We start from the raw sequence: 138,924 nt of genomic DNA, 5'->3' as shown, positions 1-138,924 counted from the left end.
TGAGTGAGAGCATTGAATCACTTGTTTAACATGTGTTGAGTGGCTACTCATGCAGGCATCTGGTCTAGGTGCAGATGGCTTAGAAAGCTCACAATAACTGCAGCAAAGAGGATTGATTTGTAGGCTCTCACTGTAGTCCAAGCAAGAAAATAGCTAGTGGCAGACTGGAAATGAGTGACAACCATGGGAAATATGAAGAATCAGTAAGACTTGAGATTGGACTGTGAAGGAGAAGGATAGGTGAAGGATGATTTTAACATCACTTTGAGATTGATAACATTGAGGAATGCATAGAGAAGAAGTAGGTTTGAGGTTGGTCTCAGGGGGATTGAAGGTGGAGAGTTCAGTTTGGGGCATATCTACTTGAATTTGAGGTGCTTATAGGCCACTAGGTAGAAATACTAAACAGTTGCAAAGTTAATGAGGGGCACGGTTGAAAGCAGATTTGGTGAGCATCAGTATGTGAATGTAGTTGAAGCTGTCGGTAAATAATAGGGTCTGCTGAGAGAGGCTAGAATAAAAGACCTAAGGAGTGGCCCCTAAGGAGCATGGAAATTTAAGAGGCTGGTAAAAGAAAAACAGGCTATTAAGGACATTGAGAAGGACTAGAAAGAGAACCAGGGACTTAGGTGGAAGAAAGGTGCTAGAAGCAAAATGAAAAAAGAACGTGAAGAAGAAGCCAAGTGTTCAACTGATACATAGTGAAGAATGATGCTGCTCAGATCTGACTGTTTAAAAAATGTGGCAACAGGAAATTTGCAGTAGTCCATGCAAAAGATGATGTGAATCTGTGCAAGGCTGGCAGTGAGGGCAAACTGAATAGATATTGATGGAAGTCAATTTGACAGATTTGGTGATTGATTAGATATGGGAGGTGAAGGACAAGGATGAATCATGGATGGGGGGCTGGTGGAGGACATAGAGGTGGAACATGTTTGAGGTGGAACAAGTGTATGTAAGACTAGCGGAAATGGCTAATTTAGATATGAGGATAATAAATGTCAGGAAAACTGAATTTCTACCCAAGTTCTAGAACTTGGTAGTTGGTAATTTATTTAACCTCTCTGTTTCTTGGTCTGCTAAAAGAGAATGATATGCCTAGGGTTGTTATAAGGAGTAAAATTTTAAAAATACCTGTCAAATAGCAAATTTCTTACTATAGGTAGACAACTCATAATTTAATCTCCCTCTCTTCTTTCCTTTTTTTTTTAAAAAATATTTTTATAGATTTCAAAGAGGAAGGGAGAGGGAGAGAGAGATAGAAACATCAATGATGAGAATCACTGATCAGCTGCCTCCTATACGCTCCCTACTGGGAATTGAGCCCACATCCCGGGAATGTGCCCTGACCAGGAATCGAACCGTGACCTCCTGGTTCATGGGTTGATGCACGACCACTGAGCCATGTGGCAGGGCCTTTCCTTACTTTTTATTCACCTTTGTAACCATAGAAGCCTTCTTAGTGACAACTTAGTCTAGAAGTTGCTCAGTTTCATATTCATCCTGCACTGAGGTAAGGAAGGCTTTTATTTTTTATTCATTCATTCATTCATTCATTCATTCATTCATTCATTCACTGAATGTAGATTCATTAGAATTCAATCTTACTTTTTTTGGTAAAAGTCAGACTTAAAATTCTGTGATTTCCTGTTTTGTTCTCTTAAAATTGGGTCAAGAATAGAACCTTGCACAGCAAAGATTTTTACTGTATTTTTCCATCTTTTACAGTTGCTCATTCATCCCTAGATGCACAGGAATTTTTAGCTTCTTGCCTTTTATAAAATTTTCCCAAAACCTTCAACCTAAATTTTCATAGAAACAGCAGTCCTTTTTTTATACTCATATTTCATTGTAATGTTTAATTATGTATTTATAATATCAGGGACCACTAAAATAAGCAGTTTTGGGAACCATTTCAATTAAACAAGTGATTTGGTGAGGACAGAAATACGTGAGCATAGGAGGGAGCAATCTCTGCCCTTGGTTATCCTCCCCACCCAGGCAGGTACTGTGCATGTTATCACAGAGCAATGGAAGCCCCAGCCTGGAGTCCCCTCCCCCTTCTGCAGAACTTGCCCTGCTGATGCGTTAGAGGACAGGCCCATCTGCCTGTCTGAGACAAATCCCCCTTCCCCTGCTTTGCATCCTATCTTCCTACCTTTTTAGCAAATTAACAGTCAGTTATTCCTTCTATATATCCAATCATTCTGTCAACTGGATAATTCTCTTCCACATTAAAAAAAATCTCATTAAATATATTCTATCTTGAAAGAAAGACTTCCTTCTACTCTGCCACCTCAGCTGCCCTCAACTCTTCACACCAGACTTCTCTAAGTAATTATTTCTGTGACCCCTGACACAAACTTGGAAGGACATTTTCCTGTCCTCACCTTTGCCTCTCCCCTGACAGCATTTGTCATGGTTGCTCAACCCTTCCTTGAAACATTCTTTTCCTTTGGATTTAATGATACTAACTTCTGGCTTTACTGGTTTTAATCCTGTCTGTCTGGCCACACCTCATTTACAGGCTTATCCTGCAATTAAATGCCAGAATTTCCAGGGAGGCAACCCTATTTGTGACTTAACCAGCCTCTCTCTTCATCAGTGGGGCCCAATTCCTATCTCTTCAGACAATAGTCTCCTCAGTTTCTCCTCTTGGTTGAGTTTGACACACCGGTCAAACTCAACATCTGCAAAGACAAATTTGAAAGTCATTCTGAACCTGATTTTCTTCCAGTGTCCCTGTATGGTTGCTAAAGTCCCATATTCAACACATCATCTTGTTAATTTTACTTCCAAAAAGCTTTTGAATCCACTTTCTCCATTTTTGAATTACCACCTGCAGGCAATGTGGTATAGTGGTCATGAGGGTGGCCTCTGGAATTAAGACTTCTGGGTGCTTCGATTTTCATCTGTAAAATAGGTGTGAAATAGTACCTATCTCACAGGGTTTGTGTAAGGATTAAATGGATGAACACACACGCACAGCACTTAGAATAGTGCCCAGCATATTGAGCATTCCCTACCATTCCATTCACCTGGATGACTGCAGCAGTGACTATCTCAGATCTGGTAGAGCTCCTTCCAGTCTTTTCTCCTCATTGTTGCCAGAATGATCTTTTTGAAACTCAAATATGACCCTGTCATCTCCTTACTTATAACATATGAATGGGTTCCCATTGCTACTACAAAAAGATAACAAATCCTTAACAGGCCCAGTGACATGCCACAGGATTTTGTTTCCCAGCCTCTCCAGCTCATTCATAACACAACACCCCCACACCAGCAAAGTGAGCACCCCCAGTTACACAAACCTGTGGTGCTCACCCTACACTCCCCATCACTGGTTCTTCCTCCTGACTTGAACACTCGCCATCCTCCTCCCCTTATCAGATTTCAGCTCACAAGTCACAAGACAGGGAAGCTTTTCTGAACCCACCCCACCCCTTTCCCAAGCAGTTCCTTTGTTACATTGCTCACAGTCTTCTTTCCGTCAGTGGTGTGATCCCCAGACAAGAATCAAACATTTGTTGGTGGATTTATTTTATTAAGTACCATCATCCCCACTATACTGAATTAATATTTCAAGGTAAGATAGAATTTATGTCAAATAACATTCTAATCCACAAACTACGAGTACATATATTTGACCTTTTAGTCAGAATCTGAGTCTCAAATCAGAGTCCTTTTTAGCATCTCCAGAAAATGGTTACCATTTTATTTGATAAATGAACACAAAAGTATATGTTAATGAGATACTTAACTTTGCAAGCCCCTCAGTCTTTCTGTGAATTCTGTGTCCCTTACTCCATTCTGTCTGAAAAGATGAAAAGATCCTGTGAGTTCCTGTGAGAACAGCAGCTCATAACCACTAGATGGCGACAGATTTCAAGAGTTAGCAGGTGAGCAGCTAGGGTGAGCATATCAATCATTGATCAAACTGGACTATTTTGAGAGTTAAGGGTGTGGGTAGATTATTCATCATTGGGCCAGGACAACAGGGCTGTTCTGGCCACACAGGGAAGTTGTTCCTCTTCATCTGAAGCTTAGGTGAGCCAGATGATACTATTTGTAGTCCTTCTAATTCCTGCTGATGTGGATTTAAAGTCAGAAAAAGGAGTGCTCACAAAAAAAGACACTGGATAGCCACAGCAAACTTGAGAAAGAAGAACAAAGTTAGAGGGATCACAATACCAGATTTCAAGCTGTATTACAAAATCACTGTTCTCAAAACAGCCTGGTATTGGCACAAGAACAGGCATATAGACCAATGGAACAGAACAGAGAACTCAAAAATTGACCCAAGCCATTACGCTCAATTAATATTTGACAAAGGAGGCAAGAACATACAATGGCATGAAGACAGTCTCTCTGTAGTTTTAACGTTTTATCCCAGGTGATTACTATCCTTTTTTTTTACCCCTTGTCCCTCCAAAATTCAAAATTCATGTTCACCTGGAATCTGTAAATGAGACCTTATTTGGAAATAGAGTCATTGCAGATGTAATCATATTAGAATGAGGTCCCACTAGATGAAGCTGGGCCCTAATTCAGTAATTGGTGCCCTTGTAAGAAGACACACAGAGACACAGAGGCAGCACCATGTGAAGGTGGAGGCAGAAACTGGAGCGATGCATCTACCAGATGTAGGATGCCAAGGATTGCCGGCAGCCAGCAGTAGCTGGGAGAAGGGCCTGGAACAAATTCTCCCTCAGAGCCTCCAAAAAGGAATTGAACTGCCGACATCTTGATCTTATACTTGTAGCCCCCAGAGCTGTGAGAGAATACATTTCAGTTGTTTGAAGCCATTCAGTTTGTGAAACTTTATACTGAAGCCCTAGGAAGCTAGTGACCCCCCACCCCTTTCCTGCTTCTATTGTCTTAGGTTATCTTTATTTCCCCCTCCCTTCTACAGGAAGTATAACTTCCTATTTGAATTCTTTTAGTGTTCTAGTGCACATACATACACTTTTGTAGTGGTCCAGTGGATGATCTCGTTGGGGTGTTCCCTACGACCTCTTGCATCTTTGGGAAGCTGAGCCTGCTTCTCTCTGTAAAAGGGAAAAAACTCGCTGCTTCTAGGAGGGTGCCCAGGGAGCCCTGCTCTGGCTCCGCAGCACTAGCTGCAGGGTCTGATTCCGGGGCAGCTCTGGCAAGGGTTCTGGGGTGGCCTGTCTGAGGCCATGGCCCATGAGGGCAGTGCAAGCTGGGCGGGCAGCGGTGTCCTCACCAAGCTAGCCCTTTCCTGCTTAAATCAGCACGTTAGCTTCTGTCGCCAGCTACTAAAAAGCCTCCTTGTCATGGGTGGGCTGCTTTTTCTTCTTTTTAAAACAAAGATGCTTGTTCAACAAAATCTAAAGATAGGCAATAATGTTCCATCCTCAATGCCAGGACCTCATGAGATAGTAAGTATTCCATGCTGTCCATCTTTTATTTTATTGGAGTTGAGGATTTTTCCCCCCACCTTAATTTTAACAAAGTCATTAATTATTCTGCATTATCATTATTATAGTATTTGAAGTTTATGCTTCTTTAGTTATACCAACATATTTACTGATTTTTTTTTTGCTCTCTTTGTTTCTTGAGATTCAGTTCTTCCTTCTGGCTTCAATTTCTTTTTCACCAAGTTAGTAGTTCTTTTTTTTTAAACCTGAGGATATTTTTTTCATTGATTTTTTTTTTTTTTTTACAGAAAGTGGAAGGGAGGGTGGGTGAGGAAGAAAGGGAAAGAGAGAGAAGGAGAGAGAGATCCACATGTGCCAGGGGTTGAACCTACAACCCAGGTATGTGCTCTTGACCAGGAATCAAACCCGAAACCCTTCATTGTGCAGGCTGACGCTCTAACCATTGGGCAACACCAGCAAGGCTAGTAGGTTTCTTGGTGCAGATTTTCACTGGGTGTGCTTTCAGTCTTGGTCTGAACATATCTTTTCATTGCCTTCTCTCATGGCATGACCTGGTTATAGAATTTTAGAATGTAGTTATTTTTCCTTAGCATTTAAAAAAATTAAATTGTCATCGTTGAAAGTATTACATATGTCCCCTTTTTTCTCCCATTGACCCCTATAGCCCGCCCCTGCCCCGCACCCCAGGCCTTCACCACCCTGTTGTCTGTCATCCATGTTCTTTGGTTGATCTCGTCCCACCTACCCATCCACCCCCATCTTCCCTCTGAGATTCAACAGTCTGTTCCATGCTTCTATGTCTCTGGATCTATTTTGTTCATGAGTTTATCGTGTTCATTAGATTCCACATATGAGTGCGATCATGTGATACTTGTCTTTCTCTGACTGGCTTATTTCACTTAGCATGATACTCTCCGGTCCCTCCATGCTGCTCAAAGGGTAAGAGATTCTTCTTTTTTACTGCCGCTTAGTTTTCCATGATGTAGATGTACCACAGCTTTTTTACCCACTCATCTATTGATGGCCTCTTGGGCTGTTTCCGGATCTTAGCTATTGTAAATTGTGCTGCTATGAACATATGGGTGCATACATTCTTTCTGATTGATGTTTTGAGTTTCTTAGGATATATTCCTAGAAGTGGGATTACTGGGTCAAATGGCAGTTTCATATTTAATTTGTTGAGGAAACTCCATATTGTTTTCCACAATGGCTGCACTAGTCTGCATTCCCACCACAGTGTACTGGGTTCCCTTTTCTTCACATCCTCGCCAGCACTTGTCATTTGTTGATTTGTTGATGGTAGCCATTCTGACAGGTGTGAGGTGATATCTCATTGTCGTTTTAATTTGCATCTCTCTGATGATCAGTGACTTTGAGCATTTTTTCATGTCTTTTGGCCATCTGTATGTCCACTTCGGAGAAGTGTCTATTTAGGTCCTTTGCCCATTTTTTAATTGGATTGTTTGTCTTCCTTTTGTTAAGTTGTATGAGTTCCTTATATATTTTGGATATTAACCCTTTATCAGATGTATCACTGCCAAATATATTCTCCTATACAGTGGGCTCCCTTTTTATTTTGTTGATGGTTTCTTTTGCTGTGCAGAAGCTTTTTATTTTGAGGTAGTTCCATTTATTTATTTTCCCCTTAGTTTCCTTTGCCCTAGGACAGTGGTCGGCAAACTCATTAGTCAACAGAGCCAAATATCAACAGTACAACGATTGAAATTTCTTTTGGGAGCCAAATTTTTTAAACTTAAACTTCTTCAAAATAGACTCGCCAGGCCATGGTATTTTGTGGAAGAGCCACACTCAAGGGGCCAAAGAGCCGCATGTGGCTCGCGAGCCGCAGTTTGCCGACCACTGCCCTAGGAGATGTATCCACAAACATATTGCTACTTGAGATGTCTGAGATTTTGCTGCTTATGGTTTCTTCTAGGATTTTATGGTTTTACAACTTACATTTAAGTCTTTTATCCATTTTGAGTTTGTTCTTGTTTATGGTGTAAGTTTGTGGTCTAGTTTCATTATTTTGCATGTATCTGTCCAATATTCCCAACACCATTTATTGAAGAGACTATCTTGATTCTATTGTATGTTCTTGCCTCCCTTGTCAAATATTAATTGAGCATAATGACTTGTGTCAGCCACTTGAATTTTATATCTTCTGTGAGTTATCGCCATGTCATTTGTCCATTTCCTATTTTATGTTCTCTTCTTGTCAATGAAAGGAATCCTATATAATAAAAGCCTAATATGCTAAGTGTCAGGTCATCCAGTCATCCATTCAACCAATCAAAGCATAATATGCTAATGATATGCTAAGGCCACTCAACCGCTTGCTATGATGTGCACTGACCACCATGGAGCAGATGCTCCAACCGGTAGGTTAGCTTGCTGCTGGGTCTGGCCGATTGGGTCTGAGCGAGATGGGCTGGACACGCCCTGGAGCCCTCCCACAGTCCTTCCCTTGCTGGCCAACCTCCCGTGTCCCTCCCTGGCCCCAGTCATGCACTGGTGGGGTCCCTCAGCCTGGCCTGTGTCCTCTCACAATCTGGGACCCCTCAGGGGATGTCGGAGAGCCAGTTTTGGCCCGATCCTGCAGGCCAGGCCGAGGGACCCCACTGGTGCATGAATTCATGCACTGTGTCCCTAGTATTTATACACTACAGATACAAACATTTGCTCTATTCTCTGCATTGACACTATTTTTCTGAATAATTTTTGTTTATGGTATTTTTTGACATAAAGCTTTTAAAAAGACTCTTTATATAGGCAAATATATCAATCTTTCTTACATAGCTTCTAGGTTTTCAGTCTTGGTTAAGAAGGTTCCCCCTCCCTCCTTATTCTAAATGCATCATTTCCTAGATTTTCTTGCAGAATTTTGATGTTATTTTAATATTTAATTCTTTAATCCATTTGACTTTATTTTTTATGTGATATAAGGTAGTGATCTGGATTTATATTCTTTCATTCTCCCATATGGCAGATGCCTAAGCTTTTGATTTCACAAGGATAATTTTTTCTCCCCTACCTAAGATGCATAGATAACCAAATCTCTTGTCTCTTTCTTGGGCCAATGCATAGAACTTTCTAAACATGGTTCATTGATTCATGCCTGGGCTTGGTTCCGGTTCCTCTGTCCCCTGCGGTGTAGAGGCCATGTCTCCTGCCCACGAGGGGCCTTCATTCTTGGTCCCAGCGCATTTGAAAGAGTCCAGCCTCAGCATTGCACCCTAGTGGTGCCTCAGCTCCCTCTTTCTGCTCTAGTTTTTATTTCTCTCTTTCTTCCTGGCCCCTGGTCATCTCCCATTCTTTTTTTTTTTTTTCAGCTGGATTATAAAATACTGCAATTAGAAAAACTGCTTCACATCCAACTCTTCTATGTGTTTGCAGTTGAAAGGAAGGCCTGTCTGCATTACCTTAGCCTGTTGTGTTGCTGGAAGAGGTCCCTAATAATGGATATTGTGCTTGAACATTGGAAATCAAATACTGCACTTCTGGGCCCACCATGGAATGGGCCCACCTCACCATCATTCCTGAGATTCTCTAAAGTTGCCACCTTCAGGTGCTGTTTCAGCACTACCAATTCCCATTAAATCTCACATTCTGTTCCAAATATATTAGCCAGACACCTGCCCAGGGGACTCACAATCTCGTTTTTAAACGGTAACAAAAGTAGTTGGTTCAAATTCTTAAGTACTCTTGTTAAAACTATGAGGCATGCTTTTGAGTGACCTTAATGTGCATGAAAGAAATTAGATTGCATAACTTTGGGAAAGAGTCCCATAAAAGTGTATGGTGCAGTCAAAACTCTCACATCATATTGTGTTTGGTGGCATGATAAAGATGCCTCAAGCGTTTTCTTTAAGTAAAAAAATAGAAGTGCCATATGCTTTTAAAATTTCTTTTGTAGTTTTGTTTTGTTATTTTTTTTAAATGTTTTTGCTTGTGTGTGTGAGGAGAATGAGTTCCCTGGGAAAAAATTGCTTAGGCAACAGGTAAGAATCAAGGAATATAACTTAGTGTTTTCCTAGGAGAGAATAATATTTTCTGTGCCACAAAGAAAACCCTAGGACCTTTAGATAATATACAGGGTGTCTCCAAAACATGCCTACACACTCTAACAGCTGATAGCTCAATTGATGTTTCTTTCTTTTCAGCCAGACTAAGCTTTGAACAAAGGAAATTCATCCTAAAATGCTACTGGAAGTTTGAAAACGCAGTTGAAGTACAGACACTGCCTTTATAATTATTCAAACTCTGTATACATTTTTGGGGGGATACAATATCCCCCCAAAAGTGTACACACTTTAACAGCTGAAAACTCACTTAATTTTCACTCCTTTTCAGGTTTAACTCATTTGAAATAATGGGTGAAACCAGACTAAGCTTTGAACACAGAAAATTTATCCTAAAGTGCCACTAGATTTTTTTATGGGAATACATAAAAGACAAAGTTCACAGTACAAAACTGGCAACAGTTGAAGAATGAGGGCATATAAATACTGAACGAAATGATCCTTGATGTTTTCGATTCCATTGCTTTGGATTATCAGCAGTGCCTGGACCATAATGGTCAACAGTTTGAAAATTGGCATTGATGCCTGGCCTGTTTGGCTAAGTGTTTGAGTGTTGACCTATGAACCAAGAGGTCCCTGATTCGATTTTCCAGTCAGGGATCCCCAGTGGGGAGGTATGAAGGAGGCAGCAGATCAATGTATCTCTCTCATCTCTCTCTCTCTCTCTCTCTCTCTCTCTCTCTCTCTCTCTCTCTCTCTCTCTATCTTTCATTGATGTTTCTCTCTCTATCCCTCTCCCTTTCTCTCTAAAAATCAATAACAAAACAAAACAAAAAAGAATATGGCATTGATAAAAAAATTACTCATTTCTGGAGATTCTTTTAAATTTTGAAAATGAACTGTATGTTAATAAACACTGACTTCATAATTATTCAAAGTGTGTACACAATTTTTGGGGACTCTCCATATATACTGGGTAAAATGTCAAGATGTGACTATAAAATTATGCCACTTTGCGGGGGCATATGGAAATAAACTTTATTATTTTTATTACTTTTTAGTCATAAGAAGTTTATGTTGTTACCTATTTGTAGAGAAGTACCTGTTTCTGAATGATAGTTCAAACATCTGGAAATCTTCACACATTGAAAAATGTGACTTCAAAAAGTCTGCTTCTTTTCTTTATTCTCTTTATTGATTTTTAAATTTATCTTTAATCCATTGTCATCAAATAGGAATGCTGCTTTTGGTAACAGAAGGCCAGGTGATTTAGACCAACCCTCTTGCTAAAAATAAATCTAAAGCAAAGCTGGATAAAACATAAAATTCAGTTTTTAAAATCATCAAATAATTAACAAGGTAATGAGAAATTACTGGTCAAGGTCTGGGAGAAGACAGAAATAAGAGAGTGAGCCTAGAATTTGGGGCTGCCCTTGCCTGGGGAACATTTGCAGTTCTTGAAAGGGGAACTGGATTATTGAGCTGTACTTTTAAAAATCTCTGAGGCTAGAGAGAGAAAGCTATGGTCCAGACCTGCTAAGGTTGGGGGTCTGGGATGCACTCAAACTTGGGATTGGAACCCTACACACAAGAGTGGTCTAGAACTAAATGTCCTCCTCTGAACTACAGCCTCTCTTCAAGAAATTTGAAAGGCCTAGGAAATATAAAATATACTTAATATTAGAGTAGGATTAGTCTGGGTTGTTAATAGCGTTCCCATGATTATGACATAAGCAGCAAACTTCTTCTCTGGAGAACAATTTGTCATCTAGGCCTCTATTTCTACAAATTGTTTTTCAAATACAAATGTATAGCGTACAATGAAAAAATTAACATGGAAATGCTTTTTTAACCTAATAAAATGTGTGTGTGTGTTTGTGTGTGTGTGTGTGTGTGTGTGAGTGAGTGTATCAGTCCAAAGCCTGCATCTTATCTGATTGTCAAATCTCAAACACTTTAGGGAGTCATTCCCCTGAAGTCAGGAGTAAGACAAGGATGCCCTATACCTCTGCAGTTACTTCACATCACATTGGAATGTTTGCTAATGGAATTAAACAAGAGAAAACAATTAGACTTGTAAGCATTGGAAAGGAAGAGGCAAACTTTGTTGATAATATCATTGTATATATGAAAAAAACCAAAAGAATCAATGGAAAAGTATGACAAACCATAAGATAATAAAATAGCAGGACATAAAATTAGCATTCTAAAATTGTTAGCCTTCATATATATAAACTACAAGCAGTTTGAAGATATAATGGAAGAGAAGAGCCTGCATACAATAATACATTTAAATACCTAGACATAAAACTAATAAGAAATATGCAAAATAAAAAAAAAACCTAGAGAACACTCTGAAAGATATAAAAATAGCTTTAAATAGATTGAAAAATACTATATTCTTGAATAGGAAAACTCAATATCATAAAAATGTTACTTTTCTCCAAATTAGTATAAGTTTATTACAATCTTATTAAAAATTTTCTCAAAAATTTCCCCAGAACTAAGCAAGTTAATTGTAAACTTTACATGAAAGAACAAAAAACAGAGAATAGCCAGGAAATACACTGAGTGGCCAGATTATTATGATCTCTGAACACATAATAATCTGGTCACTCAGTGTATATATAGATATATATTAGAGGCCCGGTGCATGAATTCGTACATGGGTTGGATCTGGCCAGCCTGACCAGGGGGAGGGGACATGGGCGGTTGGCCGGCCTGCCTGCTGGTCGAACTCCTGGTCGAGGGGACAATTTGCATATTAGCCTTTTATTATATAGGATATACACTGAGTGGCTAGATTATTATGTGTTCAGAGATCATAATAATCTTGCCATTCAGTGTATTTGGAAAGAATAATGTATGGTTAATCCTATCAGAATATAGTAAAACATTTTAAAATCCTTCAAATTAAAGCACTATGCTCAGGAAAAGGCTTATAAACCAATGGAGCAGAATAGATGCCCAGAAATATAACTAAGGAAAATTTAGCATATGACAACACAGGCATTGAATGAGAGGGAAGCATCAATGTGAGAGAGAAACATCAGTCAGTGTCCTCCCATATGCACCCTGACCGGGGATGGAATCTGCAACTTAGGTATATGTCCTAACCGGGAATCAAACCCACAACCTTTTGATGTATGGGACGATGTTCTAACCAACTGAGCCACTGGGCCAGGGCATATGGGTGAATCTTATTTTTATAACCCAAGAGTGGATATTTCTAACTGACTAAAAAAATAAAAATAAAAAATCTGGACTTAATAAAAAGAAATTTGACAAGGTAACCAAGAACAAAATAAGAAAAATCTCAAGAAAATCACAAATTGGGAAAAATATTGCAACTTATATCACAAAGTATTAATATACTTAACATAACAAAGATTTCCTAAAAATTCAGAAGGAAAAAAATCCACAACCTAATTTTAAAAGTAAGCAAAGTTACGAATAAAGAGTTCAGAGAAAATGTATGCTAATAGCTTTCAGTCAGAATAAAAGAAATACATGTTAGAGCTACTGAGATACTCTCTCATCAGATTGGAAAAAAAAATCTCTAAAGTTTGACAGTGTAAATTTTGGCAAAGCTATGTGAAAACAGGCACTTTTATAAATTGCAGGTGGTGACACAAAATGGTACAATTTCTATGAAGTGAAATTGACTATAACTAGCAAAATTACATGGGCATTCATTCTTTGATCTGGCAATCATACTTCTACTCTAGAACTCTAACTCAAATATTCAATAGTAAACATATAAACGCATATGCAGAAGGTTATTTATTGTGGCCTTGTTTTTTGTAGCAAAGGCTGGAAACAACCCACGTGTTTCTTAGTTGAGAACTGGTTAAACTATAGTATACCTACAAAGTGAAGTACTATGTAGTTGTAAAAAGAAACAAAGAGAGAACTCCCATTTCCAGATATAATAAAGTAGTGAGTAGAAAACTGCTGGTTCCACTAAAAACAACTGAAAAAAATGGATACAATTAAAATTGATGTGTTTGAAATTTTCAGAGAGCTACTGAGACAGCCTGGAGTTGAAGGGTCAAGATACCACAGAGAAGGGAATCTCATTGAAGTGAGCCCAACATTCTGAAAGCTGCTTTTCTCCTTTTGGAACCTGAGATATATGTTGAGAAACTTGGGAGAGGGTGGACACTAAGAGGCAGAGAAGCAGCACAGCTCTCAGCAGTCTCATAGGCCTGAGAATATAAAACTTGGAGTGTGGGCTTTCCAGATTAGCCAGGATTCAAGAAGCCAAGGTTCCAGGGAAAAAAAGGAAGTGCAGAGGAGTAAGCCTGACATTTGATGGTTTTGTCTTTGAAGTCTTTGGTAATTCTTAGTCATCTAAAGTGAAAGACTAAGGAGCTAAGAAAAACAGTTGGAAAGCACAGTGGAATTTTTGGCAGTCTTATGTTATTGAGGAGATAAAAATTGGAAATCAGGAACTGAGTAGGAAGCAGCACTTAAATGTCCTAGAGTTTCAGTTGGGACCCTTAAGAGGAGGTTGATTAGAGTAGATAAAGCTTTACTACAACTCAATTTTGAGTCATCTTAGTCCCTGATAGGGTTGTGATAAATTGTCTTTAATGTAGCTGTCTGCCAGGCCATAAAGTAACTCCTTTCTGGAGGAAATTAACTTCATCCAGAGCCTTTATACTCTTTCAGGCACAGTGACCAAAATTATTAGGATCCAAGAAAAAAGGCCAAGTGAAAAAACACAATAGAAATATACTCATGCTGTTCCAGATTATTGCAGTTATCAGACAGAGATTTTAAAATAATAGTAATTAATGTGATCAAGAAAATAAATGAAAATATAATTTTACTAGAGAACTGAATCTATATATTTTTTAAAAAAGCAAATAGAAATTCTAGATCTGAAAAATATAGTAATCAAAATTAGAACTCAAAAATGGGGTTTAACAGCATTTGGACACAGCTGAAAAGAGGACTGGTGAGCTGGTGATAGGGCAGTAGAAAACATTTTGACTATAATACAGAAAGAAAAAGGATGAAAAGTAAAGAAAATAGTGTAAGAGGTATATGAGACATGGTCTATCATGGGAAACATTCTAACATGTAATTGGAGTTTAAGAAGGGAGGAAAGTGAGAATGTGGCAGAAGCAGTATTTGAAGAGATAATAACCAAGAATTTTCCAAAAAGGATAAAAACATTTGAGTTACAGAATGAAAAATCACTAAGAATCCTAAGTAGGATAAAGGCAGCAAAACTATACATAGGCATATCATAATGAAACTACTAAAAATCAAACACAAAGAAAAAATTACAAAAGCAAATAGAGAAAAAAAGATATCTTACTTTCAAATAAGCAACAATAAGACTGAAAGCTAAGTTCTCAGTAGGAATTATAGAAACCACATGAAGGAATAACACCTTTAAAAGGCTGCAAGGAAATAACAACCAGCCCAGAATTCTATACCTAGTGAAAATATCCTTCTAAAATGAAGGCTAAATAAAGATATTTCCAGAAAAATAAAAACAGAGTATATATCACATATGTCATCAAGAGATATATTAGAAGAAATAGTAAATATAGTGGGTTGTGTGTGTGTGTGTGTGTGTGTGTGTGTGTGTGTGTTTGTTAATCCTCATCAGAGGATATATATTTTTAAAATTATTTTTATTGATTTCAGAAAGGAAGGGAGAGGGAGACAGAGAGATAGAAACATCAATGATGAGAGAGAATCATTGATTGGCTGCTTCCTGCATGCCGCATACCAGGGATCGAGCCTGCAACCCGGGTATGTGCCCTGACTGGGAATCAAACTGTGACATCCTGGTTCATAGGTCGACACTCAACCACTGAGCCATGTCAGCTGGGCTGAGGATATTTTTTCCGTTGATTTTTGGATAGAGTGGAAGGGATGGGGAGAGACAGAGAGAGAGAATGTGGATGTGAGAGAGATACATTGATTGGTTGCCTCCTCCAACTAGGGCAGGTGATCAAGCCTGCAACTGGGGTATGTGCCCTTGACCAGAATCGAACCCAAGACTCTTCTAACCACTGAGCAAAACCAGCTAGGGCTAAATGGAGTTTTTAAGGTTTGCATCATGATGGTGGTGGTGGTTACATGATTTTACACATGCATTAAGATTCATGGAACCAAAAGTCAATATTATTTTTTTTAAAAGGGAATGTGTTAGGCACAAGGAAACCAGTCCCGGATGGAAATATAGAAATGCAGGAAGGAATGAGAAACAATAGAAAAGATAAATATATGGGTAAATGTAAGTGAATATTGACTGATTACCATTGGAGATTGCTAGGGCATCAACTATTACTCTGAAAATAATCAAACATTTGTCTTGATTCTCCTTTCAAATTTCATTGCAGGGTAACAAAATAGTTTATGAAGAAAAAGTATTCATTATGTAAGAATTATAACTAATAAAGACAGAAGGAAAGTTTAAATAAGAAAATAACCATAATTGTAACCCTCATGAAATAATTTCAATAATGAACTGAAAAAATAACTATAGTTTAGATTAACAAGAAAACCACCTTGAAATTATAGAGCTGAAAAAAAACCTAAAATTAAGAGTTTAATATAGCAGTTTAGATACAGCTGAAGAGAGAATTAGCAAACTGAACAACAGGTCAGAAGAATGAAGCATGATGAGACAAGATGAGAAGTATCTACCAAAGTGTAAGCGACAAATATGATCAAGTGGAATGATCTGACATCCATTTAATTGATGTCCAAGAATGAGAGGAGAGAGAAAATGGGTCATAGCAGTATTTTATTTATTTATTTACTTATTTAATTATTTTTTTGTTAATCCTCACCTGAGGATATTTTTCCATTGATTTTTAGAGAGACTAGAAGGGAGGGGTCAAAGAGGAAGAAATATCCATGTGAGAGAGACATGTAGATTAGTTGCCTCTTGCATGAGCCCTGACCAGCACCAGGGATCGAGCCTGCAGCCAAGGTATGTGTCCTTGACTGGAATCGAACCCATGAATCTTCAGTCCGTGGACCAATGCTCTATACACTGAGCCAAACTGGGTGAGGGCCATAGCAATATTTTAAAAGATAATGGCTGGAAGGTCACATAGCCTTAGGGGCTGAGGCTGCCATTAGAGAAGCATGGTGGACCATATGTGAAAAAAAAAATGAGTTAGTATATATTCTGAGAAAACAGAATGAATCAAATTTGGGATCATGCTGCTTCCCGGGAGACAGAGGTAGAGACTTAACGACAATAGCTAGGTACCTTGTATTCTGGAATTTTTGGGGGGGTCCAAGTCCAGTCTCTTGTGAGGTCCAACTATGTTTTCTATGCTTTGGTTTCCTTAATTTTTACAATAAATTCAACTTTAATTAAGTTTATTTTGTTTAAAGTGATTTAAAAAATATCTTTATTACTGTATTACACTGGTTAGACAAGTCATTCTTTTCTTGTTTTAGACCTTTGTAGAAATGGCATTATTGTTTCATTAATCTGTATGCTGTTTGCTTTTGGTTTTAGATTATAGAAGCATCTTTCTAAGAGTTTTTGTATGTTAGAAATGGATGTGGAATTATATCGAATATTTTTTTATATTTTTAGAGATGGTCATATGGATTTGTTTATCTCAGTTTATTTTTGTGATGACTTACACTGACAGATTCACTACTATTACATGAGCCTTACCTACCTGGACTGAACTGACTCATTATTCTTTTAATGCACTGAGGTGTATTATTCTTTTAATTTACATGTCCACATATTTAATTTACATTTTATCTAAATTATATATTTAATTTAATATCTTTTATGTTTAGAATCTTTGCATCTGTTTTGGACTACTGTGTGTTGTTTTTTTTTTTATTTGTCTTTCTTGTTTTGGTATCAAGATTATGTGATCCTTTTCTGTATTCTGTAATAGATTAGCTCATGAAAGGATTATTTATACCTTTCTCAAGACTTTGATAGAACTTTCTTTAACCTCCATAGGAATCTATTTTCTTATTTTGGAGGTAGTTTTTTGAACTTTTTCAATATTTTCCCACTAGGAATTATTTTGCATTCAGGTTTATGTCTCTTTCTGATTTTTCCCTGATGATTTAAAATTTCTAAGAACTGTCCTATTTACCCAGATTTTCAAACACATTAACATAATTATATATAGTAGTCTTTCCTCTATACTATGACTATATCTCCTTTCATTTCTAATTTTACAGATTCATGCTTTTTTGCCCTCTGCACACAGTTGCCAGGGATTTGTCTCTTTTTATTGGGGTTTTAAAAACAAAAATCTTGATTTTACTTATTAATTCTACTTTTGTTTGTTTTCTAATTCATTACTTCTTGCTTTTATTGCTACTGATCCTTTTTATCTATTTGTTTCAGTTCATTTTAATTTTTTTCCTTGTTTTTGAGTGAAAATTAGTTTATTTAATTAGTTCTTTAGTTTTCAATTGCTTTTTGTGGATGTTATTTTTATTTAAATATGAATGAGAATAGATGCTTTCTCATGAGAACTAAAAACATCTCCAAATTTCAACTGTGGCATTATATTAATTATGTTATCTTATTCAAGGAGATAATCTGAGAGAGTTAAAATGAAAATATGAAGTTAGACCTGCAATAAAAGAAGGTTGTAGTTAGTTTTTGTAAATTTAAAAGATATTTTTTTCTAGGAAAACATTAAGAAATGTGAACTACCATGTATTTATTCTGTTATTCCTACTTGAGCCTAGGATTATCCAAATTCCCATTTCCTAAAACATCTTTCCTTTAAAAACCTCAACCCACTTAACCAAAATTTTTATTATTGATATTATTTGACAGCTCTCATTCCTTTTGGACCAACTATTCTACAAGTTCAACCAACTTAGTTTAGAAACATTTAAAATTTTTATAATGGGGAAAAGTGATTTATTTTAATTAAAGAGAACTTGTTCAGAATTTTCAAAATGAAATTTGAACTTCCACAAAGAAAGCCTCAGACAGAAAGGCTAATTTTTCATGAACTACTGAAAACAGGACGCAGAATGGATGTCTGTCTGTGACCTTAGTGTGTTTGGTTCCTGCCACAGAACTGAACTTCCATTCTTTATTGTTCTGTGACTCAGTCCTCATGCATGAATGAATACTTACATAAAAGAGAGGCACACAGGGGGGCAGTTCTTCACTACTTTAAATTGTTTATAGTTTCTTTTGTACCTATAATTCACAATTTAAACATTCCTCTAAGTGCATTTGTTTGTGTGTTACTCAAGCTTAACACTGGGACTTTTGAGAAGTTCCTATGTACTATTACACTGTGAAATATCTTCTTAGCATAGAAAAGAAAGTGACGAGAGGATGGAGAATATGACTTTATGCCCCAGAACATGTTCAAGGAACCCAGAATGTACTGTGGGAGTCTGGGGAAAGAAGTAATTCTTTCCAAAACTGAATGAAGAGTTTGAACTCCAGTATTGAGGATGATGCACACGAGGAAAGAGCCTATTCTTAGGAATGGGCAGAGGTGTGAGGTGATTCCCGAATGATGAAGAATTAGTTCAGTGAAGAAACATGGTAATTGTATGCCAAGCAGGAGAAATACGGTGAGCAAGGTTAGGTGTGAAATGGCCCATGTGTAAAGAGGAGCTTCATGCATTGCTAAAGCAGGTGTGGGTAGAATGGGAGGCAGGGGTGAAGCTCTGGCCAAGGAGGGCCTTGTATGCTATACCATTGAAAGCATTAGAGTACCCCTGAAGGGTAGCACATTGGAGCTAGAGGAAGGTCAGCCAAATTCAGGATGAAGAATGGGTGGGCAAGGGCAGGGTGCACAGAGGACGATCAATTAGGAGGCCCTTGCAGTATTCTAGCTGACAATGCTGGCAACTAGCATTAAGGAAATAGCCATGGGAAAAATAAAGAGGTCAGATTCTGTCATATTAGAAGCAGATTTTTATTACTCTTGGTCACTGGTAGAATATATAGCCTGTAGAAATATCTAACTTCACCAACTGGGTAGATGTTCGTATTCACTGAGATAGATCACATCTACAGAAATTGTCTGCTAACTTTGAGCAAAGTGGTAATGCACGAGGGAAGATGTGAGGAAAATGGAGAAGGCCTGAGGCAGCCACATGGAAAATGAGTGAGAGAGGTGACCAGAGGCCTGGTAAGCAGTGTTTGGTTCAGCAGCAGGTGGGGACCATGAATGGCACAGTCTCCTTGCTTATATGATGTTTGTCCCGAGCAGGTGAGAGAGGCACATGCTGACTGATGCCTGGGTTTGGTCAGGTGTCCCTTAGACCTGCAATGGAATATTATTCAGCCTTAAAAAGGAAGAACATCTTGTCACAGGATATAACATGGATGAACCATGAGAACATTATACAAAGTGAAATAAGCTGGTCAAAAAAAAGACAAATACTGCATGATTCCACTCATATGAGATATCTGAAGTGGTCAAATGCCCCAGTCGGTTTGGCTCAGTGGTTGAGTATTGACCTATGAACCAGGAGGTCATGGTTCGATTCCTGGTGGGGGCACATGTCTGGGTTGTGGGCTTGGGGGTCTGTGCAGGAGGCAGCCAATCAATGATTCTCTTTCATCATTGATGTTTCTATCTCTTTCTTCCTCTCCCTTCCTCTCTGGAAAAGAAAAAATGGTCAAATGACTAAAAACAGAAAGTGGAATGGCAGTTGCCAGGGGCTGGGAGGAGGGAAAAGAGGAAGTTGTTTAACTTCAGTATGGGAAGATAAAGGAGTTCTGGGGTCTATTACACAACAATGTGAAGAGATGTAACAGTGCTGATCAGATCACTAAAAACAGGATGGTAAATTTTATGTTATGTTTTTTTTAAAACCACAATTTAAAAAAAGACATATTATAAGCAATGGAGATGCTTAGCTTGATTTATAATTTAGAAAAAAATGCCCCATCTGATCCTGCTGAGCAGGTCCTCCCACACTTTCTTCTCACCTTGTTCACCTTGGCTGGTCCTGGGGTTGGCTCAGCCCAGTGTCTGCTCGCCTGACACCTGAGAACTGACCTTGGCCATGACGTGAGGATTTACACCGGCCTCCTGCAGTGGATTTGCCTTTTCCTATGGCCTCCCCAGCACTGACTCAGAAAGGGGGGGGGGGCATCAGGTTTTTCTTTTACCAGCTAGTGGTAGGTGAATGACACAGGGCACTGATTCCTCTTGTTACCAATAGAACTCTATCATGCAATATTTAGCAAAGGTCACCTATGTGATTTATTTATGCCACCACATTTTATTAAGCATTGAGAATAGCTTAGCAGAACATTTAGCCCTTTGTAACTACTTTTTAAGATGAGCAAGTCAGTGCAAGGGGAAAATAAGGAGAAAACCATAAGAACATATGTTTCCCTAAAATGCATGTCACAGGATCTGTTGCAAGTAGAAATGAGCCTTGCCTTTGACTCTGAAAGTACTGGGATCATAGCTGTGAGAAAACTCGTGATTCCAAAGTCTATAAATTCTTGGCATATGTTGTATTCCAGGCACTATTTGGCTCTGAGAATACAACACTGGGCAAGACAGGGAGGATTTCTACTCCTGTGGGATCATATTTTAGGTGGAAGTAGACAGAGAGATAAAGGCAAGAAGTATAAGAGCTAGCAATAAGGGTTCTGAGACGATTAAGGGAAGTGAATGTGCTAAAAGGTGAGAGGTGACACTGGGTTGAGAGGTTAAAACTGCTGAGCTCTGGGTGACAAACAAAGCCTGAGCTTGACCATCTGAGAGGGGAGGCTCAGGGGACGGTGCAAAGGAATGACTGGTTTATGTGAGAACAGGAAAGAGGCTCCTGTGGTTGGAAAGTGGGAGGGGAGGGTGAGCATGGTCTGAGCTGAGGTCAGGGGTCAGGATTGATTATGAAGGACTTTAAAAGTCAAGGTTCCAGTCAAAGGGCAAAGTGGACTGGAGGACACTGAGTGGGCGGGTACCAGAATGTGATTTATGTCTTTAAAAGGTTATCCTGGCTGCTATGTGGTAATTACATTGTATATGGGCCAGTGTGGAAGCAGGGAGGCCTATGTGGGAGTATTTGCTCTGCAGAGGAGAGCGACCACTTTAGCTCATTAGGTGGATAGTGCTGTGTAAGATCCCTTTGGAGAAGAGAAGGAGGCCTAGAACCAAGCCCTGGGGCCTCCAACAACCAAAATAGCTGTTTAGGAACGCTTAGCTTTTCTAGGTATGAGACTCAAGAGAAATTTCTCAGGGGGTCTTTATGAAGGGATACTTGTGTATCCCAGATTACTTCTCAAAAGCCTCAGTACATTCTCCCTTCTCCTCCACTGCCATCTCCTTCTGCCCTCCTGTACAGCTTGTGTTGGGTGCAGACCTGGCACTTCTTTTGTGACTCAACAACCGAGGCCTCTCCAGCGCTTGCCATGGCTGACACAAAACCCAGGGGACAATGAACAGATTCATTTGAAGGAGGCAGGAAAGGTTTTTCCATTGAAGATTAAAAGAAATCCAGGACTCCTGAATGAATAAAAACCTCATGGGAATGACAGAGTTTGTCACTGAGGCAGATCAAATTCCAATTGATGGGCAGATAATCAATGAAACAGATGCACCTATATGCACAGTTGGAAATGAAGGATGAGAACACAAATGTGCTGCTTCATGTCCAGCTCACAGACAAAAACCATCCTCAGTTAGAAAAGCACAAGTTGATTACACAACCCTCAATCTTACACAAAAAGTTTTCTCCACCCTGTCCTTTCCCCTCTCCTCTTCCTTGGCTGTACATAAAGTAACTGGCATATGCAACCAGGCCTATGGTACTACTATTATTTTTTTACTAAATGGTCATTGATATATTTGATTGACATCAAAAGGAAACGGGAAAAGACTGTTTCTATAAAAAGACTGTGTACTCATTTGACTTTTATTTTTATATAGCATTAAGTTATGTTTTTAAAATATGATTTTATTGATTTTAGAGAGAGACGAAGGCAGAGGGAGAGAGAGAGAAATATTGATGTGAGAGAAACACCGATCAGCTGTCTCCTGCACACCCCCTGACTGGAATCGAATCTGTGACCTCTTGGTCCATGGGACAATGCTCAACCAACTGAGCCACACTGGCCAGGGCTGTCATTGTTATTTTGTTCTCATTGCTTGACAAACAATAATGACAACATGCATGGGTTATTTGATTGGATAATTTCAACATATTTTATTTATTACTGTAAAATCAAGGACAATTTTATAATTTTATTTTTTTGTACATGGAGGGGATCTGTTTCTAAGTCAGAATAAATTTCTCTAAAGGAAATGAACCCTACGTAGCTTTCCTTTCTTGTCAAGTGTCTTGTTATCTAAATAAATTTCTTGTTTAAAATAACTATAAAAATCTATCACTGCAACAGCAGAACAGCTATTTCTTATAGCATGTCCCTCAGGGTAAGGTTGCAGTATCAAGTCAAAGAGTAACAGCAATTCTGTGAGATATGAGAGGCCAACCTAGTGCATTCTAGATGCACAACTCCCTGGTGGACTGGTTTGATCAGGACAAAGTTTAGCACAGATTGTTGAGCTGCACACCTCTGGGGTCACCCACAATGAATATTCATCACTACCTCCATGCTGCAGTCACCTTGACTTGCTAGGTTGAAGGCACTGACACCCACCTGGAATGCTAAAGGTGGTCATTTTTTTCTGGAACCCCCAGGACCAACCAGATGGCTTCCTCAGGAGCCCTGCAGCCCTGGGATGGTTGGAGACAGTGTTGGCTCAGGCCCCTCTGAGATGAAGGCTTTCCTGGCAAAAGTCTTCAGTGCCCCAACTCTGCTTTCTTCCAGGAGAAATTATAGAAGCCCCAAATAGGAAAATTATACTTTCCCTTCATTGAATCTTTGGTATAAGACTTTCTCCTATGAAGTTTGAAAGAAGTCATAACTGTGAGAAGTATGATTTTTTAATTACTCTGTGTCCTAGTACAAGGCTGGACCATCTAGGATATTATCATCCCTTTATGTCTTGGAAACTCAGTATAATATTCAAAGATATGTTCAGAAGAGTAATGAATACTTATTTTTTCTGTGTTTATTTCAATTCTGTATCTGATTTGTAATATATTTTACTGCTTTTACAAAAGCAATGTTACACAAGGGGCTTAAGCTTCTCCACATTGTTAACTCTACTTGATGAACCCTACTTGTTTGATTGTTCATCCAACAATTAATACACAGTTCATGCTAAATCTATGAAAACATTGACATATTAACTTAGTCGATGGCTCTCAAAGGGGAAATTTTAGATTTGTTTTGTGAGTTCATCTTGTTTTTAATTTCTGAACTATAGAAATTATTTATCAAACAGTTGTATTGAGTCGGTGGTTTTCCTGAGCAGGATGCAAGGGTGATTTCTTTCCTGGGTCCTTGTCCAGATGGATTTGAAGAATGAAGCCATGGACAAAAGATGGTAGATGAAAAGGGTGGAAATTTATTGGAAGCAAATACAGACTTCCATGTAGGGAGGGGGTCCCAAGGGGGGGTAGCCCACTAAGCTCCCTTTTTCTAAGGTTTATAAAGGCTGCAGTTCTTTGTGTCTTCATATTTCCTTCTGATTGGTCACTATATCACTTCCAAGTTCAAACCCCACATAGTGCCCCCTCTTTCTCTCCTTCTTCAGTGGTAGGATTCTCTATCTCCTATGAAAATCTGTTTTCCTCTTTCTCCCATTTGTCAGCATTTCTCTATCCTCTGTGAAAGTTTGTTTCCTTTCTCCCCATACCCTGTGGCTTTTCCCTATCTTCTGTGAATGGATGTCTTTCTCTCCCCTTATCCTGTGGCACCTCTTTTTCCTCCCTCTGTGAATGTATGCCTTTTGGCAGCTCTAAGCCCTCACCTAGGCCGTCCTCCCCCATGGACCCTCTTAATCCGAAAACTCCCTAGACCTGCCTATTTTATCTCTAAAACTCCTTTCATTATGATGCTGACTGTGGGCTACAACCTATTCTAAATGCTCAACAAGTTCTAATTTGTAATTTGAAGCCTTATAACAAGCCCATGGCACAGCTATTATTAATATACCCATTTTACTGACAAGGAAATAAAGAATTTCAGAGAGTGAAATAGCTGAAGACCACACAGCTAAGTGGCCAACCCCTTATAGGCAAGATTGAAGTATTCTTCTTTAAAAGACTTTTTATTTGGAAGTAATTCTAAACTTACAGAAAAGTTCTAAGAATGAGAATAGCATTTTGCTGAAATGCACTTGTTAGCAATGTACAAAATTCTTTTTCTGAAACACACATGCCTACACTGTGGCCTTTTCCCCTAGAGTACTTCAGTGCAGAACCAGAGTACTCATGAAATTCAGCATTGATTTGATATTTCGATTTGTTTTCTCTTGCTTCCTTTAATCTGGAAACATTCCATAGCCTTCTTTTGTCTTGTATAACATTGACACTTACAGAAGATGTCCCCCCCCCGACCCCGCCTGCCTTTAAAAATAGAAGAAGCAGCCCTAACTGGTTTGAGTCAGTGGATAGAGCCTCAGACTGCAGACTGAAGGGTCCCAGGTTTGATTCCCTTGGTTGTGGGCTTGATCCCCATTAGTGGCATGCAGGAGGCAGCTGATTGCTCTTTCTTGTTTATTGATGTTTCTAACTATCTATCCTTCTCTTTTCCTTTCTGTAAAAATATATATATACTAGAGGCCCGGTGCACAAAATTTGTGCATGGGGGAGGGGTGTCCCTCAGCCCAGCCTGCACCCTCTCCAATCTGGGACCCCTTGGAGGATCTGTCTCAGAATCCAGTACTGCTGGCTTGATTGATGCCTAACTGCTCCCCTGCTGGCCTGGTCACCCCCAACTGCCCTCCCCTGCTGGCCTGATCTCGCCCCCAACTGCCCTCCCCTGCCAGCCTGGTTGCCCCCAACTGTCCTCCCCTGCCAGCCTGGTTGCCCCCAACTGCCCTCCCCTGCTGGCCTGATGGCCCCCAACTGCCCTCCCCTGTCGGCCTGGTTGCCCCCAACTGCCCTCCCCTGCCAGCCCTCTCCTGCTGGCCATCTTGTGGCTGCCATCTTGTGACAACATGAGGGCGGCCATCTTGTGGTGGCCATCTTGTGATGATGTCATGCATGATGCCACCTAGGCTTTTATTATATAGGATACTTATGAAGCAGTCTTCACTTTTTATTTGTCTGATGTTTCATCATGGTCAGGTAAGGAAATTCAGCATTATATAGGTGACGCTGGATGCTGTCGCCATGTCAGGGCCTCACTTCTGGAGGCACGTGATGTCCCCTGCGCCTCACTGGTGATGTTGATTTTGCCACCATATAATTACTCTTTTTCCCTGACAACTAATTGGCAGTCTATGGGAAGACTGAAGGATGTTTGTCTGCCATTTGGAAGCACCAGTCACAGGGAGAAGTATATGTCTGTGAGGGTGCAAAGAAGTTTCCTCCTTCTATGCTCTCCCTCATGCCTGCAGCTGAAGAGTCTGCACATCTTTGAGTTATGGAGCTTACTGATGTGAAAGGCCGTTTGTTAGGGCTCAGACATTGTTCTCAGGTAGAGCATTTGGGGCTTGGATGTTTCTAGGCACTGATAAGTCAAGCTTGCATCTATGAAATAATAAAGTGGCTAAGGTGCCTCCTGAAAGAAAAAGGAATGAGATACTAACCCTTAATACTATCTGTGAGGGTCAAATATGTCAAAGCTTGTCTGAGCCCTGATTTCAGCAAAGGGTGTTAGTTCTCTGAAGGGAGACTGACAGTAGCAGAAATGGAAATCTGGACTCTTCCATACCCAAGCCTGGGAAAAGTTGCAAGAAAAGTTTGATTTAGGGTGTGAGAAGTAGCCAGTAGGAGATCTTGTCCCACCTCAGCACCCTGGCAGTGGGCCTGCACTACAGGAAAGAATAGCAATGAGCCCAATAAGATTGGCCCAGCCCATTCTATCGGGAATATCTTGACTGGGCAGAAGGAGAAGCAGAGCCCATGCTTCTTCCCATGAAAATCTGAGCTCCTACCTGCTCAAAATAGTTCACATGAACACACAAGTCTAAAAAGGGGAGAACAGAGAATAATGTAGGTAGAAAAGATTAGATAAAGAGAAAAGTGAGAAGCCAGATATTCAAGCCATTAGGTACTACTAGTAAATTGTTACTGACATTGGGTATTAAATTTGTCTCTGATTTTTTTTGGTAGTAAAAGGCAAAAGGGAAAACATGATCAGTTAGATACAAAAATCTCATGTCTAATGGCAAAAATCTTATCAATTATCCGGGAGAAACAAAGCATTTCTTGATGTTTAAATAGGTCTGCCTATAATTTGCTTATCCTATCTAATAAAAGAGTAATATGCAGATTGACCATCACTCCAACACACAAGATGGCTGCCCCATGTGGTCAAAGACGGCTGCCCCCATGTGGACACAAGATGGCCAGCAGGGGAGGGTAGTTGGGAGGGACCAGGCCTGCAAGGGAGGGCAGTTGGGGGTGATCAAGCTTGCAGGGGAGGGCAGTTAGGGGTGACCAGGCTGGCAGAGGTGGAAAGTTGGGGGGGACTGGGCCTGCAGGGAAGGGCAGTTGGGTGGTGGGGGGGGACCCAGGCCTGCAGGGGAGAGCAGTTGGGGGCAAACAGGCTGGCAGGGGAGCAGTTAGGCATCAATCAGGCTGGCAGGGGAGTGGTTAGGGGGTGATCAGGCTGGCAGGCAGAAGCGGTTAGGGGCAATCAGGAAGGCAGGCAGGTGAGCAGTTGGGACCAGCAGTTCTGGATTGTGAGAGGGATGTCAGACTGCCCGTTTAGGCCCGATCCTACCAGGATCAGGCCTAAACGGGCAGTCGGACATCCCTTGAGGGGTCCCAGATTGGAGAGGGTGCAGGCTGGGCTGAGGGACACACACCCCCGTGCACAAATTTCGTGTACTGGGCATCTAGTTGGTAATAAAGCCTTTCTTCCCTTAAGGCTTATGTCAATTTTCTTGATAATTTTTGTTTACTTGTAGGCACCATGGTTGAAAGGTTTGTAAATGTAATGTGCTAACAATTTGAGTGTCAAGATAGGGAAGTTACAAAAGGATTGAGTCATGTGCCGAGAGCACATGGGTTGATGTAACATCACAGTTAACCAAAACCATGAATTCTTTTAAAAAATTTTTTATTTTTTTATTATATATTTTCATTGATTTCAGAGAGGAAGGCAGAAAGAGAGAGATAAAAACATCAATGATGAGAGAAAAATCCCCTACTGGAAATCAAGCCTGAAACCTGGGCATGTGCACTTGACTGGAATCAAACCCGGGACCCTTTAATCCACTGATGCTCTATCCAGTGAGCCAAACTGGATAGGGCCAAAACCATGGATTCTTAATCCAGGGACAGAGGATTTGGTTTAGTTATACCAATGTTGCAAGGCAGTGTGCTGGAGCTGTGTCCACAGGGAGCTCTGAAACATGAAATCCAACCTCAGCAACTTGCAGGCATAGAAATCACAGTCATCCAACAACAACAAAAAGACACTATAGAGTAAATGATGGAAAATTACTTGTATAAAGTGAAAAATACAACAGTGGCTTATGGGGCAGTCTAAATCCTGCCCTTTGGAGGGATTTCAGTTCTCATTTGTTATCTTTAAGGATATCCTGAAAAGTCCTTTTGTTTTAAAGGGCTCTTACAATGTGGGATGGGTGGGGGCATTTGGGTGTAGTTTCATTTATTTGTTGACTGGTCAGTTAGCCAGTAAACAAACATAAATTGTGCTCCTTGTAAGCCAGGCTATGAGATGGAGAAGATGAACTCAATATGCTCCAGATCTGAAATACACAAAAGAATAGGGAGGGAGATATGCAGACAAAGAATTAATGGTACTGCTACATGTTTGTAGAGCACTTGAGAATTATTTAAAAAACTAGAGGCCCGATGCATGAAATTCATGCAAGGGGCTCGGCCCTTGCAACCCCAGCTTCGTCTGGAAGGTCGTTCGGCTATCTGGTCTAATTAGCATATTACCCTTTTATTATTATAAATATATTCATAACATTAAGCAAGATCTATATTTAAGTCTCCATTTCAGTCAGGTTGGTGGAGGAAGAATCCATTATAAAAACCAAATTGTCCTCCTGGGCCTTTTGTTTCCCTCCCAGACCACAAGGGGGTGCTTTGGGGGCTATCCTGCAGGCTCCCAAGTGAACTCTGCTTTCATGAGCAAAGTGCTTTTTTTTTTAATTAAATCTTTATTGTTGAAAGTATTACATATATGTCCCTATTCCTCCCTCCCCGCCCATTGACCTCTTATAGCCCACCCTGCCCTCACCTTCACCACCCTGTTGTCTGTGTCCATGGATTATGCATATGTGCATACAAGTTCTTTGGTTGATCTCTTCCCACCCACCCACCCTCCCCTGCCTTCCCTCTGAGATTCAACAATCTGTTCCATGCTTCTATGTCTCTGGATCTATTTTGTTCACTAGTTTATTGTGTTACTTAGATTCCACATATGAGTGAGATCATGTGATACGTGTCTTTCTCTGACTAACTTACTTCACTTAGCATAATATTCTCCAGGTCCCTCCATGCTGTCTTAAAGGGTAAGAGATCCTTCCTTTTTACTGCTGCACAGTATTCCATGGTGTAAATGTAAATGTACCACAGCTTTTTTATCCACTCATCTACTGATGGGCACTTGGGCTGTTTCCAAATCTTAGCTATTATAAATTGTGCTGCTATGAACACAGGGGTGCATGCATTCTTTCTGATTGGTGTTTCGGGTCTCTTAGGATATATTCCTAGACGTGAGATCACTGGGTCAAATGGCAGTTTCATATTTAATTTTTTGAGGAAATTCCATACTGGTTTCCACAGTGGCTGCAACAGTCTGCATTCCCACCAGCAGTGCATAAAGGTTTCCTTTTCTCCACATCCTCGCCAGCACTTGTCATTTGTTGATTTGTTGATGGTAGCCATTCTGACAGGTGTGAGGTAAGGAAAAGCTTTGAAACCACCCTGGGTGGTGTCCAGATAAAGACATTGTTAACTGGAGTGAACAGGGGTGCTGGCCATTTGCACTGGCAGGGAAACAAAGGGCGCTTGGAGGCCTCTTCCAAGGAGGACAGCCACCTGGGAAGTGTAAACACACACAAGTCCACCCTTCTTTGTGAGCCATGGGGCATGATTACTTTTTCTAGAAAGTTTCCCTTTGCAGGACAGGACCCTGCAAGCCCTCTTCCCAAAGTTCCTTGCAGACCTTTTGTTTTCTGCTGTGTTGATTTTCCTTTTGCAAACAGGATTGAGGGGCCACGATTCAACTAAAACCTCTTTTTGTCAAATCTTAGGCCCTTTCTAGTGTTGATTGGATGTCTAGACAGATAGGTGGAAATAACTGCCCAAGGGCAAGGACAACATTAATTAATTGTCCATTTGCAATTGTATATCCTCATGAAAATGCACCCACAACAGTCCTTTGTCTTGCTATTTCAACACTGCAAGTCTCTGGAGTGGTTGCTACTCTTACCAATGTTTAAATGTCCATTCACAACCATTGTTCATAGAGTCTTCAACTTTACTAGGAATTTAAGTCACAAAGGGCCCTGGCAATTCTGAAAAGCCCTATGCTCCCAGGGTCATAAAGGAGACTCATAAACCACTTTTGGATGGTAAGTGCTGGGGGAGGGAGAGATGGTGTCTGGTGTCTAATGGTATCCTAACTGCCAGGCAGACCAGAGAAAATTAGGGGTATGTTTTCATTTAACGTTATTCCTTGCTGACTCTAGTCTCCCTGGAAAATTGTCCATGAGGAGACAAAATAAGATGCCCTTTCTGTTAACTCAGTTCTTAATTATAGTTGTTGGGAGATGACTTAAATCATGTTGTGAGGTATGGGCTGTTCCACCCCCAGACCCCCTCAAGAACTACAGAAGAAATTGTTTTACAGACTGGCAAATAGTAAACGCTGAGATAAAAGTCAGCAGGCTACATTTTTTTTGTTTGTTTGTTACCCTTTTTGAGGTTTCTCCCCTGTATATTGGCCTCTATTCATTAAAATCCTTTCAAGGCTGTTTTTCTATTTTCTTTTTTACTTTCTTTTTTCAACCACAGAATAAGCATGTGCCCACACGTTCAGGACCTGGGAGGATGGGGGTGTGGGAGGGGGGGTGGGGGCTCACGTAGCCTTCTCCTCATACAGTTTGGGGTTTCTTGTTTCTTGGCCAGTGTTGCTTGCTCCTGCTTGTTCTTGGCCCAGCCTGAAGTTCAGTGCCAGGGAGAACTGAAATACGGACTTCACAGCTGGTTCCATGGAGATGCTGAGACATTTGGTGCTTCTGAGCTCAGAACAGAGCCACATGCATCCAGGTGCCCAAGCCTGACACCCTCAACCTAGCTTCTTCATCAGTCCTGTTGATTTCCCCTCCCACATTCCTAGGATCTAACGGGGGTCCTCAAACTTTTTAAAAAGGGGGCCAGTTCACTGTCCCTCAGACGGTTGGAGGGCCGGACTATAGTTAAAAAAAAACAAACTATGAACAAATTCCTATGCGCACTGCGGGCCTGGGACGAGTTGGCTGCTAAGCAGGACAGGCAGCGGATAAATGTCCTCAGCGGGCCACATGTGGCCTGCGGGCCGTAGTTTGAGGACCCCTGATCTAAACACTTCTCTCTCTTCTTCACCTTTTTAGTCCAGGCCCTTTCTCCTAGAACTGATCAAAAAGCTTCTGAACTGAGCTTTCAGGACTCACAGGGCCCCAATTAGCACCTTCCACAGGGCCGAGTGCTATTTTCAGAACAATGTATATCTTGCCTCTTTTATCATTATTGCCACTTTTTAAAGAAACCTTTCCACCTCCTCCCTGATAGGCTAGTCTGTCTCTACATTTTTCTTCCCATCTATATGTATTTTATTTTTCTTTCTTGGTTCCCATCTGAATCATACTTTTATTTAAAAGTTTATTTTATTTTTTCCATCACTGTTTATCCACTCTATGCTCTTTCACCTTCTCCTCCCCTTGCCCCCGCTGCCATCACCACACTGTTGTTCGTGTCCATGAGTTCTCTAGTTCTCTTTCTTTTTTTTGCTCAAACCCTCCAGCCCCTCCCCAACACCCAAAAGTACTTTTATTTTATAACTTCTCATACAGCCCAACTGGTGTGCTCAGTGGTTGAGCATCCATCTGTGAACCAGGAGGTCACGGTTGGATTCCCAGTTAGGGTCCTTGCCTGGGTTGCAGGCTTGATCCCTAGTAGGAGGCATGCAGGAAGCAGTGGATCAATGATACTTTCTCATTATTGATGTTTCCATCTTTCTCTCCCTCTTCCTTCCTCTCTGAAATAAATAAAACTATATTTTAAAAATTAGATGCTTAAAACAAACAAACAAACAAAAATCCTCATGTAAGATTGACCTTCCCAAAGCATCTAATACTAATAAAGAAAGAATACGCAAATTGACCATAACTCCACGACAAAGATGGTGGCGCCCACAGCCAATAAGGAGGGAAAATGCAAATTGACATGACAAGGCGAGAGGTGGAAGGCGGCTCCGCTCCTGCTGGAGTGAAGGCGGCGGCCAGAGCAAAAGCTCAGGTCCTGGGTGCTGGAGGAAAGCCAGTGCCAGCAGCCAGGGAAAGGAAGGCCTATTCTTGCACTAATATTCGTGCATCGGGCCTCTAGTTAAAGAAAAAAGAAGAAGAAGAAAGAAGAAATCTTAGTCCAAAGGAGTTGATTATTTAGGGAAATTCATCCAAATTAATCATGGGTTTACTTTCTTTATTTTTACTTTAGAACATTCGGATGATGAGACATGGATTGTGGAGGTGCCTTGTATAGATTCAGGAGGAGGATGGGAGCTAAAGGTCAAAACAGGTGCTGCCCCTTAGCCTGTTGGTCCTAAAGAGCTATTAAAGGTAGAGGTATTGACTTTGATAAATAGGGTGAGACCAACCACGATTCTGTGACATGAGCCTCTTTACCAGGCCTCATTCTTCTGTGGTGGGAGGAAGATGAAGACAAACTATCTGAACATCCTAGACCAGATCTTAGGGTAAAAAAAGTTTTGGGAAACAGTGGACAAGACAGAGTTCTTCATTGAAAGGCTCCTTAGAGCTTTTAATATGCTCATGAGTATTATGTTGCTCCAGATGAGCCATACACCATAGTAGTACTTTCCAAAATGACAACACAACATATCAACTAACAATTTGTTTCTCAATACTTCTCGAGAAACTAGATTACCGAAGAATAGAAAATATTGCTTTAAATGTGTCTTCCGGCTGCCTCTTCTCTCTCTGTTTTTCTCTTCTCTCCCAACCTCTGCCCTTCCCTCTTGCTGTCCCTTTTCTCCCTTCCTTCCTCCTTCTCTTCCTTTTATCCTTTTATTATCTTTACTGCTTCTTTTGTCTCATCTTGCCCCATTAGGCATGCTCTTTCTCAGACATCTCTCATAGCAATATGTTTATGGATACATCTCCTAGGGCAAAGAAAACTAAGGAGAAAATAAACAAATGGTACTACATCAAAATAAAAAGCTTTTGCACAACAAAAGAAACCATCGACAAAATGAAAAGGGAGCCCACTGTATGAGAGAACATATTTGGCAATGATACATCTGATAAAGGGCTAATATCCAAAATATATAAGGAACTCATACAATTTAACAGAAGGAAGACAAACAATCCAACTAAAAAATGGGCAACGGACCTAAATAGACACTTCTCTAAAGAGGACATACAGATGGCTAAGAGACACATGAAAAAACTCTCAAAGTTACTGATCATCAGAGAGATGCAAATTAAAATGACAATGATGTATCACCTCACATCTGTCAGAATGGCTACCATCAACAAATCAACAAATGACAAGTGCTGGCAAGGATGTGGAGAAAAGGGAACCCTAGTACACTGCTGGTGGTAATGCAGACTGGAGCAGCCATTATAGAAAACAGTATGGTGTTTTCTCAAAAATTAAATATGGAACTACCATTTGACCCAGTGATCTCACTTCTAGGAATATATCCTAAGAGACTTGAAATGCCATTCAGAAAGAATGCATGCACCTCTATGTTCATAGCAGCACAATTTATAATAGCTAAGATCTGGAAATAGCCCAAGTGTCCATCAGTAGTTGAGTGGATAAAAATTCTGTGGTACATTTATACCATGGAATACTATGCAGCAGTAAAAAAGAAGAATCTCTTACTCTTTGAGACAACATGGAGGGACCTGAGAGTATCATGATAAGTGAAGTAAGTCAGTCAGAGAAAGACAAGTATCACATGATCTCACTCATATGTGGAATCTAAGTAACAAAATAAACTGATGAACGTAGTGGATCCAGAGGCACAGAAGCATGGAACAGAGTGCGGAATCTCAGAGAGAAGGTGGAGGAGGATGGGAGGGTGGGAGGTAATCAACCAAAGACCTTGGATGCATATATGCATGGTCCATGGACACAGACAATGGGGCGGTGAGGTCCTGGGGTGGGGGGCGGTGGCGGGCTGGAGGGTGTCTATGGGGGAAAAAAGGAGACATATGTAATACTTTCAACAATAAAGAATTATTTTTTTTAGAAATTCACCTAATGCAACAGTAAAAAACAACAACAAAAATAATAGGCTTTTCATCATTCCCAACAGCTTCCCTGAGATCCTTTGTAACCCATCCCTGACACCAGTTCTCTTCCCAGGCAATCACTGATTGCCTTCTGTCACTGTGGTTTGCATTTTCTAGAATTTTGCATAAATGGAGACATGCCATATGTACCCTTTTTCTGGTCTAGCTTCTTGTATACATCAATTCATTCATGTTGTTTTTTTGTCTCAATTTTTTGGTTCCCTTTTATTTCTGTGTAGTACTCCATTGTGTGGCTACATCACAGAGATGGACACTTGTATTGTTTCTAGATTTTGACTATTACAAATAGAGCGGCTATGAACATCCTTATGCGAGTCTTTTACTCCTCTTGAGTACATACCTAGGAGAGGAATGCTAAGTCATATAGTAGGCACCAACTTAATTTTTTAAGAAACTACCAATGAATTTCCCAAAGTGTTTACCATTTTACATTCTCACCAGCGGTGTATGAAAGCTCCATTTGTCCCCCTTTCTTGTCAGCAGTTGCTATGGCTTGTCTTTTTAATTTTAGTGATTCTATTTGGTGTGTTTATATTTCTTTTTTAAAAATATATTTTATTGATTTTAGAGAGGAAGGGAGAGATAAAGAGAGATAGAAACATCAATGATGAGAGAGAATCATTGATCGACTGCCTCTTGCATGCCCCACACTCGGGATAGAGCCCGCAATCCGGGCATGTTCCTTGACCGGGAATGAAACCATGACCTCCTGGTTCAAAAGTCGACACTCAATCACTGAGCCACTCGGCTGGGCTATATTTCATTTACCTAATTGTTCATTTGTTCATTCATGGCTTCTTTTGTGAAGTTTCTGCTCAAAATTTTTGCTCAGTTAAAAAAATTTGGTTGTCTGCTTATTCTGATACATATCTTTGGCTGATGCATGTGGTATAAATATTTTCTCACCTTCTGTACCTTTTTGTTTTCTTAATAATCTCCTTAAAAGAGTGAAAGTTTTTAATTTTGAAGAAGTCCAAATTATCAGATTTTTCTTTTATGATTTATGCTTATTTGTGTTTTATCTAAGGAATCTTTGTCTACCTACACAAAAATTTTCTCCTTTGTTTACTACTAGAAGTATTAGTGTTGTTTTAAATTTATTTTTATTTATTGATTTGAGAGAGAGAAATGGAGACAGAGAGAGAAAAAAATACACATTGCTTTGTTGTTCCACTCATTTATGCATTCATTGGCTGATTCTTGTATGTGCCCTGACAGGGGATTGAACCCACAACCTTGGTGATCAAGATAATGCTCTAACCAACTGAGCTACTTGGCCAGTGCCTTAGGTTTTACATTTAAGTCTATGATCTATTTGAGTTAATTTTTGTGTGGGGTGTAAGGTAAGTATTCATTTTTTTTTTTCATGGAGAGATCTAGTTGTTCAAGCATCATTTTTTTTTTTCAAAACCAATTAATGTTTATAGATGTGGGCAAGTGATACAAGGTATATTAAAATACTTTACCTATAAATCTCAGTAGGATACCTGAGTGAAAGAGCAGTCTAAACATTAAAAATAATTTACGTGGTTATAAATCTTTTTTCATCAAATACAGTTTATTTAAAAATTTTTTATGTCTATTCCAGAACGAATGGAACGATTTCCTTTGATTCTAAAACCACAAGAATATCAGCATTCATATTATAGCAGAAATCATCCTTTCCATTACTTAAAAGTACAGGCTTTCTGGTGAAGAGAAGCCTTGTTCCAGATATTTGGGTTTGATAATGTTAACAGATCCCAGATTTTTCTTCAAATGCAAATACACTGTGAAGTGACACAAGATAAAAATATACACAACTTGATTTTCCTAAAAAATCCAGATCTATGGTATCGATAAAATGACTCTGTATTAGGAGTGCCAAGATAAGCCTGTATTTAATTTTTTGATAAGGAGAGAAATATGAAAAAGAAAACCCAGTGGCTATGAAAACACAGATCTAAAAAATTTAATGATTTAAAATAGCTTCTACATACACAATAACAAAGAGAGTAATACAGATTGAACATTTTGGTTTTACAAACATGAAATGTCACCACTTAGAACAAATCTGTCATCTCCTAAGAAATACACATTTACAATGAAATCTACAAGGACACACTTTTATACTTTTCAAGTGTTGTCGATTTTCAGCAATCCCCTTCCTCCCTACACATTACTTATCATATAACAATACAACTTTTAATCCTATTTTGGCAGAGCAGAACTTTGAGAAGTACAATAGCGGTTGTTTTGAAAAGCGCCTACTATGATAAGTTTCACTGATACTGAGATCACACATTCTTCTCTTTAAATCTTGTCCGGTTCCAATGATTTGGTTGTTTAAAACAAGCAAGCTTAATTCTATTAAAGCATATATTGTAAATAAAAATGTTTTCAAATAGGCTGGAATAAAACCATTAAATAAGAACTGGACTGAAAGACCATAGATAGTGTACTTCTTTCTTATTTTATATTTTTATTGATTTTAGAGAGAGGGGAAGAGAGAGAAACATCAATGAGAACCATTGATCGGCTGCCTTCTGCACCTCCCCGCTCTCCACCTCCCCGCCACTGGGGATCCAGCAGGCAATACAGGCATGTGCCCTGATCAGAAATTGAACCGGTGACCTCTCAGTGCATGGGTTGATACTCAACCAAACTGAGCCACACTAGCCAGGGTGATAGCATGCTTCTTGACTTGGTAATATGTGAGTGCATTTTCTCACCAGGCAGGAAGTATTTTATTTGCCCTATGATGAATCAGATGGCTTGTGGTGTGTCTGTGCTGTGCCAACACCAGCAGGTGCAAGGGGACAGACTATGTAATGGATGCTGTGCTGAGTGGTGGGCTGTGTATGCAGGATTGTTGTCCAGAGAGTTGTAAAGATTAAATGGGCTCAGTATAGCTACTCTGTCATGTCTGCCTATGCATGGTTTACGGAGGGTAGAATATCAAGCAATAAATTCTCTTAATGTGGCCTAGTGGCTCTAAAATTCTGGTGACCAAGGAACTGGCCGGCTTCTCTCAGGTAATGGAGGGGTAGTAGCACCTAAGTGAATGCTAAGAGTCAGAAAGGCCTCTACTTACACCTGCAGACAGAATCATCCTTCTTTTTGTGGATGATTAGAGCCTGATGTGTCTTTATAAACTCCTGCTGCAAATAATATGGTTTTTGCAAATCTGAAAACATCATCTGGAAAATCTCATGGAAAAATCACTCATAAGTACAGACCATTAAATAGTCCCAGGAAACACACTCTCTCCTTTTATCGTGATGTCCTCACAGTGTTGAAACAACCCAATCCTAACTGGGACTTGGCTTCTTACCACACGTGTCTCTTCCCTCTCCAGCTCCCAGAATATAAGAACTTAGATCACTTTCTGAAACTTTTTCAACCAGAAGTGAGACCGTTTGTACTAATGTGTCCAAGATAGTCAATTTTGGAAGGCGCTTCAAAAGAAGGATAAGTTATATCATGCCTTGTTATTTAGGAGGTGAGCATTTGCAAATAAACTATCCTTCCCAGACATGGAAGTGATAGGCCCAAAATAAATTGCTAGTATATGTAGGTATATTACAACCAGCTGGTATGTTTTCTAAAAAAAAAAAAAAAAAAAAAAAAAAAAAATGCAGCATTAGGAGGTGCTTGCTAAGGTGCTTAATTCATGTTTTTGAATGGAATGTATCAGACAAACATCTACAAACGAACATGAATACACAGGCACACACACGCACGTGGACAAGTTTCTGTACAGTTTATGTTCTGGATACTTCCATGTGTACACAAGAACCACACACACACCAAGTTCCCTCTCTAGATCCCTGAAGTTCTGAATGTTGTCTAACCCATAAAATGTTAAAATATTTCATTTCCATATAAAATATATACAAAAATAGATATCATTTACAAAAACCAGATAATATTTCCAGTTTTCCTTAGTAACCCACTCAGTCCCCCTGTCCTCCTTTTCTTCTCAGAACGTTGCCATCTCCAGCAAAGAGCGCTTGAACTGCAGTGTGTTCCTGGACAAGTCTGTCACTTGGTGCACCATTTCCTGCAAGGCCGTAGTGCTGGGGTAGTGGAGGGCGGCCTTCTTAGTCGCCAAAACTATAGTCTTGAGCTGTTCGCAGAGCTGGTTGCTGGAGTTCATCACTTTGTTGCGAATGTCCTGGGCAGCAACCTGCCTTGTCAGTGTGTCTCCAATGAACACCAGTTTGTGCGCGCTCAGAATGACAAACTTGCTGTGTGCCACGAAGATCCGCGGGGGCTGGGCAGAGCTGACGCAGCTGAAGAGAGCGTCAATGGCATTGAGAAGGGAAATGTAATGGGTCTCACACTGGTCATAGTAGAAGCAAAGCAACTGCCTATCCTGAGCGCCCACGCTGCTGTTTATGGTGGGGAGGCTCTGAGAGGGCTTCCACTTTGACATGTCGTTTTCCACGGGCTTTGTAATTTCTTGTTCCAACAACTGGAACTGACTTAACTGCAAGGAAGACAAAAGCAGATTTCATTGAGGGTAAGGCAGTATGCTGTAATGGAAACTAATCAGGGCTTGGTGTTAAAAGACAGAGGTTTTAATCCCAGGTGCTTATTAGATGTGAAGCCTTGGTCAAGTCGCCTTGCTTTCCTAAAGTGTAAAATGTAGAAGTTGAGAAAGGTGATCCCTAAGAAATCCACCAGCTCTGACTTTCTAAGATTGGATGATTGGCTTCCTCTGCCCTTAGACTGAAGACTGCACAAGGTTTAAACCCAGCTCTGTTACCTATACCTTTATGAAAGTTAAGTGAGTTAATATTTACAAAGTGTTTAGAACGATGTTTGGTATAGTATAGCCTCTATGTAAATGTTTATAAATGTTGAGTGGTGCAGGGAAAGCAAATGTAGGGATCTCTTGATCAAGTAAATTGCTGACAGGAAAGCCTTGACTCTGTCCTTCAAGATGCTTAGACAAATGACAATCCCTGACCCATTGCTTGGTACAAATGACAGCCCATGACCCATTTCTCAGTACAACCCTGACCCATTGCTAAGATAAATGAAACTCCATGACCCACTCTTACTCTTTCTGTCCAGATTTATATATGCCACTAGAGGCCTGGTGCACGGATTTGTGCACATTGAAAGGAAATTAATTAGAAGGTGGTCAGGAGGGTGGGACAGGGCGAGATGGGCCAGACACAACCCGGAGCCAACCTCCCGTGGTCCCTCCCTGGCCGGCCACACCTGGGGTGGTGCTGGAGCTCGAAGGGCATCTGCAGAGTAAGTGGGGTCCCTTGGCCTGGCCTGCGGGGATTGGGCCGAAACTGGCAGTCTGACATCCCCCGAAGGGTCCCAGAGTGCATGAGGACACTCTGCAAAGTTGCTGTCACTTGGCAGCTCCTGCATTTAGTGTCTGCCCCCTGGTGGTCAGTGTGCATCATACCTACTGGCCAGTGGGCTGGTCGGTCAGTCACTTAGCCTTTTATATATATAGATTATCCAGTGCTACAGGAAAGACTAATGCACATAATTATTTTTGTACTATGGAAAAGAACATCTCTAAGAAAATCTGAATGTTAATTGTGCATCATTTAACAGTTCCACAGAGCTGTTGAAAGAAAACAACAGCCACAGAGTCAGACTCAACAAGTGTTAGCTTTCTTCCTTCTCTTATTACAACCCCCAGATGGTGTATTATTTAAATTGCAATAATAATAACTTCCAGCTATCTCACCAACTCTCAAGAGAGACTGTCTTTTGCAGGTAAGGACTATCTGTAACCTGAGCTTAGGACTCAGTCAATTTTCACCCTGAGGTAGAGCAGGGATAACCTCGCCCAGCTCCTTCCCGAGAAATGCACAGTGAGCTTTACTTTTCTATAGAATCTGTTTTCTTCTTAGAAATTACTATGGTTTCAATAAGTTACCTAAAGCCCTGCAGTCTTACTTGGCCTAATGCCAAAACGAACATAAACAGAGATAGGGTGCTGCTTCAGGATACTGAATTTATGCTTTCAAAAATATGTCTATAAATACATCATCTAGTTAGATAGAGGGCTGAGGGATTTCTCATTTTATAGAAAAGTAACTGAAGTTCAGAGGGCTTAAATGACTTGTCTAAGGGCACACGGCTGGTTAGTCAGAAAGGAAGGAATAGAACTCTGGTTTCCTGAGTGCAATTGCCATTTCATGTCTCTACATGCCGTTCTTTTTAATAAAAAAAAGGACTTATAAACCCTCAATTGGTTCCTCTTTATTTTTATGCCCTTGCACTAGCAATACCCATAATTATCTGCCCCACTCAAGCTCTACTTTTGAATGACTCTGTCTTGCCCAAAGTCCTTAGTAAATGGACTTGGGTATATTTTGAAAATGTTGGATCCTGCCCTCCTACCCTTTGATTTGACCAAGAGCAGCCAACCCAGAGGCTTGTGTTGTAGGGGAGAGATAGGTAGGTAGGGAAATAGATAGATAGACAGACAGACAGATTAATCAGACTAATCAGATTCTTTTTTAGGAATTTGATGAACCACAGCAGGAGTCGACTATCAGGTAAGATGAAAAGCCATCTATAGAAGGGGAAACTATAAGAAAATAGGGAAGAAGGAAGCAAATTTAAAGAGAAGCAAAGGAAGTACAAGAAGGAGAAAGAATTTACACTCCCAGTTTTCATTGGACTTGGGTATATATCTTCATTTTCTGTTCCAGAATTTCCCTGACTAGAGAACCTTTTTGCCTGGGCTAGCTTGAGTGGGTCTTGTTCATTGAGATCAACAGCCTTAACCCAAACAGTCCTAATATGTTAGATGTACAGGCTTAGCCTGGAAAAATTGTTGTTTGGATGTAATCCAGGTATACCAGCTGGATTACTAAGAGCATAAACCTTCTCTTTGTTCTTATACCCTATTATATGCCTTGGGGCTTATTTATACTAAAGTGTGCTGGAAGGATCAAAATCCTGATCTTTTGAAGTTACACCTTTCTTATTAAGCAGGAAATCTTTTCAATACCAAGTGGTTTTTGTCCTGATTGAACTTACCTGATGATGTTCCAGCTGCATCTTGTTCTGTTTGATGATATTTTCTTTTTCCAGCAGCTCTTTCTGTTGCCTTTCAAACTCCTCTTTACCCTATTATTTTTCAACATAAAGAAAACATTACATCACCACTATGATTCACTTATGCTAACAATTTCATTGACAAATGCGTAGGTACTGTTTCATTTTCCACTGCCTTGGTAATTTCCCACATGCCCATTTAGACTCCATGAATCCTAGACAGGGATGATGTGCTTCTCAGCCAGACCTTCACAGTAACTGTGTTAAGTTATGGCTACATGTAGGGTACCACCTTCTCTGTTCCACTTTACCATTTTCAGAGAGCTATTCAAGATCCCCTTCAAGTCTCCTTATCCAGTACTATTTCTTAAGTTTCTTTTCTAATAGATTATACTTGAACCCATTAACCTCCTAACCCAGGTTTAAATGTGGTCACATTGCACTTCTAATTTCTGTGAATCATCTACAACTCTACACCATAATAATATTTCTCAATATGCAGAATTGGACAACCAGCCCTTTCCATAGCACTAGGTGTGGCTCAGTGTTTCCTTCCCCAGTATCCTGCACTCAAGGGAATTGTAGCTAAACACTATAGTTCTCAGGGTAATCTTTGGCTCTTAGTCAAATGAAAAGAATGGCAGAGTAAGATAGTAAGCTAAATTCTAAATAATGGATCTTGGTAGAATGTTTTAATTTCCCAAAGTGAAAGGGCAAGTTATCAAGACCCCAGGTCAACTTGGTGGAATTTCCACCTGTAGGAGGCAGACTGTGACTGCCCAATTTCCCATATACAGGTTAAGTTCTAGAATCTAGATCAACTCGAAAATGCCCAGTGGTCTTCAAGGTAAGTCTGAGATGAGATTAAGTTTTCTGTAAGTAATCACACACACACACACACACACACACACACACACACACACACACAGTAGATATGATGGAACCTTAGAAATTCTCTAGTGCAGAGGCTTTCAATTATGTTTTTTCTAAACAGTTAAACTCCCTGCCCACATTTTAAAAAATAAAATATCATGTTGAACTATATCATAAAAGGCAAATAGAAGTGGTGCTGGTATGATTCTCCAAGGGCCCACTCTCCTACCTAGGAGTCTCTTCCATCAGTAGGATCAAATACAACCTTGTGCTTCAAATGAGGACAATAAGACCCAGGGAGGTTACATAAGTTGGTCATACAATTAGTGTCAGAGGAAGGTCTCAAGCCAAGGACTCTAGACTATCAGGCCAGTGTTCTTCCCTATGTACATTGCCTCCAATTAGTGAACCGTTTGGATTAACATTAATCATGTTCTCTCCTCTGGTAGTCCAGCCTGCCAGCTTCACAGGCCTTACTTCTGGGCTCCCCGAATGTGACTATAGGTGGTTTAGGAGTCTGGTTGCTTTACCTGTAGGTGGACATAGTCATAATCATCCATCCAACTCCTTTCAGAGCCATCACTGCTGCTACAGTCAGCTACAGGCTGATCCTTGCTCAGGTGTGGAGGCAATGCCTTGTTGAGGGTCTGGGCCTTGTGGTCTCCAGGATGCAGCAGCTGCATCTGGGATCCAGCATGGGGGTACTCAGTGGAGTTCATGATGCTCTCAGGCCCATTCTTCACATGGGAGCTGCCGGGGCCTGGTCTAAAGAGGGCTTCTGCATTGGTGTTGATTGTTGTGGTGAGCTGCTTGGCATCATCAGGCACCGATTTTGCCACCATCACAAAGCGGTCCAGATCATCACACTTGTTTTGGGGCTTGTTGACCACCAGGATATTCAGGGACCAGCTGCATTCATTTAAGTCATGGCTGGTTTGGCTCAGAATCTGGTGGGAGTCTTCCACTCTTTGCAGCTCCCGCTTCATTTTGTTATAGAGGATGAGTTCCGGGAGGCAGGAAGCATTTGCTACAGCGCCCTTGGCAAAATGCAGGTAGTCCCTCAAGAACAACTCCACCTTGTCCACTGCAGTGCGTATCTCATTGATGTGTCGTTCCATGTATCCGTAGCACCTCCAGTCCGTGGTCGTGACCAGTGCCATTAGGCTGGAGACGCCCATCTCCAGGGACTGCTGGAGCCGATGGAGTCTCTCAATGGCTGTGTCTGGATCCAGTAAGAGCCTTTTGTCCTGAGATGGGGAGGCTGACAGTGAAGATTCCTTTGAGGTGGTGGAAGACGTGGACATGTTACTTCTGGTGCTGCCTGTACTGGAGAAAGATAATCGGTTGATTCCATCTACCACATCCTGAGAGCTTTTGGCATCAGCTGGGTTGTGCAGAGGGACATCGTAAACACCATCTCTTTCTTCAGGGTTTGCTTTCTCACTGGTTTCTGCTGGTGGTTCCAGAAACTGTACCCCTCGAGGGACATCATACGCATCATTCTGAGTGCCCCCTGACGGTCCCAGCTGTGAGGGTGGGTGTTTCAGGGAAATGCTTGGGTGTCTTTGTGCTACCAGTTCAGCAGCTCCTGTAGCATCACAGTTATATTTCATTTGAAGGTCATTCCCCACCAGTTTGGTACTGGTCGGGGGGATGTCATATACGCCCTCAGGTCTGACATCTGGCCTTCCAGCTTGTCTCATTGGAGGGGGGAAATCATACTCTTTTTCCCTGAGCCCTGCTTCATCTCGGCAAGCAGAGGGTGGAATGGCATATACCTGAAAAGTAAGTAGGACCTGAAGTTAGTATTTGTTGAGTTGGCTCATGTGAACATGGGGAAACAACTGCACATTAAAATGAAGGCCTGGCCCTGGCCAGTGTTTCTCAGTGGTTAGAATGTCAGCCCATGCACCAAAGGGTCCAGGTTTGGTTCCTGGTCAAGGGCAAGTACCTGGATTGCAGGTTTGATCCTGACCCTGGTTGGGGCATGTGCGGGAGACAACCAATCAATGTTTCTCTCTCTCTCTCTCTCTCTCTCTCTCTCTCTCTCTCTCTCTCTCTCTCTCTCTCCTCCTTCCCCTCCCCGCAAACCCTCCCTTCCAGTCTCTCTAAAAATGAATGGAAAACATATCCTTGGGTGAAGATTAACAACAACAACAACAAAAGAAGAAGGCCTGGATTCTCAGTCCTGTTTACTGCCTCCTCTTCTTCCACTCCCACCCACTAATGAGAGGTATTTCCAAGGCCCCACTCTGCTCCCACTTCCTTCGTCCTTCCCCTGGCCCCAGTGCTGCCTGTTATGTGTGCTCTGCTGGCTGAGTTGCTCTCTCTGGGTCCCAGCCTTGGAGGATTCAGGCTGAGAGGCAGAGTATGCATGAATACACTGCACTAGGTGTCAGAAGACCTCAGGTCTCTCCCTGGGTCTACCAGCTGTGTGATACTTCATAAGTCACTTGGGTGTTCTGAGACACACGTCCCTCATCTGTAAAATAAGGATAACTGTACTTCCTGTGTAGGCCTCCTCATGAGGGTAGCAGAGTGAATCAAATTCATTAACACTTATACATGGACAGAGTGTGCTGTGACACCTTATATACATATGAGATATATTAGTTGCTTGCCAAACTGAATGAATGATTTTACCTTCTTATTGACTCTCCTTATTGACTACCCTGTTTTTAGTGGGGGAGGGAGGGGGTCTAAATGTGGAATCCATAGGGTTATCTTTAATTATTGCCTTTCCTACCTCACTTTCTCCTTCCCTCCCATCCCTTCACTCTCTCACAGAGATTAATTTTTCTTTTGGTTTGTCCTTCCTGCTTCATTCCAGTAAATAAACACACACACTTTTTTTGCTCTCTGTAGGAGCTCACTTACCCCTTTAGTAGGAGGGATGTCATAGACCCCTTGAGGTTTCATCTCTCCCACTGGAACTGAAAACACCTGGCCTTTCACCGATGATGGAGGGATATCATATACCTGAAAATAAATACCTGAGTTTAGGGATGTCTTATACTTGTCATTTTTTATGCTTAATTAAGCTTTGAACTATGGATTTATTTACCAGCTTATGTACATCCTTCCTCTTTTACAGCATTCTATATAACATGGAGTTGGTGAAAAAAATTTTTAATTTATTTTTTTACTTAGATAGAATGTAAAAATGATCATAAGTGGAATATCTACACTGTCTGTACTTTAAACTGTAGTTAATATTACATACTTCCTGAAATAAAATGATAAGCAACAAAAGCTTTGACAGATAAAACCCTAGGATTTCCTGATAAAGCAAATCCAGAAAATATAATTTAATAATGTTGGCTACAAGGGCTCCTGAATAGACAAATTAAGCTTCATATGAAATGTACATAATTTGTAATTTTCCTTTCCCATGTAGTGCTGAAGGAATGCAACCCAAAGTGCTCCTGTCCCATGGGGACCATGGGCCTGGTACGTACCCCTTGAGTGGAATGGGAAGGAGGGATATCGTAGATGTCCTTTTGGTATCTAGATGGGTACTCGTACACATAGCCATGGCCTGTCCTCACGGGGGTTATCACCTGTGGGCAAGAAGACACAGAAGTATAAAATTCCAAGCCCGAGTCCTAAGTGAATCTCCTAGTCTCCTCATCGGACACTCTTCCTTCATTGCTCCCATCAAAAGGAAGGAAGGAAGGAAGGGAGGAAGGAAGGAAGGAAGGCCCCAAAGAAAAAGAAAGGAGAGAAAAGGAAGGAGACAAGAGGACATGAGGCCAGTAAACTTTAATTCCTCTTGAATCCCCATGAAGAACAAGTCCCTGAAATATCTCTATCCCCCTTCCCCATGGTAACAAAATCATCTCTAAGCTGGTCAAATAAAGACTCAATTCCCAAAATGTGCTTGAAGGGAGAACCACTTTTAAGTTACGAATACCCTAGATCAGTGGTCGGCAAACTGTGGCTCACAAGCCACATGCGGCTCGCAAGCTGTAGTTTGCCGCTCTGTAGACTAATGAGTTTGCTGACCACTGGGATAGGGGCTTAATCACAAGGAACAACAGCCTGTAATTATTGGAACTGAGAGTCTAGGTCATTGGTCGGCAAACTCATTAGTCAACAGAGCGGCAAACCACGGCTCGCGAGCCACAGTTTGCCAACCACTGCCCTAGATTATTGCTTTGGAGCCTCAAAAGCAGGGCATAGTGAAAAAAAAAATTAAGGCTCTGAAACTATTTGTAAAATGAATAATGCAAATTGAGTTCAGCCACTTAAAATTCCTCTCATGCCTTCCCCAGGACGCCTCTTCATCTGCCATTATTATGATTATAACAAAAATTCCACAGGTCACTAGAGTACTTTCATGAAACCAATGCTCACACAGTGCTGCCTTTAGAAGCCTCCAGTAGCTTTCAATCTAATGTGGGAAACAAATTAAATACTGAGTCAGGGAGTCCTAGGAACAGAGCATGGGTCTCTAATGATTTTCCCATTTCCACCAGGGAAGCAAACATCGCAGACAGTATCCAAGTCCAAGGGCCGGCAGAAGTCAAATCCACTCATCACAAACCCGGCACCTGGAGCCAATGTCAATCACATCAATTGCACCCAACAGGCTTGTGTTTTCATATCTACACTAGTGATCTGGTGCACGAAATTCGTGCACATTAAAAGGGGATTAATTAGAGGAAATAATTTAATATTGCGATTTGCCCTTTCTCTATAATAGAAGTGTCAGAGATGAAAGAAAATTAGTAAAATGTATATGAAAACCTTCCTCCTGTCAGAGTCTGGGGCACACCACAGGACCCAGAGTTAAGTCCCCACCCACCCACATGTGCCTCAAAATCGCATGAGACCCAGACCCGGCCAGCCCCCCCCCACCCCATTGGGCTAGATCCAGACCTGGCCAGTCCCACCCTTGTCAAGCCCTGCCAGGCAGGGGGCATAGTCTGAGGTCCCCCAGCCCAGACCGGGGTGGGGGGCATGCCTTGAGGTCCTCTGTCAAGCCCCACCAGGTGGGGGACATGATCTGAGATCCCCTGTCAAGCCCCGCTGGGTGGGGGACGCAGCCTCAGGTCCCCCACCAAGCCCCGCTGGGCAGGGTCATGGCCTAAGTTCCCCCAACCCAGCACTGGGGGTGCACCTTGAGGTCCCCCATCAAGCCCCGCTGGGTTGGGGGCAAGGCCTGAGGTCCCGTCAAGCCCAGCTGGGCCGGGGGGGGGGGGGGGGCGGGTGCGGTCTGAGGTCCCCAAGCCTGGTGCCAGGGTGGGGGGTGCGACCTGAAGTCCCCTGTCAAGCCCCACCTGTCAAGTCCCCTGTCAAACCACATGGGGGTGGGGGAGCGCATAGCCTCAGGTCCCTGCTGATTGCTCGTTAAGGCTTGTTATGGGAACTTGGCCTCAGCTGTGGGTACAGCCATCTTTGTGACAATTAGCATATGGTCAATTAGCATATTCCCTCTTTATTAGATAGGATACTTCATTGTGTCCTAAGCACGGATAGAGAAATTATTTGAACTTAAACTCATTTTGAAATGTATTTAATTATCCAAAGGCTTCTAAATTGCCAGGGTCTTATTTCTGCCTAACCCCTGCCCCTGAATGACTAACAGCGCCCACCTCGGTATTGCCCATGGAATTTTTGAGAACAGATCTTGCAAATTAGGAGGAGTTGATGGTTCCCTAAGAGATTGTCATCTTTTATCCTCTCTCTAATATGAAAACTCTGGCGTCAGGCTGCCTACAAACGATGTGAAAAATGCTCATGTCTGTCTTGTGCTGGAAAAGATGGAACTCAGCCAAATGTACCAATGCTCTTCTCCCCAGCGGCTCTAAAAGGCCCCAGTTCAGTTTGGTTTTAAATCCCTGATGCTTGAGGCTGATTGCTTCTTGCAATGAAGGTAAAAGAGATTAGAATGCAGTCACCACTCCATCAAATCTCTCTACTGTCTTCAGTTTAAAAAAAGAATCTGTTGCTTTAAGGTTTGTTGGCACAGAGCATACAGAACCATTGTATGGAGTAGCCACTGTGTTGTGCAGTCCTTTTGAAAGCAGGATACCCTTTGCTCAAGAAAAACACACTGTTCCTAATGCCCTCTTATATATATATTTCACTATTGTCGAGGAGAGAAATAAAGTATCTTCTCTTTGTCTTTCTCATCAGCTCCTCTATTTATAGCTCTCTATTTTGGCTTTATAGTAGCACACGCTCACAACACAGCCTTTGTTCATTCTAAAAGTTTCTAATAGTAGATTCTATCCAAGGTTGCCAAGTTAGCAATACTGCTAATAGAAAACCAAGGCTGGTTATGCTGAACAGCTTCATCTTTAGTTTAAGAAGGGAGGGGGGTGGGCGGTGTTGGGATCTGAAAATAACCCTTGGTGAAATGTAAACACAGGGCATGACCTCAGGAAGGTGGAGCATGGACAAGGCTTTTCCTTGCCTTTGTGGAGCTTCCCTGGCAAAGCATTAATGCTTCCCAGTATTTAACATCTCACTTCCTGACAAATGTCACGGAATCCCAACTTGCTCTCTCTTTCTCATTTAGAGGATGCCTGTGGTCATCTGTTTTTTTGAAAAACTTTGTATTCCAAACCAGTCATTTTCCTTGTTTATGCATTAAAAGAAACAGATGGTGCAAACCACAGGGGAATAAAGCCAACAAAATACAACCTCTCTGTTTCCAGCATTCCCGATGTTACCATCTAATTCACATTGGTCCACAAATGGCTTTTACATGGGACCAGCATTTGCATCTGGTCAGACACATCCAGGGAGTACAGCAATGCACTCTGACGCCTGAAAGAACGTGGGGCTGGAAATGGACTTTTGGACGCTTTCCTTCCCTGCCCATCACTTGGGTTGCTTTCCTGCCAATTAATTGTGTGTTCTCTCCTCAAGGGAAAGTGCTGACTGTTCTGTACCTTACAAAGTATCCAGTTTTGTGGTCCATCAGGCCTTTTCTTCCTGTGTGACATAGTACACAAAAACCTTTCTACTGTCCCCGAGTTACTGAACCCCAGCCTACGAGGAACACCAACGTCTAGCAAAAGTGACACAGGTTTTGGAAGAATTCTCCTGAGCCGTTGCCAGCAAGGTACTGGTGGAACTGCCACACAAAGGGCATTTTAAGCTAACTTTTTCAATGAAATACAGTTATGTTTTCATTCCCTTACCCCCTCCCCGCCCCGTTCGTTTTTCTTTTCTGCATTCCTTTCCTGCTATGTATTTATTTATAGTTACAAGCGCTTAGACTTAGAAATGACCAAACTGACCTCCTAGTTCATTAGTGTTGCCACCAAGGGGCTAAGTTGTGGGATTCCTGGGCTCTATGACTGACGCTGCTGCAACTGCTTTCCTGATCACCCTGGAAGAGGATTGGCATTTTCCAAGGGTGGGTTTCCTGTCCTGGTGAGGAATCTGACCTTCCTCAGATGTCAGTACCATTCTTGTCAGCTAACGAAGGAGTCTGAAGGTGGACACTGAGGAGAGCTATGAGGCAGAGAAGAAGGGCTGACCATAGACATTCAGAACAGGGAGAGTCTGTTTAATAAATCTCCAACCTCCCTGGCAGGGCAGGATTAACAGTTCAGAGACTGGGTTGTGTCAGCTTTCTCACTAATCAGCTTGCCTAAAAACAAGCAACCAGGCAGGCCCCACACTTTGATGTGTTTGATTTACACAATTTTGGGCCTCAGATCCTGGGCAGCATGAGCTGTTTTTAGAGATGCTTTAAATACTTCCACATCTCCTAATTTTGAGAGCTGTGCATGCTGAAAATTTAAAGAGGAGTCTATCTTTGGGGTAGCAGCCAGATCTAGGGAACCCTGAAAACTAACCCATTTGGGAATCAGTGAGCTGGAATAGAGGCCCTTGGGGTCTGTCATTCATCTCCACATTTGGTTCAGCTGAGCTTGCACCTGGCCTGCTGCTTAGACACCTGTGGGGTTGAGCAGATAGTGTGAAGGAAGAAGCAAGCGAAGGTTCTGTGTAGGGGAGACAGACGTGACACCTACTGAAAAGAGGCAGCTATTCTTCAGTTCCAGTCAACTGCCATCCTAAAAAAATACTGCTTGTGTTCCCAGATCTTTCAAGTTCCAGAAGAAACTAGAAATCTGGATTTTTAGGTGAAATCTGATTTTAGAAATTGGCTCAAATATTTTAAACAGCACCTTGGCCAAACTAAGCATACCTCTGTCCCCCTGGCTGCCAGTCTTTGCCTTCCTTGGTGTGTTTCCGCCCTTCTCCTTCAGTACCTTGAGAGCCACTGAGGGCAGCTCTTCACTGAATCCATGCCTTGGAAAGACTCTGCTTTTAATATACATCCTGCCTTCACACCTCTGTGCCTTTACTCATGCTGTGTTTTTGTCCAAGATGCTCTTCTTCCTATTCTCAGATTCAAATTTCATGCAATTTTCAAGGTCAGGTAGGGTGTCTCTCTCCCATGAAGCCTTTCCCAGACAGATACAATAAGTATCTCCGTCTGGCACTCCAGGAGCATGTCATCCATACATATCTGATGGTACTTATCACTTGTGGTTTGACTGTTTCAGTACCTCACCTCAGCATTGTGGAGACAGAGATCATTCTTCTTCATTTTTTAAAAAAAGGTTTTTTTAAAATTGATTTTTAGAGAGAGTGGAAGGGAGAGGGAAAGAGAAACATCAGTGAGAGTGGAACATAGACTGGCTACCTCTTACATGGGCCCTACCAAGGATCAAGCCCGCAACTCGGGCATCTGTACTGACTGAGAACAGAACCAGCAACACCCAGGTGCTGGGGACTGTGCCCAAGCAACCACTAAGCAACACCAGCCAGGACATTTTTATTTAATTTATTGATTTTTTAGAGAAAGACAGAGGGGAAAATGGGAGAGAGAGAAACATCGATTTGTTGTTCCACTTAGTTATGTAGTCATTGGTCGATTCTTATATGTGCCCTGACTAGGGATTGAGCCACAACCTTGATATATCAGGATGACGCTCTAACCAGCCAGGGCCTCTTCTTCATTTGTATATAAACAGCAGGGCTCTGCACTGTGTCTTGAATATAGCAGATCTTAAATAATGTATTGACTGAACGTATTAACAAACTAAGGAAAAACTCAAGGCTTTTCTTAGCAAGATGATATGGATCTAGAGAGGATACTAAACAAGGTCTGCCTGTATAGGATAAGACTGGTTTCCAGATAAGTTAACCTTTGGGTTGAATGGGATCCAAGGGACAAAGGGGTAGAACTGTGTCTTATCAGCCAGGCATGGTAGCTTCGGGCAAGTGAGGGAGTAGAGTGACTGTTAGATAAAGCTGAGAAATCAGAACCCATGGGAAAGTGATCACCTGCACTGCATTTGGTGCAAACCACTTGGGCCACTAGATGGTTTCTTTTTCCCAAATCTAGAGCCTGCATGTGACACAAACACCTGTGTTCCTTTCAGCCACAAGCCAGAAACATATGGGGGAGCTGTGCAAAAAAGAAATAAAAACAAACTCTGCTTTTTACCTTAATATCAGAAGGAAAATACAATAGAAAGGAACAGGGGTCAAGCTTTCTCTAGTTGTGAGAATATGCGACAGGCCTGTGTCATGGGAAACTGTGTAGGAGGGGCCATGGCCACATTGGGCCTTTAGCTCATCAAAAGGATTAGGTCTGATGAGGGACTGATTGAGAACATCAGCTGGACTCAGACAGAGCTGGATCTAAACCCTGTTTCTACCACTTACTAGCTATGAGAACATGACCAAGGTATTTGTTCATTCTAAGCTGTTTCCTCAATAGTAAAATGATAATAAAATACTTATAGAATATTATGAGCATTAAATGAGATCAAGTCCATAAAGTACTCAGCATAGAGTAAACCCTTAAGCCTGAGCTCTTTTTAATATAATTATTATCTAGGTTGACCTATGGATTTAGGTCAAACATTCTACTGGAGACAGCTTAAGAAAATGAGAAAAAGATATTAAAAATCTTCCTAATAGCAATAAAGAGTTAAAAGAAAGTAAAGAATTACTGGGTCCAAATTTGGAAGTAAAGAATAAGCCCAAATTTTGAGGTTGCATTTTCCTTGAGGACATTTGCTGATCTGAAACTGTTGTCTCTGATGCTACATTGTGTTTTTTATAGCTGGGTGATGGGGGATATGAATGTTAGGTAGTGGCTTACCAAGGTAGAGACCCTGATAACCATGCCCCACTTTGGGTTGGGACCTTAAGGGCTGCATGCCAAAGTAAAGATTAACTGAACTCACCCTTGCATAGGCTGAGGCTAGGTTTTAATCATGAGGGTTGGCAAGAATATCTCAATGTTTGAAATTAGAACTTTGTACGCCCATGAGGCTGAGAAAAGGAAATAAAATCCATTCTCAAAGTAGAGAATATCTTTATAAGATTTCTTTAAATGATTTCTGTAAATATCTAAAAAATACAATGTCCAACACACAGTCAAAGATAGCCAGGAATGCAGGAGACAAGACTGAGAAACAAGACAAACAACAGCATATTCTTGCTTTCTTCCTAATATGATGAGAATGTTGTTTGTGTCTTAGTGATAGGTTTGAAGGCCATTTGCTTAAAAATGTTTCATGATTAAACCATGGGAGAAAAAAATTTAATTGTTCTTAGATTTAAGTCAGATAGAAAGAAATTAATCTTCACAAATGCATGAAGTGTTCCTAGTGAGGTCTTCAAGACAATGGGAATTTTAAATCAAAGCAGTAAATGACAAGAGACTTTGGCCCTTGATAACCATCAGTAGCTTTACTTGGGTTACTATTTTACTTGGTCATATCAGTGTTGCCATTGTCACATTTATCATCATAACAGCCTAAGACACTCCAGTGGAAAACCCCAGGAGAAAACATGCTTTATAAGGCTTAGAGATAGAGACGTTTATCCAAGAGAAAGATGGCAAGGTCCCAAACCCAGGGCACTTTATTGAATTTCTCTTCAGATAAGGCCTTTTCAGTGGAAGATCACAAGCTGGGTTTGTCAAGAGGATCTCACCAAGAAGTAGGGCACATACCTATCTGAATATCTAAAAGCAAGGTACTTCTCATGAGATAACTTGTGAGTACCAAGGCCTCATCTGCTTAGGGGCTTCTTTCCTTGGGCATCACCTTGCCTCCTTAAAGAAGAGCTGGTGGGGGCCTGGGATTGGGGCATCTCAGCAGCAGAGGCCCTGAGTTTAGGAGATCTTCAGCTTCTCAACTGCATGCTGATAATTCAGTGGAGCGCTGAGGGAAGTGGGAAGGGAGCAGGTGTGCCACTCAAGAAGTCAGATCCTCCTCACTCCCAAAAATCCTGCAAAAGCTCATTCTTAAGGTTTCTGGTCCCGCCATGTCAGCTGTGCGTTTTTCTGATGCCAGCCGTACCACCAACCTACTTATCACAACTTCTCATCTCTCTCCTCCAATACTTGTTCCCGTTTGGACTTCTTCCCTCCTACCATGCTACCAGTAACCCCATGGAAGAATAAAGACAGAAAATATAAATATAAATATAAATATAAATATAAATATAAATATAAATATAAATATAAATATAAATATAAATATTAAGCCTTGATAATTGACCAAGGGAGTATACCCATGAATCTAGCAGAGCATGAATGTGTGTGACCAGCTCCTGGTGTTTGGCCCCCAGGCCTACTCAAGAGCTAGGCAACCCAGGTGGTGCTCAGGAAATATAATGAATAATTGATGACAAGTTAAAAAGTGCCACTGTGCCATACTGATTACAGTACATATTTATAACCATTAACAGTACTTAAAGTTGTCAGAATTCAAAAGTGGGCTTCACTGGTTAGCAGCCATCTATTTGCATTTTTCTTGGCATATGTGGAAAGTAAAATTAGATTGCTTCCTGTCTATCTCTAATCCCCCCACATCCCCTGTTTTACTTAGAATTTTATACTTTATTTATTTATTTTTATCTCTGAGTTTCATGCATTAATAAGAGTATTTAGACTTTTAAAACTGCCTGTTGGAAAGGACTCATTTCTCTTAAATGCCCTTAAAAAGCATTAACAGAACCACCACAATATAATAACCTCTTTGTCTTCAAGCCCAGGAACGATGTGACCCTTTCCCTTTAAAGAAAATCATAGGAAAAGAAACATCCCTATTATCACTGCCCGCCCATTAGAACTTGGATCCAATATTCAGAAACTGCAAAGTTATAGAAGTTTGTCTGTTTAAAATCCAAGATTACTAGTTGCTTTTTCTATTACCAGAGAAAAAGCCACATGTTTCCTACACTGGATTTATTAATTCTTTGTAAATTCTCTCTGCACAGCCTGGGTGTAGCAGTGAGCTCATTTATTTACTTGCATAGCAACAATATAATGAAAACTGGGTCTGGCCACCTTCACGGGCCATGGCCATGGTTAACCCTTCCTAATGCTTATCTTGTACTCATCAAGATTTTTCTCCCTGTTTTGGGGAAGCAATTTACTTTCCTTTAAAGACATTTTGACGTTTGATTTTATGCTAGAACTATGCCTTTTGCTAGACACATCTAAATTACGGTCAATCTCTTTTTCAAATGAGGAAAAAGTAACAACTGAAAGCTCAAAAGTGGAATGGGGCTCTTGGGTCACTTTCATTTGACACAGCATTTGGGCGGCGAACCACTCAATGGAAACAGTGCCCTGATTGTTAAGGCCCTAGCACGTCTCCCCTGCTGCTTTCAGGAAGCTCTTTGTGTAGTGAGTGCTAAAGCAATATTTAGTTATGGAGTGACCAAGCGCCAAAGAGCAGTTAGAAGCTCTTTAATGTGAAAGAACATGATGGGAAATGACGTCTGGGTTCCTAAGTAGTTAGGTCTTTCTCTGGACAAAGCCTAATACAGCCCGTGACAGTTGGATATAGCAAAGCTGTTTTTTAAATATCCCATGAACCAGAATGTTCTTTGAATGAAAACTAGAAAAGGCACAAGCATTTTGTTTCTTTTGATGTCCAAATAAATTCAACAGGACACTAAACACTAAATCTAGATTTTTGAAGTGGATTTTAGAGAGATGCCCACAGTTGCCCTAAAGGGGATATAATTATGGAAAGAAATCAAGGAATGAAAATGTCTGGACCCAAATGCCCATGGGTATTGTTCCTTCTTTAAATAGGAGACCCCCCATGGCTTAACTGGGAGGAAAGACAGGCTGGCTGATGGAGCAAACTGACCACGTGGCAGAGTTCAGTGCCAGTTCTGAAGGGGGCTGACCCAGGGTTGTTGCTTCTAGAAACATCAGACCCACCAAGTGCTTCTGCCAAGCCAAGAGGATTAAAAAGGAAAATGGGTAGAAAATAATGAGTTCCAGTATGAAGTACTTTCTTAGCTCTTCGTAACAAAGAAGAGAGAAGAGTTCTTAATACCCAGACCAGGTATGGAAGCCGATCTGCCAACTCTTTCTCCCTGGCTTAGCATGCCCCAGCGCTCCCTCTCTATGTTCCTGCCTGCTCCCTGCTTTCTACCGACATGGTTCTACCTTCTAAAGGAGACTGTGGTTTCTAGGAAGGTGGATTGAATCCTAAAGGAACAGTAAGGAGGATTTGCCAACACTTTGGGGTCAACTGAAATTTACATCAACACCTGAGTGTCTTTTGTTTAAAAATCTTGAGTCCAGGTCATTTCATTAAACTTTTCAAGCAACTCTATGAAAGAATCAGATAAGGATATTTGGATCATAAAATTTTAGCAAAGACCATTAAAGACAATCCAGCCTTATTCCCCATTTCACAGTTGAGGGAGCTAAAGTTCAGAGAGGTTATTCAGCTCATTAATGACAGAGGAGTGAATGAGAACCTTGGTTAGCTGGGCCCACAGAATGTCCTGTTGCCTATAAGACATGTTAAAATTTTTCTACTCTTCTACTTTCACAAACACTCCCAAAGAAAGTTACTTCCTTATATGAGAAAAACTTAAGATCTGGGTATCTTATTTTTTGGGGTGCCCCTTTTACTGGCAAGCCCATTCTGGGAGATTTAACTATGTCTGGTTAAATGAAGTTTCCATGTGAAGCAATCTGAAGTTATTTGAAAAGACTGTATTTTCAGTGGCAGAGAAAGCCAACATAGCAATAGTGTCAGCCATGTACCACGGACTTTACATCAGCTTCATGGCTGCTCAGGACTTCTGGATCAGCCTGCCATGAAACTGACCACTGCAGGGGGGCGGTGGGCATTTCTTCATCTCTTACTCAGATTTTTTTAGCATTGAGGTGACTCGAAGCATCTGAGGTGGGAGCCTTCTGGAGTGACTTGAATTCTTCCTGGCCAACAGGATGCTAGTTAGCACCCAGAATTCTGGTGAGCTGGATTTGCTAATGAAGTGTCTAAATATGCCATCTTATTTTAGGGCTTGGCAACATCAACCATTAGCTGGGATGTAAAAATCATTAGTTTCAGAGTCAGACAGACGCAGGCTCAAATATCAATCCTACCGCTTACTAGAATTATGTCCTTTAGCAAGTTAACTTACTCCTTAGACCTCAGCTCCCTCCCTGTAAAGTGAAGGTTGTGAGGAACACCTTATGAGGCTATTGAGAGGATTAGATGAGATTACGGATATAATGTCCCTAACATGGAGCCAAAGCTCAAAGGTACCATTGAGTCATGCCTACTTTAGATCCAAAACTATCTTGAAAAAATTAGTAACTTAATAACATTCTAAATGCTGCACAGTTGATTGGTGGTAAGTTTGAAGACAAATAATTATTCTGATAAATAAATGGTTTAAGCACCAGGCTGTATGAAACAAATATTACAAAAATTATCCAAATAAATCAGATGTGATTATGGCGTTGCTAAAGGAGCCTTTGCTTCAAAAACTGATTGACTCTGGGGTCCCTTGAAAGAGAGGACTCCTTTGTACTCTTCAAATGTTACTGAGGTTATATCTTTTTTTTTAAATTTTTATTAAGGTATTATATGTGTACATATCTTACCATTACCCCCCCCCCACCCCACTCCCATACATGCCCTCACTCCCCAATGTTTTGCATCCGTTGGTTACTCTTATATGCATGCATTTAAGTCCTTCAGTTGATCTCTTAATTCCCCCACCTCTCCCTAACCTTACCGCAGTAATTTGACAGTCTGTTTGATGCTTTACTGCCTCTATATCTTTTAAGAAAGACACATCCCTCTAGAAGTGAACCTTGACAACCACATTTGTGGCACGTTATTTAGAACCCCGTGTGTTTCTGATGGTATCCCTCTCTGCATTTTGCACAATGTACTCAAACAAGTCCTCTTTCAAAGACGAGTGCAACCAGTACTAAGTTTGCATTTCACCATCCAATCAAATAAATAAATGTATTATTTTCTTCTCCCTCACAAATAGAGTTTAACCACTTAGCCTGACATCATACTACACACAATATTTGACCTATTCACTCTGATAAGCACAGTCACTTAGCATGAAATCATTGAAAAAGGAAGGAAGATTACTTCTGTCTGCTTTGGTGTGGGTTTATAAGAAGTTACTAATGCACTCTTAGAAATATGCATTATCTTTGTGCTTTATAACAAATTGCAACTGAGTTTGAAGGCCTTGGCATTGATCAAACAAAACGGACCTTTGTTCATTTTTAGGAGATATTACAGTTTGCTCATTCTACTGGCATGGGTGACTCTACTGGGAAGAGATACTTCTCATTTTCAAAGTGAGCTCATCAAGTCCTGCCCTTGAATTGCTCAAGGACTTAAAATTTTGTGTAAGATTTAAAATTTATTTTGATTATTGAGGGTAGAGATATTAGATGAAAGTTCACTTCTCTGCATAGCCCCAAAAGCCACATGTTGAAGAAATAAATTCATTTAAACTAGGACGATTTTTATAAAGAAATGTACGATTCTGGAACATGGTCATACTTGACTGAATTTATAAGTGAAGAAACTAGACTAGAGGTACCTTCTGTTCTGTCAAACCCTACTATTTTTCAGGTGTGTATGTGGTGTGTGTGTGTGTGTGTGTGTGTGTGTGTGTGTGTGAAGGAACAAAAGAAAATGAGGTGAAGTCAGAGTTTATTTTGTCTGGGAGCTTTCATTTCCTCTAACTCTATTTTTACTTGTTGGTGGACAAATCATACAGCTAATATATAGCAGTTAGTTGGCTAGTAACTGAGTGTTGCTCTGGGCAACCAGATTTCACAATGCTTCAAATCCCAATAAGGGAAGGTCTCTGTTTTTAACCAATCAATGGCTATGGGTGTGTACGTGTGTGTCTGTGTGTGTGTGTGTGTGTAATTTATGATGACTCAGTGTCTAAGAAGGTACAAACATTGTAGTTAATCTATTTCTGGTTCTTATATTACCTTTCAGGAATGGGCTGCGAAGACCTGGCTAAAATCTTTGAATCATTTCCTGCCAACATATGGCTATGTCGCATTTTGGAAGGTCAGAAATGTAATGGGTTCTAGATAAATTTTAATATTACTTGAGTTTTCTGAGTGCCACCCCTGAAGCAGTACTTGCCCCAGCCTAGCCCATTATACACATGATAATGGCAGACTACTACAGTTTTAATGAGCCCATGAGCTTGAGATTAAGAGAAATGTATAACATATTTTGGGGCCATAGAGGAGGTAGACACTGCTGGGGTACAGAGAGAAAGCTTCACAGAGGAGATGAACATTAAAATGGGTTTTAAAGTATGAAGGAGTTTACAGATAGAATAGAGGAAAGGCATTCTAGGGAAATAATGGCATACCCAAAGGAAGCTCTGCCCCTCAGTAGAAAAAGTGTACTTTTCCTTTTTAGGTTACTATAGAAGAGTTAACTAATATTATTGTCTAAACTGGGCAAAATGCATAAAAGTGAGGTCCTCAGACAAGCTGAACTGTACATCAATCATGCTTTAGATGCTCATTTGTTGTGTATAGATAGTTATTATTACAGAAAACAGATGGTGATATTCTCCAAGACCCTTCTGGGGGAAAACTACCATGTATAATCTGACATATGTCATAACAGAATGTAATGAGCTGAACAGTGTGTGATGGTGAATGGGTGATAACATCAGAACCACTTTTCAGTTTATTTAAAGGTCAATTCAAATTAAATGCTTCATTTCTTGCTTTGGCCTTGCTCATTGGGTATTATCTGTGTGCTGATATTTTGCTGGGAGCTTGGCCTATAGCAGTAAAGAGGCAGCCATGGCCCCTGCCTGCCTCAATGAGTTTATAATTTAGCCCATTCACATCTTCAGAAGGACTCAAAACAAAGCTAATTCTACCAGTTAGAATAAAAGCAACATGTCCAAACTTAATCAGAGAAACACATGTAATTTCCTGTGAAGATCAAGCATGAAAGGGATGAACTCAGGGGGCAGTTTTACTGATCTTTGAAGGAGAGAAGTGAGGCTATGTTAGGCCTTCGTAGACCTTGGGCTTCGTATGTTTGGGGCCTCCACTCCAAACCGCACTCCCATACTAAGTGGAATTTTTGCTTTTAAAAACTCAGCTTTTCAAATTATTGGACTATGAATAACTCATTTAATTTAGAATTGCCTCTGAGTTCTTGGAAATCACAGGCCATATTTAGAAATCTTTGCAAAGTGAGAAAAATCAAACTTACAATTTGTTTTTAAATATAATCAATTAGTTATGAGCCCTAAATGTAACAATGAGATTGACACGATATTGTTTCCTACACATCTGTCTGCAAAATGGAAATTAATAAACACTTACATTTGTCTAAGTATTTATTAATTTCTATTTTGCAGTTTTCACCTTTCATATTTTGGAGCCAGATTTTTCATTCAGCTCTCAAACATTCTTGTAGGCCCTGGGCATTCTGCCCACAATGCCTAATGGATAAAATGGTCTTGCACACAGAACCCAGAGTGAAATGACCAATGAAATTAAGTAAAGGTATCAGTGTATATGGTTTCCAGATAACTTTGGGAGCTCTTTTTCCACTCTGTGCAAATTCGTATAGAAGCAAAAAGAGAGGCACACACTGAAAGGGAGCAGTCTGTGTTAGCAATAAAGTATTTGCATAGCCCAGCTGATGTTGCTCAATGGTTGAGCATCAAACCAGGAAGTAATGGTTTGATTCCTGGTTAGAGCACATGTCCAGGTTGCAGGTTCATTGCCCAGTAGGGGGCATGCAGGAGGCAGCTGATCAATGATTCTCATCATTGATGTTTCTATCTCTCTCTCACTCTCTCTTCCTCTCTGAAATAAAAAAAATATATTTTTAAAAGTATTTGCATATTTGGTATAGAGTGAGAAACACAAACAGGGCTGATGCAGTTCAAAATAAACTGTGAAAGGAAAGGACAAGGTGAGGGGAACTAATATTTTCGAGCCCTTGCTATGCTAAGCACTGTGCCAGGTCCTTTCTATGGATTGCTTCATTTAGGTCTCACAGCAACCCTATGATTATTCCCATTGTACAGATGAAGAGAGCAAAACCTAAAGAAGTTCAGAGACCTGCCAAGGAATGATAGCTATGAAGAAACAGAACCAGGAGTGGCCTAACTCCAAAGCCCAGGCTTTTTCACAATACTTATGCGTGTTCTTGTTTCACGAAAGGGTGGGGATCATATTATATGATTATCTTTCCCTAACTGCTGATTTAATGAGTGATGAATGTCTTTTCATGTGGATGGGATGTAAGAAGGGGGTAGAGGCTGAAGTTTCCCAGAGAGCAAAGTTGAAGTGATAGAGGGCAGAATTCACTGTCTTTTTTTTCCTCCCTCAGTGATTCATTAGTAGAAAAAACTGTGGTGGATAACATTTCTGAAGCCCACAGTCTGTTTGCAACATCAAGGGAATCTTTAACTATGGAAAGTCCCAATTCACAATCGGATTGGAACATGCCCAATACCCTACATGGTCCACCCCTTCACAGTACTTCTCGGAGTGCAGTCCTGGACTACCTCCCCCTGAGCTAGCCAAGGAGTTTACTAAAATGCATATTCTCAGGTCTGGGTTTGGAGAGTAAGGGAGCAAATCTGCTGTGTAGTAACAGCAAATAAAATGGGAAGAAGTCTGAGGTTTTAGACTTTTCAGACTTGGAACGAAAAAGGTTGAGTCTAAAAAAGAAAACATGTCACCTTCCTGCCAAAGTAAACTATGATGAAAGTTTAGACCCCACCACCTCTCAGCCAAGCATTTCCTGTTCTGGTCTCCCCTGTCTGCCTCGCACAGGCTCAGATGAAGGGAGAGCTATTTTTAAGGTGCAAACAACCAGCGCTAAGAATGAGAGAAGTTATTTATTTATAGTTACACCTTTCAACTGTTCCTGTTCTCCTCTGGAGACAGATCCTGGTTTGGCTTTCCCTTTGAATCTGACGTCCAAGGGGTAATGACTTTGAAAGGTCATGGCCAGTCTATCCTCTGCAGACAGGAATCATTGTCTTGGGCAGTGCTAGTCAGAAAGCTGTTTACCACTTCTTGAGGAATTCCTCCTAATGTACACCCACCACCCACTGGGCTTAGGCAACATGTATTCTTGAGAAGTGTTTTGTAAGACATACTTTATGTGTAGAAGGTGATTAGGATTCATTTGTGGCTTTGTTATTTAAGAAATCCAACAGTAAATCCCCCTATTTTTTTTCAACAGAGGATTCCATTATCATGCAAATAGCTATTCTCTAATTTATATGGATTTGTAAATTCAGACTTGGAATTAGATTTTCTTGAGGCAGGACACCTGAGCCTGTAGTTTTCTAAGAGTCAACAAGATCTTTTTGGCATAGAGAGCTGCATCTTTCCTCTTGTAATTCACAGGTCTTTTCTTATCCCATTAAGTTTGCCCATTCTTAATACCAACCTCACTGGACCCCCTGTAGACCTTTGGAATTTGCCAGTAAACAAAAGAGAAAAGCCCTCCCTCTAACACGTAAGCAGCAGCAGCATCTTGGTGTTGGCTGTTACCCCCATAAGCTCACTGACATTATTTTCTTTCCAGCACTGACAGTACAGTGTCTGCTTATGTCACACACCACAATGTAAGCATCGTGAAGGTTTGGCTCACTTTTTAATTTGTCACTGCATCATAAGAACAAAAACTATACTAGATGCTTAAAAGTCATTCAGTTAACAATTTTCTATTTATCTCAAATGGTTATGACATTGGAATTATATAAAGTGCTGAAGAGGTCATTCCTTCCCTTTCTTTTCTTCTCTTCTCTTCTCTTCTCTTCTCTTCTCTTTTCTTTTCTTCTCTTTTCTTTTCTTCTCTTTTCTTTTCTTTTTAACATGATGCCTTTCTACATATCCTAGCTCCACTCTTTTCACCCACTGGCTCAGGCATTATTATAGGAATTACTTGAAAGATAAGAGTATGACTCCTTTCTAAATACAGGTATCTCTGTGTTTTAAATGAATCAAACTATAAGCCAGAAACTCTGCAGAACAAGTTGGTTGGCATGACCCACTCCCAGCTTCCTTGCTTCCCCTACTTCTAGTGGGCTCTTTGTGTGCCAGGCCAATGGGGTCATGACTCAGCTTTTGGTGAAAGGAGGGTGCTTGCTGCCTCACTGTGCTTGTACAAAATTTGGTGCCTTGTACCCTTAGGGAAGAAACAGAAAGACTGGAAACTAGTTGAGTGCAGAACCTAGGTCTAAAAGCAGATCTATCAGAAAGATGGAAACAACTTAATGATCCAGTATGCCCTGGAATGGCACAGGAATCAAAGATGTCTTTGGATCAACAATAGTTGGCACATAGTAGGAATTCAAGAAAGTTTTGCTGACCAATGAATGAAAAAAATGATGCAAAAATAATGCTGAGCTAGGGTATTTAGTTATACTTACCTCTTGGAAGGGTCAAGTTCTTATTTTGGGAACATTTCTAATTGCTCTAAGTGCAATGGAAAAAATAAATTGGAATAAAAATCCAGTCAGTTGCTCACTCACCTTTTTATTAAAGTGGGGACCATTAGCCCCTCCAATGCCTCTTTGCACTGATGGTGGTACTTGATACACATCTTGTTCCTGGGTACCATGGCCAGTGGGTACTTGATAAATTCCCTGATTTTGGTAGGAAGGTGGTACTTGGTAGATGATGTCTCGAGGAGCACCCTGTGGGTTTGGCACTTGATAGAGCTTCTGTTGGCCAAAGGCCTGGTGCATCAGTCCAGAAGTAGGCTGGTCCTGACTGGAGGAGGTCTCCTGTATGGGGCCAATGAGAAGCTTCACCCGGTTGCCTGGGACAATCCCTTGCCGACCATGTAAGGAGCAGAGCCACCATCCTTCCAGTCCTCCTGTGTTCTGCTCTATGACAGTCAGGATGTCTCCCTTGCGGAAGGCCAGTTCCTCAGCACACTCTGGGACATTGTCATATAAGGCTTTTGCCATAAGATTCTAGGAAGGAAAGAACAGAGGGAAATTATGTTAGACTATTAGCTTAGTCCCTTTAACACCTAAAGTCCATGCTCCTATGGAGAGGCACACCTCCTGGAAAGAAGAGAAGAATAAATCTAAACGATTGCCTGTAAGGAGAAAAACAGATGGTGCAGACAAAAGACAAATACATACATTCTGCGTCTGCCACCAATGACATCAGACTGCCTCCTTGGAAAGGCTCAGAACACCACAAGAGTTCTTTCCTCTCGCAGCCGATGCCGTGCCAAGGAATTATGAGCAGCACTGTTAAAGAGTCAGAGAATGGTTGCCTATACAAAACATTTTTCTTCCTCTCCTAAAGCCAGCTTAGGATATAAAATATTCCAAGATATTCAGATGTACGACAACCGACATTTCTCAATTTTTTCATAAAGAGTTAAAGAACATCCCTAAAAACAAACAGTATGAATGGCATTTATATTCAGAGTTAAAATGGAAACAAAAGTACACTTATACATGCCTTGGCAGGGCTTACAAATTCTTATTCTCAGTTGATCACAAGGTCCTTGGATACGGGAGAATCTCCAAGCAAGCATTTTTCCACGATCCATCAAGCATGGAGCAGTGTGACAGTATTTGCATCTCCAGATTAGATGGCGGGAGCTACAAAGAATGTCTCACACGTAGGTAGATACCATTTCTTTCTCCTTTGGTCTTTTATTCATACCTTTCCTGAAGGCCCCTCCTCACCCTGCCACTATTTCCTTGAGTCTTGCCATTCACATCAGAAAGGCTGTGCCTTTCCCTTTCAGGGGCCCAAAACACTTTCTCTCTTTGTATGAAGGCCTGTCTGGTACATTCAGTACTAAGCAGACAGCCAAAGTAGGCATTCAGCAGAGAGTGGGCAGGCAGTACGTGCTGACATTCTTGGAAGCCTTTCAAAGGCTCCAAAGATTTCATTTCTTGGCGTTAGTAATGCTTCGCAGCATGATGGCAGCCATCACCACATGCCTGCTCCTTCCCAGCACACAGAGGAGTCGGGGAGCGTTGTAAATTCACTATAAGCACTCAGAAACTAAAAGTGATCCCTTTAGAGCTCCACTAAAATGTCTGGATGCACTAGAAATTGCTGTGATGATGACCATTTGTGGGAGGAAGGGCTGCTGATGGTATGGAACATGTTTGTGACTTTACACAATAATGGAATTTGAGGTTGTTGCTTGGACTTCTGTGCCCTGTTTTCTTCTCTAGAAATGTGGACTTGATCTTTGAGCTTCATGCTTTGCATTCCTTTATAACTGACACACGTTAATCATCTCCCCCCGTGCTGTGCTCCATAGCCGCAGGCGTTGCTCTGAGTGCTGGTTTGCACTATGGAGCGGCCGTGATCTGTAAAGGATCTCTCCTCTGGTCGGTGGTTGGGATGGGGTCCTACTTTTACTCTGTTCACCAAACTCCTCTTAGTCAGTACAACTACTTAACCTAAGGAAAGGATATAAGGCCATAGTGGTCAGTACCAGGAAGCCTAGTGATGCTCTTTAAGGATAAGGTTAAAGTCTGTTCCTGAAAGTTTTGAGCTCCAGGAAGTCAATGTACTCAGGTGAGCAGTGAGGGAAGCCAAAGGGAAACTAAGGGGTTTGTGTTCCAGGTGAATGCTTTACTTAGTATTTATATTCTAGGAAGCTTTGGGTTCCTTTCAATAATTAAAAGTTCATATAATAAAGATAGGATCATGCATCATTCTATTCTGCTTTGAGGAGCCATTTAAGAATGTTCCCTAATCTTAATATCTCTTCTGTTTCTCTTCTTTCATCTTTTGGATGTTCTGTAGTTTAAAAGAAAAGTCATTGATTACAGAAGACAGGATTCTGGTTCTTTGTACCAAAATGATTTGAGGAAAATTACTTCCCCAGAGTGTACTGAAATTATAGAACAGGGAGAGAGCTGACCCCGAGTCTCTGTTCCTTTTTCCATGACCCATTCAACAACTGGGAATGGCTGGTAAGGAGGCCCCAAGATGAAATCAGAAGTGATAAAGAGTAGGGACCAGTTCTATGGGAACTGAGGGTTGATAGCTGTGCAATTATATTGGCTTCAAAGCAAAAAAGGAAAAGAAACAGAAAACAGCATAAAGGCAGAAGACTACGGACTTAATCAGCATGAATAAGTAAGTAAGTTGAGGCTTCGAGAGTTGGCCCTGCCATGGGATTCCCTTGCTCACAGACACATTTAGAAGAATCATCTCTTAAAACAATAATGCTTTGAATTAATAATGAGTTCTAGGCATTGCAACCTCTTGTTGAGTATCTGCCTACAAGCAGCAATAATGAAACTGCTTGTTGCATTCAGGAACTCTTCTAAGGCAAAATACTAATACTAATACTAATGATATTACTGGGCAAATTTTGAATAAGTATTATTAGATTTTAGCAGAGTACAACCCCTCAAAAAGGGAGGGAACATGGATAAGGGCTTGGCTTTTGAAAATACTTGGTGTGCTAGGGCAGGAGTTCAGTAAGATGATAACAGCAAAATTAACTTTGGCTGGAACACAAATCATCTCATTCAAAAGAGCACATGCAACTTATACTAGTAAATAGGTGAATTAAGAGTTAATTCTGCTACCTAGGTGAAGGTGGGGGAACCCTCTCCTTCAGTGCAAAGCTATGAGTCCGTAAGGCCACAGAGTCAGAAGGTGGTTATCTGAGTAGCTTAGAAAAACCCAGGAAAGGCAGATCTACTCTTTCTCACCCCCACTCACGCCCATATTTATCTCCATGGCAGGCAAGGTCAACACAGAAACAAACCAAGGAGAGATAAGAGAGCTATATAATTCTATATCTAGTTGGATGGTTAGCCTCCAGAGACCGGCAGTTAGAAGTGCAGCTTGAGCTTGGCAAAGCACCAAACAGTTGGGCACAGAACTTGAAAGCCAAAGGAGCTTTAAACAATTATAGTCAAACTCTGTCACTTTATAAATGAGAAAAATAAGGCTCAAGAAGTTAATGATTTGCCAAAGTCACCTGGCAAGAAGTTCATGGAGCTGGGACAAGAATTCAGGCTTTCTGTCTCCAGCTCCAGAATTAGGACAGTGTTTAATCAAGTCAAATACATATGCTACAGAAGTTGTGGCTCTAATCAGGATTCTAACTGGCCTTTAGGGTCATAAATCCTATTTGAGGGAACCCTAATTGTAGCAGCCTCTCACACGGATCCCCATCCCAATATTTCTTGAAACTATTCTGGCTTCTATATTACCACTTTCTACTTCTCTCTCTTCTCTTGTTCTCATGACCACTCATCTTCTTTTTCATTCACAGACTAAAAAAAAAAAAAAATTGGCTCATTTCTTAAGTGATTATGTTCCAAAGGGATGTCTCCTTGGCACTTGTCTTGGTCCCTATAAGCAATCTCATCCATAGTGGTGGTATCTAAACACAGATAGCATTCAGACCCAGAGCTCCAGCCCAGATATTTGTTCTGCATGCCAATCCCACATTTCCAATTGTCTGATGGGTTCTTTATTTCAAAATTAACAAGTGCAAAAATCCCTTTCTCCTGCTTTACCTGTCTCAGTTAACATTATGCACGAAGCTTCCAGGATAGTGGTCTCAGAGGTTTTCTGAGTGTCTTTACAACCTGACACCCAATCAACTTGGACCCTCTTTCCCCCTCTCACTGCCACTCCTAGTTCAGGCCCTGAGTAACTTTTGGGGGGAGTAAGGCAATTGCTTCCCAATGGTTTTCTTGTATTTGAGGTGGTCTTCCCACCTCAAAAATCTATCTTCCACATAACCAGAAGTTATCTTGACAAAACCTATATAATCGTGTCTCTTCCCAGTTTTCTGGAATGGTAGTTCTTACTGTATAACTTGTATTAACCCATTCAAGATTGGGAGCTCCTTAAAGTCCAGGGAGACTGTCTTATTGTTTTGGCATTTTCAGAACTTTATAACACAGTGTCTGAAACAAAATACACACTCATTACATGTCTAAATTGAAACTGATTCTGGACTCAGATTTCTTGGTTCTCTATAGAGAGGGTAAAATTCTTTTCTAGAGAAATCAGCGTGATATTTGGCCAAAAGTTTCAGATGGACATGGGAAGGTAAACTAATGGGACAGAGAGATAAGTGGTGTGTCCAAGTCACCAAGCCTCACAGCCAGAGAATGTGGGAGACAGAAAGCAGGAAACTGCCTGCCCCTCCCTATTAAAACAGGATAATTAAGTAGATCGGGAGCCTGAATCTAGTGTCCACAACCACTGAGCAAACAGGAAGGCCAAGAGGAACTATCCATCCCAGCCAGATTAAATACAATGTTTTCTATAAGCGCCTTTCTCCCTTCAATGTAGCAACCCACATCTGGCAGCAGGTGACTGAGCACATTCATACTCTGCCAGAACATTTGGTTTCTACTGTTCCTGGTTCCCAAGCTACGCCTAAGGAGTGGGAAGAAAATACTATACAACTAGCCAGAACAGCGGGTACAGAGAGCTGTAGGTCACATGGTAACTTCCACATCATCCCTGACTCTTCCCTGCCTTTCTCCCCACACACCACCGCCCCCACCCCCCAACTGCTATTGAAATGTCAAGAAAGCTCATTACTCCTACTGCCAGGGAAATTATCTGCTATTCCAAGTACAGAGAGGTGTGAGTAATAATTTCCATGACCATTCATGCTGTTCTTTGAAGAGAAATTAGACACAATGACTGGTGTGTCACCCCACTAGCACTGATAGCATCATCAATGGCCCAACTTCCTCTTATTATATTTACTTTATTCTATATTTATCATGCAGGAGCTCCTGCCACAGCCTCAAGGCTTCCACATTCTCAACAACATGACTTTCCTGTACCCAACCCCCTAAACTTTAGCCTTGGGATCTGGCTTGGCATGACGCACACACACACACACACACACACACACACACACACACACACACACACACTTTGTGCAGGCCAGATCGTGAGAAACAGACACAGTACAGAAGGAAATGGCCATCGTCAAGGAAATCAGTTCTAAAGGAAGTGGCTGAAGGATGAGCATCAAGGTTAGTTTGAGGACACAGGGGAAGAGAAAGGCTTGTATGCTTTTGTGCCTGCTGACAAAAGTCAGCTTCAGGCTGAGGGTCGTCAAAGCACTTTGACTTCCGCCCACCATCACCTTTAGGGTATCGGGGGAGTGGGATTTCCCAAAAGAAGGAAACAGCTGTGATCAGAACATATGGATATCTGCAAGTGTCTGGATTTCGCTTCTTAGAATATTTGGTTTACACCTGGGTTCTTTCATTGGATGATCTGGGATGTCGAATTACCAATTTTCTTGGGATTGTTAATTAGTAGATACAAAGCTTTCAAGTTGAGGAGTTAGAAGATGTGATACACAGCACATCCAAATGGTTTCTCAGCAATATTTATCAACTGCAATTTGACACACTTTCATTATGTGATCTGAACTAGTCACAGAAAGGCAGCAGCAGAATCCTCTTTGGCCCCATGAATCCCTTGTGCTGCTGATCACGTGAGGAGCATCAAATACTGCCACCAAGACAGTTCTGGCACCTAGACCACATTTCAGTCAATGATTTTTATTTTCTGGAAAGTGCTTCTAAATCGCTATGATGGACACAAAGTTTATCTGAGTACCTTGGACCCTCTCTGATTCTTCATGTCATTTACTCTGCCACAAGTCCTTAAATTTTCTTAGATTTTCCAGCCTTGTGAACTGTATCCATAGCATTCTCTTTGTGCATTTTTGAGTGGGAGATACTTTAAGAATGTGACATCAGACAGTTGCCTCTCCAAAATACTTTCACATGCAGCAGCCCCCACATGCACGGACGGAGTGCGCCCTGTGTGGTGGTCCCTAAGGCTCCCAGGTTTGGGAATCTAACATCTCTTCCATATTGACCTATTTCTGTTCAATGAGGGATCATTCAGAACCCAGCATTACTTTGGTGGTTCATATGCCCAAGTGACACTGCTTCTTAAGAGCTGGTGAGAAGATCTGATGTTCTTTGTAAATTTAGATACTTTGATCTCAGAAATATCTGTCTGGCCAGATTTGGTAACATGATATGGACAGCAGAGATGTGAGATTTAAAAAGTGTTTCTTCAAATGCTGGGTTCCTTTCCTTTCCCGCCCTGGAACTAATGTCATCTATTCTCCCTTGATGTAAGGTTGATACAGGACAGAAACATTTATATGCTGAGATTTGCTTATCAGGAAACCAACAAAAACCCAGAGCAAATTCTCTCTTTCATATAAAAACAATGACAAATGGACTTGTAGGTTGGTATGCATGTGTGAGTGTATATGTGTGACGTCACAGTCCCCTTCTATTATTTCTTGGTCAGTCATGGAGGTTGAATTTGATTAATGAAAGTATTTGAGAAAAATAAATTAGCATTTTCATTACAAGTCTAATGATCATAAATAATGTGTATATCTTTAAGAGCTCAATTTCCCACTCTTCTGTTGTCTTTGCGATTGATCTAAGCAACTCCTGAGTGTCTTAAAGAAGGTGGACAGATACTGAGGTTTCTGTGAGTATTAGAACCAGAAGTTACCCACAACTTGACCAGAACCAACTAGACTAGAATTTCAGACTAAGAAGGGATCTTAGAGATCATTTTAACCCAATCTTCTTGTTTTACAACCTAGAGGGTCTTCTATTAGATTAGCTGCCAGAATTAGCATCTGGGTCCCCTCTTAACCTAGGATTTTTTTTCCACTGGACCAGGATGTGCTACTTGAGAACCTTTTCCATCTTAGAATTTAGTTCTGTTGCTAGTAAGCCTTGGAATTTATACGCATTTGTCCCAGATTGCCTGGTTTTGATAGATTTAAGCATAGCTTATTGGCAAAGGATCAAAAACATGGGGCAGGCACAAACTCTTTTCAGGGTTCTGTCCCTAGATAAATCTGACAGGCGCCATATAATGATGAAGGCCTGACACCCACTCACCCAAAAGATAGGTTTTATTAACAATAAAACAACCATCTGGATTTCAGCCAACATGACAGTGTTGGCACCAGATCACATCTATCTGCCTGTCTAGACAAATCCCTCCAACCTCCAGGTACTTAGGGAAGCAAAATGAGAATTGTATAAAGGAATAGGAGACTCCATTCCATTATAGTAGAGTATATTTTCAAAACTCACATGATTTCTCAAAAGTCAAAACATACAAGTTATAACACCTAATAAAGTATTTGCACCAAGGTATGCAGCCCCCAAGGTCTTAGTTTATATCTAAATACTAGAGGCTCAGTGCACGAAATTGTGTGTGAGTAGGATCCCTAGGCCAGGCCTGCGATCAGGGCCATGTCTGATGCCCCCCGACCCACCCTGCAATGCTCTGTGATGCTCGCTGCCCTGCCACCCGCGATGCTCCACGATGCTCACTCGCTGCCACTCAACAGTCCTGCCCCACTGCCACCCCCTACCCCTCCATTCGCCATGCTGCGATTGGGGATGGGGGGGAGGGACGGGAGAGGGACCTAGAGGTGGTCAATCACCTCATGGCGACTGGTCAAGCGGTCATTCTCGTCATTACGCTTATGGTCCTAGCCTTTCATTATATAGGATAATATGATACAGTAGCAATATCTAAATACAATTCCAGTACAAATACATACACATCCTGGCAACCGTTCCTGTCTCCCAGCCAGAACCCAACTGATGTAACTTGGATGCCAATGCTCACTGGAACTCTTTAGATATCCCTTGACCTAGGTTTAGAGCCTGATTGCTAGTATCCCACTTGTGAGGTCCTCAGAGTTTTAAAACATGGATCAGCACATGTGGCTAAGAGGGTGTCGCAATCACATGCTGTCACCATTGCAACTGCAGAAACCAAGAAAGAATTTTAGATACTGCAGCTTCTCAACTACAAGAGAGAGAAAGATGATAGGAGCAAATGGAATAGGAAAAACCTCCAAACGCATTGTTCAATGGCTAGGTATACAGATAAGCTCCCACATGTAGATAAACACCAGTTTATGGGAATAAAATAGCTTTCTTTAAGGTCCAGTTCTAAATGCATTATGCAGACAACTATATATATATCAGACTGTCTCTATGGCAAACTTAATTCTCTGAACTCTGTCTTCCTGTGGCCTGATGGTTTTACATGTGACCTGAGGGAAACCTCCTGCTTCTTAATATTTTGTGGTATTTGTTCAACAAATTGGTGCTAAGCATATAAGGGGAAGTTTCCTTTTGGTTAGGTCCTGTTACATAAAGCTCAGCCTTGGTCATAATAAAATTATGGCAAACAGTTCTACGATTGTATTTTTGTGCTGCTATTACATCAAACCAGTAAGGCAACTATTTTTAAGCAGATGAAAGTCGGGGAGATTAGGCCAGTGATTCTTAACTAGAAAGGATTTTGTCTTCCCAGGTGACATTTGGCAATGTTAGGAGACATTTTTGGTGTGTGTGTGTGTGTGTGTGGTAGCTAGTGGGCAGAGGCCAGGGACACTGGCAAACACCCTGCAAGACACAGGACAGTCCCCCACAATAAATATTTATCCAGCCCAAAATGTCCCTGGTGCCAATGATGAGAAACCCTGGACAGAGGAATGGACACTAAACTGAATTAACAGAGCCAAGTCGTGGTCCTCATATTGGAAGACTAATGACAACAAAATCACACTGCCCTTTGTGCCTCTGTTTCCCCATCTTCAAAATGGGGATAATGAACATGTTCTTTATAATAACATTAGAAGGAGACATCAAATTATATATGCAAAATGCTCTGATTTCTTCATAAGAAAGAGTCTATAAAATCACAGCACAGTTATTACTGCACTATTATGAGCTCATGAAATTGTCTTAAAAACTGTACTCCTCCTCCTCAAAAAAAAAAAAATTCCTCCAGGAAAAGAAAATAAACCAGCAATGATCTCATCATGATTACACCTGCCACACCAAAAAACAGACACAGTTCAGAGAAACTAAATTCTTTCCCTCCAGCAATGAAGTAAGCTGCGTCTGTAATTAAGATCTTAATAAGGGAGCAGGAGGCTTGGGCAGACGCTGCAGGCTATGAGGCTCAGAGCTACCTTGCCAGGTTTGAAACAAGAACAACTGAAATACAATCCCCTGCTGCTTAATGCTCTCAGGTGCTCTCTGCACAAGCCCACACTGCAAAGTAGGCTTTCCATCATTTCCAACGATGCCTATTTCTGCAAGAAAAAAGAAAAGGACCACCTTGTTACTTACAAGTAAATGTAAAAAATTTGCTTGCATCCACTTTTTAAAGAAGGTTCTTAGATAAAAGAAGCTGTCAAGAGGCTAACATAAGGGAAGAGATAACGCTCTTGACAGTTGACTAATGGCCGGAGCAGCTCATGTTGATGGTCTAGACTAGAGTGACCATGTGTTCCTCAACTTCCCAAGACAGTCCCAGTTTCAAATATCCTTCCCATTGTCAGACCATATGTCCCATTTTTAGGGTTTTTGAAACATGGATACATACCCACAGAAATTACATATATTTTAAACTAAAAATAAAAGATAGGTGTGCAAGTACATATCTTGCTAACAGGTCTGCCTTAGTTGAATTTAGGATTTGAGAGAAAACAAGATAGGTACTGATAAGAGTCTTTGATTCAATCAACGGACACGTCCTCTAAATGACAAGATGATCTTTACAAGGAAATGAGATATATTCCAAAGGCATCTGGGCCTCTCTGAGACTGTGTACAATCCCAGCTTCACAGTGAATGGGGTTATTAAGAGAAAGAATGCTGTTGGGCTAACTGTATTCCTATTGTTGTCTCTCCGGACCCCCATTCAAGGGTGTGTTCATCACACTTAGCTCTGAGTGAAAAGGTTGGAGAATAAAAAAATTACATGGAAGTTCTATCCCAGGGGAGCACTCAAGGGAAAGAGGACCTCAAAATGCTTCTATGTTAATAATGTTGTGGTAGTACTGAAATCCTGCTGGTCCATCAATTCATTTCCTGCCAAACTCTAAGTCACACCACAAAAGATTAGTAACACACACACACACACACACACACACACACACACACACCCCAAAAAACTCATTGACAGATTACTAACGTACTATTAGATACTAAAGACTCTGAATGCCAAGAAGCCTGGAGTGTCTGGAAGTCCACTTTACCACCTTCCCAGGTGCTTCTTATGAATATTGGGGGTTGGGAGCTGGTGGCCTGGGGTATCCAAGCTCATTCTTTCAGTGCAGTGCAGAGTCTGGGGACAGAAGAGCCTACAGGATTCAGCCACATCTCTTGGAGATGGGATGGGGTGAAACACTAAGTTTCAAACTGACTACCACAAATCAATGAGATTAAGGCTAATTCACAAAAGAGATAGCACAGGGTTTCCACATAACTAAAAGAAATTGGGGAAAAATGAATGACACATCATCTGGCCTAAATACATATTGCTTTAATAAATAGAAAGATCTGGTTCGAATCTTAACCTTATATGCCTTTTGGTTGCTGCAACTTTCTATTAAGTTTCACAAATAATCCTCCCCCCACACACATGAAGAGTAAAGAAAGGAATTAAATTCAAAAGGAGCTATCAAATTTTTTTTGTGCAATGCTTGCACTTTTACATATTCATGGTTGCTCAATCTTTATTTCTGGTAAGCATAAACATCAACATTCCACATAAGGAACCTTTTTGGTAACATAATGATGACCTTGACATATTAGAACTATCAGGAGGAGTTCTCATTTGCAGCATATACACCAAGATTTACAAAGAAATAAGACACCCCCAAATCAGTGGCCCCAGCGTTTGAATTAAGGATCATGAATCACCTACTTCAACACTATTTAGCACCATTAATGGTTGGGGAGGTAGGGGAGAAGGGACTAGCTCTTTTTAAAGAATAAAGTGGCGTTTAGCAGCCTATGGTGGGGCCCAGGCATATACTGAAAACATTCCTCTGGCAATTTTAGTATCTTCATAATCAGCTGCCCTACCCCCTACCTTAACCAGGGAAAATTACTGTCATACGCCATCACTACTCACATTTTCTAGAGTGCCTGTTCTATCTTCCTTAAAGTCCAGGCAGGCCTCAATCTACCTGGATCAATTGCCCTCTAAAACTACTTTCTAGTGGAGGGTGGAAAAGGTCACCAACAAGGCCATTTATCTAGAAATGAAGATTCCTGGGGAAGATAGACTTGCAGGGAGGCTGTCATGTTCCCCAGGCGTGCAGAGTCCTCATTAACCAGTACGAATCACCGCAGGGAGATGACTGGAATGTTCAAAGTAAATAAGATGGAGGGGGTGTTGTTGACAAAGTATAAACAGTTTTTTGGGGGGAGGGGTCCCCTTTCCAAGCTCATTGTTTTTGCAATCATCCATTGCCTAGGAAACCAGCAGCCTTTCTCTGGCATTTTAAGTTGGAAATGTAGTATTTCTTCCCAGTGGCCCTGTTTGTTTATCTTGGCAAGGAGGCTTGATAATTAAGTCTATATGTTACTGCAGAGCAATGCTATGGTCCCAGCGACTGGCATTTGAAACCAATTTGTTCAGGTTTCTTTCTAACCCTAAAAGGGATCTAAAAATAGATAACCAAGACCTCTTACTTTCCATAAACTCACACTAGTTGACTGTGATAGGATAAGGGATATAGTTTACCATGAATTTCTGTAGCCAGCAACTCACTACCTTTTCATTTCACCTTTGATTTTTTTTAAAGTGATGATTTTTTCTTTTCCTCACTAATATTTTTGTTTTGGGAAAACAATTCTTGTGATGTTTCCTATTAAGTTTTTATCTATATAATACTTGTATATCTATATATCTGTGTATATATATCTTATAATGCACCATAATAGCTACTATTTTAAAATGCCTACTATGTGCTAAAAGCTGAAAAAGATTTTCATATCTTATTTCCTTACAACTATCTGATAAGACATGTATTTGATAAATCCCATTTTTATAAATGAGGAAACAGAGGCTGAAGTAGCTTGCCTGTATATTGTTAGAAAGTAACCAAAGTGGTATTTGAAATTAAGCTCATGTTCTTTCCACTATGCCATACAGCATTAAGACATTTTTAGTGGTTATTTGTATAAGTATTTTATGTAACTCAATATTTGTTGAGTATGTACTATGATCAAGGTCCTGTAATTACAGGAAGATCAAATGTTATTAATAGCAGTTAAGATACCAAGTCATTAATATATTAGTAAGAGGGTGCATAAGTGTGCTGATAATTTTCTATGTGTGGCATTTGTGTTTCTACACTACACATCCAAGCCAATGGAATACTCAACAATACTCAACCATCTTAACTTAGTAACTGGGATTGGACATAATCCTATCACCAAGTCTTGAGTCCACACTATTCTTTCAACATCAATTGAACATCTACTGTATGCGGAGAGCTGGAGTCGACTGGCATTGTCTACATACTACACGCCAGGAGTCATAGTAAGTATTTTATATTCATATATTCTCTTGTTTAGGCCTTAGAACAATAGAATGAGGCAGTTAATATCTCTATTTTCAGATAAGAAAACCGAGGCTCAGAGAGCTTAACTTGCCCAAGGGTACAGAGCATTAAATCACAAGAAGTAATGTCTTCCCCCAAAGCCCACACTCTATCTTGTCTTTATTACAAGAATATACAAGACCAAGGCCCTGCTGCCTCAAGGCAACAGATCCTAGATCATACTTTTTATTCAGCGACTTGTTTATCAACCTGCCTCTACATACAAACAAAGGTCACCCTTTAATTCTTTACTTCTTGTGTTCAATGGGGCTTACTGAAAGCTGGACAGTCCCCTACACCTGAAACTAAAATAAAATAACACTGAATGTTAAAAAAGAAAAAGCTGACGCTGGCCAGTGTGGCTCAGTTGGTTGAGCGCTGTCCTGTGCACTGAAAGGTCACTGGTTTGATTCCCAGTTAGGATACCAAAAAAAAGAAAAAGCTGGACAGACAGCTCCAGTGGGTAACCTATGTGAGTTACAGATATCATTTAGATAGTAATTTGATGGAAAGGGGTTAATAAGTTAGGTAGTGCTAACAAGGTAGGGCAGAGGTGAAAAAGCCCATTGTGGGCGTTATAGGACAGTCAAGGTGACAAAGGTTTGGGCTTTTGATTGCTTCATAGAGAGGAGGATGGATGAGGAGACTTGACCTGTGGGAAGTGACAGACTAACCAAGTCACATAGATGGAAAGGAGGCAGGGACAAATGAATCAGGGAGCAGCAGGAGACCAAGACTTCCCAAAGCAGAGTCAAAAGAGGATGTACTTTGAGAATGTCACGACTGCATGTACTGGGAAGGCAAGCCCTACAGAAGTCAGCTATTAGGAAAGCATAAGGAATGATTGAATGAAAAAATGAGAGCCAATGAGGGCAAAAAAGGGAGGGGATTTGCAAAGGGGATTGAAAAGTAAAGAGGAAGTTGTTTTTAAAAGTCTTGGGGGGAGGGGTGCAGACAGGAAGCCACTGATGAATTCTGAGAAGACAACCCATGTATATCCCAGCAAGGAAAGGAAGCTAAAGGCATCTTGGTATGTTCCACACTGTGCAACTTGCTACATTTGGTGTTATCAGAACATCTTCAGCTCTACAAAGGCTTTCATCTCTGTGTAGGTAAGTCATTTAGCTCCAAAAATGGTTTGCTCAATAAACAAATAATATAAGACAAATAATTAAGTGAGGATTTTTCAAAGCACTTTTTAGTGCTTTTAAATTTATAGATTTCACATAAGATTTAACAGTGTATATATGGGAGGGAATTTCTAATTTGAATTGGGTACAATGAATCATCTAGAAGAGAATAAAGAAATGAAAACTAAAATGTCAAAGCAAGGAAAGAACTGGGAATTATAAATGACCATATTGACTAAATTGAAGACCCTCAATTATTTTTTTCTCTAACTTCAGTCCAAACATTTAAGAATGAATTTGTTGAATGGTAGATTAGATAAATTATTTGGAATTTTAATGGAGGCACGTAGTGTTCAAAAATTTGGCAAATTCACAAAAGCTGCTCAGCCATTGGAGATCATACAGGCAGTGCCTGCTGAGAGCACTGACCAGGCCTGGGCCTGCACAAAATGGGCTGGTCTCCAGCCTCTGCTCAAACACAGCTGAGCACTGGCCCTTCAATCACTTCCTGGCAGACATCAGCCACATTCACCTCCACCTCCAGACACTCAGGAGGAAAGCAAAGCCTTCCCTGAGAAAGCCACAGCCCCTTCCCCCCACTTCAGAACATGCTCTATATTCAGAGGGGCTTGTGGAAAACTCTTAGTAAGTAACACCTTCCCCCATAATTTATCATCACAGAACCTCAGACTGAATCCTTTAAGATAAATGGGATATTGAGTACATATGAGAGTGACTGCGGTCTTCCTAAGAACAAATAAAAAGCATATAATGAAATAAAAATATACTAGATAGGTGCTAACCAAAAATGTTTACCAAAGTAATAGCTTACATTCCACAATTTCAAGATTATTGTAAACACAGAGCTGGCTGACTGGAACTGTGTGTAAGTGCAAAATGACTGCAGGTTTGGTTGTTGTCCAGTTAAGACCGATCCCTGAAAGTAGCCAAACCAGATAATCTAGTTTAACAAAATTTTATAGTCGCTGGATTACAAATCTACCATTTTTAAGTCTGTGCTAAACTTACAGTGTATAGCACAACACAATGTTTAAAAGATAATTTCTGAATCCAGGAATTTACACTCTAATAATTATCTGGCTTTTTGCTACCTAATTGTGGATCAAATTAAACAAGTAACTATGAAACATGCATTTCACTTTGCTTTGAGGAGATACTGCCTAAAAAAAACAAAAAACAAAACAAAACAAAACAAAAACAAACCCACCACCAACAACAAAGACTCTAACCTGCTGGAATAGTTTCAATGAAATAGTCTTAAATTTTCTGGGAGAAGAAAACAGCAGTCACAGAGGATACTTTAGAGAAGTCACAGATGGTTCTTTTTCTCTAATAGTGATTTCAAGTCACAAGTTCTGGGACCAGATAGACTTGGTTCAAATCTCAGCTCCACCACTTTTTTAGCTGTGTGGCTTTGGATAAATAACTTAGCCTCTCTATACCATAATTTCACATTTGAAAATGAGTATAATCATACCCACCTCATAGAGTTATTGAGAGAATTAAAGATGACAATGCTGTATTGTCACGGTGTCTTAAGAAATGTTATTTATCACTCTTTCACCTTTGTGTCATCTCCTACTTAAAATTACAAAATTCTCTCCTTCAATTTGTCTCTTATTAACTAGAGTGAAAACAGGCTGATAAGAAAGGGAAAGTAGATTGCTTCAGCTATTGGCTCATTTTGTAGTCACTGCAAGGTGTCAATCTGTCATTTGGTCAGTTGAAGAAGTCAGTATTTTTATCTGGTGAATGTGTCCACAACCTAATAAAATCATGTATTTACATCACTTGGCAGGGTATTCAACACTAGTAAGACCCGGCCAAGAGGCAGGATTTCTCCATGAATGCCAATCATAACTTACATCATCTGTTGCTATGATGTTTTCTTTCCGTTCCGTCAGAGTAAAACAAAATATGAGGAGGTCACTGAATAAAAATGACTCTAGACTTTGTCACTTTCTAGATTGCAGTGCTCCTTGTTAATTGCAGTCATTTATACTTTCCAATAATAAATGCATGAACATATTTTCTCTTTTTTCCCTGCAAGCCAATTTTTATGAACTAAAGCTCAGCAACAGGGAGAGGAGGGGCAGACTCACTGCTGGCTAAGCACTATCTAGTCCTATCATTGCTCTGAATAAGGAAACTGTGGCTGTACGGGGTGAACGACATTAAGAGAACTTTCTTGTCGGATGGAAGGGTTTGTTTCTGGTTGCATCTTGAAGCCAAATATTAAGATTATCCATTCCTCTAATCTTTCCTATTGAAGCAGATAATGGAAAGCTGATAGTAGAGTGGTAACCGATACCTGTGCCTCCAAATTTCAAGAACTGTAACTCAGATTTTATAAGCAAAGGCTTTCACCACTTAGATTTAGAGCTTTGAATAAGATTTATAACTTTTGAACAAAAGATTTATCACTGAGGTTAGCTAGTGGCTATTAGCCAGATCCAAGTATTTACAACATCACATTAAAAAAGGATGGACCCGAAGCTATGTAATTCAGAGAGAAAGCAAAGTAGCTCCCAGCTAGCACAGTCCTGAAGGTCAGACAGGTAATACAAATTGCCAGTCCCAAAGCATAGCCACCTGGCCAGAGTTCATTTTAATAATAGCACTTTTTTTTAAGCACTAGGAGTTGTATCTATTCTAGAATAGAAATATTTATACTCCAAGGAAAATTCACACCCTATTCATTGCAATCTGCTTTGGTACAGTGTCCTTGGGAGCTGCTTGCCTCCTAAATGGGAGGCGACTTAAAATGGGATATGCTGAGCAAATTATAATCCTTTTGCCAAGAATAAACACACAAACAATGGTGTAAATGCATGGGGGGAAATGCTGCCAAAGTGTTATGGCACTCTGCAAACTTCAGGGACAACAAACTGGCCTCAGCCTTCAGACCCTCAGTCCATTCAAATGCCAATAAAAGTGTTTTCAAGAAATGGCAAATGCTCATTTGTTCTTATAACCAACTTCATTTAAGGATGTCAAAATTCTTCATCATCAGCTATTATAGTAGTACCTGGGGCTTTTAATCTCTACCACCAAAAGTACACATGGCAAACTGCTTCCCAGACCAAACGCTTTAAAACACAGGCTGAAAACTGCTTCAGGAGTCCGAGACTCAGCAGTGCTGATTCCTCTCTCATTACATCTCCCCGGCTCCCCCAGACAGTGGAGGCCAGGCCTGGGGGAGCCTGGGGACTTGAGCTAATACGTGCTCCGCTTTAAGTCAGACACCCTCTGCTCTACTGTGGCTGCTACAGACCGGCTCAAAGACCAATTCTCCAAAATTTTCAGAGGAGATGGACTCGGGTGTACGGTGAACTCCGGGAGTGGATCTGAGACTGGGTCCTGCCTGCTGGCTTGTATGCCAACCTCAGTGACTGAGACCCATCTCAAAACGCTCTCGGGCACACAGGGGTCTCGGTAGAGTCGTCACAGTAGGAAACATTACACACACACATACACACACACACAACCTATGTAAAAGGCACTCTCTTACCTTATACTTCATCTCGGCAGCGGTGAATTGAGCCGTTTTCCTACACACTAGTTAGACTGCATGAAGCACAGGCGAGTCCGCCCCTCCATCGAGTGCAGTGTTAAATGAAAGTGAGCCGTCCCGGGCTGGGGCAGGTTTGTCAGTCGCAGCGCAGAGCTAAGCTCCAAAGCCTCTGAGCTCACTGTTTTGACTGAGGCGGGCCTATCACGGATTGTATTTGCATACCGTCCCACCATTGGCTAGTGGGCCAAGGTAATGAGATGCCCCGCCCACTTCTTAACTTATGAAAATTCCTGACAAAGAACTTGTAATGTGATCATTTCTTCTAACATTAAAAGAAAGGGTGGAAATAAAACAAAGTGGGGAACCGTTCCCAACTTTACTCCAACGCCCCCCAAAATAAACGGGAAAAGGAGATAAATTGTTAAGATTAACTTAAGTTTTAAAGAAATCGAATTCACAAAGCAGTCTGAAAGTCGTGCTTCCTGTGACCTAGCAACTCCTTCATAAACGCATTTCATTTGAAAGCTATTCACCTCACAATCTCTACATGAAACGAACTCTGGGGAACAAAAGGTTTTCTGTCTCCGGGCCCCTTTTTACTAACTACCCCTGCTGATATCTCTCCAGCTCCCCTTCTCTCCTCCCTCCCTTCCTTTTTTGTGTGGCTGTTTGCTTTTTTTGTTCTTTTCAGTGTTCAAAGTACTTGCGACATCAGTCTGCAAGGAGCCAGAATACAATTCTCCCTCAGTGAAAGGAACTCCCTCGCCCAAGCACCAGGATTTCCCTGGCCAGCTTCTCATGAGGGCCTCACAGAATTAAGTGTCAGCCCCATTCAGCGACCGTCTCTGACTTTGCGGAGGATAAAGGTTAGATGTGACCCCTCAGATGGGGCTGGCCAGTGCACGCCCTATAGATCATCACTGTCTATTGAGTACTATGTTCTTTGATGGTTGGCATTTCTAGCTCCAGCTCTAACACTGCAGTTTTTCCTTCTGACCTCTCTCCTGAAGATGGCCCATTAACCCACCAACGCTTATTATCCGGGGAACAACAACAAAAAAAATGCTAACTGTGTTGATGAGCCTGGTTGAAAAGACCAGTTTCTCTCCAGTGAAGCACAGAACATTTGGTTCAGCTTCATGATTTCTGTAGAGAAAGCCATTACCCAGGAAAAGACAGAAATGGTCACCTTTGGCAACTTTTCTGAAGGACAGAGAGGTGAGGGACAATTCCTCTCCAGTGGGCCTCAGGATTCAGATGTGCTGAGTGCAGACAACAGCTGTCCCTGAGTGGGACGGACACCAACCAGAGTACATGCCTGGGATGGAAAACGCAGTCCTTATTTTTTTCCTGGCCAAGTTGGACCAGAATCTGTTTGATTTGTCCCCCTCACCCCTCCGAAATTCTCAATGGATTAACACTACTTTTATGATCTAAGAAAAAAGCACAGGAGAATAGCTGCCCCACAAAAGTGGTTTCCAGATCCAGGGCTCACAGTTCAGTTCAAAATTTAATGTGGCACCTATTCCCTGGACATGACCTCCAAGCAGTCATAATGAGGTTGACATACTGGTTCTGGCATCCACCAGGCCTCGATTTTCCTCATTTAGCCTTGAGTGAAAATGAGCCTGAGTGACTTTTCAAGGTCTTTCTGAACACAAATTAAGCATGCAGCATACGGCGCTGCAAGGATCTTCGGAACAGTCCCACAGACTCATGGGAGAGTCGTTATTTTGCAGGAAACTGTTTTCCGAGTCTGCCTGGATTAGACAAAGGCCTTCCCATCTGTAAGATGAGTCTCGAGGCCTCCAGGAGATCTAGATAACATTCCTTTGGCTTCCTAAACAGTAAAGTTGAACCCTCCTTCTGTTTTGTTTGATGAGTACCATTGAGTAGTGTCTCACCCCATTTTACTGCTTTCAAATAGTTTCCCAAAGCATCTGTTAGGGCCTTTTGTCATCTAATTCTCTAGTTCAGTGCTTCTCAACCTTCCTAATGCTGCAACCCTTTAATACAGTTCCTCATTTGTGGTGACCCCCAACCATAAAATTATTTTCGTTGCTACTTCATAACTGTAATTTTGCTACTGTTATGAATTGTAATCTAAATATCTGATATGCAAGATGTCTTAGGCAACCCCTGTGAAAGGGTCGTTCGACCCCCAAAGGGGTCTCGACCCACAGGTTGAGAACTGCTGCTCTAGTTGGAAAGCTTAATTCATACCAAGTGGTCCTCCCACTTTCCTATTTCTGTCCTGTTCAGTAAGACATTTAAAAATCGACCTGAAATTCATTTCAAGGTGGTTTGGGTCACTGGAATTTTAATTATATAAAGAAAAGCACAAGGGTATTGGAGGCAGATAAAGTTGTGTTAGAACATTAACAAATTTCTTAACTTCTGATTTTGGTGTCCTGAAGTATATATTGAGAAACTAATAATATCTACCTGCTAGGGTCATCATGAGGATTAAATGAGATAATATGGATAGAAGTTGATAGTACTTGGCACATAGTAAGATCTAAATAAATGGTTGTTTATGATCATTACCATTATTAATTATAATTTTAATATTACACATTACTTTATTAATACATTACATCACATTGTTAAATATAGTATATAAGTAATATGAATATTTAATTAGTTTGTTAATTAGAATATGATTAGCACTAGACTTATAGACACAGGTGGTAGGCATTCAGAAAAAGGGGGTGGATCCCCTCATCTGTATGCCATCCTTTCACAGGGCAGCTTTCTAATTTAACAAATACCAACTGAGCGCCTACCATGTGCCAGGTACTGTTCTCTGTAGGGAGAATACTCAGCAGCCCAGACAGGTTCTTACCCGCATGGAGCTTACAGTCTAGTGGGAGTGGAAGACAATAATTAAATGAAGGGAAATAAATGAAGGAAAATTAAGGAGGAAAAATTGCTGGAGAAAAACAGCCCAGGATTGGGGGGAAGAGGTGTTTTACTTTAGCAGGGGTCCTCAAACTTTTTAAACAGTGGGCCAGTTCACTGTCCCTCAGACCGTTGGAGGGCCGGACTATAGTTTAGAAAAAAAACTATGAACAAATTCCTATGTGCACTGCGGGCCCGGGACGAGTTGGCTGCTAAGCAGGACAGGCAGCGGCACCCGGCGGGCAGGATAAATGTCCTTGGCGGGCCACATGTGGCCCGCAGGCCGTAGTTTGAGGACACCTGCTTTAGAGAGAATGATCAGGTAAGTCTCTCTAATGAGGTAATATTACATCAGAAATCTGAATAACATGAGGGATCCACTCAAAGACCAGGGAAAAGAACATTCTAGACAGAGGGCATGACCCATGGATAGGGCTTGAGGAAGAAAGAGCTTAGTGTGTTTGAGAACAGCAAGCAGTCCAGGTGCCCCGAGGGGCACTCAGGGGAGGCCTGGAGAGGGCAAGCTCAGAGAGATCGGTGGTAGCAGTTCGAATTTTCTCCTGAGTGTGACTGGAGCTTTGTGAGTCACTGGAGCCCTGTGAGCGGGAATGCTGTGATCTGTTTCTCTCTGTTTTATCCTTTGTTTAAACACTTAAGGACTGCAGGCTATTAGTTAAAATACTGTGTTACTGTCTTCATGCAGTTCATATCATGCAGGTATTTTTTGCTTCATTAACATCATCTAGAATTTTTTCTTCAAAATCCTTTGAGGAAACACAATTCTCTCAATGAATAGAGAAACAACATTTCCTCCATAGATTACCTGAGATTTTGGGGGCAAAAATATTGTTTAAACCATGCTATATCAGTGCTATTGATTGGTTTATAGAATCACCCCAGTACTCTCATGGGCTAAAATGGGCTCAGCCCCTACCTGTGCTCACCAGCACTCTCTCCGCCAGTCAGCCTTGCCACCTGCCTGCTTGTCTGCCAAGGACTCTGTCTCCCCAAATGCTCATGTGTAGGCAGGAGCAAGGGCAATGGCATCGAATGCTGTCCAAACAATTTTCCAGCTGCCACTAGCATGGATACAGCAAAAAATCAAGAGGATGCTAGAGGGAAGAGATTCTTTGGTCCACCACTTTGGAGGGGCCTGTGTGGCTGCTCTCTAAGAGTGAAGGGCAGAGTCAGAGCATGTGAGGGCAGGAAGTGACCTCAGAAGCCATCTAGTTCACCCCTCATACAGAGGATAAAGTTATTGCTTTGAGGGTGGGCATCTTACACCAGCCCCCACTTGCATCAGGACCATAATCAGTGCTTTCTGGCAGTCCTCTGTGTCTCGTTTGCTTCAGTACAGTCATTCCTTGTAATTTTCCTGCCTGAAATCTCTCCCTGCTCCCACACTGCTACCTGTTTAATTTCTAGAGTTACAGAGCCGATCACATTACTACTATGTTTAAAAACCTCTAGAGGACACTTCAGTGTCTTAAAACACAAAATCTGCACACTGCACTGTGGATTGTAATCTGAGCCCACCCTCCCTTTCTGGACTCATCTCCTACTATCTCCCTACCCACATCCCACACTCTAGCCGCATGGGGAAGGGATGGGGGACGACTCACTGAATCCAAGACATGCGTGTATCAGCCTGACTTTGCATAGACTGTGCCTCTGATGAGGATGTCTTCCCTTCACTCCTCTGCTGTCAAGCTGAGCCCCAACACTGACTCTTTTGTGTTTCCTTGTTAACGCCCCCCACCCTGTCCACCTCTGCCTTTCAGAACCAATTCCTCCTTCCCTTTACTATGCCAGTATTGTACTTGGAACCTGGCCTATTATCACATTGTATCATAATGATTTTTTTAAAAAATAGGTTTTTACTGATTTTAGAGAGAGGAGGGGAGAGAGAGAGAGAGAGAGAAACTTTGATCAGTTGCCTCCCACATGTACCCCGACAGGGGACTGAACCCAAAACCTAGGTATGTGCCCTGACAAGGAATCGAACCAGTCACTCTTTGGTGCACAGGATGACACTCAATCAACTGAGCCACACCAGCCAGCCAGGCCATAATGATTTGTTGATGTTTGCTTCTCCAGTTTTAAGGTGAACCCCAAAGGGACCAGGTGCTGTCTTGTTTAACACTGTGCAGGCTTATACCTTATAGGTGCTTAAATTATTGCTGAATGAATAAATAAGAGGATAAATGTAACTTCAAAGAAAGTGTGTTATCTGGAGGTTCTGCTTGGAGCCCAGGAAAGGAATTCATGTTTAAGGCAGCAGTGCAGTTTTAGAAGTGGAGCTAAGATGCACCTTTTCAGAACCAACTGGAGGCACATGCCAGTTCTGCCTCTTGGACAGGGGTCAATTAGAAAACTATGGTTTGCAGATGCCTGTTTTTATATGACCTATGAGCAAAGAATAGATTTTACATTTTTAAATGGTTGTGGGAAAATCAAAAGAAGAACACTATTTCATGAGATGTGAAAATTATGTGAAATTCAAATTCAGTGTTTATAAAGTTTCATTGCAACACAGGCACCTATTCATTTACCTTTGTCTTTTGAGCTGCAATGGCAGACTTGTGTGAGTTGCATCAGAGGTGGTAGACTGCAAAGCCAAAAAAAAAAAAAAAAAAAAAAAAGTATTATCTGGACCTCTACAGAAAAAGTTTGTCAACTCACACTCTATAATAGCGAAAGATACATCCATCCTTAAGTTCAGACTGCCATATCTATAGAGAAACAATCTAGAAATACCCATTCTAGGGCTATGCTTTACCATTTCTAGCTTTTTTATTTATTTTATTTTTTATAAATGTATTTTTATTGATTTCAGAGAGGAAGGGAGAGATAGAGATAGAAACATTAATGGTGAGAGAGAATCATTGATCAGCTGCCTCCTGCATACCCCCTACTGGGATTGAGCCCACAACCCGGGCATGTGCCTTGACCTGGAATTGAACCATGATCTCCTGGTTCATAGGTCGATGCTCAACCACTGAGCCACACTGGCTGGGCTTGATACTGGTTTGTAAAAAGTCTACATAGACCAAAGTTCTTTCAAAAAATAAAATGAGGCAGCAACTACTTAATTCCACAAGGCTCCATAAACCTCCTCAAACAAAGATAAGCCCTTGAGAGTTTTCTCCTTCAACCTGACTGGGCCTTAGCTCATTCAGTCTTGATTGAAACTCTCCCTGGTGCCAGGTCCTGTGCTAGATATTCACAAACATCAGTTTTTAAATATTCATTTAACACAACAACCCTCTGAGGTAAGTGTTACATGTCACAAAACTACAACCTGTACAAAGTCATAGGCAGGGGAATGGCCGGTCCGGCATGTGAGCACAGGCTTTCTGGCTTCTGAGACCGTGTTGTGCTATACTGCCCAAGGCTTCCTCTGGGTGCCTTTGTTGTCCAAGTCAGTTCAGTAAGGTAGTATCTTCACCCTAGTGGGACTAAGTCTAACTGAGGAACAGGTATTGTTCTTGAGTGGTGACTAGAGCTAACAGGGTGCATACAGTCACACATCCCTTATTCACTGGCACTTTAAAGCCTATCTGTGTGGAGTCCTTCTTGCCTAGACTGCCCTCCTTTTATCGGTCTGCTTAGCTATATCACATCTTGGCCCCACTTTGAACTCCATCTTCTTCATCAATTATTTCCTAGAAAAATCTCTCCCATTGTTGATGTTCTCCCAACCACCTTCTATGTCTCTCATCACCTATGACCACAGTGCTTCCCAAATCTGACCTCCCTTAAAAAACAACCTTGAATGCTCAGACTTCTCCCCATTCAGTTGGATTTAATAGGTCTGGTGTGAGGTTTTGGAATCTACACATTAAAAGGAATCCTATAATTCTGCGTACAATTTTACATGTGTAGCATATCATTTAGTGCTTAGTTATTGCCTTGTACTATTTCACCGGGAGAATCCTTCTCCACAATGAGATTTAAGCAACTTGTAGAAATGGATTCTGTCGTTTCTTCCGTTGTATCCCCCTCTGCACCTATGTAGGTAACTGAACTTCGTCTTAAGTCTTCTCAAAGCCCTATTTCTTGTCCATGTGCCCAGCCTTCACTGATGTCACCGTGGTAAACATAAGTGACTTTCAGAGGCAGGGGGAACAACACCTTTCACTCCAGGCAATAGTTCCCTTTTATCTGTTGAGCTGGTCACGATCTTGGTCCGAATGAAAGTCTATTATTAGAAAGAAGCTCCAAGAACAGTCTGTGGTGCTTGCTTCTTTGTGCTGTGGAATGGAATTTTCATTGATTTTTCCTTCCACCAACTTTTTGGCATAAGAGACCTCAGGAAGGCCACCCAATCCCATTTCCCCCTGTTTTTAGCAACAGAGAAACAGGGTTCTAGGAAGAAACTCTGTTTTCTGAAAGAGTTGTTAAAGGAATTGTTTAAAAATATGTGTTGCTGCAGGGGGTGTTTACTAAAAAGGCTTGTTGACTCATGATTTCCAAATTAATTCTGATTTGGTTCCTCCCTGATTTATTTCTTATTCTCACTCAATGTCGAGCCACCTGGGGTTGGGTGTGGCTCTAACCAACAGAGATTAGAAATGATTTTTCTGAATTTCTCTTTCCTGCATGATGTAGTGGGGTCCTAGACTTTACAAGGTCTCACTGACCCTTTTCACTCAGGCAATAGTATGTCATTGTTACTGCCCTTTAAAAAAACTACCACCCTCCTTCCCCCACCCCGCTTCCCACTGCTTTATGCCTTCCATCCCAACTCTTTCTGGTGGCTTTTAGTCAAAGCGAGGGTGAAGTGATAATATTGAGTGTTGTAGGCCCCTCTCAGTCCTTGATTAACCATGAAATAATACATGTAATACTGTGTCACTCATGTAGATCCCTGTAAATGGGGTGATTGGGGGCAATACCTTAACTTGATTTTAGAAAAACTGTGAACTTTTTGATGTTATACATATACTAGTACATATATATATTTGGAATACTTAATCATTACCTTTCCCCCTAAAGAACTAAACAGTGTAACAGATCAAATTATATGTTAAGTAAACTCACTCAACTCACGTGAAATATAAGAAGTGTTTTAGCATTTAGTATTTAGTATTTGAGGGAGTTAATTTAGAGGTGAAATTATGTGAAAAATTAGAAGCTCATGATAAAGGTTTAGGCTTATTTATCTTCATAAATGAGCAAAGGTTGAGATTTCTACTATTTATATGTATGCAGCTGGGCCAAGGAATGAAGTTCAATGGAACAAAAGGAGTTTAATAATAAAATTGTGCAGACTGCCTGGCAAAGGCTCTCTCCTGTTTTCTCTAGCCATGAAACACTAGTAGGCCTCCCAAATCTGCTCTGCTATTGCGTGCTTTAGTTTGTCCAAGTAAACAATTCGTTATATGAAACCGACATAGAAATCTCTTCTGCTGGTAGAAACTTTAGACTGGATTTTTACAAAGGTCAACGTGATCGGCTAAGACCAAATAAACAGGATTCTATGACTGGATGGAGGATGGCCTTCTATCTTTCTAAAGACACTGCCCAACACAATAAAAGTGCTGTATAATATGTATTAAGTAAGAAGGGGCAAAGACAGCAGGTTTCCTTCTTGCTAATTTTTGTTCTTCCTTTATATGGTCTTAAATTTGAAATGTCTTCCTGACTCCTCCTCACATACCTATTATGATCAAATACATGCTGTGACATGATAGCATGACCTAATGGGCTAGAACTTTGCAGCCCCCTTCCCACTCTCCGCTTTTTGCTATAGTCTAAGTGGAATAAGCAGAGAACTGTGTGTCCAAAGTTCCTGGATGGGGCTGTCTGTTTGCTCTGTTTCCCATCTACTCCTGAGCTTTAGCATTCTTTAGCATTCTGCAGACACACTGGCCACTGAAAATCACCTTCCACATCCTGCATCCGGTATCCCTCCGGGATGGAGGTGGGATGGGAAAGAATAGGGGAGCCCAGGGGTGGGTGTTTTAGACAGCAAAATACCCCTTTCCTGGAGGCACTGGGTAAACCATTTCTTTGTTTTTTGGCCATGTTATTCCCCATGGGGCCCTAAAAGAGGCTAGCTGACCCAGTTCTCCAAGAAAGGCTGCCTCCTGTCCCTCACAGCTCTCATCAACTGAGGCCAGCGAATGTCCAGCAGGCTCTGTCCCAGGGCATCTGGACTGTCTGGCCAGCCCAGGCGGCCGCCAGCTGGCGCTGATGAGCGAGTCAAAGGAATCTGAGTAATGCAGGGCTGGGGTAGGGGGTGGAAGCGGCAGGATGAAAGGAATGTGTTGTGGGGACACAGCACAACCCACACTGTTAAATCCAAGCGTGTACAGAGTTTGGTTCATTTTAGAAAGCAAACAAAGTGCTCCAGCTATCAGCAACCTTTTATTTTGTCTGCTGGAGGAATGCTTCTCCAGCGTGGGCTGGAGAGTGGGCGGTGGTGCATACACCAGCATCCACCCTGGACTTTCTGTGTGGAGTGCGGAGAGCGCATTCCGTTCTGCCCACTGAAATGGAGAAATAAAGAGTGGTTCCCTCCTTTATAAGAGAAGCCGAAGGGGAGCCCTGCTAATGAGCGTGCACCAAACTCTCAGGCCCACTCACTCACACCACTGAGGCTTACAGATGTTAAGTATAAGTTCCCTTAATTTGCTTAAGTCCTGGCACCCTGTGATTTCAGACTAGAGGATGTAGACAAAGGGCTTTGCAAGGGTTTTCTTGAACTTCATCGCCTGTGGTTCTCATGACTCATGCTCTAACTAGCCTTTGGAGCTTTGGGTCTTGGGGTGGGTGGAGAGTTGGGAGAAGAAACAAGGTTTATGCCCTTCCTGCCCTAAGAAGACAGGGGCCACGTGTTCCCCAGCTTCCGATTTTGCCATCTCAGAACCACTCTGCATCTCCAAAAGCCATCTCCTGTGAAGCTCTGGTCAGCCAGAAAAACTCTTTCCTCCTTACCCAACAGCAATGTGTTTTTTATTCTTCCCTCTCAAGCCCATGCTGAGATTCAGCTACCCAACTCTCCCTTCTCTCATTTGCACCCTTAATCTTTCACATCCTGCTCTCTACAAGTACATTCACATCTTCCTCATCCTAAATACAGATACACAGTTCCTTGTTCAAAAACCTGGAGGCCAGATGAGTTGTGGAATTCAGAATATTTCAGATTTTAGAAACAGATTTAGCATCCACACTACATACTACAAAACTCCCTGTGGGACCCAGGCCAGCATCTCATATGCAAACTCATTCATATTTTGGCTGTTGGATGCACCAGTAGGGTACATATCAAGTGGGGTAAGTAAAGACTATGCATCACCTCAGGCCAATCCAGGTCAGGCTTTGCTGCCAAATGATTATGAAAGAACTCCAGACTTTGCTACTTTATTATGTGGGTGAGTGAGCATGGACCATCAATACACTCTCTAGTCCTTCAGGGCCTTCCCTTTGCCACCTCTCCTTCTCCCAACATCAGACCAAGTCGTCTCTCTTTCAAATGCCAGGATCAGAAGGTGGATAGTCCGGCCTCACACTCAAACCTCTTTGCCTCTGGTCCTGCCATCCATTCCATCGATCACCATCCAGGCCAGTGATCTCAAATTCTCCACCATTAAGTACAATGTTTCCCATTCCCAATCCATCAGATACCGGTTTCCCCCACTATCCGAAAGCAGAGTGGTCCTATGAAACTGAAATGGCAAACAGTGAAGAAGTGATTGCTAACAGGTGCACAAAATAAATGGAGATAAAGCCCAGTGTTCACAGACAGTTTGGAGCTCTAAGTGCAGTTCCCAGGCAGGAGCTGGGCATCACCACTCTCCTGGCTCAGGGTGCTCACTGCCTCTGTAACAGCTCATGCAGAACACACCCTGAATGCTACTGGAGCTTTTTCCCTGAATTCAGAAAAGTGAAAACTTCTGCATATTTCCTTAGGTTAGTGAAAACAGGTACTAATATACGTCTTTTGTAAAAGTGAAGTGGTGGAATGAAAACTGTCAAAATCTAGCTAAAAAAAAAAAATGAAATAAAAAATAAATAAAAAACAAGCTTTGTTTGTTGTTACTATTACAGAGTTCAACTGATGTAAAATGAGTCCTGTCTAATTGCTGTCAGAGCTGTGAAGGGCTCCCTCCCAGTGTCGCTCTCCTAGTGGCCTGTGTGGGGTGTGGCCTGTGCGGGGTGTGGCCTGTGTGGGGTGTGACTTGTGTGGCTGTGGCCTGTGCGGGGGTGTGACCTGGTGAGCAGAGCAGGTTCCATTTGGAGGAGCACAGCTTCAGACCCTGCCATCCAAGGAAGCAGTGGGGGCCTCCTGTGTCCCCCGCATCTCCTGGCTCCGGGCATTCTCCACCACCCCTGTCTAGAAACGGTCTCTTCCTTCGGTTCCCTCCTTGGGTTTTCTCTTCTACTCTCACCAATATTCCTCTGTCTTCTTCTCAGGTAGGCTCTCCCCCAGGTTCCACCACAGCCCTTTCCCTTCTGGATTCTCTCCTTTATCTATCTGATTGTCTTCAATGACTTCTACTCTCATTTCTATGCTGATGGCAGTCACATCTCTGGACCTGTGGTTTGAATTCCAAACTCTCAGTTTCTCCTGCACTGAAATATTCTAGAGATTTCTCAGAAACTCCTCATATCTACATATTGTGACAGTTAATTATATGTCAATTGAGCTAGGCCAATGTACCCAGATGTTGGGTTAAATACTAGTGTAGATGTTGCTGTGAAGATATATATTTTTAGCTGAGAACAGCTAAAAAGTCAGAGACTTTGAGTAAAGCAGATTACCCTCCATCATGTGGATGGGCCTCATTTAATCAGGTGAAAGCTTAAAGAGGAAACAGACTGATGTCCTCTAGGAAGAGAAAACTCTGCTCCAGAGAGCCTTTGTGTTCAAGTTACAACATCAACTCCTCCCTGGGTCTCCAGCCTGACAGCTGCTCTGCACATTTTGGACTTGTCAGCTTCCACAATCATGTGAGCCAATTCCTTAAAATCTCTCTCTCTCTCTCTCTCTCTCTCTCATATCCTATTGGTCTATTGTTTCTGTTTCTCTGAAGAACCCTGGCCATTACACATATAAACTTCCCAATGAAACAGTATCTACTGTTAACTATTATGTTTCTATTTATGATGCCAATTTCACATATGAACTTTCCAATGAAACACTGTCTACTTTTAACTATTTTTTTTTTATGATGCCACCATTGTCCTAGGTACCTAGAATCAAAAGTTCAGGTTATTTTTTTGTTTCTTTTTCTTTTTCCCCCTACTTCCCACATGCCATATCAATTTTAGACCCTCAATATTTAGGACACAAATATCCTCCTTTCTATTCATCCACTAATGGAGATCCCCAAACACCACTCAGGGTTGGTCTGTCACATCAGATAGGACATGAATGTATAATCTTGTCCACAGTGAGTGGTCCAAGAAATCGGCGTGTGACTCAGAAGGAGTCAGTGTGAGATTTTGTAAATTAAGGTTGGGATGGAGAGGGCTTCTTTTTCTTTGGATCATAAACTATAAATCTATGCTTGGCAGTAAACATCTTTTTCTCATTGTGGGGATTGTCTATAGTAAGAGAGAATGAGTCCACATGCAAAAAAGAAGCAAAGCTATCTGGCATGGCAAAAGCCCTGATCCTATTGTCTGTGCCTTTGGACCCAACCATTTCGGAAGTTTGCTCTTAGACAACCTACTTCCTAAGGCAACAAACATGCTTGTTTTCAGGAACCTAGATGAAGCGGAGCTTCTTTCACTTGCAAAAAGAGTGTCCTTACTAACCCTCTGCAGAAAGTATTCTTCTTGGGGCAATTTGCACCCCTGTGGCACCACATTTAGGATCTTCTCAGTTGACATGTTGCATTGAATTTCCAGATTATGCTTAAGGTAGGTACCAGCTACATTGTAAAAATTGTGTTTGAGAGGGGAGGGGGAAATGACAAAAGGCGTTTTCTATGGGTCCTATAATAGCAGAAATAGAACGCAAACTTATGTCTTAGGAAAATTCCAGAGTGATGATCATTGGGGGCATGGTAACTCACTGAGAAGCAGATACACACTCTTATTTCAAATTCATTGATTTACATACACATTTTTTAACAATGAAAGAAAGAGGAAGACAGTTTTACTATCAAGGGTGGGGTAGCAGTGTTTTGTCTACCTGTAGATCCATATAAATATTTATATTACATTTCCTTGCCAATTAACTTGTACTTGTTAATTGCTGCTCAGATTTCGTTCATCTGTCCACCAATACTTACTAATTGCCCAATAGAATGTGAAGCACCATGGGAGTTACAAAGATGAATAATACCCAGATGCTGCCCTCACTTGTTAAATACCTATTCGGTAGCAGCTAAGGGGACTTCATGAAGATAAACTTGTGTTGAAAAAAAGATCACACCGTAAAGTTGTGTAAGTTTCTATTTTAAAATCATCTGGTTCTAATTTACTAAATTTAATGCTTTAGAGTCAATGCCAAAGTGCTACATTTGACTTATGGAAATACTTTAGCACATTTTTTCCATCGCACTCTTGTACAATATATTTACCGCCCTTTTGTTATGGTTAGAGAGATTATGGACCTTAAAAAAAGCTCTCTTTATGAGCTTGCTGATATTTTATTATAAAATGCCATAAAATGGACTAAGAAGTCTAGTAAACAATCATATTCACTTAAGAGCATTCCACATGGATTAGCTGTGTGTGTGTGTGTGTGTGTGTGTGTGTGTGTATGTGAACATTTAACGGAGAGGTCCATCTGGAAAATGGATGTTAAAAAACTTTCACTTTACCCCAAACCGCTTATTTTCAGAGCAGACAAGTTCTTCGGGGGCGGGGGTGTGTGTGAGAAATGGGGACTGGGGATATTTAAATAGTAGCCATACCATGTTATACTGCTAACAAAATAATAATGTTAATACCAAGAGATAAAAGAATATCATAGATCCAGACTTCCATCATCCCAGGAGCTTACAAGATATTCCAGTAAAATGGGATACAAGACTGTGGACATAAGTCCCACCTGTCGGTGGCTCAGGGTCTGGGCATCCATGGGCAGGGCAGTGGCACGATCTGCCTCAGGTTGGGGGAGATGCCAGGGTGCTCCCACTTCATTCACTCTCTCGACATGCTCATCCACTGGTGTCCTGATTCCACTGAAGAGGCCCAGGTAGATCTGTCCTAGGTCCTAGGAATGAACCACATCTACATGGCCTTTGGGCTCTGGGCTCGACCATCTTCCTTGGCATGGCAGTTTGGTATTTTACAGAAACATCAAGACCTCTTGCCAACCTTTTCACTGAAGCCTCCCAGATGGGCTGTGGTTTAGCCAACAAAGCCCACCCTGGATCTCAAAGTGGTGTTTAAAGTTTGTGTGCATATTCATTTTGTTCCTACTTCACGGGCCTTCCCTGGGCTTACAAAAATGAGGTTTTTCACGTCACACCCACATAAAATAAGATGGATGCCTAGGAATTCCCCTCTGCTTCAAAGCACTATATATATATATATATATATATATATATATATATATATATATATACTGAGTAGCCAGATTATTATGATCTCTGAACACATAATAATCTGGCCACGCAGTGTATATCCTATATAATAAAAGGCTAATATGCAAATTGTCCCCTTGACCACGAGTTTGACCAGCAGGCAGGCCGGCCACCCACCCATGTCCCCTCCCCTGGTCAGGCTGGCCGGACCTCATCCATGCACGAATTCATACACCGGGCCTCTAATATATATATATTATATATACACACACACTGAGTGTCCAGATTATTATGCGTTCAGAGATCAACATAATCTGGCCATTCAGTGTGTGTGTGTATATCCTATCTAATAAAAGAGTAATATGCAAATTAACCATCACTCTGCTACATCACAAGCCATGCCCACCAGCCAATCAGGAGCGAGTATGCAAATTAACCCAACCAAGATGGCTGTAGCCACAGAGTGAACAGGAGGCTTGAGTTGCCCCCGGCAATGGAGGAAGCCAAGCTTTCCGCACACCCAGGCAGGCCCAGGCCTCCACTCAAGGCTACAAAGTTTCAATTATAGAAGATAAATAAATCCCAATAAAAATGGCTGCGGCCATGGAGTGAGCAGGAGGCTTGGCTCTGCCCAAGGCTACAAAGTTTCAATTATAGAAGATAAATAAATCCCAGATACCAGGGCCTCCACTTGGGTCGCTGGGGGGCGTGGCCAGCCTGCAAACCACCACAGGCCCCTCGCCCACACCGCCCCACACCCCAAGGGAACTCCCACCCTGATCCGGGACACCATTCAGGGCAAACCAGCTGGCCCCCACCCATGCACCAGGCCTCTATCCTATCTAATAAAAGAGTAATATGCAAATTGACCATCACTCCAACACACAAGGTGACTGCCCCCATGTGGTCAAAGATGGCTGCTCCCATGTGGACACAAGATGGCCACCACAATGGCCAGCAGGGGAGGGCAGTTGGGAGGGACCAGGCCTGCAAGGAAGGGCAGTTGGGGGTGATCAAGCCTGCAGGGGAGGGCAGTTAGGGGTGACCAGGCCAGCAGAGGAGGGAAATTGGGGGTAACCATGCCTGCAGGGAAGGGAAGTTGGGGGGGACCCAGGCCTCCAGGGGAGGGCAGTTAGGGGTGACCAGGCCTGCAGGGGAGGGCAGTTAGGGGTGACCAGGCCTGCAGGGGAGGGCAGTTAGGGGCAAACAGGCTGGCAGGGGAGCAGTTAGGCATCAATCAGGCTGGCAGGGGAGTGGTTAGGGGGTGATCAGGCTGGCAGGCAGAAGCGGTTAGGGGCAATCAGGAATGCAGGCAGGCGAGCAGTTGGGAGCCAGCAGTCCTGGATTGTGAGAGGGATGTCTGACTGCCCGTTTAGGCCCAGGTGGGATCGGGCCTAAACAGGCAGTCGGACATCCCTCGAGGGGTCCCAGATTGGAGAGGGTGCAGGCTGGGTTGAGGGACACCCCCCCCCCCCGCCCCGTGCACGAATTTCATGACTTGACCTCTAGTCACACATATATATATTAAAGAAAACTAGTTTCCCTCAAACAGCGTTCAGATGACTCTTGTAAATAAAAAATTATAAAGGCCAGCCCAGTCAAAATGTTTTCTTTCTAACAGGGTGTCTTTCCAGCAAGTTCTATGATATAGGATACAAGGGTTCAAATACAACAGAATGAATGGTGAGTGACTGTCTGGCTAGGCTCAAGGGCCTCAAGGAATGAGGTCTTGCATCCTCACACATGGAGACAAGGCCCACCCATCAAGAAACTGTCTGATATTGCTCATCTCTGTCTGGCCATGATTTGTTTTTCCAACTCCTCTGCCCTGGAGACCAGTCTTCCCATCGTATCTTGAAATCACTGTAATAAAAAATGAAATTAAAAATACAACAACAACAACAAAGTACAGAGATGGCCGTGATCTCTCCCTCCTGATTCTTCTTTGGAATGTCTCCGATTTCATTTCCTCAAGTTCAAGTATTCCTTCCTGATCCTCAGCTCAAGTCTTCCCCTTGAAATGTACTCCAGCGTCTACTGATGAGCCATTTTCCTGAACCGTGCTATGCTCACAGTCCTTTCCACCTTGGCTAGCATTGGCATGGTGGAGCCATTGTGGATCACTTGTGAATCCCTAATTATGCCTTGTCTGATAGTGCGTGTCTCATGCTTGAGTAACAGTTGATCTTGGAAGTCAGCAATCCCCTATTTGACCCAGGCAATAGCTATTTGTTTTCATCAGCATACAATTCACCATTTTAAAGTGTACTACTCAGTAGTTTTTAATATATCCACAGTGTTGTACCACCATTGTTACCATCTAATTCCAGAACATTTCATCACCCCTCCAAAAAATCCATGCCCATCAGCAGTCACTCCCCATTTTTCTTCCCCCCACCCCTAGGCCCAAACCCCTGGCAACCACAATCAACAATCTAATTTCTGTCTGGCAAGAAAAAGTCATAACTGACTTCATGCATTTTATTTCCAGCATAGTTTCAAAGGCTGACACAAACATGAGACTGACCATTAAAATTTTTGTATGTATTTAAAAGGATTTTTTTGGTTGTATGAGCACATATATACCTTTAATACTTGCTAGGGAATGTGGCGTGATAACCAAAAAATGGTAATTAAATATAGAAAGGGAAAGCAAAAGTTGGGGGGAGTGTTGGCGAGTGAAGCCTTTAGAAAGAGGAGAAAGAAGGTCTTGTCATAGAGACAGAGGGATTATTCTCTTTGTATTTACCACATAGAGGTCTTATCATGTGCCAGATACAGCTAAACACATTATCTAATCTGATAACAACCAATCAGTAGTAGCTAGGAATCCTGCTCTAGGCAAGGTACCTGATGACTAGAGAGGTGAAAGCCTTGTCCAGGATCACACAGTGAGGGTTCAACGGAGGCTTGTCTGGCTTCAAATCTCATGATCTTACTACCCTTGTTATTTCCTTTGAACACTGTGGCTCTATAGATCCTTCAGCTGGTCCCCAAAAGTACCCTGGTATGGAAATCACTATTCTAGGGTAAATAGCAGAAAACAGGGACTGGTATTACAAACGTTTCCCCAGCCTGCACAGAAAAGAACCTCGTTTATTGTGTTAGGTCTCTCAGGTTCCCGGTGTCTCTGGCTTTCACGGAAGCTAACAGAACCTCTGGCCTATCACATCCCCAAGGCGAGTCTTATCCAGAAGCAGTTTTGTCCAGGCACTTGAGGCCAACTCTCTGGTTGGCAGTAAGCCTCCTGAATACCAGAGCTACTCTGCCTTTCTCCAGTGCTGGTAACTTACTTGATGGGAGACAGAACCCATCTTGCTCTTGGGTGGCTCTGCTACCTGCACATGGCTCTCCTTGATGGGCTGGTCTCTAAGGAATCAGCCAAGTGACTTTCTCATCTCTTGCCATCTACCTGCTATCTCCTCTACCTCGTCATTAAATAGTGCTGCTCCCTGTGGCTCTCCCTTTGTTCTCTCTCTCTGAGCAATACAACCCACTAGCAATGCTTCCATTGTCACCCATCCACATGTCAATGACTCGCCAGTTTTCATTTCTGTGATAGTTAATTTTATATATTAATTTGGCTGGGCAACTGTGCCCAGATATTTGGACAAGCATTATTCTGGGTGTTTGAGGATGTTTGGATGAGATTTACATTTAAATGGATGGATTTTGAGTAAAGCAGATTTCCTTCCATTTGTGTGTGGGCCAATCAGATGAAGGCCTGAGGAGGCCAGAAGGCTAAACTTCCCTGAGCAAGAGGAAATTCTGAAAATTTCCTTTGGATTTCATCAGCAACATCAAGTCTTCCTGTTTTATTGAACTTGAATTGCAACTCTTTCCTGGCCATGATTTGTAAGGCCAAAATCTCCATCAGATTTTGGCCTTACCAACACTGTACAAATAAACGAGCCAATTTTATTTAAAAAATTTCTCTTTTTCTACATATATGTGCATCCACTTAGGTTTCCAATGCATTCTTTTCACTGAAAAACTTTAAGAAAAGGCAAATCTGATTAAGTTCCTTCTAGGCTTAAAGGGCTTCATCCAAATTTTCTCAAGAAAAAGTAACAAAATGATGTAAAACAGAACAGAAATCCCTAATGTGGCCTGCCTTGTACTAGCACTTCTCCTATGTGCACCAACCTCCTGGGGCTTTTACTAAAATGCAGCCCGATTCCATAGCCTGGGTGGAGCTCGAGAGTCTGCATGTCCAGCAAGCTCCTGGGGAATGATGGAGCTGCTGGTCCATGGACCATGCTTTGCGAGTCAATGGCTTAGAAGACCCAGGATGATTGGTCCTCTGCCTGCCTTTTTGGTTTTTTCCCTTGAAACTTGCTTTGAATGCAATGTTGCAGCCACTGGCCTTTTAGTTCTTCCAGTGCAACATGCCCCCTTTCACCTCAGAGCTGACAGCACTCCACCTCCTGACTCGCTCAGTGTTCAGGATTCATCTGAAACTTCACTCTGTTATTGTGGTGGAGCTCCTGGTTGTATGTCGCCTTTGCACACCACCCTTCCCATGAAGTTCATCACACTTGTTATTTCTTGTCCAAAATCCAGCTTTCATATGAGGCTGCAAGTACATGAGAGCCGGAAGCATGTCTATCTCATTTACTGCCTCGTTACTGTGTATGGCTTAGACAAAACGCTGAACACCTAGAATTGCATTCACTCATTTTTTTAAAAAAATGTTTTATTGATTTCAGAGAGAAGAAGAGAGAGGGAGAGAGAGCTGGAAATATCAGTGATGAGAGAGAATCATTGACCGGCTGCCTCCTGTACAACCCCTACGGATATTGAACCTGTGACCCAGGCATGTGCCCTGACTAAGAATCAAACAGTGACCTCCTGGTTCATGGGTGGACATGCAACCACTGAGTCACGCTGGCCAGGCTGTATTTACTCATTTTTAATTTAGTCCCAATAAGTCAATCAGTTTGTTCAACAAACATTTATTGAGTACTGCAGGGTTAGGTTTGACTATTAGTGACAGAAAAATCGTAGAAGAACAGGCTTAACCAAGGCAGAAGTTTATTTTCTTTTCACTTATTAGAAGTCTGGAGGAAAGCAGTGTAGAGCTGATTGAGGGCTTCATGAAGTCTGCAGAGACCCAGGTTCCTCCTATCTCATGCTTTGCCCACTTCAACAAAAGGTTCAAGGCTGCGCAAGCTATAGCCATCACATTTGCATTCCAGTCAGCAGGAAGGAAGAAGGGGGAGAAAAAATGTGCCTCTTCTCAGGAAGGTGCTCATGGACCCCCTGCTCACATCCTGTTAGCCAGATCATGGTAACATAAGCACAACTAGCTACAAGGTAAACTGGGAAATGTAGACTTTATTCTGGGTGGTAAGAATTCCATGACTAAGGAAGAGGAGAATGGGTGCTAGAGGAAGACTATTAGTGTCAGCCACAAGTACTTACTGTGTAAATGGGTATACTAGTAGTAGGTGCTTGATAAACTATTTGCTGAATGTGTACACATCAGGCTTTGTCTGGCTGTCAGGATAGCCTTCTGCTCATGGCAGATAGTCACACTGGGCCAGTAGGTCATATATTGCATTTTCTTCCCCTGCTGAGAGGTTATGCTCTATCTGCTGGTGTAGGCTTTTTCCCAGCTCTGGACCCTGGGTCTGCCCTCCTGGTACAGTGTTGTGAGTGTAGGAGTCATGGTTGAAGAAGCTCCCAGAAGCTCCAGCTAGGACCAGGTCCCTCCCAGCTTTCTCCAACCCACAGAAGTGCCTGTGCCATGTCTTCTGGGTACTGAAATGGGTCATGAGCCCACCTTGTTCTCAACACATCATACAAAGAGATGTACAGATGGATGGGTGTGGCCAAAGCATAGCCAAACATCAACCCAACTTGCGTATCAGAGAGAGGGAGGGAGGGAAAAGCTGAGACTAGGAGAGGAAAGAGACCCTGCTGGTCTTTCTCCTAACTGGCCATTGTCCTTGGAGGTCAAAGATGGTGTGAAGTCGTAAAATTTTGTGAAATGTTGGCTCTGGATGAGAGAGTCCCAAGACAAATTTAGGAGCCAAAACCTAAATTTAATTTGCCACACCATAAAAACGAGACAACTGTACCTAGCCTTGCTGGAATCCCCACATCACTCTCCATCACTTTTCCTCTCACGTGGCTTCTAACATCTCTCCTTTTCCTCGTCATTATCAATGCTAAGGGGAAACATCCCTGGGTACCTTACCACACTGAGGAGGAGAGAGGCGGCTAAGTGCCCAGAATCACATTCTGAATCTGCTGAGGATTGAATCTACTGAAGTGCTCCATGCCCTCCGCTCCAGCATGCCGACATTCATTCAGTAGGGTTCCCTCCCCTCAGATCAGAGAGAGACCTGTTAGCTGAGTCCAGAGGTAGTTTTTGAGTTTGACAATAACTGTTCCTTGGGGTAAGTGTGTTGGGAATGCACTGTGACTTCAGCTCTGAGATTCCAGAAGTGGGCACAGCCCTTAGCCCACTCCTCTGAGCACCGAAGGGCCCTTAAACTTCACCATGCTCTGAGGTTTCCAAGTTCTCATTTGCAAATCAATTTAACAAGGCCCTAGGCTAAACCTCCTGGTTAACAACATTAAAATGGTACTTCTCACTAGATTGGGGAATAAAACCACACACCTGCACATTTCTCACTATCTTTAACTTTCATCTCTAACTGCAGGTCAGCGCTTTCATTTCTCTATGCACTGTGCCTGGATCTTCCACTCGTGGGAAGCTCTCAGAATTTTGCTGCTGTAAGGAGACTTAAAGCAGACTGTGGGTTTTGTGATAAGTGACTGTTTACTTTGGGTTTTAAAGAAATACAACCTATAGTGGAAAGAATAAATGCAATCCTATAAAAAATAAAGCTCTATAAAAACTGGTTGTTGATTATTTCATTCTCTCAATCTTAACTCTCTCAACAAGGAACATTTAATTCAAACTTACCTAATATAGACAACCCGATGCTAACATTTCAGAAAAGATGAAGGTTTTCGGGACCAATAAAGGTATTTTGTTGTTTTGGTTGTGGTTGTTTTGTTTAAATAACCTTTCTTGGTCTCTTGCTCTCTGTTAATGGGATATCAGTGATGGGGACACTTCATAGGTAGGAATTAAGCAGGTAGGGTAGTTAGCTGAGGAGCTCAAATCCACACCACAGAGGAAACTAATAACCATTTTTGTGGAAAAACCATGTCCAGAAGCACCTTCAGCTCTCAGGGTTCTCTCTTCCTCTAAAGTGGGCGGGACCCATATTGGGGCCCAGTTTTGGAGGTGAAAATGCTGAGGCCTGCTCATTTTCTGTAGAAGGGATTTGTCCAGCCAGCAGAGCCAGTTCAGCCCCGCTCCAGGTTTCTGCATTTGGGTCCAGTTCCCTCCCACTCACTAGCGACCCATGAAAGTTTCAAGCCTCAGAGGCAGGCGCTCAACCACAGTGCCACAGGGGAAAACAAAGCAAAACCGGGAAGATGCATGGCTTAACTGAAGAATATGGTCCCTTATCAGGTGTTTTTACAAAGAAATGACCCTTGTACTCTAGTTGCCCCAGAATGTTTGACTAATTTCTCTGTGGATCAATTCCAGGATTATATTTGCTGTGGTCCCCGTGCTGCTTCATGCCTCGGCACGAGTCCGTGTGTGTGTTTGTGTGTGCATGCGTACCTGCATGCATTTCTTTGTGTGTATATACACATGTGTGTGTGTGGGGGGGGAGGAAGTGCAAAATCCTTCTCTTACCTCATGCTTTTTTAAAATCCTCACCCAAGGATATGTTTCATTGATTTTAGAGGGAGAAAGAGAGAGAGAGAGAGAGAGAGAGAGAGAGAGGGATCTTGTTGCCACCTATATGCACCCTAACCAGGGAACCAGCAACCTGGGTATATGCCCTAGCTGGGAATTAAACCTGCAACCTTTGGTGCAGGATAGGATGGGAACACCGGTCAGGTATTACCTCCTGCTTTAATTTCACACAAATGCCTGTCCCATACTATGTGCCTTTGCTCTGCCCTGTGGTTTGAGGCTGTGTTATTTGATTCCTGTCCATCACAGATTGTATTTTGCTCTCCCCACTCGAATCAGAGGCTGATCTTCTATCCCCACATGAAGCACTGCTTCTGCTAGACTTTCATGTCAGCTCTGTCATGGGGGACTCTTAGCTGCGGCTGTGGAGGCCTCTCTAGAGACAACTGGTATTCTCATTTTCTACCAGCCTGAGCATGTCGTGAACTGTCCGGCCCACTGGAAGCTGAGAATATGGATGAATACAAAAATCAAAATAGGGCTTTGGAGGCTCTAAGAGGGTACCAATCAAGTGAAGGAGCAGTAGGTGCCTCTTGAAATATCCAAACCAGCTCTCATGTCCTTACTCCGTGGTAATTCATTTATCTCTGCTTACTTGGAATGCCTCGGCAAAATATCTCAGCACAAAATCTGCGCTATTCTCTGTGAGTCTGAGTGAGCCCTTCCCTTCCTTTAAAGAGAGTAAAACAAATTAACACATGCACACAGTCACACCCTACCCCACCCAACACACACACACACACAATCACAGACACACACTAAACACGATTCACTGCTAATTGGCGTTAAAGACCGTGGAAGTTATGGTTGACCTTTTCCCAGGCCTCCTGGAAGCACCCCCCTTTCATGGTGGAATTAACATTATAGAGATCAGAAAGGAGCTGCTAGGAAATCGACATCTTTGTTCCATGTACTTACACGGTTCCATTATGTAGACAGAGCCTTCTGCACATGCAAACAAAGCATTACTTTCTTAACATGCAAAGTTGGAAATGACAACTATAGAGAAACTAATTCCTAGCCAAGTGTAGTTCTCTTTTTCCCAGAAAAAGCTCTAGCTCTCAAACATATGGCTTGTTTGTGTGTAAATTGGTTTTGTACTCCAGGGTCAGCATATCTTTAAGCAAATAAAATAAAATGAGAGAGAGATAGAGGTGATAGTACAGCCCCTTTTGCCTCCCCCGCCCCCACCCCCAATTTTAACACAGAAATCATTCTTTTGGAAAACTGGGCTTGAGCTTGATGTTTTTAATGCTTACTGATGGTCGCCTAGAAACAAAACATTATCTTCTGGGGGAAAAGTAGGGACATAAGAATGTTTAAGTTTGTCTTAATAAGCAAAGATTCTTGCAAAACAGCTGAGTCCTGAGGAAACCAGGACATGTTCTTTCAAGAACCTTTAGATAAGGATCAGATTATGGGCAAAAGAAAATACATTAGACTTTAGTCCTAAGATTAGGGTTCCCATTTGTTTCTCATGTCCTATTTTAGTTTTGCACACTCACACATGGGTACAGTCATTCAATTCACAAAAACTTGTCAAATAAAATTGAGCTTTAATTTTTGTTAATAATAATAAAAAAATTTTCACCTTGTAGGATTTTAAGGGAGGAAAAGATATAATGACATCAAACAAAGCCTCCCAGTTATAGAAATCTGGCCTACCCCATTGCATTGTAGGGAGTAAGTCTATGCAGTAGTTGGCATTTTTGAAGAGAAAATTTGATCAGGGTATATAACTCATTCCTCACTTTGATTTCCTGCTTCTCAGAAAGTCACAGATCTCCAGGAAAACTGCTGGAGAATATATGTGATTTCCTTCCCTGCACAACCTCATGCCCTTGGACAAACGCACATTTGATTGTGAGCTCAATTCTGAACTTTCATGTTAACTTACTTAAAATGTTCCAAATTGGTTTCCACTTTCCTATTTTTTTTAATGTAAAATTTTATGTATGAAAAACCATGGCATCATTTTGGAATTAATTCTAAATCTTCTATGGAATCATTATGAAAACTATCACCAAAGTCTACTCCTTTTTCCTGAACATAAGAGGCAAAACACAAGTATGCATGTGTAAGTGCAAGATCATCCTAAGGATTCTACACAAAGAATAAAATAGATGCAGCACTCACCCTTTCAGACAATGATGATTCAGGCAGGGATGTGATAACCATATAGACAAATGAATAAGCATTGAGAAAGAATGATTTATCTGATAATTTTGTACTGGTGTTCATTTTTTGTTGTTGTGGTTTGTCATTTGGAGCCATCAGTTAATATCATGGCACCTCTAAACATATGTTAAAAGTATGTGGTTAAGCTTGTTAGATAAAATACAAAATGATTAGTTACATTTGAATTTCAGATAAACTATGAATACTTTTTTAATAAGTATATTCCGTGACATATTTGGGACATATCTATACCATAAAATATTTTTTGTTTATCTGAAATTCAAATTTAACCGGGAGTCTTGTATTTTTATTTGCTAAATCTGACAACCTTATATGCAGAGAAATGGTATTACTGCCATGACAGTCATCTGGAACAAGATGAGCAATCCCACTGGGCCCAAAGATGGCAGTAACTTCCTGTTAATTGGGAGACACTCACTACGCACCTAGCTTCTCTCTCCCCATAGACAGAGCACCTCTTAACATCTCCATCCTACATCCTCTCTTAGAAGCTCAAGTAGGTGGGATGTCACTGGTGTTAGTGCTGTCTTACAGTTGTTACTTGAGATTATTCCCATCATCTGAGCTTTAGTAAGTGGCATTTCAGTTTAACAAATATTTATTAAGCATATACAACTTTATATAACAGTAGCTACTCTTTTCTCAAGGAGTTTATAGTATAAAAAAGAAGACTAACTCTACAAATGGTGCTAATTCAAGGCAACATGTGAAAAGATACAAATAAAGTGCTACAGGATCACAGAGCAAGATGAGTAAATTCTGTGAGGAGTAAGAGATGAGAGAAGCTGTGGAAGAGAGAGTGGGTGAGCTGGGCTTGGCAGGGAAGGAAGGTTCTTGATAGGCAAAGATACAAACCAATCATTTCTCATGCTGAGAGGAGAAACCACCAAAGACAAATAGGAATGTGTGCCAGAGAGGGTCTCTCTTCCACCCCAGGAAAGAATGATTCACTTATTTGTTCAGTGATATTTATTGAACACCAATGCATACGTTAATGTAAAATTACTATTGCGGAAAGAGCTACGAAGAAGAGATACATGGTGCCATGACGGGTAGTATATGAGGAATGACCTGGTAAGGGAGGTTGGACAAGGCCTTTGAGTATAGTTCTGAAGGGAGAATTTACTTAACCAGATAACAGGGTGGTGATGGCTTCGGTGGAATAGGATGTAAGCCAGATGAAACATGAGCAAATGACAGAAGGGAGCAAGAGGCATTCAAGGAACTGAAAGGAAGCCAGTGTATGAAGCACAGAGGTGGGGATATTATGCTTGAGAGGCAGGTAGCAGTTGGATCCATGTAAGGCCATTGGGATCTGTTAAGGAATTTTTTTTAACCTCCAGAGCACTATGGAGCCATTCTATGTATTTAAGTAGGAGTGTCACATAACTAGCTTTAGTGTGAGAGAATTACTCTGGCTGCACTGGTATAAAGAGATTGAAGAAAAACCAGATAGGGTGAGGAGACCATTTAGGAGACTACTTCAGCAATTTGGACAGGATTTGTGTGAAACCTTATTCTCCATCTCTCCTGATGATTTTTTTTGCCACATATTCAGAGGGATCTGGTAATAACACCACTAAGTCTCCAATCAGTATACCCATAGAGCATCTGGGTCTTGATGTCCCAGCAAAGTGAGAAGACTTTCACAAGTCATTATGTGGGGTTATTGCTAACTACCTGTAGGGCACTGAGTATCATAACTGAACAGTGATAGTTCAACAGAGTCCTGGGGGATATTTCAGGACTCAGGGAGACAGGGGAATGCAGGCACGCAAGCCAATTGCCTTGGCTCTTTAGAACCACCTTTCCTCTGCCAAGCACCTGATAAGGTAGAGCCCCAATTGCTTAAGCTAGAATCTTCCTGTGGAGCCTTTAGGGCCTAAAGTTTAGGGCATTAGCATTTTTCTTCTTTTATTGGTTTCTTTCCTGCCAGGTGTACCTGTGGCAGGGGCCAGAGGTCTACAACTCTTGACAAATTTTAGAACCTCTTTAGCCCACTCCAAAACCACAGAGGCATGCACCTCTGCTCTTGTTGGTTACCAAGAAGTGCAGGTGGCATCTGTTTCATAGTATTCTTTGATATTTAATCCTTATATTATATACTCATTACAAACTCTGTGGATTCAAAAGAGCCCTTGCAGGAGCTTTAACGAGTATGAATTGATTTAGGTGACATTATATGTTGTGCAAACTCAGAGCAGTCCCCATGAAAATGGCATATTTGCTGACTTTCATGCACCTTCCAACTCAACTGCAGGTCAAACCTCCCTTTGGTAGCATTGGTCAGCCTCTGAGTTTGTTAGACATGTGATCAGAAATGCCAAAAACCAAGGTAAAATTTGTAAGTATAATGGGTCACATTGACTCTCAGGCCCTTGGAAAAATGCAAAGTATGGCCAGTGGACTTCTGGTTCCAGACCAATCCTTTTTTGGGGGGACCATCAACCACATGGATATTATTAATAGTTAATAGACCCTCAAATGGGACAGCCAGTCTTTTTCAATTTTGGCACTATTGAAATTCTTCTTTGTTGTGGGTGTTGTTCTGTGCACTGTAGGATGTTTAGCAGCATCCCTGACCTCTACATACTAGATGCCAGGAGCATCCTCATCTCCCCAGTTGTGGCAACCAAAAATGTCTGTAGCCATTGGCAAATGTCTCCTAAGGGGAGAAACTGCCCAGGTTTAAAAACCCTGGTGAACTCTACCCTCCTCACTTATCTAACAGGAAAACTGGGACCCGGAGAAGAAAGAATGCCTCCTGAGGACCCACCACCCATGGACACAGCCCTGGAGGTAGTCTTCGGGTCACTGGAGTCCTGGTCTGAGTCTGTTTCTAAAACAGACCATTTTTCTGAACTTTGCTTCTTTCTGTCAATGTCCCCACTCTAGACACTGCTACTTACCCCTTCCCTTTTGTTCTATTTTTATTCTTTCCTGGGTCCCTTTGCCCTGAAGTTCTGCCTTGAATTATTAAGAGATTTGCAAAGTCAAATTCCAATCCAACGGAAGAGCTGCTCTCAGGCAAAACTCTAAACAGGATGAGAACTGAAGCTTTTCATTTCTGCCTCCACAGCAGCCCAGCGGAGTGCAGGGGAGCAATGTAAACGCTGTGTGTGTGTGTGTGTGTGTGTGTGTGTGTGTGTGTGTGTGTGTAGTAGCATATAGGTTCTCTCTCTCTCTCTCTCTCTCTCTCTCTCTCTCTCTCTTTAATCCTCACCCAAGGATATCTTTTTTTTTCATTGATTTTTAGAGAGAGTGGAAGGGAGGGAGGGGAAAGAGAGGAACAATGATGTGAAAGAGAAACATAGATTGGTTGCCTCCCACATGTACCCCTGACCCAGCTGGGATCCAACCTGTAACCCAGGTATGTGCCCTTGACTGAGAATCAAACCTGAGACCCTTTGGTGCGAGGCAGACACTCTAACTAATGAGAAACACCGGCCAGAGCCAAGGTTATCCTTGTGATTAGTCCCTTGCTCCTGGACAAGTGTCCTTATGTTTATCTGTTGCTTTATTTTTACATTTAAAAAATCCTCACCAGAGGATATGTTTTTTATTGGTTTTAGAGAGCAAGGAAGGGAGGGAGTGGGGGAGGAAGAGAGAGAGAGAGATATATTGATGTGAGAAAGATTGATCAGTTACCTCCCATAGATGCCCCTACTGGGGATCAAACCCACAACCTAGGTATGTGTACGAACCAAAAATCAGTCCTGTAACCTTTTGGTGTAGCGGAGGATGCTCCAACTAACTGAGCCACCTGGCCAGGGCCCATCTGTTGCTTTAAAACTGACTCTCACAGCCTTTATTTACACCAAGATATAAATAACTGTTAACAACCTCAAATGATAATTTTCTACAGAGTGGGCACATCCTGAAAGAGGCAAAGGCCAGACGGAAGAGGCTCTGTGGCAGCTATGTAACTCTGGAACTTTTTCTAAATGAATCATCAAAACCAAAGTCCAAAACGAATTCAGACAAACTCAAGTTTTATCACAGCATGCTGTAACATACACATCAATTTCCTGGTGTAGCTACATTATTACAGGATACAGAGCACTAACTTATGAAAGGCCCCAAGATGGCCTGTGCCTACCCAGAGGCTCAGAGGCTTAAGGAGGCCAGCATGCCTGTGAGCCTTTGCCTGGCAGGAGGACCTGTGAGAGCCGCCCACCCCTCAGATGGGCTCTGCCTAGAAGGTGTGAATGCTCTTCTCTGAACTTAGCTTACAGCAAGCCTCGCTTTAATGATCTAGCATGTTCGCTCTCAAGAATTTAAAGGGAAGTGGTTTTGTGGGTTTTAATGCATTTTTTACATTTAAGTTTCAGGTCACTCGGTTATTGGTCTGAAGAAGCATTTTTGCTATTTGACATACTTTAAAAGCCAGCTCATCATCTCCATTCTTCTGGAATATGGACCACAGGTTGCAGGTCCCGGCTCCCTCCCCACCTCCCTCCCCACTCCATGCACGTGGTGATACTCCATTGATGCCTGTGCTGCACATCCCTCCTAAAGTGAGTGTGAAGCTGAGAGAGGTCATTAAACTCTCTGATGGGGTAATATCTATTCGGTCGGAGGACACAAAGTCATAAATTTTTCAGGGCTGCTTGTGCCGCAAAGCAAGGTAAAAGCTGGTGAATGTCTGGGGGGAAGTTTATTTATTACTTCATAGGCTCCTGGCATTGCAGATGTTATTTCTGTCGTAAGAGGAGCTAGAAAAAGCTGCAACATGAAACTAGAAAACGCACACCTCATTTCTCTCTGCTGGCACTTGGTGCTGCCGGTGTTTTTCTTGGGGTCGGGTGGAGTCTCTCTGTGCAGGATTGAGGGGGACCTGGAAACAAGACCCAGCTCTGGGCAGTTCACGTGAAGGAGCCGGCACAGGGAAACATGTCTGGCCTTTGTGCCACACGGATGGGGTGTCCCTTCCTCTCCTCACCCAGTGACCCAGGCAAGCTGAGAAGGTTTACAGAGTAAGATCCTCTGGCAACTCCCACGCCTCTGCTGATGGCCTGACAGGGAGTGCTGTTTCTACCAGTGCCGTATTCCTGGAAGGCTCTCTACCTGGAACCTGGTTATTCAGAGACATTTCCCCCAGTTAAACTTAAGTTTAAGGACTTTTCACCTCCAAAGGCCAACTTGGAAGATGGCAGAAACGGCGAATCCCAAGTTTTAAAAAAGGCAAACCATTTTCCAGATTCCTGTACATTAAGTGTCTGATTATGTCCTTGAAAACAGCAGGGCCAGGGGCAGCTCTACTAGTATGTAATAGGGTGGACTTTGAAGATGAGTTTTAGTCCTATCCCCCAAACTAGCATTGTGAAGGAGTGCCACCATGCACAACTTTGAGTATATAATTGAATCTTAGAGTTCTAGGCATGCATTATTATCAAGCAAAATGACTGTTTACACAATGGAGTTTTTTTTTTGTATGTTCTTATTCAAAACAAAAAGAGACATGAGTCTCTTATTGGGTAATAAAAACAATGCAGAGACATGAGTGCTCTGTGACATCCCCTCTCCCTCACCCTTCCTGGAGTTAGAAAAACAAGTCATATTGTTAGGAACACTCAGTATAATTTCCAATTCTCCAAATAACAGAGGTGAATATTGTTTTAAGATAGACTGATCAAATAGTAATATTAATGAGCCACTTTTACATCTAGGATAAAGACACTGAGAGCGATGGTACTAAGATCAAACCTTAAGAGAGATCAGATGAGATGGTTGCCTAAATTATATGGTGTTAGGAGTCTAGTCATTGTCTCTTTAAAGCAAACAAACAAACATGAGGGCAAACAAACAACAACAGAAAGCCCCATAGAAACAAGGCTTCTTCACATTTGCTTGTCTCAGTGTCAGAAACTGTATCATTAGGAACCCATTCATTTGGCATATAGCATATAGCCTTTCTTTTGAAGTACACTAACCCTAAAAAAGAGGAATTCAATCACCATTAGTCACTTACATTAGAATAATATTTAGTTCTTTATATTTCTCCAGGCCTAGCATAGTCATCTATGTATAAAGAAGAGTTTAAAAATATAAGTCGGTGCGTTTGATAATTAAATCTTATTATAAATCTTATAAATCCCTGCTATAGTGAGGTAATTAAAAACATGGACTTTAGAATCAGGTAGAATTGGTTTCAATCCAGACACTGCCACGTAAACATTGTGTGCCTTTGGGTGAATTACAGAGTCATTCTAAGTTTCAATTTGCCCATCTGTAAAACAAGGTCAATAATATTTACTTCATAAAGTTGTTGTAAGATTGAAAGAGATGTTGACTGTAAAGCCACAAAGTAAGTGCTCAGTAAATGATGAAGATTGGAAAGATGATGATAAAAATATGATGATTTGTCACCCCACTCATCGTCACCTCAGTTGTAGGCTCACATTAACTGAATTAGAAGTGGTAGAAGTTTAGAAACATGTATGGTGGGTCTTAAATAACTTGAGATTCTTGGGCATCTGGGGGTAGGGACAATATTAAAATGGAAAAAGATAGAAATTTTGCTAGTTAGGGAAGACAAACTATTTCTTAATTTTTCTGGGGGATGGGTCTTCTTAACCAGCTATCAAACATTCTCAGTGCTGAAGGATATGTGATGTGGGGTGTCTGTGTGTGTGTGTGTGTGTGTGTGTATGTGTGTTGCAAAAGAATTCTTCCTGGGGTTAGTGCTGTATAATTTCCAAAATTTGATTGTACTCTGATTGGCTCACTGTGGAGACAAAGCATGAAATGTTATGAGTTATTTTTAATTACTGTAAAAACTAAGCCAATTTGAAAAGTAAGCTCAGATGTGGTATGAGACTTGTTATGACTATTAGCACTTTTTTGGGGGGGGGGGCAAGATTTTAGATAGCTGAGCAAACCAAAATGCTAGAGCAGTGATGATAATGATAATGATAAAAAATGTACATTTACATGGAACTTTTCAGTTCACCTAACATTTTCACATTCAGTGTCATAGGTAGTTTATATAACAATTCTGGAACTTGAGCTCAATAAAGAAAGTTATTATTTAAATTTTATAGATGAAAAAACTGAGTCCTAGGGAGGTTTAACAACTTTCTCAATGAAACTCTGGAGAGTCAAGATTAGAACCATGGTCTTTGGGTTTTTAATTTTTGCTAAACATTAGTAAGAGATAAAACAATAGAACTTCATAAAATAATTATTATCCTCCCACATTTATCTTGATTTTTTATTAGCTTATTTAGTTTTCACTTCATTCATTCATTCAACATATATTGAGCCCTTTTCATTTGCCATATGCCATTAGAAATATAAAGATAAATATGTCACAATCATTGCCCTCAAGCAGCAGTAAATTTGTACTGTCTTTTATAAATCCTATTTAGTTTATAGTTTATATTTTCTTAACTAAAAACTAAAACACACTACCTGGCAAGTATGACTACCATGATGGGAATAACCAGAGAGATTTTATGGACATGAGTCCTGGAAAATTGAGGATATATGGTGCATGGTGGTTGTTGATAACTTATACCTCATTTTTACACATTTCTCTGCTTCCTCCCTACTTATGCTCCACTAAAATCCCCAAACAGTCTGGGTAGTGGAAGCTCACACTGGCCCCGTGGTGAAGCTGGCAGACCACCACACAGTCACTGCTGTGATGCGTTAGACTCTAATCTTGCCTGGAGGATGGCAAATTTGGAACTGGTCTCCTTGGGAGACATCTCCACCATAACCGCTTCCCAAGTCCCTCAACTTTATCTCACTTTGAAGCATTTCTTTTTAAAAGATAAACAAATCAAAAGCCTTAAGTATTATGAATATTCCCCAACATGGAAATGTGGTGCCAAACTTGTGGCTAGACCAGATTTGCAAAAGGGGCTGCGGTTTTATGAGGCCCTTTGCCTGGTAGCCCTCTGGCCCAGGTTCTATTTACTGTGAGCTCATGGTGCATAAGCTCTGGGTTTCAGATGGCCAGGGAAGCGCAAGAGGAAACTAACAAGCAAGTTCCAAAAAGAGAGCACCAAAGAGGATTTGCTTTAAAGATTTACTTTTTCTGCACCTTGAAAAATTCTGGCGGCTATATTGGTGGCTGATCTGTGGCAACATTCTTTTGGCCTGGGTAAATGTTTGCTCCTTTTTTCCCCTCCCAGATTGTGCAATCCAGAGCATATGGGTCTTGATTCCCTCCCTGCCCTAAGATGGAAACACGTAACCTGCCATCTGAGTGCAGAAGGAAAACATAGACTTTGTTCACGTCCCAGATTCTCTGCTTGAAGCAAGTGTAGGAATTAAACTGTGGTTGGAATGGGGAATTCTGACTATTCTTGGAACCTGAATACCACTCCACATTTCCAGTTTGGCTCCAATTGTTATCCTAGGATTCGGTACTTAGAGAAAAGCATTTCCATCCACAGAGCCCAGAAAACCAAAATATAAAACTCAGAGTTAAACACAATATAGATTTGCTAAAAGAATAAAATTAAGTTAAAGTCCAGTAAATACATGAAAAATAGGTTTGTGGAGGAGGAAGAGGAGAAATGTTTCTGGACTTCAGATAGATATGGTTTTGTAAACCATGACATCTGTTTTATGTAAAGGTCAGAAAAAAAATCAGAATCATACATTAAAGTGTAAATTCTCACCCAATAAAATTAGATGGAGATGGTCTTATAGAAAATGAGTTATTGCATTTTTCTCATAGTATTTTTGATGGTGAAAATCTAGGGCAACCAATCTTTTAACAGGAAATACAAAATAAATGAACAATAATTCCTTGGCTAATTCTCATGATTTCATAATAATTGCATTTTTGGTTTTGTTTGAATCCATTTCAAAGCTATTAAATATATGCTCAGTTGTTGAGTATGTGTTCCAGGGAAACCATTGTTTACATGTTCAAAATAACTAGGTAAGATTTTGTAGCTTTGGGTGGGGGTTGATTCTGATTAAATGTAAAATAATTCAAAGAAGTTCAGGAGTCTGGTCTGTATGATTAATAGTCTGCAATAGATATTAGAAATCCAGACAGACTAAAGGCAAAATGCCTTCTCCTCATAGACAGACTGTATTTTAACCTCCAAGGACTCTGCATATTTAGTCACTCTCTCAATTCAGCTGCTGTTGCCAGCCCAGGCTTCATTGGATTAGAGAGTAGTGGAAAAATCCCCTCTCAGGAGTGATCAGATCAAATTCCCTGAGTGTTTAATCTGTCTGGCACATGGAAGGCCCTCTTGAGCTGTAGAGAGTACACAGCAGAGAGAGTCACCGTAGGCTGGGGTGCCGGTGCTTGGAAAGTGAAAGCTAGTTGTTCTTTTCTCCTCCCCAACTCACATTCCTGGCCTTCGACATCATGAGGTCATCGTTTGGTTGGAATAGAAGAGTGTGTGTTAAGGTCACACATGGCTAGGTGTCATTTTTGTCTGGGTCATTTACACAGGGAGCTTGGTAGATGGAGCCCTGTCACTTTCACAGAAAGGAAGTTCATTAGTTCTAACCCAAAATTTAACTTATGGTTCTTTAAAGCCTATACCCTTGCAAACCTTAGTCAAGATGGAAAATGGTTCATTTCCCTCATAATAATCCAGTGGAGCATCTCCTAATCTTCCTGCATGCAGGTTCAGACTCTACCATCTGTTAGCTGTGTGACCAGGGGCAAAATTTTTAACTCATCTATATCTCAGTGTTCTTATCTTTAACACAGAGACAATAATAATACTTCCCACCTAGGGTCACTGTAAAGATTGAACAAGCCCAGCTGGTATGGCTCAGTGGCTGAGTGTCGACCTATGAACCAAGAGGTCACCAGTTCAGTTTGATTCCCAGTCAGGGCACATGCCGGGGGTTGTGGGCTTGATCCCCAGTAGGGGGTGTGTAGGAGGCATCCGATCCATGTTTCTCTTTCATTGATGTTTCTAGCTCTCTATCCCTCTCCCTTCCTTACTCTCTAATAAAATCAATAAAAACATTTTTAAAAATGTAAAAGATTGAATGAGACCACATACATAAACAACTTAGAGCAGTGCCATGTGTATGAGAAGTACTCAGTTGATATTTTTTATTATTGTTATTAAATTCTATATCCTGATCTCTCATTTACTTTTGGTATTCCCTATGCATCCTTTTTTCATGAACTCTGGAAAACGTTAACAGATTTCTCAATACATTCAATAAACATTCATTAAATACTTCTATGTGTAGGGTATTCTGTTTTGAGGGGCTTTCTGACACAACCTAAAAAGATAACCATTAACGCAGTCTGGACTTTTCATGTGCTAAGATGTGTATGGTAGACTAAAAATGCAGTCAAAATTTAGGGGGTGAGAGTAGGCAAGAATAAACTGAATGACACTTGTGAAGTTGGAGATTTACCTGCTTTGAGGGGTAAGTAGTTAATATCAGAACCTCAGTATGGAATCATGGGATAATTAATCCTTGGTTATTTCAAGTGTATGTTTTTGGAATGAGTGGGGACATTAAGAGCATACAAGAAGACTTCTTTGGTACACACTAGAGTAACTAGGTCTCTTAACTACAGATCCTGAATGGGACATTAAGCAGAAAGAAGACTGGAAGAGAGAAACGATTGCTTATTCAGGGAAAGGGGAGGAGGTAATGGCTCTGTGCCTTCTGGACTCAATGGGAAGAGAGTGGGAAGAAGGAAGAGTAGTCACCAAAGTTCCCTGGATGTGGAAAAAGGGCAGTGGGAGAGGAAGGAACATCTGCTCCTATTGTCATTTTCAGATAATAGGTGGGTCTGCACCTGGCAGAGAGTAGAGGCAAAAGGAGACTCGTGCCAGAGCTAATAGGCCAAATTCATCTTCTGAAGGGCAGCAATGGGCTTCAGGAAATTAGAGCAGGCCAACGTGTGGCCTCCGTAAGTGTTGCCCCTGAGAAGAGGAACCAGGCATCTGTGTGGAGCCACAATGTTCCGGTATCCAGTGTGGGTTCAGAGGTCATCAATTGCAGCAATGATCATGGAGTGACATCTAGAAAGCCTGAGGGCAAGAAAGGGTCACCCAAGATATGAATCTCCAGCCAAATTGTCCTTTGAGTATGAAAGCAGCAGGGAGATATCCACAAGGATTCAAAAGGTCAAGAAATATAGCATCTATAGGTCCTTTTGCAAATAAAAACTGTCTTGAAAACTAACCTAAGCAAATAAAAAATGAGTGAAAATAAAGAATTCAGGAGCTGAGAGGCTGTGGATTCATTTAAAATAGCTCTGAGAGCAAACAACTATAGGAAGTATGGCTAAAGAAGAGAACTAAAGGTCACATATAAATATAACTAATCAAATTAGAAATGGGAGGTACAGGGGTAGGAAAAAATATCTTAACTAACTTCCTCATTTTTCCCATTAGGGAGTCAGTAGATACCATTTAATGATGAAAGAGATAATTTAAAAATAACAACAACTTCAGCTCTTGAAATTTTGTATAACATTTTCTTAAGTTAGGGAGTCCTCTTAAGAACCAATATCTCTAGTGATAAAGAAACATTTATCTGATATTCATCAGTCTTCTTCTTCTTTTTTTTTTTTTAGTTTACAGTTTCTTTCTCATCTGCAAATTAAAATTAAATTTAATTCCTTTAATTTAAAACTGCATGAGTATAATCTCTTTTTGTAAAGGTCAATATGGAGTCCTGGAATAATCAGTCCTGACTTATTTGGTAGAACTTCCATATATCTTTCAGGCTTTATATCTGTTTATGTCCATGGAGAGGTATCTGGGAGAATGTTTGTTGTTTGTTTAAAAAATTGATTTTCGAGAGAAGAAGAAGAAGAAGAAGAAGAAGAAGAAGAAGAAGAAGAAGAAGAAGAGAGAGAGAGAGAGAGAGAGAGAGAGAGAGAGAGAGAGAGAGAGAGAGAAACATTGATGTGAAAGGGAAACTTTGATGGGCTGCCTCCTGAATGCTCCCTACCAGGGATTAAGCCTGCAACCACAGCATGTGCCCTGACTGGGAATCAAACTGGCAACCTTTAGGTGCTAGGGTCTACGCCCAACCAACTGAGCAACACTGGCCATGGTTAATTTTTTTTTAATGTCCTCTATCACCTGAATTTTTTGAGAGTATTTGCAAGGCTTTAACTTATTTTATTCTTTCAACAAATCTATACTTAGAGTTTTCAATTTTAGTTTTCTAGGATAGGTGGATGGAAACACTTTTCTCTAAGAACCCTATTGTATGATAACAATTGAATCAGTTGATGTATTTAAGTAAACTGGTCATCTTTTTACAGAACAAGAAGCAATTCTTCTGGAGGGCTTGGGAGTGAGGAGTTTGGGGAGAGGTGTCATTGGTACAGATGAAATGTGTTTATTAAGTAACTAGAGGCCTGGTGCATGAATTCATGCATGGGTGGGCTCCAGCCAGCCCACCCTGATAGGTGCTGATCAGGCTGGGCTGGCCAGGGGGAAGGGCTAAGGGCAGTTGGCCAGCGGCCCTACCCCCTGGTCGAACTCCCAGTCAAACTCCTGGTTGAGGGGACAATTTGCATATTAGCCTTTTATTATATAGGATGTCCTACACCAGTGATTCTCAACTGGGGTGGTGGGGGGGGGGAATTCACTCCCTTCCTCCAACTCAGGGAACATTTGGCCCTGGCTAGGGACAGTTTTGTCACCCCTGGGGTTGGGGGAGTGCTACAAGTATCTAATTAGTTGCTAAACATGCTAAATATACAGGACAGCCCTACAGCAAAGGACTATCTGGTCTAAAATGTTAATAGTGCCAATTTTGAGAAACCCTGCCCTAAAGTCTTGGAAAGGAAACCATCATATAGACAATTAATTCACTCACAAGAGTGAACCTGGAGACAGAGGATCTAATTTTGGAGATGAAAGTTCTCTAAGAGCTCAGTTTATTCTCTCTGGCTTCAGGATTTTTAGCCAGTACATTTATTAAAAACAACATTTCTGCTTTTTATTGGTTTTTAATTAGTCTTTAACCGTAATTTCAATTTGTTTGTCAGTGAGGGATGAGAAGTTGTCATTGTAATCAGTGACCTTCACTGAGCTGGTCTCTGACCTCGGTCCTTACCCGCTGAGCAAGCCCAGCCAGGCTACTTGAAGTTTTTTGAAACCAGTTGATGGCCAGGATCAGTTGAATTAAGCAGGAAGTTAATGCAGGGAGACTGGACCTGTCTTGGTATATAAGCATGTAGGCATGAACTCCTTCTCCTCACTCACCATAAGGATTATCCATTGCTGTGAATCAGAAACAACACATCAATAGATGGGAGCGGGAATGGCTTCAGTTGAATGGAGATTTTGCTCTCAGCCCAATAGCACCCACGCCAGAGAAAATCTGTGCATGCTGAATTGCCTGCCTGGTTTATGATTACAAACAGCCTTCATAGGAAATCTCAGCAAGCCCTGGCTGCTGCTTTCAGCAGCTCTTTCTGAAGCCAGTGTTCCTTGATGTCAATTATTTTATTTTAGCCACAGCCATTACTCTCTGGCAGTGCTTCCTGCAAATGTGTCATTTCAGGAAAGCTAAACCTGGAAATGGCTTGTGACGTGCCATCTGACGTGACCATGCCAAGAACACATGGCTCTTGTGCGTATTAGATGCCAGATAAACAGAAATCTTGGTCTGAAGCTTTGATAAGGTCAGAAATCTTTGCAAAAATAAAAAGCTACCATTTCCTTGGCTGCAGTGATGTAGTTCCCAATATCTTTACATTATGCTATGACTTGTACTTTGACTTACGTCTGCTGTAGAGAGCTTAGAAAATGTAAACGTGGTTTTAAGAAATATAGAATCCTTTGGCTTTGGAGAGCAAGTGAGGCATCCAGGGCTGTTAGAAGCAGTGGCTTTCAGCTAAATATGCTAATTGCTGTGTATATTAGCAATTTAAAACAGAGATCCTAGGGGCAAGAGTGTGGGGGAGTGTAATTCACTATATGTAACATTAATGAGTTAGTACAAAATGAAAAAAGATGTAGCTATTATCTATTGAGATATGGATCTTGTCTGGGGGAGAAAAAGTGCCTTTATTTAATTTTCCATAAACCAAGTATATCTAAATATTATATCTAAGGCATATAATAAAGTATATTTCTAAGCATATGCCATAAAAATAGATTGAATTTAAGTAGAGAAATGTAAATAAGGAGCCAACTGACCCTGACCTTTGTCTCTCAGTGCCTTAGCCCACAGCAGTGGGCCCTCAGCTTTGCAGGTCCTTTAACTGGACATTATCTGTTCATCCTGAGTTTTTGAGGCTCATAGGACAGACCTTACTGATGTAATTTAAACAAGAATACTACAGACAGCCAGATGAGAATTAATTTGGAGCGAGAAATATTATTGCCTAGTAAGTCAGAACACCAATGTTATCACAAATTCCATATAAGTTACAAGTACATCAAATCTATAGATTGAATAAATGATGTTTCACATATGAGCTCTGCTGGTTCATAGATGTACAAAGCTGTGTTGATTTGAAAACGTTATTGTATTTGTGTTTTTTAAAATTACATGTTTTGTACGCATGCATATAAGCATAACCAATGGATAAAAGACACTGGGGCGGGGGGGGGGGGCAGGTAAAGGCATGTACTGTGGGGAAGGGGAGGGTGGGGGAGGTCAATGGGGGAAAAAAAGAGACATATGTACTACTATTTTTAATACTTCAAACAATTAAAAAAATGTAAAAAAAAATAAAAATAAAAAAAATAAATAAAATAAAATTACATGTTTTTTTTTTACAACTAAAAGTTCCTAAAAGAGTATTTTGATTAAGCCTTTACTTTTCTACATTGTAAGGTAGCCCCCCTCTCTCTCCTCAGCCATGGTTTTCCTTTCCTCAGTTTCAGTTACCCACGGTCAATTGCAGTCCAAAAATATTAAATGAAAAATTTCAGAAATAAACAATTCATAAGTTTTAAATTGCACATCATTTCCAGTAGAGTGATTAAATCTCACCCTGTCTCGCCTCGTCCTCTCAGAGACCTGAATCACCAGGGTCTCCATGCTATATTCCATCCCCACATGTTAATCCCTTAGTAACCATCTCAGTTATCAGATTGGCTGTCATAGTTTCGCAGTGCTTGTGTTCAAGTAACCCTTATTTTATGTAATGATAGCCCCAAAGTACAAGAGTAGTGATGCTGGCAATTCGAATATCCCAAAGAGAAGCCATACAGTGATTCCTTTAAGTGAAAAGGAGAAAGGTCCTGACTTAAAGAAAAAAAAAATCTTACGCTGTGATTGCTAAGATCTAGGGTAAGAATGAATCTTCAATCTGTGAAACTGTGAATGTTAGAAAGAAATTCAGGCTAGTTTGCTAAGAGAGAGACCACATTCACATTTCTATTACAGTATATTGGTATGATTTTTCTATTTTATTATTAGTTATTGGTACCCTCTTACTGTGCCTAATTTATACATTAAACCCTATTATAGGAATGGATGTATAGAAAAACACAGTATACATACTAGTAGGGTTCAGTACTATCTGAGGTTCTAGGCACCCTTTGGGAATCTTGGAACGCATCTCCCAGGAAAGGGGACTGTTATAATCTGGTATTCCTAAAGTGCCTTTGGGCCATTCAGTTTAGACATAAACTAACTAGTACATTTCAGGCTACTGCATGATGATGTTGCCTATCAGCCAACTGTTCAGTTTTAGTGTTGTCATCTTCGTGCACTAATATTTGTACAATTATTTGACTATTTTTTCTGGTTCAATCTTACTCTTTCACAAAAAGGTGGAAAATAAAGTGATGAATGAAATGTTCAAACCAGTACATAACTAGAAACATAGATCTCATTAACCTAATGCAATTGAGTCTTTAGACAAAGTGGCAAATCTTAGGTTTCCAACAGACAACGATGTTGCATAAGGCTGTTGGTTATGTTCACTTGTCATAAAAAAGAATGCAGTTGAAGAACATATATGATATGCTGAAAATATATTATCAGCTATTGTGCTAAAAGGATTTTATAATAAACTTTAACTCCTTGGAGACAACCTGTTCCTTATAAGACCCAAGTCTAATGTTGGGAATTTTGTGCAAAATAAAGCCTCTCTCTCCCTGAAAATTTCCCCATATTTGAAAAGTTTGAAAGCCACTGTGATTGTATTCTCCAATCATATTTCAGAGGAGAACCTTAAGATGAATTCTTAGGACACCTTTTCACTGGCATAGCATACTTTCCACCCTCTATGAGTGGACATGGACACATTTCTCGGCTCCTTTGACCTACACTCCATGTAGTCTACCAGTCTTTTGCATACTAGCCTTTCCCCATGCAAACTGCAATTGCAAAATGATACATCCTTGACAGGACTTAATGTATTTCCTAAGTCTTCCTTAGCACACATCTACAAAACACCTCAGTGATGGTTGTTCTGATCATGGATAAATTCATGCATTTTGTGTTGGTGTTCACTAGGTTTTCTAAGAGGATCATCTTTCCTGATTTTATCCTTAATTTGGGTTCTTTTATTATCATCCTCTATGGCATGGCCTCCCTAGTCCTCAAAGAAATGTTAGTTTAATACTAAAGATGTAAAGCATTTATAATATTTGGAATGTGAGGTATTTATATGGTCAATAATAAAGACTTCAGCTATTACTAATTGTATTACATTTGAGAGCACTATATTGTTTAAGAATCAATTTGACAGCCAGGCCTTTTTGTTGTCTGATTTTGTATCAGGGTTCAAAGAAATGGAGGAGGAGATAGAACAGTACTCTCATTCCCTCAATCAATTCTGGTGTTAGTTCTGGACAAATGCACCTGTCCTCAGATCACAGTCACACCCCCACACCTATTCTAACTCTTTTTCAGGCAGTCGAGGAAAAAAAGCAATTTTATAGGCATCTTTGAACTATTTTTGTGAGTCTCTGGAGAACATAGAAATAAGCATACTGTAATATTCTATATATTGATCTGACCATATAACTCTCAAGTGGAAATCTTATTTTTTCAATTTTCCAATTATTATAGGGCACCTTTCATATTCAAGACATGAGCCAATATGCTAACTTGCTAATTTATGATGCCTTTATTTCTTCTCAGTGACTTGTCTATTGTTTGGGGCATCCCCCTTTTCAGAGCAGGGTACATGGGTGGCAGAATCAGGTATCAGGAATATGTATGGAATTAGGGAAAACAGACTTGATTTCAGGCTTGGAGAAATATTTAGCATAAGCCTTTGAAAAATTGATGAATAACTCCTGAGCTGACAATATACCTTTTCAATGAAAAAGTACCTGGAAGAGTGTTCAGTTGAGAAGGTCTCGTGAAGAAGGCCTTAGAGATGTAGAAAGAAGTGCGACCACAAGAGTGATCACGTGGATGGGACTTACTGAAGCACTATCTGGGGGAAGAGAGCCACCCTGGGGATTTGGAACTTTTCAGTTCCAAAGAAGTCCATAATGTGAAAATAGGTGAGAACAGTATAGTCATTAGACTCTGTTTTTGTCACTATTATTAGATGGATGCCTCCGCTGCTCTATCTCAATTTTATTAACATTATATTGGTTTAAACCTCTTGTTCTGATTCCAGGGCACTGAGCTCCCTTTGGGTTATTACTTGGCTCTCCCCATAAGTTTTCAGGTAGAGTTCACATGGAATGTCAACATTCTGTTTCTTATGACAATAGTTTCTCAAGGTGAACCAATAAAATGGCTCCTGGTTTTGCTAGATCTTCCCATATAGCCTGAGTGCAGGAGAGAATCATGCTTATTCTAGTCCACTACATTTTGAATAAATTAGGCATTCTAGAGCATACCCTAATTAAAGAAATGCCCTTGGCATTTCCTACCCTGCAAAAGTATTATTCTCATCTATCTTTAAAATACTTAATGCAAGCCCAAGGATCTGAATTTAATTGTAATTCAGTGAACCTAACCCATTTACTACAAAGAGGGTATCTATTGAAGGTTTTGGGCAGGGGGAGAAAGTAAGGGATGGCATTGAGCATAGACCGTCTGGTCTCTAAATAACCTTCGATGGAACCTCTGCTCCTATAGCTCTGTCTTGTGCCCTGTGATTAGGTCAGGGGCATTCTTCTTGCTGTTGGGAACAATTTGAACAATTTTTTTAGACCTTCTCTGATGTCTTAGGCCAGTGATCGGCAAACCGCGGCTCGTGAGCCACATGCGGCTCGCGAGCCGCGGTTTGCCGCTCTGTTGACTAATGAGTTTGCTGACCACTGTCTTAGGCTATGCAGAGAACTGGTGAGAACTTTGGGAAGAAGATCAAGAAATCATAGCTATTCCACTTGATTTGGTCTGTTGTTGATATTCAGATTATGATGGCAAAAACTGATTACTTATTAATTGGTTTATGGCAGGTTAAGTACTAAGATAATGTTGGACTTTTCCCCCAAGGATTTTCCTGAGAATAATCTTTTTATTTTCTGTGATTAAAACCTAGAGTAAGCCATAAAAACAAATGAACTTTCCTTTATTGATAAACAAAGAGAAAATACTGCCTTGATGTAAAGGGTGTGGCATGAGGCTCTTTCTAGCATTCTGTCAGCTTCAATTAACAAGCAAAGCTTCAGTGTTCATTACCCTTAGGTTATAAAATAGCAAGTGGTTATTAACTGCTCTTAAGAGGAGCTATAATTACAGTATCGCCAAATGCTGAGTTTGTGGCTTCTCCCCCTCTTTTTAATGTACCAGGGATTCCAGCATCTCTTCACACTGTTCTAATTTAAAAGTCTCCAGTGATCTCTAGCTCCCGGCATTTCCTACCATCCCAAGAATAATAGCAACACTTATCTACCTAAAATAAACAAGCAGACACTTTCAGGGCAGCTGGAGACCTTGAACAGTTTTGGCCATGGCTTATCAGCCTCCTGTGATGCAGCTGTAAAGCCAGGAAACTCTTGAAAACTTAACTTTATCCTGAATACAACATCCCTAGCAGTGTCACATCTGCATTCATGAGCTGGAAGGATCCTAGGGACTTAAATGAAGTTAAGTAACCTAACTTACAAGGCGATTGGGAAGGGTTCCTTCACTCTTGTGATTATCCTCATTATTCATTCTGCACGGGGGAAAACTATTGTCTATACATAACTGTGAACTGAACATGTCAGGAGTCTGCCAGGCCCATATCTGCATCTTTGCATTTTGTTGTCACTCTTAACCAACAAGGTATAATGGGTTTCTCTGTTGAATTTCCCCGTGAAATTCAGGAGGTACTGAAATATATGGATTTGGAGGAAACTCCAAAGCACAGTGACAACTTAGCCTGTGTAGTCTTTGATGTGCTCAGTATTTTAGGGAGTCCAGTGCAGGCTAGTGCAGGACGGAAGCTTTCTAACAGCATGTATATGCGACATAAACATGTATCTTACCATTCACCAGAAGGGATGCTACTGATGTGCTAGGAGTGGGACCCAACACCTAAACTTTCCAACAGTAAAATTGAGGTTACAGTGACCTTTCTACCTTTCAATGCTCTGCCTCCCCTTCTATTTACAGGGCAAGCAAGTGGGTTTACAGTTGTTCATATGAAAAAAATACTATAATACTAGTAATTAAAAATAATAATACAAAAATAAATTGTGTTTCGTATACTCACAACTGTAAACCTACTTTTGCCCCACCATGTATTGTATGTATATTGTGAGACACCTCCCTTGGGCCCAGTGTCCAGATGGCAGCTCTGGGACTAAGAGACTAGTAGATGAATACTAACTGCCCTTATTGCATCATCAGTTTAGTGAAGTGGCTATAGATATACATCAATGTTATTCATTAGCTGAGCACCTACCATGAGGATTAGTTTTGGAGACACAAAGATGGAAAGAACATTGCTTCTGTCTCCAAAAACTTTTTCAGTCTACTTGCTGAGAAAATCCAAAGAGGAAAATCAATGGGAGAGAATTGCTTGAGGATTTCAGGGTAGACTTCTAGGAGGAGGTAATAACTCGGGTGAGTATTGGAGAGAAAAGAGGAATTAGATGTCAAGGGAGTTGGAAGTGGGTGGACGGGAGGTAGGAGAAAGGGCATTGCAAGTTGAGGCAATGGCACAGCAATCACTCACTGTTGAGAAACAGCAATTGTCTAGAGCTCCTGGTTGACCTGTTCCTAAGTCTGGCATCCTTTTGGGCTTGTTTTCCCTGCTTTAGCAGCCTTCGGCAGGACAGAAAGACCTGCCCAGGCACTGCAGGCCTGTTCTGGGTTTCAGAATGATTTGGTAGCATAGCTGGATTTGGCTCTTACCAGTTAGCAGGTGCAATCTGAGCTCTATTGGCACCCTCAAGAGAAGGGCCAATAAGAGTACATTCTAAACAGTTAAATGGTTGCACCAGCAAAATAAAGGGCCCAGTGTGGAGCGGGGTAAATATACCCTAGAACATTAAGAAATCAAGGTAAGAAGTCTTTGGCTTCCTCTGCTTCATTTTCAGTTCAACTTTACGTCCACCCTCAATTCCTCTGTGTCTGGAAGGAAAACGCAGAGTCACAACACTTGGACACCAATTATATTTGACTGGATCTGGAGCTTCATGCATCAGGGAAGTGGGAGGTCTTCTGTTCCAATGTTTTGATTCCCCTCCTTCTGCCTTCCCTCCTCCCCAATCTCACTTAGCCATTTCTGCAGCTGTTGTTGGTAAGGAAACGGTAAACATGCACATAGCTTAAGTATGACAATATTATACAGAGCTTTCTTCGTGCAGCTGCTATATAAACCAGGCTCATGTATTGTAAAACCACAATGAGCAGCAAGAAGCATCCCTTCCTTTAAAGCATATCTCTGGCTGGTTCTCTGATTGAGATAGTTCCCAAGTACTTCTTAGGTGGCCTGACCACTGAAGGTCAAATGAGAACTCAGCCTGGCGATGAACTAGCGTGTCAAAGCAGGAGACTTCCCCTCTGCTTCCTTCCACTGGCCTTCTTCTTTCTTCCACTTCTCACAGATTGCTCATTATGCCCCCAAATCAAATGAGATCTGATCGTTCCTCCCCCCAAATCTTTCTTCACTGGTCACAAACTGTGACCTCTTCTACCTGCCACAGCCCAGTGGAAGAAAGGTGAGGCTGGTACAAGATTTCATATTAACATTCAGCACTTGACAAAAGCTATGATTATTTTTTAAATTAAAACAAAACAAAGCAAAACAAAAAAAATGATCATCTCCTAGTTTTTGAATGCAGGTTGATCTAGATTTGCTTCTTAGTCTGCGTTTCACTACAGTGTTTTAAATTAAGGTTGGAGGCATGAGCACTGGGCAGTAAAGGGGAGGAGAACACCATTGTCTGATGGATTTACCTCAAGGTCACTAACTGGAAAAATTCCATTTTTCAGGTGTGTTTCCTTCCTCCCTCCCTAAGCCCAGGTTGCACTGGCCTTGGCTTCCACACACCCTGTGGTGTGTGATCCAGGAGCAAGCCCACGCAGTGAGGCTGTGGAGGAGGCTCCAAGTTAAGGAGAGAAAAGCCCTGCCCAGAGAGTGCAGTTAAAAGCACCATTTCTTTATTTCTGGCTTCATCCCACTCATACTTTGTTGCACATTCTACGGTATGCAAAGGGGAGCACTGTTTATCTGCACAGATACTGAACTGTTGGTCTGACCACTTAATTGGTCTTCATAACTGTCTGCTTGGTTTTCATTTCTCTTCCCCCCAGTTTAATTAACCCTTCTCCCTGGCCCCTGAAACCAGTGTCCTGTCCATGCCAAAACGCTGACTCCCACAGCAATGGGGCTGGTGAATGGACAGATCTGTCACAGAGCAGTCCTTGTTTGCAGTCTTCGTTATCAACAGATCAACAGAGGGACTATTGGCTTTATGCTGGGGTATGAAGAAAGAACATTCCCATTGCTTAATTGTTGCCTAATTTAGCAGTCAAGAAAGTGGTTTCTTAGGGGTAAGAAAGGTGAAGGTTTATTGAAAGGAATGCCCAAGATATGATATTGTGAATTAAAGTCATGTGATTACATACCTACCTTTCTTTATGTGAGTGTATTTTATAATAGGTATATTCTTAAAAATGTATAAGTTGAAACTTAAAAAGTTATTATAACTACTAGTACAGAGGTGCTATTTCAGACTTTGGTTAAGTGAAAAAACAGTTTGTAAATAAATACTCCCTCTCTAATTTAGTTTCTTTTCTTTTAATATATTTTTATTGATTTCAGAGAGGAAGAGAAAAGGAGAGAGAGACAGAAACATCAATGATGAGAGAGAATCATTGATCGCTGCCTCCTGCATGCCCCACACTAGGGACTGAGCCCAAAACCCAGGCACGTGACTTGAATCATGACCTCCCAGTTCACAAATTGATGCTGAACCGCTGAACCACACCGGTCAGGCTAGTTTCTATATAATGAGTGTACCAAAGGTAGAGTTTGCATAAAGCCAGGGCAACCTGAATTTTGACCTGCATCTCACTGTGCCACTGATGGGAAGGTGTGACCGATGGTGACTATGCGTATCTCTCTGTTATGTGTGCTGCCTTTTACATAGTCCCCACCCGCTGTCAACTGCCTGCTTGCCTGCTGGCAGATTTTGTCCTGCCAGAGACTCAGTATGACCGCATTTATTTGAGGTTTTGAGTATGTGTTATCAAAGCCCGAGTGACTCTAGCCATTTTTCATTCAACTGGAGGCAGAATTGCAACCCATGAGAGTGGTACAACCCCTTAGAGTGGGGTTGTTCAATATGGGGCTGTTCCCTGGAAAATTACCCTGTCCATCTAGACAACCTGACCTCCATGGATTCGATTCTAATGTTTGGTGAGAGGAAACTGCTGTGTGGGGGATAGGGATGCTGAAGTGCTCTGTCTGCTTATGTTGGATCCCTTCTGTCTTCATTAGCAGGTTCCTAAGTTGAGCCAAGAGATGAGGCTAGCTACGTAAATAACACTTCAATATCCAAATGTGCTCCCTCCTCCACCCCACTTTCTAATGATGGAATTTAGCCACAGGCTCCAGTGAAATCACAAAATACTACACACTACAAGGTTTATGGTCATTGACAATCTGCTTGAAACATTTTCCAAGCAAAATCCCAATGTCCTTTGAGAACAAATTCTTCAACTCTTTCTACTTGCAGCCTGAGAAGCAGGTTAGAGTTTGAGTTACTATTTGTTAGGGGCATTTTGAACGTACCCTAGTTTACGTGTAACCTGGCCTTGACGTTCTATGGGAATAATAATAGAATATTTATTGAAAAGGGAAATGATATAAGGTAAAGTAGTCTGGTCCTTACCCAGGCTGCCCCATCCCGAGGGAGAGTCTGTGCCATGTGTTACAAAGGGCAATGAAGGCCCTGCCCCTCAGAGCCTCCCCTAGACCAGGAAAGGATACCCCAGTCACCATCTCAGTCATCGTCCTCTTGGTGCAAATGCAGGTACGGCTGGTGCCACATTCTGGGCCCCTCTACTAGGGAAGGTTACTGACTCTGTAGACCATCCTCCCTTTCTCACAATTATTCCTAGGCCTATTCCTGCTCTCCAGGGATATCATTGCCTAAGATTTTCCATTCGTCACTTATTTGATAAATTCATTTGTCACTCTTCCTTGGGCTTGCTGGGCACAGAGCACTGTGCTTCATGATGGAAATGCCAAGCTGATTAAGACCCACTGCAAGAGGATGCAAGCCAGTGAGGAGGCCACTGTGTGCACAGGCAGCAAGCACAGCATTGTGTGAGAGAGTTGTGATAGAAGTATGGACAGCGTCAAAGCACAGAGCAGGGGTCACTGTGACAAATTAGTGCTTTATTTGTAATAACGTTCATCACTATGAGCTTAAAGCTAAGACATTCTTTAAAATCATTCTTATTGCTCAGTATTGGACTTTGTCATTCTTTACTAGTGACACATGTGGACAAATGAGGGGCTGTTTCTTAGAGATACTGGCTTTCCTAAAGTAGTGCCCACCCTGAAAAAAAGTGAGAACTGAAAATATAAAGCATACACTTCAACCTACCCATATAGTGAGTTTGGGAGTAATTTCTGTTTTAAATATTTTAATCTAAAGACATCATTTTAAGACATCTTTTTAGATACTAATGAATAAATCCTTAGTGAATTTGTGGATGTGTCATAAATTTAAAATATCAAGCAACTCACTAGATTTGGAAGTGGAGACATTTCTCAGGAACCAAAATTATGTATGTAGAAATGGAGATGGATTAAGAAATATAATCAAAATCCCACCAATACCAATTGAAGTGGAAATTACCAGGGTAGAAATTACTCTTGATTAAGGGAAATGCTTGTAATACATATTTTTATAGTACAATTCTATTATTATTTATATACTACTTACCTGGCATTCATCCTATGCCAGCCTGCATTATTGGGGGGAAGGGGGTTCCTCTCTCCTAATCTGAAATGCAAACTCCTTGAGGGCAAGGATTTACTGAATCCCCAGGATCTGTGTGTTCAGCGAGTGCTGCTATTTCTGCTACTGATGGTTCTAGCCACTCTGAACCCACATCAGTGGTTAAAATCCTGCCAACTCAAATCTCACCAAGACTTTATTAACTTCACTTCCCAGTTCTCTCTGGGGGCATTGGCACCAACATTATGGTGCTTTTACTTCAGGGTGCCTAAATACTGGGAGGGGGACAGGCGGGGTTTCATGTTCTCTTTTTACTCAGAACAGCCCAAGAATAACATTTGCCAGGCTTCCAAAGGGGAATAGAGTGGAATGTGGCTATTATGATGTGTGTATGTGATGGAAAGCATGGCTCTAAAGGAATGTGGAATGAATATAATGAAGTAATAAGGATGAATAGTTTGATTAAATCTAGTAAAGGAATATCTAGTCTTAGAATCTGAAAAAAAACTTGATGATATAAAAGAAGACAGGGTCACGGCAGGGTCTCCAGTGCAACCAAGTGTGTGTATCAGCACAGTGTGGAAAGTTCCAGAAGCATCCAGGCGTGAATCTAAAAGTTAATAATTTTCATTGGATGCAGGGGCAAAACATGGAAAGGAAACTACCACAGCGCATAGATGTCTATGGGGAAAGTCACCTGCCAACCTGAGCACTGTCTCTTACCCCTCACACTGGGAATGGAAGTGCCTGGAAGACAGGGGCTTCTGGTGCTGCTTATCTCACTCAGTATGTGATAGGTAATGAGGCTCCAAGGACAGCTTTCCTTCACAGGGCAAAGGAAAACACAGCCGAGAATGGCTACTTAAGTAGAAAGTGGGAGGTTGGAAGACTGAGCACTTTATTGGACAAAAGGTCAACATTCATGAGTGAGAAAAAAGAGGTGGTGTTTGGGGGTGGGGAAGTGATGGAGGAAAAATTCCAAAGTATGCCGCAAGTCAGGCTTAGGAATGTGTCTCAATTAGCAAAGGAAGTGAGCTGGAAGCTCTGTCTTCTGATGCACATGGACAGGGATGGAGAGAGAGGAGGAGGAGCAAGTGAAGAAAGGGCCAGACAGGAGCATGAACTAATCCATAGGGATGAAGGGCTTTGCACTAAGCCCTGAAATACCCAACAAGCATACGACAATTTTAAAGTTGGACTTTTGCTCACAACAACATTGAACTATCTCAGTTTGGTGCAAAAGGGCAGGGCATCTTTCCTCCAGAATGAGTGCCGCTTGAGGGGTAATTCTGATTCTGCAGCTCTGCTATGTCAAGTTTGCCCACTCTGGGGCAACAAGGGCTTTCTTTGATGACTGCTGGCTCAAGTGATACTTACTGGTAGCTAACTGTGCTGGGTATTCCCCATTTGCCTCCCCACACATGCAGATTCATTCTCCCCCTTTTTTGTGCTTAGCTCTGTGCCCTGAGAAGCTGACCCTGAGTTCAGAGGTAAAAGGAGAGATTGGCCAGGGTACTTTCTTCCTGCTTCCTCCCTGCTTCTTTGTCTCATCTATGGCAGTTGTTGTGTTTCTCTATAGACTCAGCTTTCACTGGGTTCCCAAAACACTACTTCCTTCCCTTTCAGCCTAGGCTGGTACCAGCCTCCCATTGTTGCTGCAGTACCCCTAGTTTATTCACTTAGCCCTGCCCACACCTCTGTCTCTCTACCTTGTTAATCTGAAGTGAATTTTGTCTCTTGCCAAAACTAACACTGATGTTGTGCCAGACTCTATTCTCAGTCCTCTGTGTGCATGAACCCATTTAATTCTCCCAACATTTTATTGATGAGGATGAGCCACGGAAAGGTTCAGGCACTTGCCTAAGGTAACACAGTAAGTGGCAGAGTCAAGGTTTGAACCTAGACAGTTGAGCTCTAATGTCTTAGCACTTAACCACTGATCCATCCTACCTCTCTTCCAGCTCACATCACTTCCTGGAGCACAGCTAAGAATGAGAAAGTGGATGCAAAGATGCAAAGACTTCTAATACTAGTTCATATACTAAAGCTTATTAGCTCATATACTGAGGTTTATGCCTAGGAAAACCTCTCAGGTCATAATTAACTCTAATGTTGTTTCATTCTAATAAGATAGGCTATCAGATTTCCTACTCCAATGGTTTTCAACCTTGGTTGTACAACAGAATCACCTGGGGAGTTTGAAACGGTCCTTGTGCCCAGGACATGCCCCAGACATGAAGTCAGAACACTGGAAATGGGACACAGGAATGGACTGTGTTTAAAATTCCCCGGAGATTTTAGCATGCCATGGAAAATTGAGAACTATGTCCTAGCCCACAGTAGTTCTTTCTGGAAAGCAAAGATTATGAGTGGATAGGCCTGGTGATATAAGTAAAGAATAACAGCTGACAGCTACACAAAGGGAGGATAATAAGGAGCTATGGAGAGTTTGTGCAAGAACAGCACCTCTTCTACCTCCATTCCTTGAAAAAAGGTCATGATCTGGGTTCACTTAATGCTTGGGCAAATTGTTCCTGGATCTGAAAACAGATTGTTATCTTCTTATTATTACATTACTAGAGGCCCAGTGCACAAAATTCGTGCACGGATTGGGGGGTCCCTCAGCCCAGCCTGCACCCTCTCGCAATCCAGGACCCCTCAGGGGATGTCCGATTGCCACTGTAACTGGCAGTCGGACATCCCTCTCGCAATCTGGGACTGCCTGCCTGATCGCCCCTAACCACTCTGCCTGCCTGCCTGATCACCCCTAACTGCTCACCTGCCTGCCTGATCACGCCTAACCACTTTCCTGCCTGCCTGCCTGCCTGATCACCCTAAATCACTCGCCTGCCTGCCTGATGGCCCCTAACCACTCTGCTTGCCTGCCTGATCGCCCCTAACTGCTTGCCTGCCTGCTTGCCTGATTGCTCCTAACCACCTCTGCCTGCCTGCCTGATCGCCCCTAACCACCACTGCTTTGGTCCCCGCCGCGGCGGCTTCGTCTGGAAGGATGTCCAGAATGACGTCCGGAAGGTCATTCGGCTGTCTGGTCTAATTAGCATGTTACATTTTTATTATTATAGATAGTAATTGTCCTGAGTTACTTTTTTACTTATTTATTTTTAAAGGCATTAATATATGAAAAGCTGAACATACTAATAAGTAAGTTACAATACACAAATGTGCTCGATAATGATATTGACAGATTGACCTTTTTGCACTATATGTGATCTTGAGTTTGTTTTTACCCACTCATATTTCCATGTTCGGTTATTCAGACTGATTATTTCCTAGAAATAACTGGCTGATTAAGCATGAGTCACATGCAACAAAGGTAAATGCAGATGTTTGTGCTACTCAACCAAGTATTCATAAAGAAATTGCAAACTTTGTTCAAATCGACCAGGGCATGTCAAAATACCCTTCTCCTTGGGAAAGAGTTGCACCTATTAAAGAATACTGCACCTTCCTTCTTTTTTATTTTGTTTGAAACTCATATAGTAACCAGTGGCATAACCACTCATGTACCAAGAGAAAACATAATTTCCAAAGCATCAGGATCATCAAGAGAATCTGGACATATGGGAGGTGGTGGTGGGATTATTGGTGGTCAGAGGGAAATGAAAGCAGCCAGCATGATAGGAAGGGTGGTGATGGTGGTGGTGGGCCATTGAATTTTAGACATGGCTTTCCTGGTGCCAGTTCTGATCCTGGCCTGGGGCGAGAGGTGGAGGGAGAGAAGAGTTCCACAGAGCAGCTTTTCACTTGATGTTATTTGGTTTGTTTCCAGGATCTGTGGAGGAGTTTTCATTTCATCTGTTGAAATTTGACTTTCATTTTCATTCTCCTGAGCATCCTGTTCTATGTTATTAGCTACTTCAGCCCTTGTGGAAAGTAGATCAGACAGATTTTGCTCCTCTCTATTTCCGCATCCGGCATAAGCCACATCACAGTTCTCTTTCTTAAAATCAATGGCAGCAATGATCGCTGGGTTAAATGCAGTCTTCTCCTGACCAAATGGCAGAACATTTGTCACCAACTTTCCACTGCTTCAATGGAGTTGTGCTATTCTTTTTTTGGCTTTTATTCTTAGCAGGTTTTCTTTTAGGTGTGCCTTTTGATTTATCTGAAGCTTCAGAAATGTTACCATTCTTTAGAGCATGCTTAAATGAGGCCACAGCTTTACCTAAGCTTTGATCAGTGCTGTATCATCCTGCTTGTCCGAATCATCGCTCTGAGTTGTGTGTAGAAACACAGCCACCACCACGAGGTGAATGCCATGTGCAAGGAATGGGCTGCCCACCTCCCTGAGTCACTTAAGGTAGAATTAATGTCAACATACTTTGTTTATTGAAGCAAAGGAAATATACACCTTTGAAGCTTTTCACCTTCAAAGATGACATCATTAAGGTTACTCATAAATAGGTCAACTTCAGGTATCGGGAAGATTCACTTGAAATACGATACTTCTTATTGATCTATAGATACCAAAGAAAAGAAATTGCCATATGAGGCAAATGTTTATCAAATATTCCCACCTGCTCTTTAGCAGAAGCTAAGTCCACCTGCTCTTGATTCATGGTCATAGTTGACATTTAAAACTTGTTCAATTCTGACGTGGGTGACTGGACAAACACGAGCACTCACCGGGCTGGTGCCAGCACTGGTTCCCTGGGAAATGGTGCAAACACAAGGAGAACTCAGGCTCCGGGTATCTGAACATCGGACGGTTTCCTGTTGTCAGAGTTGGTCATGTCTTTTGGACTGGACTGAAATATTCCATCAGCCTGTTCCTTACAGCAGACCAAACGACTGATTCCTTTCTTATGTTTCTCATGGCTCGTCTTGTTTACATGCTTGCCTGCAAAAAGCTTATGTGGGGATGTGATGACAGCTTGTGGGCTGCTGAGCGACTGGCACTGGTCCACTGGAGTCCAGCCTCATTTATTCCCCCCCGCCATTAGCTCAGAAGTTGGGGCATTGAGCAAGGGGAAATTCGACAATGGCCATGCCAAATATAAGGCAAGAGACCCTCTTCGCTCATCTGCCTCAGCCCTGCATCTCTGCTCCCAGTAACTCCTCCCCTCCCCGCTTTCAAAGGGCCCTAGTACTGTTTTTTATTAGCGCACTCTGAAAACAAATATTTCAGCCTAGGTACACAGAGGGATCTTCAAGGCATGGTTTCTGGGGAATGTCTTATAGCAACAGTCTCACACAGACTCAGCTCCTGTAGAGTTGCTTGTCCTTGACACTGCTGACATTTGGGACCATGCTGTTCTCTGTTGAGGGGCTGTGTTGTGTACTGTAGGGTGTTTAGCAGCATCCCTGGCTTCTACACACCAGATGCCAGGAGCATGCAGACCCTCTCCTATGTTGTGCAATGAAAATGTCTTCAGACATAGCCAATATCTCCTGGGGGCAAAATTGTCCCTATTTAAGAATCACTGTGCTAAGGAAAAGACATGAGGAGACCCTAACCTTCAATCTCCATTGGACACTGGGGTCAATGACTAAATTGAAGTCTCCAGCACTTGGCCGTGAGATATGTGGGCAGTTGTCTTCTATTTGTAGTGTTGTCATGAGGATGAAGCATTAGGTCTGTTCTGTATGGAATCCCTGGGTTGGCTGGGAACTTTCCAGTAGTCAGAGTTGTCCCAAGTTGAAATGAGTGGCTTCAGGAGTGGCTGGACTCCTCTTAGGGGGCCGGCTGGATATCTTCTATTTGGTCTTCCAGAACCATCTAACCTCCTCTCCCCTGCTCTATGCCCCACAGTCTCACTTTTAGGGACTCTATTGATGGGCTTCCTTGCCTTCTGGCTTCTAGTTGGAAGGACAGAGGAGGTGAGGTCAGGGCACTCATTCCCCAGGTTCCCTCATCATGCAAGATCACTGTAGGCTTACTGTGTCCCGTGACAGAGGTCTCAGCTACTGTGGGGTAGCCATCCTTCAGAGTGCTCTGCCACTTGGGCCCAGGTGTGATAGGGAGGCCTCTCAGGTACTAGCCTGGCTGCTAATTTACCTTGTGGCCTTACTATGCTCTGCCCTAACTCATAGCTGGTCCTAGCTTTGAATCCTCTGAGTTATTGCTGGGACTTTGGCTAACACAAAATGTCATGGTGATTTTATATTGAGGGTACATGGACTTTCAAGGTTTCTTCTGATCCCAGGTTCTATGCCACTATGGAAGGCACAGGTGAGCAATTAAATAGTTGCTCAAACACTACCTGGAGGAGGAAAAACTTCTCTTTTCACTGAGAGATAATACATATTTATTCAAAACTTCCTATATTTGTATCATTGCTGTGGAGGAAAGGGCACATTTAGAATGCCAAGCACTTGTGTTGCATACAGCATGGCTCATTAAACCAAGAACCACTCCTTCAGTTTTTCTTTCTCTCTCACAGAAAAAGGCTGTCCCCTTCCTCCCACCTCTGGACTCTGTGAGAAAATATATTAGCCAGAGCTGCTGCAGCCATCTTGCCTTTATGGGAATAGCAGAGTCCAAAGATGAAGTCTTTGATGATATCTTTGAACCAATAAGTTAACCAAACTCAAAACCACTCTTCTTCCAGAGCTATATCATGTAACATGATAAGCATTCTTACTGTTTAAGCTGTTTTCATTGCGATTTCTGTTATATGACCTGCAGCTTGAACCACTTTAACACACATTCTAGGTGTTTATTTCACTTAATCCAGTAATAAATTGTAGAGATGAACAATGCCACCTTAACCTCTCAGCAGGTTTTGCTCACTCCCTCCTTGAAGCACTTTTTAAATTTGGCTTCCAAGTTCCCAGCTCTCCAGATTTTTCCTCTGCCCCATTGGCTAGTCCATCAGAGTCTTTATTTGGATCTAATTATTGTAACTTTTCTCTAGCAATAGGTACCACATGGGTGACTTCACTCAGTACCAAAAATTTCATGCAGACACCGATGACTCCACATGTAAATCTCTAGCAGTGACTGTTCCACTGTAATCCAGTCCTGTATATACAACTGTCTACTTGACCTGCCCCTTGACTATCTAACAGACAACCCCAACTCAACATGTCTAAAACAAACTGTTGGTGTACCCCCTCAAACCTTCTCCTCCTCCAGGCTTCTAGATTTCAGTGAATGCCATCTCCGTTTTGCTCAGGCCAAAATATTGGAGTCAACCTTTACTCCTTTCTTATTCCATGGCATGGAAACCATACTCTATATCCAATTGTTCAACATATGTTACAAACATGTATTTCTTATCTACTTCACACTACCATCCTAATCTAAGCCACACATATCTCTCTCCTTAACTATAGCAACAGTTTAGTGCTATAGTGTCTTCCTGCTTACCCTCTGGCCACTCTACATCAGTCTGAACGACTTTTCAAAAGAAAAAATCAGATCTTGTCACTGTCCTGCTCAAAACCCTCCAAAGGTTTCCCATGTCACCTAGAATATGCTCAGAAATCATTATTCTGGCCTCTTATTCCCTAAATGATCTAGCCGGTAGACCAACTATCTTTCTTGCAACTATATGGGCCTCTTTTATTTTCCTCATATGCGTCAAACACACTTTGCCTTATGACCTTTGACGTCTGTCTGAAATGTTCTACTAGCTCATCTCATATCACTCACTTTCTTCAAGTCTCTATTGAACTGTCACTGCTTCAGAAACAATTTCCTTTAACATTCTATCTGAACTAGCATTTCTTTTCATTCTCCATCTACTTACTCTGCTTTATTTTTATTATTGACCACTGCTTGACAATCTATTACATATGTCTTTATTGGCTTATTATCTATATCTCTGACTTGAATATAAACTCTGTGGGAGTAGGGATATTGTTTTGATGTGACTTCTGCACTTAACACTTGGCCATGGTAAGTGGTAAGAAAGATTTGCTGAATGAATGAATGGCTCAAATGCCATCATCCCCTCATTGTACAGCAGGGAGTTTAAGTGGGATTTTAGGTTACAGAGGAGGAATAAAGGCAGCTGGAATTAGAACCCAAACCTTTACTTCCCGGTCCAGGGCTCTTGTTATTACTCTATACTATCACATAGCATGAGTTAATGATTATTTTTATTTCAAAGGTAATTTGTGTTTTTATAAGGAACAAAGTCATCAAGCACAGGAATGGGTGTCCAATTAGGCAGTCTGTGTCAGCAAGCCAGTAGGAAGATTGGATGTAAGTGTGGTGTGGTGTGTGTGTGTGTGTGTATGTGTGTGTGTGTGTGCGCGTGCATGTGCACAGGGGTAGAGAGTAGTGGTGGTGGGTGATGAGAGCTGCACAGAGTCTTCCTGGATTTGGAAATCATATCATACCATAAAACAAGTCTAGTATTACAAAAGGTAACCTGGACACTTCTTTACCCTATAGCACAGGCCAAAGGTAGAGTAGATGCATCTCCATGAGGGAGTCAGCTTTCTAAGGTTTTCAGGAGCAATGAGAGAAAATGATTCATACAATCTCTTCCAGACTTTAGACCCCCAAAATGGGCCAAGTAGAACTCAAGGAAGCCAACAGTAATTGTGGGAAATTTGCCCATCATGGTGAGACCCTGCATAGATGTGTCTGATGCTTTCTCAAGTACAATGTCCAAGGAGTAGAATGGGGAGTCTGTGTTCTGTATTAAGGTCAGGTCTCCTTCCAGGACATTCAGTTCAGCCTGGGGTATTCAGTCTGATGAGAAGCATACACGAAGGTGTTAACCCAAGTGGCTTAATTTGCTATATAAGCTATTAATAAAATCTACCCTTCTTGAGGAGTGCTTACTATATTGCAGATGCTGTGTTAAGTGCTATTAATAATAAAATAAACAACCATTGCTAACATTTATTAGTTGCTTGTTATGTGACAAGAATAGTTCTAAGTATTTAATGAGCTCATTTGACCCTCATGAGGACTCTTAGGAAGGAGGTGCTAGTATTTCCTGCATTTTGCTGATCAGAAAACTGAATTCTAGAGGGGTTGTGAAATTCCCAAGATCATTTGGCTATAAGTGGTAGAGCTGGAATTGAACACAGGCAATCTGACCCACAACCTGTGCTATATTAAACTACATACTTGTGCTCTCTCATTTATTGCTCATAATTCTAAGAAGTAGGTATCATCATCCCCTCTTTATAGTCCCTTTGTAGCATTGATGTAATATAGTACAGGGGCTTAAACCTTTGGTGCCTTCAGTTTGTCAGTCTTGAAGAAGTTGTTCATTCTCCTTATTGTCTGTGAATGAGAAATGTTTACAGTTCCCTGTACACTGAAAACTGCAACACATTGCTGAGAAAATTAAAGAAGACATAAATAAGTGGAGAGATATAATGTGTTTACGGATCAGGACATTCAATATTGGTAAGATGTCCATTCTCTGAATTCAGCATCATCCCAATCAAAAATATCAGTAGGCTTTTTTTTTTGGGTAGAAATTTACAAGCTAATTCTGAACTTCATGTAGAAGCACCAAGGATCTATAATAGCAAGATAAAACAAACAAAAGCAAAAAAGGGCAAAAATATTGACAAAAGAAGAACAAAGTTGAAAGACTAATGCTACCTGACTTCAACACATTATAAAGCTACACTAGTCAGGAGAGTGTGGTATTGGCTTAAAGATAGACAAATAGATAAACAGAACAGAAGTAGATCTCCACACATATCATAGACAATGGTGCAAAGAAAATTTAGTGAAGAAACATGGGCCTTTCAACAAATGGTGTTAGTTTAAGTGGATATCCATATCTAAAATAATGAACTTCAATCCATACCTCCCATAATGTAAGTATTAACTCAAAATGGATCAGAAGTAAACATAAAACTTGAAACTATAAACCTTCTAGAATAAAATAAAGGAGAAATGTTTTGACCTTGTGTTAGGCAAAGATTTCTTAGATATCATGCCAAAAGCATAATCCAGAAAAGAACAAATTAATAAGCAGAACTTCATCAAAGTTAAAAATGTTTGCTCTTCCAAAGACACTGTTA

At 41.4% G+C, this 138,924-nt stretch overlaps 1 protein-coding gene and 1 pseudogene across 4 annotated transcripts; both read right to left on the bottom strand.

Moving 5' to 3' along the window:
* Nucleotides 1-35,934: 35,934 nt before the first annotated feature.
* On the bottom strand, nt 35,935-80,515 carry NEDD9 (neural precursor cell expressed, developmentally down-regulated 9). 3 transcript variants are annotated; one of them, XM_080654216.1, is made up of 7 exons: nt 80,324-80,515; nt 62,731-63,177; nt 45,348-45,449; nt 44,767-44,868; nt 42,420-43,667; nt 40,999-41,088; nt 35,935-38,464 (listed from the first exon to the last, which is right to left on the bottom strand). In XM_080654216.1, the coding sequence occupies exons 1-7, from the start codon at nt 80,333-80,335 to the stop codon at nt 37,955-37,957; spliced, it is 2,511 nt and encodes an 836-aa protein (XP_080510342.1). In that variant the 5' UTR covers nt 80,336-80,515; the 3' UTR covers nt 35,935-37,954. The 3 variants fall into 3 exon arrangements, with proteins under 3 accessions (XP_080510342.1, XP_080510343.1, XP_080510344.1); XM_080654217.1 differs by lacking the exon at nt 80,324-80,515 and adding an exon at nt 63,680-64,026; XM_080654218.1 differs by lacking the exon at nt 80,324-80,515 and adding an exon at nt 63,695-63,799.
* A 52,204-nt stretch (nt 80,516-132,719) lies between these two features.
* Nucleotides 132,720-133,544, bottom strand: LOC308241130 (survival motor neuron protein-like; annotated as a pseudogene). Its single transcript has 2 exons — nt 133,497-133,544; nt 132,720-133,192 (listed from the first exon to the last, which is right to left on the bottom strand). The product of its transcript is annotated as a survival motor neuron protein-like (transcript).
* Nucleotides 133,545-138,924: the final 5,380 nt, after the last annotated feature.

The sequence above is a fragment of the Plecotus auritus genome, assembly GCF_963455305.1.
Source record: "Plecotus auritus genome assembly, chromosome: 2".
In the NCBI taxonomy this organism is placed as follows: Eukaryota; Metazoa; Chordata; class Mammalia; order Chiroptera; family Vespertilionidae; genus Plecotus; species Plecotus auritus.
This window is presented reverse-complemented; position numbering and strand designations above follow the sequence as displayed.

What these genes read in the sequence shown, in the direction of transcription:
- NEDD9 (XM_080654216.1), bottom strand. An exon ending in CTTCCCATTCCACTCAAGGG is followed by an intron (nt 44,869 to 45,347) that starts GTACGTACCAGG and finishes ATTTATTTTCAG; the next exon opens with GTATATGATATCCCTCCATC. An exon ending in ACATCCCTCCTACTAAAGGG is followed by an intron (nt 43,668 to 44,766) that starts GTAAGTGAGCTC and finishes CTTACTTTTCAG; the next exon opens with GTATATGCCATTCCACCCTC.